The sequence below is a fragment of the Coturnix japonica genome, chromosome 1 (assembly GCF_054131305.1).
Source record: "Coturnix japonica strain WE chromosome 1, WE-NBRP24, whole genome shotgun sequence".
Lineage (NCBI taxonomy): Eukaryota > Metazoa > Chordata > Aves > Galliformes > Phasianidae > Coturnix > Coturnix japonica.
This window is the reverse complement of record NC_140663.1, coordinates 84,107,302-84,243,084: the sequence shown is the minus strand read 5'-3', so window position 1 is coordinate 84,243,084 and position 135,783 is coordinate 84,107,302. Positions and strand designations below refer to the sequence as shown.

Sequence of the window (135,783 nt, the reverse complement as noted above, 5' to 3'; positions counted from 1 at the left end):
AGCAGCCCTGCCTTTCATATGGCTGCAGGCAGTGTGGCAGAGCTCCTTGCTGTCCCCAAAGCCAGCCATGCCCCTGTGAGGGACACTTGGGCACCACTGCCTGTGACTTGCAGGCAGATGTTGACTCCAGCCTTGCCCCACGCAGATCTGTCTTTACCAACATCTTCAGCTTTTTATTATTATTATTAATAATACAACAAGAGGAAAGAGAGATGAGAGCAAACTGACAGTGCAGGCTGAAACAGCTAATTTGACTGTAGCCAAACTGCACTCAGATGTGCAAAGCAAGAGAATAATTTCCTCCCTCTGATCTCTCAAAGATCATCCTCTTAGGTGTCACGATTACATCTGAAAACAGTCTGACTGTGCTTGAAGGCTGTGTCCCTTGACAATTAACCTACATGTGCACACCTTTTGTGACTTCTTGCCGCATTCTGAACTATTGCTGCGCTCCCGATACATGCTGAACACAAAACCTAGGTGGAAGAAGATTCCTCAGCCAGTCCCCAGCAAAAGGACACTGGTTTCATTGGAGCGTGTCCCTGAATTAATCTGCCTTTAGTAATGCCTTGTTACCAAAAATAAGAGAGTTACAGCTGGCATTTATGCAATCAATTCTTCCACTGTGCGAGGCAACTCCTGAGGACTGAGAGATAGCAAATTTTCTGTGCCTTATTAAAAAAGACCAAAGTGAAGAATATTGTGTATTTTAAGTCACCTTGCCTTTGCTTCCCATACGCAGAAAGCCAGGTGCCCTTCTACCACAGGACATCAGATCTATTTCTTGAGTCCAGAAAAAAAACAACCCCAAAAACACCCCCCCCCCCCCCAAAAAAAAAAAAACAACCAAAATAAAGCCACACAGATCTGTAGACAGAGAAATTCAGGGGCAAAATTCATCTCCAAGTGAAGTGGACCTTAGCCCTCTGAAGGAGCAGGCAAGTGAAGTGCTTAGATTAATCCTAACAACCCACGCCAGAACTCGTGGGCAAAACCCTTGCAGGGTTTCCAGCTCTTGAGCAAACTTAGCCTGAACAGCTGTTACATTTTGGAAAGCAAAACAAAATCCTAAAGATTTGCCTTAAAGCAATTTGTGTCCATCCTAATAGCAAGATGCTCTGCTTTGCATTTTAACCAAGGGCTAGTCAGACTGTCACAACTGCAGAACTGGGTGATGCTAGTAGTTCCTCTTCTGCCATGCTGGGCTTAATCACTTTCTATGCTTGTATGCACCTTTGGGAGAGACACCACAGTGTCCCCTCTGTGAACGGAGGGACACTATTCAACAGCACTGGCCAGATCTGCTAAACCAGAGCCATAGACCACTCCAGGCAGCCCAACAGCCGCCATTGGCACATTTGCCTGATTTTGTTCTTCCATACACCAAATTCTCCAATCCCATTGGAGACAGAATGACCCCTTTTTTAATCTGGCAAGGTTTCACATTGTTCCAAACAGCTCAAACTGGGGTTCTCTGGATAAAACCAGCCTTGCAGACCAGTAAGGAGCTGCCTTCATACTCCTCTCAGGCTCTCCCTAAGAAGTGGTTTAGCTTAGCCCTTCTTTCACACCAGATCTGTGGAGTGAAACCACCATACCACTGCCAACACTTGGCCGACGGGTCAGCAGACAGTGCTTGGGGACGGCAGAGCAGTTCCCCATCTGCTGCAGGATGCACAGGGCCAGAGGAAGGTAGGATAGGATTTACTTCCAAACACGTGATTGAGTGCTCTGGGATTATGAACAATGCAAGGGCACAGGCATTACCAAGGCTCAGGGAAGGCAGAAATTAATATTAAAGACAGTACCTATGAAATAGATTTGTTCCTGTGCAGGGTCAGATTAAAGACTGAGAAGAGGGGAAATCCCCCTCTAAAAACTATTACTGGGATGCTTGTTGAAGTCTGGCAGGAGTTAGGATGGCAAACACGGATTTTAGGCGAAAAGCAGAGGGGGTATAATAATCCTGGCCCTCTTCTCCCTCCTCCCTCCTGTCCTCCACCTACAGCTCACCTCTCCTCAGCAGAAAGGACTTCTTACAGCCCCACATAAAAGAGTAGCAAAGTGGTTTTCTTCACATGTAACCCAAAGGAAAACATGAGACGCTGTTTTCCACTTCAGCCAAGATGTCTTTTTAATACTATGCAAGCTGGGAGCATCTTCAAGGCTTTGTTGTTTCTTAAGCAGAGAGGGAAGGAGTAAAGGTTGAATGAGAATGCTAAAAACATTTCTTTGAACTGGTGAGATTTACTGGTATGCACATGGCTCCCAATACAGAGGCATATTTGGAAGAAAGAAAGGAAGGGAAAAAAAAGCAAAAACACATCTATTCCCCCTTGGTTTCTGTCTCTATTTGATTCCACTGCACTGCATTTTTATCAGGAAAATTATTGGGGGAAAGGGAGTCAGGCAGCATTTCCCTGACAGCAGCTTGTCAGCCTGTTCTTTTAGCATCAGGGAAAAGAACTGCAGCTCACATTCTTAAAGCACCATCCCGCCACACCAGAGGTGGGAACACACATACATCTGGTTTTCTGAAGGCCATGTGTAACATGCCCCTTCTTTCCCATCCAGACAACCACCACAGCACACAAGGCAACAGCTCATGGCCTGTGTCCCATGATCTGCCCAGCTCTGTGTACACTGACCTCATTGGAATCTCACCACCAGTCACATCCAGGGGTTGGAAAAACAAGCAGGGATTTTTTGGTACTCTGAATAAAATGGCTTGGATTGGAAGGAACCTTAAAGATCACCAACCCCCTGCTGTGGGCAGGTTTGCTGACCACTAAATCAAGCACTAGATCAGGCTGCCCAGGCCCCAACTTCTGGACTGCAAATAGCCTTATTGTCCATGGCCCCCCTTTCCTGAGATGAGATACTTAAACTAAGTGCTGGCATTTCCAAAGGTGCCAGCTGGGCTCCAGAAGAGAAGGGGACCTGGATGGCAGCTGTACTCAGGTTATCTCCTGCAAGGTTTCTCTAGCAAACAAAAAGCTCAAGGTCTGCGTGACAGTTGTGAAGCGTAATAGTTTCTGAAAGCAAAAATACATGTTTTGTCAGTTGCTGTTGTGCTTCTCTTGAGAAAGGCCAGAGAAAAAAGAAATTCCACTGAGAGCTGATTAGCCTCTATGTAAATAGAACAAGTAACGCGCCATTGTTTCCCAACATAAGAGGAATAGCTCTGTGCTTCTATAGTGCACTTAATTACCATTCACCTAGGACCTCAAGATAACATTTAGAAAGTGGCTGACTGCCACTGGGGAAGGATCTGTGGTTGGAGATCCCTTCCTTGTGGAGTTTTTCTCTATGAGCTTGAATCCTTGGAGATGAGTGAGCATTCAATTTCTGTTTGTCCTTTCACCATTTCACTCCTGTATTGCCTTTCCACCCTACTAATCTTTCTGACTGTAAGAGTAAGCATAATTAAAGAAAACAAAATAGACTTAAGACACACCCAGGACTATCCTGCAAATTCAGACTAGAAGCAAGGTGGCATAGGGTAGACAGGAGGGGTTGGAGAAAACTTGTCTGTAGCAACAGAGCAGAAGGTCCTTGGCTGGAACTGTAGCTTTCTTCATCTCCACCCATTGTATAGCTAGTGCTATGCTTTCATCAGGAAAGTTTGATCCCCAGATTCTCCCATACCACTAACTCTGTCCCTGTACCAAAAATTAGCCTGGCTACCAAGCCATATATACTCTCCTTTCTGCCCTTCTCTGCCTTCTCTAGTAACTAGATACAGCTGACTGAGGTAATCAAGTAGTAATCACACTCCTAGCCAATCAAGTAGTAATCACACTCCTTTCTAATTCCTGGTACAAAGGATGCACTAAGGAGAATGCAAGAAATAGCTTATTGTTATTATTTTCCCTCCTACCCCCTACCCTTCCTACTTGGGAAGTCTGTAAGGAGGCAGCTACAAGTAATTTCTGTCTCCTTTGTACCAGCACCAAGAGCAGCTTTGAGTTGGGCTCTCAGCATCAAGGCTAGGTCAGCTTTTTGTTTTTTCCTTTCCCCACAGGATCATTTCTCTGTACTTTTATGCTCCATTTTTCCATCAGAGCTGCTGTTCTTTGAAAATTATTTTGCAATATGAGGTTTTTCCATCTATTTCTGAATAGCAGCAGGTGTGTGAAGAATCACCCTCCAGGTGATGCTGCCCACAGGTTAATAACAGGGTTAGGCATTTCTTCTCAGATGAGTTTCTGATGTGTGAGTTGTAGCTTTCAAGACGAGAAGGGTTTGTGAAAGCAAACTTCTGGTGGTGGTTACATCAAGGGCAGGACATGCAAAACTCTCCTGCGTGGGCAGAAGTTGGCTGCCACAGCCTAAACATCTGAATGGGTTGTGTTTTTATTACCTTCCCCCCTCACTCTTGCTTGGCTCGCTTGTGCTCCAGAGGACCTGTGAGTTCCCAAGTACATAACAGCCAGATCAGGTGCTGTTCTGCTTCACAAACAGTCACCTCTGGGAGGATAAACAAGCATACATTGGGTTCCCCGTCAGCCACATTTCCAAGCTGCTCTGTAATGGCTGCAGTGTGCAAAGGGTGCTTGGTGCTCAGAATGTGCCTCCAAAGGATACAGCGTTCACGTGGCTCCATGGCTTTGAGAGACCCCTGAACAACCAAGTGCAGACTATTGTGCCCAGCAATGTGTTTGGGTCAAATTGCAGGATTATGGGAATAATGCCAGGCTAGTGTTGCTCTTATTGCTTGTGGTAGGGTAAAGAAAAACAGACGGTGTTGGCTCCCTGTATGCAACTGGGGCTCAGGTGTCAGCCAGAGGACCTGGGTGGGGCAAGAAGCGCTTCCATGCAGTGCTCTGTTTAAGTGCACATCAGCTGCTGTGTGGTTCCTTTAAGGCAGTTTTGCTGCTGTGGAAATATTTATAGGATGCTCATCACCATGGTATCTGAACACTACCGACTAATGGGGCATATGAGATGCGCCTGGTGTATTTGTTATTAATTTCTTTAATGGTGGAATTTTTTGACATTTTGTTTTCATTGCTGGCTTCAATTTGGACACGCTGCTTGTATGCACAGCACCTTTGTGGTGGCATTCCTAGAAGGCGACGTGGCAGAGATGAGCATTCAGAGGGGAGGATAATTAAAGGAATCCTGTCAGCCAGATCTGCATCTAAGGTTTAGAGGTAGTTTAAAAAAGGAAAGGGGAGGGGTAAAAAGGGTGTTATTAAAGATACTGGGAATTAAAATGTCTTTTCCTTAAAAAAAACGAAAAACAATAACAAGCCACTCAATGAAATGGTAAGTCACCTTTTGTTTTCACTTCTGAGACAAAAGCAGGAGAGCAATGCTGAGCAGACAGTGACTGCATGGACCAGAAAGAAGAGGGGAGGGGAGTGAATAACAGTACCAGCCAGGACAAGTGATGCTTTTCAAGTGTGTGACTTGAGCATGATAGGATTTTATTTCCTTTTAGCTAGAGAAATTATATTGGCAATGATCCTGGAATAATAATCCCTGATGAAAAACTAAAGTCAGAGCTATGACTTCTCTTTGAATAGACTATTCTACTGTGTAGAGCTAAACACTTCTGTTAGCCCCTTGGCCAGATCTGGCCAGCTGGCAGCTGCCTCTTGCCAAGGAATCCTTTTGTGAAGACAAAAAAAGCACATTGCAAAAGGGAAGTGGTGTAGAGCAAATCCTTGCTGCGAGATCACAGTTGCAGGGAAGTATTTTGTGGTTTTAGCCTTTCCACAGAGTGGTTGCTGGCAAAGATTCTTAATGTGCATCCATGCCCTGTGCTGCTTTGTACGATGGCCCCTGAGGCTATTCCACTGATCACCTGGATCAAACTATCCCAGATTTGTCCACAGTTCTGGCCTGTCCAGTTCTTTCCAAATTCTTTGCTGTGCCCTGTCTCACCTGTATCACCCACGTTTCTGGAGTGGTATCATTGTAATTAGGGACAGAAACAAAAAGCACTTGTAGCAAAAGGTGAGAGTGAAAAATAAGGCTAGACCCAGGTCTCTGGGCTATTTATTTGTCCGGTGCTTTTGATGTATTCTGTCTGCAGCATTATTTAGGAGCCCACACAGGGGTAAATGCCAGATACCTTCTGTTAGTGTGAAAGCTCCTGAAATTGGAGCACCTCTCTGATGAAGTAAGGCTGAGAGAACTGGGCTTGTTCAGTCTGGAGAAGAGAAGGCTTCAGGGAGGCCTTATTAGAGCCTTCCAGTACTTGAGGGCAGCTTACAAGCAAGACGGAGACCAACTATTTACACCATCTGATCATGACAGGACAAGGGAGAATGGCTTTAAACTAATAGGAGAGGAGATCTAGGTTAGACATTAGCGGGAAATTCTTCACAGTGAGGCACTGGCACAGCTGCCCAGAGGAGCTGAGGATGCCCCATCCCTGGATATTCCAGGCTGCATTGGATGGGGCCCTGGGCAGCTGAGCTGGTGGGGAGCAGCCCTGCCCATGGAGGAGGGGGCTGGAACCAAAGTCACAAATCTGTCACATCCTGGGAAAATAGAAAGAGATTGCACCTACCTACATCTGCGTGAGACAGCCAGACCGCCAGGTTAGACCTGCAGGTTTGCCTCTGCTTGGAGCTCTTTTCTGAGTTTTTCCCAATGGAGACTTTTATTTAAAGCTGTGTCTGCAAGGTGTGGGAAGGTCAATCCAGACACTGAGAAAAGCCTGGGCTCTGACAGGTGGATGTCTGTGTAACACCTCAGCTTTCAACAGTATAAATCAGATCCTGAAATAGACAGGATAAATGCAGTCAGTCATTTTGCAGCCCTATTAAAGCCACAGGACTCCTCGCACAAATCCTTACAATTAGATCAAGCTGTCTACAGACTCAAAACCTGCCTTGTAGAAGGTGAGGGTAGAGTCCAGCTCAAGGACTGAAAAATGAGTTGAGAAGGCTGCAGCAGCACTCCTGCAACACTGGTGTTTTTGGAAGAAGCCAGCATGACCACCAAGGTTACTTTGTTCTGGAACAAAGGTATTTGGAGCTTCGTAGGCTAAAAGCACCTTGCAGGGCAGGCAAAATTGACTTGTGATGCCCTGGAGATGGAGACAGAACTGAGGCATCCCTGAGAAGGATAGAAGAGGAGATGGAGTGGGAGAACGCTCTACAGAAGGAGGTTGTGGTGAGTGCCCTCATCTTCACCGTCCATTTGTAAGCTCTACTGCACAACATGACCACAGGATATCCCCAGACTTGGGTTACCCTAATATCTTCCACCTCTCCAGAGCACCTAGCAGGCAGTGAAGCAGCCAAATGAACGGAGGCAACTCTGTCTGAAAGTGGTGGAGGAGCTTATGTGCCCAAGCAAGGCTACTAGGCCACAGCAGCCTTTCAGAGCCTGAAGCAAGCAGGACAGGGGGTTGCTTGGCCAGGAGTGACCCACATGTGCCTATCTGGGATTCCTCCCAGGGAACACAGTGTTCATGGTGATAAAATGGGCAGCAGGCAGGCTGCGTGGATGGGGTGTTGGAAAGGGAAATTAGTGGAAACATGGGAAGCACAAGCCCTTTCCTTCTCCCCTCATGGGTTTCTGACTTCTCAGTGTGCAGCAGCAGCCACAACCCACCTGTGGAGCATTCTCCCCACTCCATCTCCTTTCTTGTCCTTCTTAGGAATGCCCCAGTGCTGTCTCATCTCTAAGGCAGCGCAACTCACTTTTGCCTTCCTTGCGAGATGCTCTGAGTCAGCTCTGGTTTCTCAGTCCCTAATCAAATCCATGTTTTGTTTTCAGTAGCACAGTCCCTTAAGCAGCTCAGAACACAGGCCAGGCTACATTTATTAGGTAGACCATCTATTCTGTGTGTGGGAGAGAGGGAAAAAAAACATGTAGTTTTGCAGCAATTATTCCAGTTCAGCAAGCCACTGGTAAAACATCTTCTGATTTGTTGTTTCCCAAACATCTTCAAGTGTTGTTGTTTCATGATGAAGATCTGTTCTGAGGGAGAGAACGAGACATCTGAAGAATGCAAACAAAACATTCTTTAAATCCCAGATCGAGTCCACTTTTCTTCAGTCCAAATGTTTGGTTTGGTCACCAAACCAAAGAAAATAAAACAGGTGGTTTTTTTCCACATAGATAAGGCCTAAATGAGAGCAAGACACTTCTGTGCAACTCATGCACTCACCTGCAGGCGATTTGTCCTACAAGCATGCAGGACTGATTACACATCTGAATACTCACAGCAGCTCAGAGTGGGAATGCAGTTAGCAACTGATTGATGTACTCTGGTTATAGGGCAAAGGCAACTATATTGCAAGCAGATTCTACTTGCTAGCTTTGTTATCTGCTGCCTGCAAACACACTAGCGAAGTCTAATAGCAGGAAATTTTAATAATCTTGTATTCCTTACAATCATAACCTTTTTTTTTAACCATTTATTAAACATAATTTCACAGTCCTCTTGGTTCTGTCACACAGAGAGAGTACACTACTGATGCTCCTTTATACTGAGGATGACGTTTTGTTTGGCTTTGCTTTCTGTTCTCTTATCTGGTTTGGGGAGAGAAGTCTCTGGAAATTTGCGTCTCAAATCTCTTTCATTCTCAGGTACCGGCTTCTTTCCTGTTTCTCTCAAGATCCAAGCTCTGGAGTAACACCCAACCTATTACTCACAGTGTTCATGAGAAATAGAAGCTACCACAGTGAATATGTACCAGTCAGACAATGTTTTGTATTGCCGAACATAAGAAATGTTTCCCATATTCCTTTGTAGCTTATTCCAAGAACACCTGGCATACTGCATATATTTTGCCAGCACAGGCATACCTACATGGATAGGGGAGACTTAGTTACACTAGGACAATTGCTGCGTGGATGTGATTTGAATTCTTTTGCTATCATTCATCTCAGGCAAAACAATGGGAATAGCATTTTGTATTGTATTTTGTATTGACATCAGGGACTTTGCAGCATAATGCATAATTCAGTCAGGTAGGTGTGTGATATTTCTCTCCTGACACCGCTAATTCTTGTGAGTGAGTCTCACCCTCTCACCCTGCGATTTGCTTTTAGCTGCTGCTTCCATCAAACAATCCATGAGGATGCAAAGAACGTACTAACGGGCTCACAGCTGAATCAGATCCCACAGAAGCAGGCATGCCATGCAATTTCCTCCCACCTCAAATGTGTATTTCATAACAGGGAATGGTATTTTTAACCATTTTTTACATTTCTCTCTCCCCATTAGGTTCCTTTGAAGTTGCTCAGCTTTTTTCTTTTCCTGTTGGCTTTTTTTCTGGTTGTTTTAAATCCAAGCACACCGACAGCATTATGCGCTCGGCCAATTCAGTGCTCCCTCACCAGCTTTCCAAGAGCATTTGCTTTGCTTAACGCAGGAGCGTGTTTGTTCAGATGCCCTGGGAGCCCACTCCTGTGTGAACTCACCTGGAAGGAGAGTTTATCTCCTCTGCTGTGTTTGCATAGCTCCCAAGATAAGCCATCAAAAGCAGTTTCTTTGTTGGGGGGAGGGAGAGGAGGAGGAGGAGGGGGATCCATATAGGTATTGTTTGTCAAAACGTTAGGCCAGGTGATGTGCTGTGAAGCACTTGAAAACACAGGTAGGCTATTTTGGAGTACCTGATGATTTCAAGTCCAAGCAGACACAACCTTGAAATGTGACAAAGAATTTCCGCCCCCCAAAATCATCCATTACTACGTGACTGCACAATCCTCCTTGGTCTCCTCAAGGCACTCAGAGCAGCCAGGAGACCAAAGGGACATTTTCCTGATAAATACAGACCAGGCTTTGCCCCAACCCCCCATCCTACAAAGATGACAGTTTCTGGTGTGTCGCCTTCACCCCAGGGGACTTGGTCAGGCTGCTGTAGCCCATTAGGAGGAGTCCTGCTCTCCTCCCCCGTGGATGGTGAGCCCCACTCCTGCCTTAACAGCTCGGGGGCCCTCTGATTTAGGGGAAATCCACATGCTCCACCGTCTTGTCTCGCCACTGTGGCTGACACAGGCAATAAGGGAGCGACCTGCATGCTGGTGTATTACGAATGATTTATTGGTCTAATAAAGAGCCTCAAATTACCCGCTGCCTCCTTCTTTTCCCCCTTTGCCCCAAGGACCAATATAACTACTGTACAAACATTTCCTACTTCACATTATGTGATGTAACGGAGAAGAAAAACAAGTATACATCCCCTTGTGGACCCCTAGCCAGTGTGTTCTGCCACAGTGCTGGCAAACACATTGTTCTGCACCTGGGCATAGAAACAGCTTTGCTGCTGCTGTTTGCTAACCCTAACCCACGTCACCTCTTTCCTCCCATGTCTAGGAGAAAATACGAATCTCCAGCCTTCTGCCCTCAGCTTTTGCTGTGTGCTGCCCCCAGGGAGGGAGCCTCAAGGCCATGGGGCTGCCTCACCATCCAGCTTGCTCCAGCCAGTCACTGCTTCTTGCTATATGCAGAGCGGGAGGAATAAATTAACCTACTTTGGGTGGCTTGCAGGCCTTAACAAGCAGCTGCTGCCGAAGGGCTTGTGGAGTTTCAGACAGCAAAGCTGAAAAACAGCAGAATATTATCGTCCTCCTCATCATCTGGTGCCATCCTGAAGACCAGGAGGGTCAGATGGGGTGAACCGAAGGCAACACATTAGTCTTAAATATTCAGCAACAAATTATTTGAAGTATGGTGAAGGAAAAGAAAGAAGAAGAATAAAAAAGGATAAAGATAAGCTCCAGTTAAGTTGTCCATCCAGGCATTTTAACTTCAGCAACTAACAGGAGCTCCTCTCCTCTCTTCTTCCTTCTCCTCTCTCCCTTCTTCCCTCTCTCCTCCTCTCCCTTCTCCCCTTCCCCTCCCTTGCCCTCCCCTCACAGATGCTGCAGAGCTATGCCTGAACCCACGAGGTCTCCTCCAGTCTCACTGGGCCAGTGGGACCAGTAATGCTTGGACAGAACTGGAGATGGTGCATATATCTGAGAGACTCTTTGTTGGAGCATGAGTTGCTAGGCCATGGCAAATGAGAGAACAGAAGCCCTAGGACTGATGTTACAAAGGGTGTATTCTGAGCAGTTACATTCCTTGTAAGGCTGACCTATTTATAAGTGCAGGGACTTGAGCCCTTGGGGAAGATGGGATAGTAGTGTTAGGAAAAGGGATCGAAGCAGCTCAAGGTCTCTGCTGTACACACCCAGGCAGCCCAAACCACACTTACCCATCCGAATGGCTGATACTCATCTCTTAACTTTACCAAGAGGCGCCCAGCCATGCCTTGATCTGTGCTAGATGGAACTGCCCTCAGGGAGGAAACAGTCAAAGAGGAGACTTAAAAGCCTTTGCTCTGTTGCCTCTAATACACTCAGCCCTCCCCATCTCCACCACCACCACTCTCGATAACTGGGTACACACAGAGGGGACTTTGTTTCCATATGTCTTGGTAACAGCAGAACTATATATATAGATCGTTTTAAATTTGTCTTTTCTTTCTCCATTTGTGCAGTTACTGATGGTACTCAGGGACAGGTCCCAGGGCTGAACCCCTGGTCTGTAAGCAAATGAGGGTCACTAAAGAGGGACCATGGCCGAGCAGTTCCACATGAGCTAGAGAAGCCACTTTGACAGCTCCAGGTGATGGATGTCAGCCAGGGTCCAGCAAGGCCATCACAGCTCATATACATCCCCTGCCTTCCTGGCCACTCAGGTTTAACCCTCCCCAGCTCCACCACCGTGTTCAGGCCCACGTGTGTGATGCCTCCTTTGCCACTTATTTAAATGAGTTTCACACATCATTCTGATTTCAGATCAAGATTTATGGAGTCTTGTTTAATTATGTGCAATGAAGTACAGTGGGAGCCTGCTCTGCTTCTCCTTTCTGGGAGACCTCAGTGTGGTTTTTTGGCTGTTGGTCGATGGCTGGAGCATCTTGATTTTCTAATACTCTCCTACCCACACCCCAAAACACTCAGTTCTTTTCCAGAGTGGAATGATTGATGAATGCACGCAGTCTGCAAAAACCTCTCCCTCCAGGAATCTGAGATAAGATGGCGTCCACAACTCCTCTGCTCCCTCTCCTTACCTCTTTCATCAGAGAGCTGCCAAATCTCGCCTCCACTGGCTCTTGTGTTTTGTTTTCAGACACTTTCATTGGCATTGTCTGCCTTGTTGTCCCTTACACTGGAGAAGACTTCCCAGATGAAGACTTTAGATGTTTATCTATAAAAACACCTCCTTCTCTAAATCCCTGCAGCACACCTGAGAACCACAAAGTACTCCATAAACCATAGGCTTGTGCTGCCATAGGCTGCCACTCATCATGCTGACCATAGAATCATAGAATCACAGAATCACCAAGGTTGGAAAAGACCTAAAAGATCATCCAGTCCAACTGTTCACCTATTACCAATAGCTCCCACTAAACCATGTCCCTCAACACAACATCCAATTGTTCCTTCCACCCCCAGGGTCCATGAGTCCACCACCTCCCTGCACAGTCCATTCCAGTGCCTCACCACCCTTTCTGAGAAGTAATACTTCCTAATGTCCATCTTGAATCTCCCCTGCTGCAGCTTGAAACCATTCCCTCTAGTCCTATCACTAATGACATGAGAGAAGAGGCCGACCCCCATCTCACTTCAACCTCCCTTCAGGAAGTTATAGAGAGACCAGTACAGCCTGAGGACACATCAGTCAGCTGTTGCCCTCTTCACGAACCCCTTTCTGAGCACTGACTATTAGTCACTGGCAGTACAGTGCAGCTAGCAAAGGATACTGGGTTAGTGGGTCCCAATATGCCCATTTGCATGTTCTTTTAAGTGGGGCTGTAATAAACGGCAAGCAACACTGAGAAGCCTGGTTATTAATAATTGCCTACACCCATCTGCTCCCTTCTGCAGCGCTCTGCTGCTTGGCTGAGCAGGCAGAAGAGGGCTGAGCTCGCCTCAAGCTCCAACAGCAGGCTGCAGCCATGGGTCACTGCACCCAGGGCTCCTGTGCCAGGCTGTCTGCTGGCGCCAGCCTTCACCTCAGCACCGCGGGGCTCACCCAGCATGGAAACTGCAGTGGCTGGCGAGGGATTGCTAGAGGAGCTGATAGCTGGTGGTGCTTTGTTATCACTGTTATTTATTCTTATTTGCACTGCCATTGTGCTCTGCAGACCCTGTTTGAATTAGGATGCTGTGGTCTCAGGCGCTGGAGAAGTGCGGCCGGGTACAAGGTGTGTGCTTAGCTTCTCTGGGCAGGGTGCTGCTGTGTATACAAAGGAGTCTGTAGCTCACGAGTCTCAGTCTCTCCTGCTGCCTTTGCATTTCACCTTCTGAATGTGGCACCTCCTTGGATTCACCAGCCTTCAGAAAGAATTCGTGGCTGAGCAGGAACGCTTTTGTTTCTGATCAACCGAGGATCCGGGCAATCCTTCAGAACCCCTAGGATCAAAAAGCAATCCAGAAACCTAGGAGACACCACGTGAGATCTGCCAGGACCTGCAGCTCCAAAGAAGGGTTGCACTCACCTGATGCAGCACAGGGGCAGTGGGCACAGTGTTGGGATGCTGTTCTTCTGCAGGTCAGCCCGTGGGCTATCGCCAGCCCTCCCAGCTCTCATCATGGCCACTGGGAAGCAGAACAGCCTGCAGAAAGCACAGTTTGCCCTGGCTGCTGTTGGGGAGTTGTTCAGACAAAACCCAAGCTAGGAGGTCTGCAATTGTTCTCATTTCCACAAAGCAAACATGGCAAAACCCAGGAGTTCCTAAGGCATAATGTAGCAGATATCTAACAGCATTTAGTAGTGCCAGGCAACGGCTTAAGAAATGCAGTAATGATTGCCCTGTTATATCAGGACTACTTTTTGCTGTTTGTTTATTCAGCCCCACTAGTGTGTCAGAGCAAATGGAAACCGGTCACTGTCCCAAGGAATTCAGTCTCTTTCAGTCAGGCATGGCCATACAAATTCAAGGTGTGGGAGGTGGAGATGAGTTGAAATTGTAATTGAGGGGGTGAGGGGATCTGGTGTAACTTTAATGTCATTGCATACATTAAATTTGACCAGGGCATCAGACTAAACTCCACTGTGCTTCAAACATCAACAGGAGAGTCTGCCAGCCAGTCCTCATTCAGGTTGTCATTACTTCATCTGTACACCACTACAGCTTTTGTTTAGTCAGCACCACCACCACTCCTCATGGTGGACCAGACCTCAGTTGGAGCCTGTAGCCCCTGTGGGACAACCATGGAGTGCATAGGACAATGTCTGCCTCTCCCCAATTGCAGTAAATTTCTTAGCAATAGGACCTCCTTTGTAACATGGGTGGAAGAGGGTACCTTGTTGGCATATGGGGAGAGATGGGTTTCCACTGCATGATGGGCTGGCAAATCTCAGCGGAGCATGTGCCTCCAGCATTCAGCAAGCCTGGCTCAGCAAGAAATAAGTGAATCTTGCTGTATTTAAAGAGACGGTCTCATGGGTTTCCCTTTAATCTCATCTCTGTTTGCAATTCCCCCTTCTGAGCCTATGAGCAACATTTCTTTCCCCTTCAAGTGCTACTCTGCTCTGTTCAGTTTTCTCTTCATCCCTCCCTGCCCTCTCCTTCCCTCTGCTGTCCCCATCCCCATGTTTCTTTAATGGAGCTTGAAATTATAATACAGTGATTCAGCTCCCTTTCATGTCTGCCAAGAGTCAGTGGCGCAGCCCCACAAATAGGGCTTGCCGGTTCTCTCAGCCTGCTTTGCAGCACTGTCTCAGCTCACTGCCGTGGTGAGGCTGAGGGACATTCTTCCTGGCACAGGACACAATAAGGGCAGCTTCGCAGTGCTGCTGGAATCAGGCTGAATGCCTTTGCCTTGGCCACAGGGCACAGTGCAATGAGTTCCGAAGGTGCTGTTCTCTGCTGAGTGCATGCATGGATTTTCTGGGTGGTTCTGGAGCTGAAGAGCTTGGGATGTGCCATGGGATGTACCTGCTGGGGTCCCAGTGCTTCCTCCCCTTTGAAGCTCAAACACTGGCAGTGCTGGGGCTCTGCCAAGGCCAATGCTACACCTCCCTTCTGGAAAGCCCCCTGGGCCCCACCAGGGGCAGGCTCTTAGCTCAGAGGTGTGCCTCCTGCACACATACCCTCTGGAGGTTACACACACCTTACAGCCCACCTTTCTTTCTTCATGGCACAGAAGCAGAGCTGCCAAGTCATGAGGAAATACCTTTCTTGTCCTCCTGACGCATGCCCTTGACTCTTCACACTCTCCACCCTGACCCGGTCCTCATTCTTTTTAGCTTTCATGCCACAAAACTCAAAGACCTGTATTTCCTATTCTTACTTCTTCCTGCTGTACAGACCTTCCATATCTCTTCCTCTGCTCCTTGTACACTACCATCCCCAGCTTGCCTGCATACCCACCTCACTGCTGTCCCTCCTTTTACCTGCGGATGACAGCCTACCGTATGTGAATGGGCACGTAGGGGAGCAGCTGGGACACGTCTCCTGGCCTTTTGGGTTAATTGATTTAGGAAGTAGTTAGAATTTTCCTCCATTAGTGAGGCAAGCAGTCCTCCCGAGAGCTCACCCAGGGACACTTTCCAGTAACTGTTCAGATCGCTCATGCATCATTTATTGTTAAAGATACTGCATCAATAAGGAGAGGTTGTATAATAAACAGGAATTACGTGAAGGGAAGGCAAAATAAAATCCCTAACTCAGTTCGTAAAGTGAAATGCTACTCGTAAAAGGCAGAAAGCTGGACCTGTATGTAAAACTGGACATGTTTAAGAAGCATCAGTAATCCATCCCATTTATCATTCCTTAAAACATCCTGCATAACAGTAGCTCAGCCAAGGCGAGGGTTTGCTGTCAGCAACATACATGAGAAGCATCACTTTGGATCGATTTCGAGCCCAGTAGCATCCCTTGACATCTCCTGTGTGCCAGAAGGTGCTGGAGCTGTGACAGGTAGGTGCACCTACCAGCAAAAGAATAGAAAGCAAGAGCTGGTTGTGCCCCAGTATGAGGAGAAGCCATTACAGCCTGATGATGGCCATGTAGAATATAATTACAGCACCTATGATTCTGTCATTCTATACCCAGCTCCAGGCTCTTGTTAATTCCTTCAGACTCATTCAGAACTCTTCTTTAGAGGAGAGGCACAGAAGAAAGCAGGAGGGGAGAAACATACGTATCTTGCGTTTACTGGTCCCTCTGGAGCTGTAATCCTAAGGCCCAGCAGTTCAAAGTCTCGCTTTGGATGATTTTAATTGCAGGTAGAGTTGTTTAATGGAGAGTGTCGAATGGCTGCTGGGCACAGAGGTCACGTTTGCATGAGGTAGGTGCTCTGCTTTGGCTTAATTTCCTCGTTGCAACGTGCAAATTGCTGCACACGAAGCATCAGGTTCAGCAATCCTGGTGTAATTTGGAGGTGAGTCACCATGGGGAGAAGGGAGCCCTTTTCCCTCCCAAAGCCTGCACGGCCAGGGGCTGGAGAGCCTCTTTTGCTTCTTTCTCATGCAGCTCACATTGCCTGCAAAACAGAAGGAAACTCCCTTGCCACTTATTTCTTACCCCATTTCCTTGCAGCTGCTAAGAAGACAGCCCCGCTCCTGTAGGCCATGAGGACATCTGCCAGAGAAGTGTCAGGAAGGAATTAATTACAGTGACAGTAATTGTCAGCACCATATGGTGGTCAGACTTGCTCTGGAAGAGACAACAACTCTGCTTTCTCACCTGTCTTTTGCCCCAGAAGGAACTTCACTTCTGGATAGCTCACGACAGGGTGACAATGAGCAGAGCCTGTCTTGCACTCAACTTCAGGCTGCTGCTTTTGGGCCCGCTGGGTGCCCAGATTTCTCAGTGCCCTGCTCAAGAGGAGATCAAGATCTCCTGATGCTTTGTTTCCCCTTACCATCCTCACCCAAGAGGAGTTTACCTTGGCCAGTCTAGCTGCAGCTGATCCCCCTTATTCCTGTAGGGTAGGAGCTGGGGAAGAGATGCTCCCTGCTTGCCCTCTCTCTACGCTTCTGATTGCACAGCCCTCTATCAAAAGCCATTCATTGAATTCCCAGCTGAGGAACACGGTGCTCTGCAGGCAGGCTGCATTGATTTCTGCCAGTGGGGTCCTGGCCCTCCGTCCTTCCCGAATGCATAGGATGACCTCTGAAGGCTCGGTGAGCTTTGTGAAAACACTCAGTCTAGTGAAGGTCAGTGTGTGTCTGAGGCATTTTCTATTCCTGCGACACACACACACCGCTGCAGCGTTCAGCTCACAAAAATGCTTTTCAGGAACAAAAAAAATGGCAAGACAAAGCAGGCATGAGCCCGCTGACTAACAGCTTGTAGCAAAGAAATTTGTTCTGTGGCATTCGAGGGATGCTTTGAACAAGACGATCAGGGCAGCTCAGGCTTAATACAGCTTTACATTATTAACAGTTAGCAGTGGAGTAGGGTATGCTTACTGCTGGTCACATAGCCTACGATGGCCGAGAAGAAAATAATCAAGTGGAGATTAAAGGGAGGTGACAATGTCCGACTGCTCCTTTTCCTAAAGACTGTAGATTCACTTGGCAGTGCTCATAGCCTGTTTTTTCATCCATTCTCACAAGAGAAAGGATGATCTTTCTCTGCCGTCAACCTGGTTACAGAGAGCCATCCTGCATCCCTCACCTCCACTCAGGTGCCTGTGGGTACATGACATGAGGGGGGTCTCAGCTTCCCCTGAAGCACTACTGCTAACACAACCCCGCACCCAGGTGATGTGGTAGAGCCCAGGGGCACCACGGTACAAATGATAGCTGCTGCATTAGCCATGTTGCAGCTTGCCTTTGTTCTCCAGGGTGAAATCTCAAAGCCAGATTCCACCCTCATCATTCCCCTTACCTGCAGCAGAGAAAATCAAGCCTCCAGGGCTACCAGCTTGTATGAGATAAAACGGGTCACTTGCCCTGCTCCTGGCTGCTCTGCCATGTGGATACCTGTACAGCTGGAGGGCAAGTACCCCTGGGTACCAGGCTGGAGTTAATTTACAGTGCTGGCAACAGATAGAGGGTCCCTAACCTGAAACCTGACACGTCTTTTGATTAAAGCAGCCTCTGAGCACAACAGCTTTGTGTACTGGTGATGACAGCCATTTGTTCCAACAACAGCCAGCCCTCTTCTTGCAGCAGCCCTTAATGAGAATATGAAAAGGTAACTCAAAGAGCTCCAAGCCTGCTGATGAGTAGTGCTCTCTTCCTGCCTAATATCCCCAAACTATGGCGGGACCTGAGAAGTAGCTAAGTCTCTACAGTGAGTATATGGGATGGTTCAGCACTGTCCTCCAGCTCTCCTGGAAGCCCAGTGCCCAGACTTCCTTGGCTTGGGCTCACCCAAGCAGAGACATTTAGGCATGGAAACAGCGGTTCCTGCTCAGTACTGGCAGTGGAGCCAGCTGGTTCACATCTCTTGGCCCTGGAGCCCAAATTCAAGTGCAGTCTCACATGCCCCGTGGACATCAGTCAGAAGTAGCGAGCAGAACCAGCACTGAAATAAGTTTAAATTCAAAAGAATGGTGCTGATCCAAAGTATCTTGCAGGTGAGATATCCAGCAGCAAGACACTGATATGTGTGATGGCTGTTTGTTCTCCAGGTCTGCCTGAAAGTGATGAAGTAACACACCACCTGTTTAGCTTATGCAGACTGTGAAGGGATTTTTCAAGAAACTCCCAGCTCCCCCTCAGGTGCCAGCCCAGCGACAGATCGATAGCTGCCTAGTGCTGTGGCCATGTTGTTTCACACCATGCTCTGTGATGGAGCAGTAGACCCTGTGCCGAGCAAATGTCTCAGTGCTGCCAGCGGCCTCTTCCCCTCACCACAGCCCCTCCAGTGCCGATGCCAGAGCATCAGCTGCCACATGCTCCGATCCCTTCCTGCTGAGATGTGGGCATACCAGCACGGCAGCAGTGACGTGCAGGCAGGAAGACAGAAAGGCATTCAGAGAGCTGGAGCGGCACCAAGGGAGCGAGGAATAGCGAGAGAGGAGAGTTCTTCAAAGAGGAACATCAAAGCATCAGAGAGGGGAGAGAGCTGGGAATGACAGATCTGGTTTAAAAAGCTATCTGTCTCCCAGCTCCTGCTATGTAAATTACTACTGCTTGCTGGCTGCCACTGCTGCAAAGCTAATTGCTGATATGTTTTGGAAGCCTCTCCTCCAGACCAAGGTGCCAGGCTCTTCTGCCCACCTCCTGCAGTGGCAGAGATGTCCCAAGGTGTGAGAGGTGTGCTGGGCAGTGTGCTCTTCCTTGGGATGGGGCAGCCACATTGGCAAGAGTGCAGGAGGAGACCTATTCTGGCACAGTTCAGCCTCTTTGGTTGTCCCCTACTCCATCTGTCTTCCCCAGCCTCTCCACAGCCTCCTCACTATGCTGTTACTCTCAGTCCTCCATCCCATCTGCCCATCTCATTTCATCCACTCCTTTCCAGTCTTTGACATGCCACTCCTTCTTTTTCTTGCTCTTCGTACTCTTCTTCTCTGGGCTCCCTTTTCCACCTGCTGGCCAGGGCTGAAATAATGGTTTGTATTAAAGCCCAACTAGTTCCACCTGCTGCCAGGACCCCATCCAGCCTGGCCTCGAATACCTCCAAGGATGAGGGCAAACAGTCAAAGAACAGAGCATCCAGCCTAGGACCAAGAAGGTGGCCCTGTCCTCCAGAACCAGAACTGCTTTCTTTCAGAGAACTGGGCATTTTGCTATTGTCACTGCTCTTGCTGAGCCAAACCAGCATTACTCACTGCAGATCTCCCTATTTCCTCTCAAAAAGGCTCAACCCAATGAGCCCCTCATTTCACTCCATCCACCCTCCTCTTAACCCCTTTTCCTTTACAAAAAACTGGATACCTTCTTCCGTCCTTACAATGTGACATGTTCCAATGGTCCCATTACCCACTTCCACATCTCAAGTGCCCTGAAGCTCAGTATGAGCCCTCCTGATCCCTCCTTCCCGTTTCCCCTTCACTATTTCCCATGCAAGGGAGAGATAAAGAAATATGAGTTAGAGGAATAAAGCACATGTATTTCTGGGGGGTGGCACTTGCCTATGGGAGCCTTCACCCAGGGATATGGCTCACCTCAGCCCTCATGGAAAGCAAGAGTGCCTGTGCACCCCATCCACCAAAGGTTAAGAAACAACACATTTTCTTTCCTAGCCTCATCTAACTCAGTGGAGAAAATGAGGTCCTGAAATTCACCTTATGGGCTAGAAACGAGCATGAGAAATTGCAGCCCAAAGGGTCAATTTTCTAGAAATATCTAAGTACCCAGAAATGGGGGCTCAAAATGAAAGTGTCTCTTGAGCCATCTCTTTCCTTCACTGCTCTGGTGTGATAATAAGGTGCTTTTTATGTAAGTGACCTATTTTCCAGGGAAGCCAGTTCTCTGAGCGGGGAATTGGAAAATGACTGGTGCAGCGGTTTCTGACTTTAATATGTTTTCATTCTCCGCGAGCAACAAGCAGCCACTATACCCAGAGGACTGAGGAACTGTCTGCTCTCATCAGAGACTCTCCCTGGTGCCCAGCCCCATCAGGACATCGGAGGAGAGCCTATGCTGTGTGCTGGGCACCCGTGGCTGGGAATACAGCACCCACTGGTTCATAGGTTGATATGCTTCAAAGGTAGTGTTGCCCCAGAGCATGGCTTTAAGGGGTTGCATTCTCAGCACCATTCAGCCCCAGGGTCCAGCAACCAAGTAGAGAAGCAACAGGAGCCCAAATCTCCATTCCATCTGGCAGCGAAAGAGTCACACGACAGCACCGCACGCCAGAGTTCCCCCCAGACCGGGGAGAAGTGGGTGTCTGTCCCAGAGGAGCTCCCGCAGCATTCAGCACACAGTGGCACAGTGCTTATCCCCTACTCGCGTGCAAAGGGATCTCCCTGCACTAAAAACTCACATTTTTAAAAATTAAAAGCCCTGATTGTGGCAAGAGAGATGCGTTCACTGGGGACCGGTTTCAGCTCACCAAGCTGCTGTGAATCAGTAGACCCCTTTGCCCCAAGGCATCAAGAGAGATTAAAAACCATTAGTACACTAGAAAGACAACAGCAGTTTAATCAAAACATCTTGGGAGCAGCTTATGAATACTGTTAGCAGGCAATATTTTCTAGTGTACTTGTCTCATTAAGAAGAGCATCTCTTAAGCAGCTTCCTCTCAAGTTTTGGCCTTCTCAGCCCTGCATCTGGCCTGGCTCACCCCTCCGCTCCTCCCAACCCAGCTCAGCTCCACATTCTCGACTGCTAGACAGGAGCTGATTGCAGCCCCTTTGCTTTACCGCTCTCCTTTCCTTGCTATTTGCAGTTCTAAACAATCTGAGGATTTATTACCAGCTCCTCATTTTACACCCAACTCCCTTTTGTCGGGGTCCCAGAGACGGCCCCGCTCCCCTTCCACTTGTCGCTCTCCAGAGGAAATGAAACGGCACTCAGGGTGAAGTTGCTGAAAATGGAGCAGCACGCTTCCTCTGCCATCATTTTTTTTCAGACAAAATTGCCACTATTTGCACACCGCCAGGCTAAGACACACCATCTAACATTCATCAAGTCTTTTTTCTTTCTCTTTTTTAAACAACCCAATCACAAAGGAGCTTCCATCCATTCCCCGAGATGCTGTTTTACAACCTAGATCTCACCGTGAGGAAATTCTCCTGTTTTTTAGCCTGCATTTTATTGCACTTTATTTCATTGCTCTGTTAGCCCATTCGCCTGACCTGCCGCACGCTGTCCAAGAGCTGCACACTTACAGTGCCTTGACATGCCAGCATCTGACTCCGGTGAAATATAGGGCTGAAATTTAATCTACACACCTATAGCCCACAGCTATTAAGGCAGGGCTGTCGATTTATAACAACACACTTCTTCTCCTTGTTTCTGGCCCAAGGACTCGTGGCTGCAGAGCTGTGCTGTGACCTGCACTGCCTGCTGCCAGTGGTGACAGTGACGGGACAGCCTGGAGTCCTTCCTTTGGTGGACATCAGGCACAGAGGAATTTGGAATCCCACACAGTGGGATCGAATGCACTCTCGACATGTTTGCTGACGACAAGCTGAGTGGTACAGTAGACACCACAGAAGGAAGGGATGTCATCCAGGGAGACCTTGACAAGCCCAAAAATTGGGCCCATGTGAACATAATGAGGTTCACCAAGGCCAAGAAAAAGGTGTTACACCTGGGCTACGGCAATCTCAGATAATGTACAGACTGGGAGAAGAACTCATTGAGAGCACCCTCAGGACTGGAGGGTCCTGATAGACAAAAAGCTGATATGAGCCAGCAGTGTATGCTTGCAGCCTAGAAGGCCAACTGTACCCTGGGCTGCACCAAAAGAGAAGTGGCCAGTAGCAGAGTGCCCCTCTGCTCTGCCCTTGTGAGACCCCATCTGGAGTACTGCATCCAGGTCTGGGGTCCCCAGTGTAAGAAAGGGAGAGCTACTGAAGTAAGTTGAGAGGAGGGCAAAAAAGATCAGAGGGTTGGAGTATCTCTCCTGTGGCAAGTTGAGGGAAGCTCTTTACCAGGACCTTCCAGCCTGGAATGCTGTGAGATGAAATGTTAATCACCACATAGATAACCTGAGTTATACTCTTGGTGAAGTTACAGCATGCATTCTGATTCCTTCAATGGTTCCCATTCCATCAGCAGGTGGGACAAACTCTTCTCTCAAGAGTAGTTGTATGCTGCTCTATCCCAAAGACCCATGAAACAGGCAGGCATTCAGGCATCCCAAATTCCAGTATCCTGCAACTGGAGCACCCTGTACATTTGAAGCCCATTGTGCAGGACAGCACTGGCTTCACTGAGGAGCTCCAGCCCCTTGTGAACCACCAGTGCCTTTGGAAGCTTGGGTTAACCACCCTGGCCCTAAGCTAAGCACAAAGCTTCCTGCCTGTAAGACATTCAATGTCAACCTGAACAGGGCTCTGAGCAACCTGATGGAACTGTAGGAGTCCCTGTTCATTGCAGGGGAGTTGGACTGGATGGCTTTTAAGGGTCCCATTCAACTCAATGATTCTATGATGATGAATACTATGAGCAGAGTGAGGAATTTCCACCCCTGGGCAGGAGCCCAGCTCCTTGGAGGCACCGCTTGCAGCACTGGTGCCACTGGGGTTGGCACCACCCTGTATTCCTCTTCCTCTAATGAGCAAAGCCCTCTGCTCATTTAACGGCTTCACCACACATAAACAACTAGGTCATTCCATTAATCTTGTCTGGAGGGTATTAAAAAGCTTGTCCAAATTTAAGCTAGGGGTGTGTCAGCCTTATTGCTCTCGGTGCCTTCTGTTGAGCTTTGCAGAACCCAACGCTGGGGCTGTGGGAGAAGACGGGAGCATTTCCATAGCTGCGAGCTTCTCATGGCTCCTTGGCATGTGCATGGTTCCTTGGAACGTGCATGCAAGAGCCCAATGGTCCCAGCTGCAAACCAGGGAGCAGGGAGATACCTCCCTCCCTTAGAATCCTTTTCCCTGAGCTTGAAGTATCCTGGTTCCACAGTGGGGACTCTCAGGCTGCTAGCAGACAGATAGAATTTTCCTGACATTTAACAGCAAATCTATCTTTTTGAGGAATACAGATGTATGTGAGCATGCAGTGAGCAATGGCGTGCAAGAGCAGAGCAGTTAGCAGCCGTCTGCGGGAGACCACCGCCGGGAGGGAGCTGGCTGCAGGCTCAGCAGTGCACAGCAAATGCAGGGTGCTTGTTGCACACAGTGCAATAATTGTATCTTGCTCTAAATGAACTCCAAGATTACTCCGGGATATAGTTGTTATTACGGCTAACAGGAAGCGAACACGAGCTGCTGCTCTGAAATGCGCTCTTCCCTTGTTTGCTGATTGGAAGCCATAACTCTCTTGCTCCTAACAGTGATTGCTTTCCACAGTCTCCATCCATTTTCCCTCGAAGAAATACAGCTGCCTTGGTGTTTGACTCCTTCCTCGTGGTGCTGCTCTTGCTCACATTTCCCTCCTTCAATCTCATAGGCAACCTGAATCTCCTAAGTGCAAAGTCCAGGCCAGAAACAGGAGCAGTGAGAAGCACATACAGGTTCCTCCCCTCAAAGAGAGGGACTGTCACACCACCACGGACATGTGCCCATTGACATGGGTCAATACGCATCTACAAGCCAGTAACAAACTAAAAGAGGGGAGATTTAGCTTAGGCATTATGGGGAAATTCTTCACTTGGAGGCACTGGCACAGCTGCTCAGAGAAGCTGTGGATGAGAGAAGCTGTGGATGCCCCATCCCCACTCAGAGCTCGGTTGGATGGGCTTGAGCTGGTGGGGAGCAGCCCTGCCCATGGCTTGGCTTTGGGGCTGGATGGGCTTTAAGGTCCCCTCCAAAGCAAAACATTCATTGATTCTACGGTTCTATGGACAAACCCACCATGATGCCCTTTCCCTGGCACTTACAACAGCACCGCTGTACAGCTGCCTGCTTCACCCTTTGTTTCCAGCAGCCAGCTCAGTGCTACTATCAGCTCTTACCAAAGGGCAGAGCACAGCCTGGGAACCTCCACAGCTCCCTGGGGGACACGGAACAAAGCAGTGCTGGAACCCCAGCACCTTAATCTTCCCCAGACGCAAAGCTTCACACCCTGTTTTTGCATGTTCACTTTAAAACCCAACCTCTCTCTAGGAGAAAAGACAAAGATTCCATAAATCAACACGAAGCGCATTTCATGCTTCGCCTGAGATTCTCCTCCAAGACAAGTACTGACCCCGGCTTCACCTTCAATAGTATATATACATCTCCATAACGCCGCCATCCATCCAGTGGGCGGAGAGCCGCACGGGGCCGCATTGGGGAGCGCATTGACCGAGCCATGGGGCTGACGGGCTCCCGGCCCGGAGGGAGGCAGCGGGGCAGCCCGGCTCGACCCGAACAGCCCGGCCACGCCGGTGCCTCATCGCCCTCTCCCGGCGGCCGCGATCGGCGCAGCGGCTCCGGGCCCTGGAAGCAGCGGGCGGGGAAGGAGCCCCGAGGGCAACAGCTTTATGATTTGCTCAACGCTTTGGGTTTTTTTTCCCTAAACCTCATTTCAAAATGAAAGAGGGAAAGGTTTTGTTTAGAAACTAAAGGGAAAAAAAAACAACCATGGAAACAACAACAAAATGAAACAAAAAAGCCACCCTCTGTTATTTGTGCTAAAACCATTTGTCAAACCTGACGTGCATTCGCAAGCGGATGCAGTTGCCCTGAAAAATCGAGGTGTGGTTGGCTTCTTTCCACCCCCCCCCTCCGCCCCCAGCTGATCAGGAGGTACCCACCTCTCTGCATCCACTGTTTCTGCTGTTTATCCTACTTTTGCTCTTCCAATTAAGCTCCTTATTAAAGCAATTAATTCTCCAAAGCTGCGGCGAGTGAAAACGATCACCCACCAAATGCTGTTTGGTGGGGTGTGGTAATGGGTCTCCAAGCACCGCATCTCAATCCCGGTCCCCATGGGCAAGCATCACTGCAGGACAGCCTTCCCCTGCACTGGCAGGGCTCAGCATGGTGCAGGGGTTGTCACAGTTCCCTGGGAGCACGGTTCAATCAGGTAATGCTGGGGCTAAGGGAGAGCGATGGTGTCCCCAGGTAGCACCTTGTCCCAGGGGAGAGGTAGGAGCCCTCCCAAGCACAAGCCTGGCTGTAACACAGAAATGAGGGAACTGCTGCCTCAGGGGGAAGCACAACAGCAAGGCACTCATCTTTCATCAGCCTCTGCTCTCCTACAGCTGCAATTGACCTCAGCAGACAACACAGATGAGCGGCACCTCCAGGAAAAAGAAAAACCATGCCTCAGTGTTAGCTTGGATGCTCCCAAAAGAGTTAATAGTCAGAGGAATGGGGCTGCTTGCATCCATCCACAGGAGACTGGTGTCTGCAAAGATTACACAGGAGGCTCAAATCCCGGGGGTTGGACTCGATGATCTCTAAGGTCCCTTCCAACCCGCACAAGACTGTGATACTGTGATACTGTGATATCTATTGGATTGCTGGCTGATAGTAAACACACTTTCTTTCATCTGTATTTTTGGGTCAATGGACACACCTAAGCGCTCCAGGTCCCCTTTTATCCTGTAATGAGCCCAAGAACCATTGCTGATAGGAGAACTGATTGTAAAGCGACTCCAGAGGGCAGATCTCCTTCCTCAGCTGTCTCCCAGGCAAACAGGCCCAGACACCCCAGGAGGTTTCCTGCTGCCCCATGAGCAGGGGGCCAGGAGCTGGGAAAGCTCATGCCCTGCTCTTCAGAGTGGTACGGGCTGCTTGCGGATTCCCTTGTGAAGATGCTTCAGCAGTGCCTCTTGGCTCCTACTCCTCTCCCAGTGTCTCTTCCCCTTGCACACAATTCTTCTTCCCTATTATGGAGGGAGGTTTGTGAGCCTTCCAGCTCTGAGCAACGCTAGCTGCGCACTGAGGCTGGTTGTCTTTATATAGAAGCTGTTTTTCTCTCTCAATTAACAGCCTCTGGAAGCTCTCAGGCTAGTTGTGCAAGAGCATATTTCATAGCCATGTATGACAGCATACAGAAAAAACACTTGAATACTCTCCCAGCACAGAAAGAGAAGTACCAGATGCCCTGAGGCAGTAGCCCAGCAGAGCGCAGCTGCTCACATGCAAGGAAAGCAAGCCATAAGCCATGGTATGCCAGGCTGGCAAGGGGCAGGTGTGCTAAGCATGTCCAGAAGAGCACAGCATAGCAGTATTAAGGTTGAAAAAAACTTCTAAGATCACCCAATCCAGCCAGCAGTTCATCCCCACTATACCCACTAACCACATCCCTCCGTGCCCCCACAGCCCACAAAGCCAACTGTATCCTGGGCTACAACAGAAGATGCATGACCAGCAGGTCAAGGGAGCTGATCCTGCCCCTCTACTCTGCACTGGTAAGACTTACCTGGTGTATTACATCCAGATGTGGTGTCTTCAGTACAGGAGAGATGTAGACCTGTTGGAGTGCATCCAGAGGAGGGCCACAAAAATGATCCATGGAATGGAAAACATCTCCTGCGAGGACAGGCTGAGAGAGATAAGGCTGTTCAGCCTGGAGAAGAGAAGCTTGAGAGCTGACCCAATAGTGGCCTTCAGTATCTAGACAGGATCTGTGTCTCTATGGAGACAGAACAAGGGGAAATGGTTTCACACTCAGAGAGGGCAGATTTCAGTTAGATATAAGTGAGGGTGATGAGGCACTGGCACAGGCTGTGCAGTGATATGGTTGATGCCCCATCCCTCGGTTCTTTCAAGGTGAGGCTGAATAAGGTCCTATGCAACCTGATCTAGCTGTGGTGTTTGATCATTCCAGAGGAGTTGCACAAGTGGCCTTGTGCAAGAGGTCCCTTCCAATTCAAAGAATTCTATGATTCTATGACATCTTTCTTGCAGTGAGGAGCCCAAAACTGAACACAGTACTTGAGGTGTGGACTCTCGAGAGCTGAGTATGGGGAGACAATCACTGCCCTGTTCCTGATGGAAACACAGACCTCCTGGGGGAGCCTGGTTGGGCTCCATCCCTCAGCCTCAGGGGTGGGCACCTCTAGGGTGTGCACAGAGGTGAAATCAGTGGCATGTGTGCACTTTCAGACAGCTGTCCATAGGCTACATCCTTTTTTTCCCAGGAACTAAAAGGGTGAAATCAATTCTGTGTGTCTGGAGTACCGAGAGGAACACACTATATTCCAGTCACCACTTACGTCTTGTTTACAGTTCCAGCCTTGGGAAGCAAGCAGCCTCCTCCTTGAGAAGCTCTCTTCCCTCACATCCCCACTCATTAAGCGAGCTGTCGACAGAAGCCTGTAATGCAGAGCCCAAACACAGCAGCGGGCTTGGGAGACTGCTTTATTTTTAGCAAGAAAAACCACAAAACTACCCTATATTTCTCCAGAGAATGAACTCCAGAACCGTTACTAGCAAAAGCTGCCTTGAAATAAAACTATTTTTAATGATGGCGTTTAGTGGTGCTTTCAAGAGCCCACTGCTGTGGCAGTTTTAGCAGAGGAGGAGAGTGCTGTTGGAGGCAGGAACCCACGGCCCACAAAGGACAGAGGGGTGTGCAGCACAGCAGGGCTGAGCACAGCTGGAGCACGGCACAGATGCCTCCACTTGTGGGACACAGCATTTCCCCTCCAGCTTTGCGTCATGCGCTGAGCTCTCAGATTCCTAAGTGGGTTGCAGCATGCAGTCCTTTTTGCTCAGTAACTCACTCATTATAGGCCAATTTCCACTTATAAATTCATTTATAAGCCAGTCCATTTGTGCAGACTGCCTTGCTGGAGGCAGAGCTCTGCTGTTCTCCATCTCTCTCCCTCCTCTGCTGGAGCCCCCAGCAAGGCCAGGATGCTCTCCACTGCTTGCTGAATGGCTTCAGGCAAAGGTGACCACGACCCCCAAGGAAGGGAATATTGGGGAAGCAGGGCTGCTCCCCGCAGCCGTACCCCCTCAGCCCCAGCAGATGGTGCCAGAAGGCTGGGAACCCTCCGGGAGCTGCAGCCAGCACAGCCATCCCTTTTGTAATCATCGGATCATTTAAGAGTGAAAAAGATCTCTAAGAACACCCACTCCATTCACCGACCCTTCCCCACTATGCCCTCTAACCACATCCCTCAACGCCACACAGTTCTTGAACACCTCCAGGGACAGGGACTGCACCGCCTCCCTGGGCAGCCTGTGCCACTGCCTCACTGCTATTCTGGGAAGACATTTGTTCCTAATATCCAACCTGAACCTCTCCTAGTGCAACACGAGGCCATTCTCTCTCATCCTATCCCATCCAGCAGCACACCACTCCCAGCAACAAACTTTCCAGCATGACACTTATTCCCACATTGAGCAGAGCAATGGAGGTCCCCCCTCTTCTTACTCTCCTGTCTGACTGTTCTGGGTGATTTATCTCACTCCTCACTCTGAAATTTTCCTTTGCACCATTTCATCCTATTATTCCAGAAGAAATCAGGATCATTTCCATGTCGAATTTCAGCAGAGGAGCACCACAGGAGGGAAAGTTTCAAAGCTAAGGGCAGCCGAGCCAGCATGAAGACCTCCTCTGCACCAACAGGCAGGGTCAGTGCTCCCTTTGCACTATAGGGCAGCAGTTTCTCTCACCCCTGAGGCATTGAAGGCAGGATGCCCAGGACCCGTGCATGAAGATGTGCTTCCTCTGACAGCTTTTCTCAAGCACACGTAGGAGTTGAGGTGAGCATTGCACAGCTGCTGCACTGCAGGGCTGGGCAAACAACTCCATGTTTAAGCAAACCTTGTTTGTATTCTGTGTCAGCCTCCTCCTCTCCAAGAGCTGAAGGCTTCTCACATCCCTCAGACATCAAAGGACACTGTTTGGGCTGTCAGAGCATAGCCCATATCCCTCAAAGAGCCAGCGTAATCACATCTAACTGCACACTGCATAGGTATTCAGGTTGTCCCAGCCAGAAGCCAAGGGCATGTATGAGGAGAGTAGTGAGACACATACAGGAACCAAACCTAAAGGCCAGCTTATAAACTGGTGTTGAACTGGAATGCACCCATCAGCTTTAACAAGGGAACATAAGCCATAGGTTGTCCCATGATAAGTGTGAGATTGCACAGAGATGGAAGGATGAACAAAGCTCTAAGAGAAAGAAAGCCATTCTGAAAGCAGCTGCAGGATGGAAGTCTCACATGAACAGTCCGTGTTGGTACAGCGTGGTTTCTGTTGCTTGCAGCTTGTGTAGATATCAGACCACAGGATAGTCACTGTGTGTAGCCTGACATTTCTAGAGCAAGTGCAGGTAGCGCTGAGCATCAGTACATACACAAGTGCTGGAGATACTACCAGGATCCGCAGATGAGTTGCAGTTTTGGTTATGAAGCTCCAAGGTGGCTAGAATTCTGCAGCGGTGGCAGGCAAGAAAAAAATATTCAGTAGCTCATTGGTATTTATGCATACCTCAGGCCTTCAAAGGGACAAAGGTTGCTTCAAGATGACCCTTTCCTGTACACTCTTCAAAAGCTTCTGGGTTGAGACACGAGCATGCAGCATGACTGTGTCATCCTCCTGGCCAGGTGCAATGGGCCCTTCCATCAACAACCATCTCACAGACTTCTAGGCCAAAGTGTCAGTCACCTAGGGGTAAACTCAGTGAGAGAGCTGATAAGTGTCATGAGACATCGCTCTTCACTCTGGCCAGCGTTATCTATGAACAAGTGCAGTGGAAGCTGCCATCCCCAACCAGACAATGCCAGAAAACCTTCCAGTGGGTTTGCTGGGGAAGCCTGCAAAACGATCCATGATAAATCCAAGAGTTTTGACTCAAACTTTTGCTGCCTTCCTTGTTTCAGTCCTGTCCACTTGATTTTTAACTCCCCAGCCAGAGAGATGCAGAGAAGGCTTCAGGAGGTTGCAGATAGCACCACTGTATCCTTTTAGGCTCAGTGTTCGTTTGGGGTGCTGGCAGAAAGCTCCTTTGAGTTGAGAAGCAAGCTGAGGGAGCACCAGACAGAGAGCAAAAAATGCCCTCTGAAATATCTCTATACATCTATGATGGGTCTTGTTTGCCCCAACATCAAAAAGCACGACCTTCTACACGGTGGACTGCCATCCATACATTGGGTGGGCAAGGGAAGAAAAGTGCTCACAACGGTATCTACTCATGCTCTGCATAACGTGGGCTGCCTCAGCAAAAAGGCCACAATCAGCCAGAATTGGGGAACCTGAAGCAACAGGAACTTGAGAAACTCAGGGCCAGCAGACAGCCTGGGGCCAGAACAGAGATTAAATATAGATCGCCCTGCCTGTGTACAGAACAAGCCGTAAGTCAAGCATCCCCGCTGAAGCCTGGGAGTCCTGACAAACACCTCGAGTGAGGGAGGGCCATGCGTTTATGTGAAGATGCAGTGCCAAAAGAGACAATGATGTTGCAGAGGAGGTGGTGCGAATCAGGTGGAAAAAGCATTTTTCAGGGCCTTGACGATGACATAAAGCACTCCCACCACAAGAGGAATGTCTTTGAAAAGCACTCCCGCTGGGGATTTATGGGAGAACATGACTGTATATTTTACAGTACCTTCCTATGGCCTCATCGGTCAATAATCTGCATTTAACTTAGTCCCCTCAGAGTGTGATGGGCCATAACGCTTGTGAAGCAGCTGCTACGTACTGAAATAATAATCAAGGAAGCAGAGAGCAGAGCTGATAATTGACTCTGCTAATGTGCAAGTCGGGACACTGGGTTATTGATCAGATGTGCTTTGGTGGCTCAGCAAGAGCTTAGTCCTCCTGCAAGTTATTGGCTGAACAGCCGTCACCAAGGGGTCCTCTCTCCTCCTTTGTCATCTCCTATGAGGACTCCTTGTGGGTGCTCATCCCCCAAGCCACCACCACCCAGCAGCTCACCCAACCTCCCAGCAGGCACAAGGCAGAGCGATAAGCTGCTTCCAGCTGTAGAAACAGCTCTCTCCTGAACATGGTCTGACAAAAAGCCTTCTGAAAGCTAAAGAAATGGTGTCATACAGGTCTTCTCCATCAGATAATTCACTGGTTTGTTCAAAGACTTGCAAGAGTTCAGCAAACACGGTTTTCTTTTGCAGAATCTCTGCAGGCTGCACCTTGGAGCAGCCTTAGCAGCATTGTGTGTCACGGCTGATTCTCCTAATTTACTAGGTATGGCATTCATTTGCATGCGTGTCAAACAGGCCTGTAATTGTCCAGATCATCCCAAGAGCCTTCAAAGATGCGAGCACCCTTACCAAATGCTACTTTTTCTTCCCTCTTTTTCTGAGAGAACCATTTATTTTGGAGATGGGCAGTGCTTCCATCCCTGTGGCCCACTTCTTCCAGCTCCTCAGTCACTGATGCTGTCTCACCTTTGTCAAGACAGGAGGAAGATCTGAGCAGGCACCTCCAAAGCCACTTTGTAGTGAAAATGAACATGAAGGAAATATTCAAGAACATCTTTAGTTTCCTTAATCGCTCCTTGTTACATACAGGTATTCAAACCATTCTCAAATATTTAAGCAGACCTCTCAGCATGGGTTACTTGAGAAATTAATGTTTTTATACCTCTAGGCTTTTGCCTATTTAAGCCAATTTTGCTCTTCGGGATTGTAAAAAGAGAAGGGCATGGAGAGCTGAGCCTACATTGCCCTAACACAACTCATAGAATATCTCAAGCTGGAAGAGGCCCACAGGGATCATCAGTTCCGACTCCTGGCTCCTCAAGGGACCACCCAAAAATCAGACCCTGTGTCTGAAATCCAGATGCTTCTTGGGACCATCAGAGGTGGTTCAAGCAAGTACCTTCAGAAGACTCTTCAATGTATCAGCGGACAAAGGTAAAAGAAGAGTCAGTGGCTGAAAACTAGAGGCAGATGAAGTCTGCTGGGAAATAAGGTGTGTTGTTAGCTGCAGGGGGTTAGCTGCTGTAGTACACGCCAACTGAAGGGATGGAGGCCCTCGTTCTTGGTGTCCTCTTCATGACACCATTATTCAGACCCAACACAAGACATTGGGGTGAAATTCCCCAGCCTGACTGAGGTCAGCCAAGGTCTGCTGGGAAATAAGACATGCTTTGGCAGCCTTTTTGATCCCAAGTCCCAAGGAGTCCTCAAGGTCCTTCACGGTAGTGGTGCGTGTGGCACAGCAAACCGCAGGCCACCAGAACCCCAAAATGCTTCCAAGACGTGACTAAGACTGCAGCAATGTGCTGCTGCAGCACCTGGCAACAGGCTGGGGAAACAACAACAGCACTGAGCAGCATCAGGAAGTCACATCATCAGCAAGAGCAGCTGGGTGGCTGCGGCTGCCCCACATGGAAGTGGTTAGCTGTGCCGTGCTTCGCCTTGCAGCGTGCAAGGCTGCCAGTGCTCAGCCCTGGGAGCAGCAGCCCCCAGCAGCACATGTGAGAGGTGTTGGAGGTTATATGGGAAAGAGTAGGAGCCAGCAGTTCTGCAAGTGCCCTTGCTGCCTTGGGTGGCTCCTTACTGCTGAGCGGGCCACAAAGGCTCAAAGCTTCTGCCAAGAGGACCAAAAAGCTGGTGAGATGCTTACAGCTTTGCTGTGGCCAAAAGAGTGCTGAGCTGAGGCAAGAAAGGGAAGGCTGTTTTCGACTCCCTGCTGCAATGCACAGAGAGCTAAGAAACAGGCAGGCAAGGGAACGATGGCTCCATACAAAGACTCAGGATGGTAAGGTTCAGTTCTGCAACTCAAACACACAGGGGATGGGTATTTTGAAAAGTGACATTCCACAGAAATAGGTGTAACCAGAATCCACATGAGCATCAGGAAAACACTCCAAACCCTCAGCTGGACAGAGTCTCATCTGGAGCATGCGTACATGCAACTCTTGCAGCTGGCAGCACACTCACAGAGCATGAGAATCAGCGCAGGTGGCCACCACTGGTCCGAGCACTCCCCATGAGAAAGGAGAAGCTGGTACTTGGAAGGGGTGAGGGAAGTTATTTATCTTGAGGTTCCTCTTGCACAAAACACTTCCTGACCAGTGTCACAATGGCTTTGTCCACCCTCAGCACGCAAACAGCCTCCTGTTCCTGGATTCCCAGGGTAGATGGCTTATCAACCCTTGACTATACACCAGTCCTGCAGACACACTATCCCTTCACCCTGGGGCTCAGCTGGCTTTGGCTGCATAGGGAGACTCAAAGAGACCCGACCCAACTCCAGACCCCAGCTTCCCTCTAGGTCTTTGCAGTTCGCCCCCTGCTTGGTCTTTGCTGCATTTCCCCTGCAGTAGTAGAAGACACAGCACATATCCCTCCTAAGGTCCCTTCTGGGACATTCCCCATGTCACCCAGGTGGGCTGGCTCCACCTGTCCCTCCTACAGTCCCCTTCCTCTTACCAGGAGGATCATGACAGCACCATCCCATGCTGGGTTGGGGGTTGGACTAGATGATCTTAGTGGTCTTTTCCAACCTCGGTGATGCCCAAGCAGCCCTTGCTCTTGGTGGCAGAAGTGCTGCCTCTGCTGGCTGGCTCCTCAGTGCTTCCCTTCTTCTGCAGGGAACAAAGAAGGGAATCAATCCTCCTATCTCCTCCTAAAAAAAATAAAAACAGAATAAAAATAGAGACATGTCTGCCACAGTGCTGCCCTTAATCATGAGGGTGCAGGGAGAGGCTGTGTTTAGAAGTGCAGATCATCCCACCTGCATCCCCCGTCAGCTGGCAGGCCTGCAGCCCACTGGTGGACTCAGACTCCTCCGTGTCATTTATCCTAATCTGTCCCCTCATGCTGTGCAGCAATCACCTTGTGTCATAAGATCACGCAGCTCCTACATCCACAACAGCACACAGATCACCAGCCGCAGTCCTGTCTCAAATAAATCATGGCTAATCTACTTACTGTAGAGCAACAGGCAAAAAAAAACCCAAAACACAACACAAAATCAAATCCACAGAGAAACACCTGCTGGCCGAACAGAGCCCAGGAATTGCTTTAGGAACAGTGTGGCAGAACACTCCCAATAGGGGAAAATAGATTGAAGCCTTTGACAGCTAGTGGTTGTTAGCCCAACCTTTAGGTACATACATGCATTTCTGCTGCCCTGTATGCATTAAGGAAATCACTGTCCTCCTGCTCAGCAAAGAGCACATCTGCTCTAACCTCCATCACAACAACAAGGATCAGACCCAGGATGCTGTTCTAGATCTCTCTGTCCTTCATCTTGCTCCACGTCTGTGATGAGGTGGAGGTGGAAACATCTGGCTAAAATCAGAACTGACCACCTGGAAGGGCTAAAATCATCATCTTTTGGTCTTCACCCGTTACTAAGTGCTGGGATGTTCAGAGCAGCCTGTGAGCCTGCTCACAGAGCAAGTGCAGTTTGGAGAGAGATGAGTCCCCACTGTGCAACTAATGTGAATTTGATTTCTTAGAGAAACAACACATTTGGTACCATGCACCTTGTGATTGCTTGGTTCCAGTGTGCTGTTCTCCTTCCCTAATAGGATTTTCCCAGCACTACTTACCTCATCACCATTTCACTGCTGCTAAGTCAGGCAATCTGTCCCACTACCTCAAAACAACTCTGTCACTAGCAGGTCTGCATTACCCATATGTCCTACAGCCTCCACTGCTAACAACAGCCTTAATCTCCTTCTCTAATACCAGCTAACAAAGTAACACTCTCAGACAGGAATAGATGCTAAATTCCAAATCATTAGTAAAAACAGAACCAATTATGGGGGGGGGGGGGGGGGGGGGAAAGCTAAGAATGAGAGATCTCATACTTGGTTAAAAATAAATTTCTATTTATTTCCATGACTTCAGCTTGGCACACCAACAGCAGGCTTCGCAGGCTCAGAAGGGAGATGTGCCCAACTGAGGAGGCAGAAGCAGTGGGCCATGTGTATGGCCCGATGGAGCCATATGTGGGGATGAGGATGTGCTTGGCATTATGGCTGGATTCATGGGCACGAGGCAGCTCTGGGGGGACCTAAGAAAACCCAACACAGGACAAAGCCAAGCAGAATTGACTTCTGCACTGGTTAGTCATTACCGATGGCCAGTGGAAGCATAGCTCCCTCTCTGCTTCAGCCTCCAGGGAGTCAGCCCAAACCCAGTGGGGCCTCTTAGGCTCTAACCAGTGAGGAATAGGACCTCACTGAACACCCCATGTTCAGGCAGCACTTCATTGCTCATGTCAGTGCAGTGTGGAAATGTAGATCCTTGGGATCTGAAGAGGTGGCAAAAGGGCAACAACCGTTGCTCCTTTTGTGCAAATCTATCCATCACTTTGGACTCTATGCAGACCACGGGCCTCCTCACGATCTGAAAGCATCCAAGAGGAAAGAGCGTCTGTGAGGCACCTGCTTTACGCTGGCTGGGCTTAGGATGTGATTTCCTTAGATGGCATCTTTTTCACAGCCCCTGAAAGGCTTGGAGTTCAGAACCACTGCAAAATGAACTATAACTGCTGCCATCTCCAGCATGCACTTCAGATGACGGAATAGCGGGCATGGGCAAATAAAAAGAAAGTCTGTCCCAAAACACAGAGGAGAGGAGGAAGACTGTAAAATGAGTGTGGATTTCAGGAATTCGCAAGGAGCAGCTGAACCTCTGGGAGAGGATGCACGTATTTCATCTCCACATCAGAGAAGGTTCTGAAAAAGAATACTTTCCAGCAATAAGAGAAAACTCAAGCCCAGCAGGGCCAAGGGACAGTTTAAGCTGGAGATGATTCCCCTGCTGAAGACCTGGGCTCCAGCAGGAGCCTCGACATAGTGACCACATCCAGCTTGGTACATTTAAAGCCCAATACAGGGACAGCCTTGGAAGGGCTGAAGGATCACATAGAAGAGAGACCATTCATGTTGGCTCAACGGCAGGTCAACAGTTTCTGTGCTGAACATTATATTAAGATGGATTGTTGACATGTCTTGAGAGCTTGTTTTGGCTGGGTCTAGCAGAGATGATCAGAGGAAGGGACACAATCTAGGCAAATTTCCATGAATATAACTTGTTCTTCTGAAGACAGACACTAAGTCCTGTCATTGGGGACCTTAAATTCACTATGCAGGGCACTACAGTGACACTGGGAAATGTTTAGATGGCCTGTCTACAAACAGATACCCCCCCAAATAAATAAGTCAGAAGTTGGTGAGAAATAAGAAGCAGTAAGGAGATGGAAAGTTTCTATGAAGAAGAGCAGCCACAGCTTAGCTATGCAAAAACTTCGCCTATACCAAGCATAGTAAACAGGAATAAAGCTCGAGTCAGACCTTATTTGTCCCATTAATTTGGCTGAACATAAAGTCACAACAAAAGGAAAAAAGAGATGCACAAAGCAGTCTCAAATAGCCTAAGCTAAAAACAATTGTTTGCGAGCACGCATTCACAATAAAAGTAAATTAGCATGCAAGATATTAAGAACCTACCCCGTCTTAAAAATGTCCTTAGACCATAAATAGAGGTGCACAAAAGATAGATTAGGAATAAATCTCAACCTCTCATGCCATTGACTCCCAAGTTAATTATCAGATGATCACCATGTTGTTAATTTACAGAATAAATATCCCATATAAATTTAAATCTGCATGCAAATGCAGCAAGAGTTAATTAACAGAACAGTAAAGTACCCAGCAATGTAAACACTCTGTTGACTCCACTCCCTGTTAATGAGAAGAATCTACTGGAACCTTGTGCTGAACTCCGAAAATGAAGCGCTGTGGTCTCTGTGCTGCTGTCTGTAATTTTGGCAACCAAGCAACATGTGTTGGCATTAAAAAATAAGTTGTAAGTTGGTCAGACACAAGGAAGCACAAGGAAGTCCAAATCTGCATTCAACAATGCTCGTTCATATTCCTACCTCCATCAAATAAAGCACATAAGCACCCATGGAAATCACATGTTTGCATCCTGAGCTGAATAAGGATAAGCAAAGAACATGCTTAAATATTTTGCAGAACTAGACCCACAATCTTCATTTCATACTGCAGTAATTCATTTTCAGAATAAGCTGTTTCTATGGAGACTTATTTTGGGTCCAGCAGAGGCTTTTCCCTTTAATTCTCAGTACTGGAGTCAGCTTTTCTTCCTGCCTCCTTCTCTAGAATAGAGATTTCTGATTTATTTTTTCTCTCCTCACTGTTTCATAGCAAACTGCTGCATCCGAGTCCCCTCATTTGTCAAGCAGAGAAAATTCTCAACTATGCATTGCAATGTGATGGCGTGATGTCCTTAAGCACAAAATGCCATAGAAAAATAAAGCATAATCTAAAAACTTCATCTTGCCTCGCATTCTACAGATTAACGTGATTTACTCTACCAAAGGGGAAGCCATCTGAAAGCATTTGCAGAAACAAAAGCCCTGTGGGGTAATGGGAAGAGACCAGCGTGAGCTACCATGCTCCCGGATCACTGCTGGTATGGTGGACTTGTTCCCCAGGGCCTCTGGGTCTGTCCCAGAGCAGCCTTATCAGCAGTCTTAACACATATTTTCTTTCTGAAGTCTGATTAAGCACCCAAACGATGGCATAAAATGAGCTGGTTACTCTTTCAGAAGTTTGCCCTATCTGGTGAGCACAAAATTGATGTCCATGCTCCAAGAGCACCATAACCTCTATGGCCTGTTCAAGATACCATAAAAAATAGGACACATTAACAGCAGGGCAACACGCTCATATCTTTCCTGTTGCCACAACTTGCTAAGAACACCAAGCAGGAGGGCTTTGTGCCCCTGGTGGTGATTTCCCCCATGACATCCCCAGCCTTCCTCCCATCTCCTCAGACCCTCAGTAATTCCACTCCAAGTCGCCTGCCCCTCGGAACATTATCAGGCCGAGGCGTATGTCCCACTTCATTAAGCCTGTAAGCCGGTGGCTGGATGATATCTGACTTGCATCCGTTTGCAATTTAAAACGGGCATTTGCTTCAGATCAAAGCGGCAGCGACAGCAGGAGCAGAAATTAGCATCTCTCGGGCTCTCTCTCTCTGGTTCCATTGCCACAGTGTGTCTCCCTCATTACCAGGGAAATGAAACATCTTTACAGTTCAGGCTGTCCCTGCCTTTTATCCCACGGCCACTGCGCGAGGCATTATTGCCACATTTCACAGCGATTGGTCACGGCCCTATTCACTTTCAAATCGGGCAGAGATCCCCTCTCCTCGGCATCACCGCCCCACGAAGGGGCAGCGAGGAGGCACCGCCTCTCTTGCTTTTCCACATTGCTCCCAGCACTCACCAATTCATCCTCTTGCGCTTAAAATAACGCTAATAGCAGCCTTTTTTCCAACCCCTGACCTGTGGATTTTCACACTTGGTTGGAAGTCCAAGCAATGAATGCTCTCCCAGCCCTACAATGAGGATGGACAGCTGGCGTGAGGCTGGACACCAGTTCACCTCCTGCTTCACAGCCACCCCGCGGTGCTTTGCTGCCACTGTGATCCCCAAGGAGGGGTCTGGGGCAGCATCCCATATGAGGACAGGCTCCAGGGATGGTGGGGAGCAGCTCCTCTTCCTTTACCAACAATCCAGGCTCCGCATCATTTATAAGCACATTGCTACGTTTAGAAACCTACAGGAAAAGACATAACGAACAAAGAAAAGCAAGAAACCTCCAAAAAACCATGCTCAAAACTGCTGCTCGCAGTATTCTGTTTCCTGTCTGGGTTGCAGAAGTAATCTGGACTCTGCTTTCCTGTTTGCATTTCTCAATACAACCTGCTAGGGAAACAGGCTTGCGTTTGTTCTAAACTGTGTATGTATTCTTAAAAAGCAGGTGAGGGGTATCGATATCACTACCCCACAGCACTATGAACTACCCCTTTTTGCCTGCAGGGACATGGGGCCAGTCCCTCCTGCCTGCTGCATCGCCCCTCTCACATCCACCTCGAGCCCTTTGCACTGCTCCTGCCTTAGAAAGCATTGCTGGAGAGCCATGATTGCCTTTTCCTGCCCTGTGCAACAGGACTGTCATCCCATTATCTGCTGGAAGAAGAGGAGGAGGCGGGGAAGCAGAAGCAAAGGGCTGAATTGCCTGCAGCAGGCAGACTCAGCACAGTGGCTTCTCAGCAGTTAAGGAAGGTTTAGAGCCCCAGGAGTGATTTTGCTCTGTGTTAAATGCCAAAGGCCAGGGCTGAAGGACATGCGAAACAGGCAGGGGTTGCAAAAAGCAGTTTGAATGCAGAATGGCATAAAGTGAGACTAAAGCATCTTTTATTTCCAGATTTAAAATACTTTACCACAGGAAGAAAACTGAATGTCAGATTTCTAAGCCAACTCAGAGCTAACAGGAAGGAACGAAGGCACACTGCTTCAGAGGGGGCATCCCAGGAGAAGTGGAAGTTGTTTGCCTGCAAAGCACTTGCATAGTTGGGAAAACTTCCTCAACAGACTTGCCCTGGAAGCACTAGGGCAGCACATTGCTCCATTGTTCTCTTCTAACAGAGTGGAGCACTATAGGAAATTCTGAGACATAAGATGCAAGAGGATGCAAAGCATCTCCTTGCCCACGAGCCATTTGCCACCTGCACAGCACCGACCTCACCACCCAGCCTCTCTCCTCACAGCCTTACAGCAAAAGGCCCCCAGGGGACCAATCTGCAGTGGTTGTGTTCCCACCTGACCCCTCACACCCTTCATCTTCTGCAGAGAAAGGTCTGCCCAGCAGCAGAGCTGCACGAGAGCTTCCATACCTTCCTAACCCCGTTGGAGAACAGTGCTGAAGCAGCCTGGGATTGATTTCTGATGGCACAGGCAGAGCAACTTCAGTCTCCCCCAAAGCTTCCAGCACAGCGCAGCTCTGTGTTTCTATAACCCCACACAACTGTTTCACAGATAATTCATTCCTCTTGGGCCCAACTCTTTGTTGCCTTGTCATCCTGTCAAGATACATATAAGACCTGAAGGACCATAGGCTTCTCTACCACCCACTACCATCCTCCTGACCCACCCACCCCACGCTCCTTTCTCTCCCTCTCCTCGCCTCAGCTGAGTGAAACGTTCTCTCTGAAAACAGGCCCATTCTGGGGCTTTAACCAGGATAAGTTACAACTCTAAGGCTACTTGTGGAAAAAAAACACATCTTAAAAAACATAGCCAAAAGGTTTGGCAGCAACCCAGCAAAACCAGAAGGAAAAAAACAATAAAAAAGGAAAGCCCACCACGGCAAACACACACACATACATTCTTCTCACAGACCCTTCATTGGGGCTCCAGGCACATTTCTCAAAACTACATTATAAAACCTCTCAACCTGACTGAATGGAAAGCTGCTACTTCAGCCTTGGGCTAACCAAGAAAAAAAAAGGGACAGAAAAAGAAAGTGTGCTATGGCTGGAGAAACCTCCCCCCCCCACCTTCTTCCCTCACTCCACCAGATGCACAATCTCAAGTTACAGCTGAGTCTGCAGCTCCTTACATGGTGGTTAGATGCCAGCAGTCGCTGCCATAGAACGATGTTGTGGCCAAGCCATGGGCAGCACAGACTCAGCAGACACCAAGGCTAGCACAGCCACCCCAAGGACTCACACAGCTCACAGAGACCAACCCACGCTCAGCTGCAGCAGCACAGTGGGGGGTTCCTCTATGACACCACTCCAGCAATAACAATCCCAACAAGGTAGATTTTTCAGCAGAAGGCTCATCTTGATCAGGTTCACACCAAGACATGTAAAGAACAGACTGTCAAGCCGCATGGTTGTGGCTTGCTGCAGTAACGCCTGGGGTGGCGTGAGACAGTGAGCAATGAGAAAATACAAAGCAGAAAATGAAACCCACATCTTCCTAACTGCAGTCTTCAGAGGCATGAGGGCAAAAAAAAGCACCCAGGGGCACCTAGAAGAATGCAAAAAACAGAAATGTTTTTGTTGTTTAAACATGGACTGATCATTTGTTCAGTTCTGGGCCCTTCACTACAAGAAAGAGATGGAGGCATTGGAGTGTGCCCAGAGAAAGGCAACGGAGCTGCGAGGGGTCTGGAGCACAGGGCTTATGGGGAACAGCTGAGGGAGCTGGGATTGTGCAGTCTGGAGAAGAGGAGGCTCAGGGAAGACCTTGCTGCTCTCTATAGGGATAAGCAGCAGGCAGCACACGTTCCTGACTTCAGCAAGGTCTCTGAAATATGCTCCCAAGATACTCTTATGAGCAAGCTATGGAAACCATCTGAAGGAAATACTGAGAGAGAGCACGATACTGGTGAAGCATTATCAAGATATGACTCAGACAAACAGCAGAGAAGTTGTAAGAGGTCCAGAAGAAATATCACCTACAGAAAAAGACGGAAGCAGCTGAACAGGGTAACAAGAACCTCCCAAGTAGTCTATGGACCTTCTTCATCCTTGGCCCCTCAGCCCTGGATGGAGCTCTGAGTAAGCTGATCCAGTCATAAATGTCCCTGTTCAATGAGAGTTGGACATGACTGCCTTTAAGGGTCCCCTTCCACCCCAAATGATTCTGTGATTCTATGGCCAGCCTTGCTCAGTTCTCAGCCTCCTGCAGTGGGTTGTGTCATGAAGACCCATTTCCTTTTGGAGATGTCACTCTCTTGGCACAGGGACTCTCCCAGACACAGACACTCCCAGAACCAGAGGAGAGCAGTGTCTGAGTTCTCCTCCAGCAAGAGATGGGAAAAGCAAGAGCAATGCCTTAAATGAGATGCCAGTACACCATTTCCAGTGCTGCCAAGGATTTTTAGCTGGGCGCTGCATGGATTTTGTCAAATTGCCTAAAAACGAGCAGCAGCTTGATACTTCTGTGTTCCAGGGCAAAAGCAGCTGATTTTTCCCCTTACACATGAAGAGAATAACATCACTTCCCCAAAGGACTGGTGGACATGCATACCACAAGCACCTCAAACACCACAGGCAGCCACAATGGTGAACACGTGGGTGGGTTCCAAATCAAAGAGAGAAGAATATCCTTATTTGCTCGGTAATTCAGAGCTGCTTTGTTCCACTAAAAGTAAACACACATTTTCAAGTAATCCTTGCAAAAGCTACAGCAAAACAAGAAGCCACCCCTCTTCAAGCACTCAGTCCTCTCAGACATCCAGTTCTTCTCCTTCAAGATACATCTCCCATTATGGGCCATCTAAGTTTGCTTGATCCCCTCAGCCCCTTGCAGTTCCATCAGCTGGTCTCCACTAATGGTGCTCTTTTTTCTTTTCCTGGAGATGAAGCACCAGCAGGTGCCAGCGAGGGCCAGGAGAAGGATCACAACCAAAGGTAAGAATAGGATGAAGTTCAGCAATGATGGAGATGAACAGATCCTAGACATGACTGTTGTCTCTGCAGGGAGAAAGAAGGAAAAACAAGTGAGATCCCAAGCCAGTTTGAGTTGCCCTCTCTTAGTGTTTCTGTAGGTTATCTTCTTACTGCTCTTACTACTCTGGTAGAACCTCTGTATCCTCTGACTGCTGGGGTTGGTCAGCCCAATGCTAGCCTGTTCCTTCAGTTTTAAGCTCCTCATATTCACCCAGTGGTCATGACCAGTACAATCTCCTTTCATGGTGCTGAGGGATGTGGTTTAGTGGGAATGGTAGTGATGGGCTCACGGTTGGACTGATGATCTTGGAGGTCTTTTCCAACCTTTGTGATTCTACGACACACAGCTTTAACTTCACAAACTGATCTCAGATGCACATGGCCTACCATGAATGGCCACACCAACTTGCTTGGGTCCTGTTCTGTCCATCTCAGTTCTCTCTTTGACCCTTACCCATACACAGATGTTCCACTCTTGCTCCGCAAAACTGTGGTGAGTGTAGTAGCTCTTTCAGTCTCAAGCTGTCTCTGGGAAACCCACAAGGTCTGGTGGGACTGGTGTGAACTTAGGGATGAAGCAACCTGGCAGCTGCTCCCAGCCATAAAACCAGCTTTTACCTTTTGACCTACCTCTCAAGTTCTGCATCTTACCCACACAGGGTAAAGCAGCATTGACTCTCCCACAAGAAAAACAGGGAGAAGTTTCCACACTGCTAGAGAGGTTTCATAAAGGGCATCAAGTCTTAAAGCTGGAGTAACCCCTGGTTGCAGGTGCACTTGTGCATGACTGTGGAATTACCCTCAGACAACTTTTCAAGGTACTTACATCGCTGGAGAAACAAAATAAAACGAAAGACAGAGAGAAGAAGCAAAAATGGCCAGCTAATATTTCAGATTTTGTGAAAGCCATGAAAACCACAGAGCAACCATGTAGATCAAACCACATGGACCAGACTGGAGGAGAATTTTCTAAGTTACCAAGCAATTCCAGCAATGGCTGCTTCACCAGTAAGAGCTAACAGGAGATGGAGGGGGGTGAAGAAGGAGAAACATGAGTGCCAGAGGAAGCTGCAATGGACAACGGCAGGAAGAGATCTGAAGAGGGTTGGAGTGCTGTCAGTCCCTCTGGGAACAATTAAAGTCAGATTAGCTCTGCCAGAGGTGCAATTTTGTGCCTGTGCCAGAAGCAGGCACAAGTCCCCTTGTGCCCTACTATCTCACTTAGTGCTGATAAATGGAGGAATAATGACCGCTGCAAACACCAGACAAAGATGGAGTGGGGCAGCTCCAGAGCTGCAAGCACCTCAGTCCAGCTGCACACAACATGGCTGATTTCACAGGTCGTATTTCTTTCTCCATGTAGGTCGTTCAAGCCTCCTTTTTCCCCCATCAAGGTACCAAGAGAGTACTTTTTTCCTGCCAGTTACCTCCCTAAAAACACTCTGTATGCCTGACTGAAACCTTTCTTTTTATTTACTTAAGCTCCTATATGCAGAACCCAGTCCTTATTTCATACACCCTATGAGGACAGCGATCATTTTTTAAGGCCTCACCAGAGACTGAGATGCCAAAAAAATTGCAACAACATTTTTTCCCTAAAAAATGGTTAGTGTTTTAGCCCAAATGGTTGGGCTGAGAGCAGGGCTGGGGGTATGTGGTCCTACAGGGAGCCTGCAATCCATCAGTGACAGTCAGCAGTACCCTGCTCAAGCTACATCTCACTCATGACAGGATTTCTTGGCATCCTATCAGGCCTCTACCTCCAGCACTTACAGAACAAGGAACTTGGGTTTCAGCCCTAGCACACGGATGGGACTGGAATCTTAATCCCAGCATGCACCACTTAGCATTGCCCTTCTCCTCCCTGCCCTGCCTCTCAATACAGCTCAGTCTTCCCAGGATGACCCCACTGAGGTCCCTTAGCAAATCCTCCCAGCACTGCTATCATCCCTAGTTGCACTGTAGCAAGATAAGGAGGGATGCATGATGTTGCATGATATGCCCCAGCAAGCTAAGGGCTTGGGATGAAGGGGGGAGGCAGCAGGGAGCAGTGCAAGGCAGGTGGCTGTGTGCCATTACCTGGTGGGGTTGTGCTGAGCTGGGTGTACCCTGAGAGTGCCCAGGCCTGCAGGTCCCACTTATCCTCATTGCCTCGCTGCCGCCATTCCTGCACCAAGCAGTGATATGTCCCAGCATCATCCTCTTGCACACTGCCCAGCGTCAGGCTGAGGTCACCAGCCGTGGGCCGCCGGAGCTGCAGCCTCCCCACCAGCCCCTCCTGCAGGGACTCAATGGCACCATCGTGCTTCAGGGTGAGCAGGGGCCTCTCATGGCCATCGTTTTTCCTATGAAACCAGGTGGCTGAAAGGCGGGCAGCAGGCAGGAGGGTGCTCTTCAGCAGGCAGCCCAGTGTCACCTCCTGGCCATGCCTGGCCAAGATGCTGCGGTTGGTCTTCTCCAGGTGCAGTTCACTCTCTGTGGGGAAGGGAAGCAGGAGGAGCTGTCATGGCATTGTGCACTGCTATGGAGGCACCCCTGCTTGTGCCTGCCAGCTGATGGAAGTCTGGGAACTTGGATGGTCTTATCCATATGCCTCTGCAGGACACTATGAGTTCCCTTGATTCTGAGACTCATTCTGTCTGGGGTGGTTTTTTTTCCCTTCCACCATCTCTGTACCATACCCTCTGCCCTCTTCCCAAAAAGCATCCTTTGCACCAGACTATTTATGAAGCCAGACTCCTCTGATTTAGATCATCTGAGGTCAGAAACAAGACATCAAGTGAGGCTGAATGGGGGAGGAACCCCCCACCCTGCACATCCCAGAGGTGCAGCACCAGAGGAGAAAACCAAACTGAGCCCTCAGACTTGCTCTCTGTGACTGCATGCCCCAGGACAGGAGAAGCTTTGCATTTTGCGTCAGGACACCCAGAAGCACTGGGAAAGGGCTGTACCGCTGACCAAGGACACCCTGTGTCACGTGGGAAAGCAAGGGCTGCGGTTCTCTTTGTTGTGAGAGGCATCTGCTGCTGGAGGCACAAATACCAGCTCGATTGGTTTGGGAGGATATGGCAAATCCTCCTAATTCCTCATTTCCCTTTGAGAGGCACACTCCACACAAAGAATCCCAACATCTCCACTCTGTGCAGGAACTGTTGTTTCTCCCATACCCTGCTAGAGGTCCCCTCAGGCAGAACCCCCTCCGCCCCCCCAGCAGCTCACCTGGCAGCCTGAGCAGCAGCCTGGTTCTCCCCGACCACTGCTTTCCAAGGCTGTGCCAGCCACTATCCAGCCAGCGCCATTCCTCCACTGCACAACAGTACTGGCCCTGGTCCCCGGGGCTGACCGAGAGAATCCACAGCTGGAACAAATGGCTGGACACCCTCTGACTCAGGAACCGAGACTTCTGTGCAGGGGAGCTGAACTCAGCCCCGTACTCCAGCAGGCCACTGTGGCTGGCCTGCACAATCTGCAGGGGGATGGCATCCGCTGGAGGAGAAGGAGGAAGGTAATACCAGCTGACAGCCAGCTGAGAGTTATTTAGGGGGAACTCCACTCTACAATCGATCCTTGCATCGTCACCACCAGCCACCTCCATGGAGCTCTCCCTCGTAGCCACCCTCAGCTTGCTTTCTGAAACAGAAGAACAAAATAACCCTGGTGGTTTTGCCAACAGCCAACTTGAATTCTTGCAGTAGTTATTAACCTGAAGACACACACTGTACAGTGTGTCCGTAAGTTCCAACATCTGTTTATTGCCCAGCACTTCAGCAATACAGATATTGCAGTAATAATCACAGGGAGGTCTGGGAGGTGACCATCCCAGGGGACTGGCAAGTGCTGCCATGCATCTCACAGCACACTGCACTGCTCTGGAGGAACAAGGGAGAGCAAGAAGTAAAGGAGGGGCAAGATTTATCTATCCTCCTTCCCCTCTCCCACTGTGACCTTCTGCACATGTCCTTCCTGCCCGGTGCTACAACACCAGGCCTACAGCAGCATTTAAACCCCCGAGGTACACAGCAACACAGAATGGTAGATAAAACACTGAAACATAAATCATGAACTTGAATATCTCAGTGGGCTCCATTCAGAAGATTTCTTGTGCAGATGAACAGGTTGGTAGGTTCTGTGATTAGGAGGACTACTTTTTGCAGCACAGCCTCAACCTGGTGCTGCTAGAGCAGCTCCCTCTCCAGCTTTATTCTGCAACTCCTCAAAACACTGCATGGCTCGTGCTACCACCTTTCATAGAGAAACAGTGCTAGAGTCAGTAGCCATATCCTGCAACGTGGGTCACCCATTCCCAGAGCAGAATCATTGATTCATTAGACTTGGAAAAGACCACTAAGATCACCCAGTTCAACCACTGACCCACCTCCACTATGCCCACTACCCACATCCCTCAGTGCCATATCCTCACAGTTCTTGAGCACCTCCAGGGACACTGACTGCACCACCTCCCTGGGCAGTCCATTCCACTGCCTCACCACCCTTTCTGAGAAGTAATATTTCCTAATGTCCAGTCTAAATCTCCCCTGCCGCAGCTTGAAACCATCCAGCAATGGCTGTAGTAATTCTGGAGCCAAATGTCATCATGTCTTGCTGTCTGTTCTGCAGAGACTATGATCACACCAGCTTATCTTAATACCATTTACATCACAGCTGCATGCCCACATCCACATTTTTCAATCCCCTCAGCTGTATCACTGCCCTCTGACCTCCTCAGAGTGTAAAATAGAGGATCCAACATCTGACCACACAGAGAGAGTAGTAAGGGTGTAGGGGAAAGAGTACTATGAAACTGAGGAGGGAAGAAAACACGTTAACTTAGGGAAACCCATCAGTTAGAAAGCATGGAAAAGCACAATCTCAGTTCACTGGGTTGCAGCCCCTAAATCCCAAGGACTGCTAAAATTCAAAGGAAGAAACGGGATAAGCAACACTGCCTTGTGCAGCCCCAGGGGACACCCAGCCACCAGTTGTCCCAGTTGTGACCAAGGGGTTTGAAGGAACTGCCTGCAAAAGGAGCCCCCACAGCACCACTTACCTGGTGGGACAACCTTTATCCCCACAGCATTGGAGGTGAAGGAGTCAGTGGGCTGCCCTTGAAGCGTCCTCCAGACTCCCACTTTGCACTGGTACATCCCTTCATGGACAGCCATTGCACTGTGGATGTGCAACCGGGAGAAGGCACCTGACTTCATCAGCTGGGCTCTGCCCTGGAAGTGGGGCTGTGCCGGTCCCCAGGACACAGTGCCGTCAGGAAGGACATGCACCAGCTCTTGGTAGCCATTGGTGGGTGGCTTGGACTGGAAAAGCCACCCCACAGACAGTAGCAGCTTCTCAACTGGGTGTCTGGAGCTCACATGGCAGACAAGCTCAAAGCTCTGAGTGTAACTGACAGTGGCTGGTCTGCTTTTCAGTGTGGCATGCAGTCCGAGACCTGCTTGAGAGGGAGAGAGCCCATGGTGATGGGACAGAAGTCCTGCCTGCTGCCACCTTACACCACCCTACACCTTTCCCACCACCCATGGCCCCTCACCACCCACCTCACACCAGCTCCCAGATTCGTTTTGCACTCTGCAAATCTTGTCAGCATGACAAAACCTCCATCCCACTCCTCCTCTCCTGAGCTACATTCTGCTCTTCCAGCCCTAGCCACAGTTTCCGTCCTGCCCTGTCCTCCAGCCCACCACCCCCGGAGCCCCCAAGTACCCAGCCTCCCAGCTACCTTCTTGTCCTAAACTGATTGCAAAGAACCAGGCTAAGGATGTATGCTTCATTTTGGCAGCGGCTGTCCCCATCACACTGATGTTCTTAAGAGCAAATACTTCTTCCATTATCATCTACTGAAAAACGTGGCACATTGGTGCTCTTGCAACAAAAGAAGCTGAGTTGCGCTTGCCAAGGCAAGGCCAAACTCAATGCATTCCACAGCCAGGCACTGCTGCAGGTTTCACCCAGAAGAACCATTAGGATTTACTCACCTATGGGCTTCACACCAATTCTGAGAGCTGATGACAGGTTGGTTTGGATGCTCCGGAAGTCCTCAGGAGCCTTCACCTCCAAAACAGAGCAGTGGTAGGTCCCACTGTCCTCCAGCCCCACCTCATGGATAGTGAGGATGTAAACTGCATTGCTTTGCTTGAATGCATGGAGCTGCCCCAGGCTGGCTCTCTCCTCATATTCCTTCTTCCAAACCAGCAACCCACGGGGGTCAATCCTGGCCACCTCAGTGCTGTTGAGGAGCCAAGCCACCTGGAAGTGCTTGCTGTCACTCCTCTGCGTTTCCAGTGTGCAATTGAGCCGCAGGGTGTCCCCTTCAGAAAGGTCACTCTTGGTGGCAGCAATGCCCACATGGAGATCTCGGTCTGTGGGCAAAAAAAAGCCAAGAGGGGACAATGGTGGCTGTGCAGTGGGAAACCAAAAGGGCTCACTACTGTAATGTTTTCTTTCATAGAGAAGCACCGAGAATGGAAAATGTTCACCATGGAGAAGCGGACTCCAGTCCCATAGGCCAAAAAGAGGACAAAGGAGTTCTGTAGCTTTGTGGATCCCCCATCCCATCAGAAGCTGTAGATTAGAAGTAAAGCAGAGTAGCTCCATGACTGCCAGTGGAGAGGCCAAAATAATTTACAGACAGCATACTACCCTCTGAATTTAAACACCAACTCATAAACAGTGTATGAACAGGAATCCCAGCCGCTGCAGATATGTTTGGCATTCCCAAATATTTGCTGGAGAGTTTATAGAAACCGTTGGCGTGCTCGGCCACAGCAGGGCCAGCAGTCCCACAGGGGGGATGGAGGGGCTCCATGCACAACTCACCACTGCCCCAGCTGCTGTGGTGTGGTGTGACCATCACAGCGCCCTTTTAGCACTGCCACCTTTCTTCCACCCTAAGCAGCCACCACAGAGCAAATCATAGGATCACCGAAAGGCTGGGGTTGGAAGAGATCTTAAAGCCCACCCAGCCCCAACCTCCTGCCATGGGCAGGGCTGCACCAGGCCCATGCAACTCGACCTTGAACACCTCCAGGGATGGGGCATCTACAGCTTCTTTGGGCAGCCTGCTCCTCACCACTCTCTACATAAACAATACTGCCTTCCACAGAGCTTCCTTATTTCTAAATGGCAGTGTGGAACCAGTACTTGCAGCTGTACACAGTCATGCCACAGCCAACCATGGACACGAAGCCTCTTCTGGTCTCCACTTAGCACAGGGCTCAACAAGACCCTGCTGCAGGGTGGGGAAGAGATCGAGGGGGCAGGCATTTTGCCCTTGGCCTATGTACTTCCATGTCTAACATAAGCCCCAGAGACACTTTGTCCTTCTTGATGCCCAGCTGGCACACCCACAGAAAGCCACTGGGATGTCCCAAGCTGTGGTGGAGGTCAAATAGGAGGAAATAGAGATAGTTTCACAGGCAGAGAGATTTTCATGACACACCACTGCAGAGGTCACACACTGTAGGTCCTTTGCTGCACACAGCAGCCGGAGCCAAGGGCCTTACCCTGGGGAGTGACCACCAGCGATGTCCTCTCTGACTGTTTGTGGGATATGTCCTTCCACGTCCCATCGGGATCCTCGATCCACTCGGCTGCCTCGCAGTACAGCTGCCCCTGGTCAGACGGCTCCACTGCCACAATGGAGAGCTTGTATGAGGTGCTCCCAGTCTTGTCCAACCGCACGCTCCCCGCCAGAAACCTCTGTGCATAAGCAGGCCCTGGCATCACGACAAAGTCCTTGGAGAGGGTGAGGATCTCAGCCCGGTGCTCTCCCCGGAGGCGGTACCAACCAACAGAGAGGTGTGTGTGCTGGGCAGTGGATCTGGACACCTCGCAGGTGAGCTCAATGGCATCCCCCTCAGCGTGGGTGAGCTCCTGGGGCGCCATGGAAATTGAGAGGGTATCTGCGATCACTGAGCACAAGGGGAGAAGCAGAGAGCAGCTGGTCAGGAGAAAAAGCATTTCTTAGCCTCAGTGGGCAATGTGCTGGAGACTGCAAGAACCACAGCCAGGCTCCAAATAATCTGACAGTGTAATGGAAGTAGGTGCTGGCCCCAACCAGACCGTGCCAACACATGAAGTGCTCAGTTAAACAGAAAGCACAGCGTATTACTCAGCAGTACATTCCTTAGTGAAAGCGTGGGTAGCACTTGGGTGACCCCAAGGAGGCTAATATCCAGCCTTTCATGAGCCCAAGTGGCCATGATACTAGGTTAAAGGAGGACACGAGGTTGAATACCAAGAGGATGGGCCATGAAGACTTGGTGGGCTTACATTTGGATACTTTTCTTTGCTTCTCCACCCGCTGCCTCCCTATCATCATTAGCACCCCGTGAGTTCAAGTCCCATCCCCAACCTGAGAAGACACCAACAGGTGTCTCAGAGCCTGAGAACTCATTCTCTTATAAGTGCTGGGTTATGAAATAGGGGAAAACCTGCCTGCATCTGTACAGGCTTGAGACCCATACACACCCTTGTGCCACTGTGTACAGAACAGCACATCATCCCTGGCAGCTTGGCCATCACCTTGACAACACCAGTAAGAAAGTGGGAAATCAGCCACCCCCACAGAGCAAGCTGCCCTTTGAGACTCACCTGTCAGGTTTGTCTTGGCACTGTAGCTCCCAAAGTACCTCTCATCAGTGTTGGGCGTGTGGCACTCATACTCCCCAGCATCTTGGTCCTGCAGCTCCGTGATGTGCAGCAGCACCTCATCTCCCTGTACCCGCTCCACGTAGATCTTTTGGGCACGTACCCGCTGGGTGTACATGGCGTAGGGGAAGGATGGGTCGGCAGTGCTGACGATCTGCACCTCTCGTTCTGGAGCTGAGGGCTGGTAGATGGACCACTGGAAGGTCTGCTCTGATGGGCCCTGGTAGCCACTCACCTTGCACCACAGTGTCATGTGGGAGCCAAGTACTCGGTAGAGTGGTCCTTTTTGGATAGTCACCACACGTTGGCCAACACCCATACCTGCCAGCAGACAGTCATCATGCATGAAGCTTGCAGAACTGCAACTGAAAATTACTGCAATTCAAAGCGGCAGTGGGCCTGGACATGCCAGGGACTGCAGCGTGATACTGCAGTGAGTTAGGGTGTGATCTCATTCTATGAAGCACAATGCCCCTGGGACTTAGGAACATCAAATCATTAAGGCTGGAAAGGACTTCTAAAATCACTTAGTCCCAACTGTCCACCTACCACCAAGTACTGCCTACTAATCACATCCCTCAGTGCCACATCCACATGTTTTCTGAACACCTGAAGGGGTGGTAACTCCACCACCTCCCTGGCAGCCTGTTTCAATGCCTCACCACACTTTTGACGAAGTTCTTCCTGATACCCAACCTGAACCTCCCTGGTGCAACCACTGCAAGGAACTTCAGCATCCTTGCAATCGTTAAGAACAGCTCCCACAGCCCTGGAGCCCAACGGCACTTGGGCTGCCCTCACCCTATAGCCCAAGTGAGGTGCTCTCCTGGGCCACCCACCCAGGAGCATCCTGTCCCCCTAATTTAGGAAGGTAAAGCAGCCTGCACACATAACCCAGACAAGGCTCCTGACATCTTTACTTCCCACTCGTCTGCCCCAGAACTCCCTGTCATAGTGCAGGGCACTCACCCATGAGGATGAAAAGGAGGAAGGCAGCCACCTGATGCTTTACCAGCCCCATGCGGACAAGATCTGCTAGGGTCCTTCCCTAGAAGGGCAGTGTAAGGCCCTCAGGGTGATGGTGACAGCCACCCTGCAATTTTGAAAGTGGCTGGGAGGAAGCTGCCAGACTGCAGCAGCGGTTTCCTCCTCTTAGAGAAAAAGGCGGGGAGAAGTGGGTAGCAGAGCACGTCAGCGAGGTACTGCATCTTATCAAAGTGGCAGTCAGACACACACTTCTCCATGCCCACTGACCATGGCCCTCAGTGCCACATCCACACGGTTCTTGCACAACACCTCCAGGAATGGTGACTCCACCACCTCCTTGGGCAGCCTGTGCCACTGCCTCACTGCTCTTTCTGAGGAGAAGTTTCTCTTAATATCCAACCCTGGACCTCCAATGTCACAACCTGAGGCCATTCCCATCCTGCAGCAGCTCACATACAGCTCACTGTATGGCACAGCAAGAGACTGCCCCCTTGCTTGACCAACCCTTTGCCTACTGCTCTGTTATGTTAAACAGCTCACTCCCTCCTTGGCACTGAAGGCAGACACCACGAGGGCATCCCACCACCAGCACCACATGGTCCACTGGGACAGGGGGAGGCTGGCAGGGGCATGACCCAGGTGGGAAGCAGCCAAAGGTGAGAAACTGGAGCTGGAGACTCTCTCTGAGAAGATCTATTTGGTTTTTACAGGAAGAAAAGCAGTGTGAAGTTGACTTCTGAGCTGTGCTGCTCCTGCAGCTTGCTGAGGTATTGCATGAACTGCTAAATTGGCTCAGGGATTCACAAGCAAAAAAGCAGCTGTAAAACAAACAGGCCCTTCTGCTTGATCCCACTGGGCTCCCGGAGGGAATGAGATTCATGTAACAAACCAAAACAAGCACGAGGTCCCTCCTTGCCCCATTTCAGAAACTGATTCACATGACAGCTCGTGGGGCCAGGAGACAGAGAATGCTGACTGCTCATCAGCACCACACAGCTATGCACAGAGCCAAGCTCGGCCTGCAGGGACGGACTGTTGGAGAGGTCCCATCGAATCCCACCTGTCCCCTGCCACCAGCAATACAGCAGAGCAGAGGGGCGCAGTGTTGAAACCACAGCTGCCTCAGAGACAGGCAGGAGGCTGGCTCTGAGAGCAGCCCACTGAGAGGTGCACGGCAGTGGCCCTACTGACAGCAAGCCAGCCCACGCATCCCCTCGGTGGAGAGAAAAGCTTCTCTGCCACAGTGACAGAAGAAAATCAGATTTGGAGCCCAACCTCAGCAAGCTTCCTGCAGTCAGTGTGCAGATAAACGCACACACGGGGACAGTACCACTCCAAGCTTGCAACTGTAATGACGCATGAACTGCTGTTTATATTCACAATAGAGAAACCAGGGAGAATAGGATTGCCTTGCCCAGCCTCATCAGGGCAATGAGGATGCTCTGCAGACAAAAACGACAGCTCCCTCTTCTCAGGGATGAGCAATCTGAAACTTCCTCACTCCCTCCCTGGGAAATGTTGGGTTGGCTACAGGAGGATCAGCAGAGCATCCTTTACAGAGATGCACTGCCAACAGAAACCTCATCAGCACAGCCAGACCTGGTGGCAGGGCCACTTCCCAGCAAACGTGAGCAGGGCACAGCCACGTTTTGCTTTAGTTTGGGCCAGCCTGCCCACAGCACTGGCTTTAGCTCTAATGTGGTGATGACTGTCTTGAATTACACACCCTCATGCGCATGGTGATGGGCTCACAGCTGGACTACATGATCTTAAAGGTCTTTTCCAGCCTCACTGATTCTCTACGACTCCCTCCTCCCACACCCTAGTTCCCTCTGCACATTCTTTTGGATGCATTCCATGCTGTGCAGCCAGGGCAAAGATAAACTACCCTGAAAGGCCCAGCAGCCGCTGAGAAGTGTCCTTGGGATCACCTCTGTTGGACCCAGCAAGTGCATACCCTCTGTACTCTGCAGGCAAGCTATCCAAAAATAACACTGCCAAAAAATGCCACTGTCACATCCCCAGAGTGATGCAGGAGGGACAGCCTTGAACACAAGGGGCTGGAGCCAGGCAGAGATGGGGGATGCAGGAGGGACAGCCTTGAACATAAGGGGTTGGAGCCAGGCAGAGATTGGGGATGCATTGTGGAATTAGCCAGGATAATCCAGCAGTCCTGGGGGACGTGGCAGAAGTCTTCAGATAATGGAGGAGCTGGCACAACAGACTTTGAAGTCTGCTGTCAGGTTTTCTCAGCCCAGCTCAGACATCAAAGGCAGCTGGTTACATCCCTCAGCATGGAGCAGTAGGCAGGCAGCTTCCCCATGGCCACCAGCTCAATCCCCGTCCCCTGGGCAAAAGCCTCCTAATGGAGTACAAATGCCCAAATATGCTGGTTACAACTGGAGCTACTCACATTGCTGGGAGCTACATAGGATTCCACCCACAGCTTGCAGAGGTGAGTGTGATGCCAGTGGATGAGGATCTCTACTCTGATGCACCAGTGAGCTACGTGGCCAGCCCTAGGCAGCCCCAAAAGCAGAGGGAGTCTAGCAAAGGCACAGAAGGTTGCAACCACTTCTCTACAACACCAACTTCTCTAAGCAGCAAGCAACATAGGCTGCCTTGGGAGGAGGGTACCCACAACTGTCATAGTGAGCTGAAGTTTGCTCTCATTCACACATTTTCCACTGTAGACAGGTGACCCAGCCCTTCATTCCAGTGCCCACTGTCTCCATATCCAGCCTTTCCCCTTGGTCAGGACTGGAGGCTGCTTTGCACCAATGTGCTACAGCAGCACTTCTGCAGCTCCCCAGCAGCTTGGGCAGCCCTCAGCAAGCAGCACAAATCTACACACTTCCCCAAACCAACCTGTGTATCAGTATCTTCTAAGCAAGCAGCAATGCAAAAGATTGCTCAAAGCACAGTGGCAGAGGCTTACACTTGGTCCTTAGAAGAAAATTCTTCTCAGAAAGGGTGGTGAGGCATTGGCAAAAGCTGGAGGTGGTGGAGTCACTGTCCCTGTGGGTGTTCAAAAATGGCAGGGATGTGTGGACGTGGCACTGAAGGACATGGTCAATGGGCATGGACTGGTGGTTGGACTGGGTGGCCTTAGTGGTCTTTTCTGACCTTAATGATCCTATGGTTCTAAGAGAAGAGAACAGGGGGAGCAGTCACAATGACTGTTGTTTGGTGGGAACTTCTCCCTGGGAATATAAAGGCAGCATAACATGGGGAGAGAAGCGAGGTTTTAATACTAAGCTGCTTATTTAGGTCTCCAAGTTATGGAGATGCTGTGCTTCAAAACTAATTAGATTGACAGAGCTTGGATTTGATTACAGGATTTCCAGAAGCAAGAGGGTTTTAAAAAAAAATTAAATGGCTGCCCTGGAAATGTTAGTAAGGGAATTAAACAGCCATTGCTGCAGCCAATTGTTAAGTACACATAAGCTGGGAAAAATGATGAACTCCAACTGCCAAAACTTGCTTCATCAGTGGCTGCAGCAGGGAGCTGCTCTCTTAGCAGCCCCGACTAGAGGATGCACAAAGCATGCATTCCACCAGTGCAGCCATCCCTATGCTAAGAACAATGTGGAAGTGGCACACAGATATGGTCCCAAAGCAATGCAGCAAGGTAGCAATTGCAGAACAACGTTTTCAGCTCATCCAGCATCAAAGCCTTTGCTTTATCCATACAACTCATCCACCAGAAACAACTTCCTCTCTTTCACTCCAACAAGGCCATGGGGAAAGCAGCGATTTCATATGGTCCAATAACAGAACTGCTTTTTTTTTTTTTTGAAAGCCCAAAATTTCAGTTCCTCCTGAAGATGCTAAAGGAACCCTCATCCATCAAATACAAGGCTTCCGTCCAAGTTTACACACTCAGGTATCTAAAGGAATTTGGTCTGGAGCCTGATGAGTTGCCAGAGAAGGACTTGGACTTAGAAGGTTGTGTTAACATGCAAACTCACCACAGCCTCCTTTTAGGCCTGAGCCTCCTCTTCTCCAGACTTCCCTCAGCTGTTCCTCATAAGACTTGTGTTCCAGATCTTTCACAGCTTCATTGCCCTTCTCTGGGCACACTCCAGGGCCTCAATATCTTTCCTGTAGCAAGGGGCATAAGTTTGGGTAGAGTGTTCTGGTCTGAGAACACACTGTTCACTCAATGCTGCTCTCACTGCTGCGCAAAGATCCCAAGAGAAAAGCAGAATTTGGCATAGATGCCAGACACCCTTCACCTGAGGATCATGCAGAAGCTCCCACACTACTCCCCCAGCCTTGGAGAACGTCTCTCAAAATATGCCTCATCAACTGGGAAGTAGTTGCACTCAGCTGGCACATGGAAGGACAGGGCAGGTTTAAAGACAGCAGTGCCCTGTGCACGAATCCTGAGAGCCATCTTCTTAACACTGTATGCGATCAGGTCAAGGAAGGAGAAATTAATGAATAATGATTAACAAAAGACATTTCTGGATGGATGCAGGAAACTGTGAAGAAAGGAATAAAAGATAATGGTAAGGACACCTCAGCACACACCTGGAAGGCTGCAGACAAAGCCATCAGCTTCAAAAGGACCTTCAACATAGTATTTCTAAAGAAAACATACATTTCTGCTGGGCTGGGAATTCAGAGCTCAGCTTCTGAAGGAGCGCTCCCTGAAACATCAGAGATGCATTTCAGAGTGAGGAGAAGGACCTGTGGGGGCTGGGGAGAGAAGAAAATAGCGTGGACAGTAATAGAAAGCAAAGCTGGGAAGGGCTGCTCCTGGGGAAGAAGGAGAAACAACCCAAGTAGAAAGACACATTATCCTTTTCACTGCTGAAAGACTCACCTTATGTCAGTGATTTCACACCAAGTAAATACTTTGTGAAGACCTGTCACTCACTATTAGTACAGCTGCTAGAAGATGCAGCAGACACTCCATCCATGGCACACCAAGGAGCTCAGTATGGGACCTGAGGAGCTGCATAGCTGGTAAACTGCATGGCAGGAGACTAAGAGCCTGGATATAGATATAAATAAGGATATAAACATAAATTGAGCAAATTAGATCCAGCTGTGATTCAATGACTATTCTCATGCAAATACAGAGATGCTATACACTCAAGAACAAAAACGACCAGAAAAAACAAGTCTAAAATCCATCCTGGAATTGTTCTGACAAACAGAAGAATGTTACAAAGAGCTGGAGGACTCACTGATCACACACCCTGGTTGAATTAAAGACCTCAGCTATCGGCTGCGGCTTCCTCCCTCTTTTCCTGTCCCATCACTAGAGGGAGCTGCTATTACCTCATACCTCTTACTTGCCTGGCCAATTATACACTTACCTCACCTAGTTCTCATACCTAAGGTGAGCTGTACTATTCTTTACAACTCACAGTGAGGAATGGGTACTTTCAGATTCTCATTCCTTTAAAAATGCATGTTGCAAGTAAGTCACAAACTGCATTCTCACAATATTTATTTTTCAAGTCTGGGGTGGCTGGGCAGTGTTAAAAGATGAATCCCATTATAGTTACCTTTGGAAAAGACTTTGCTTCATGTGAGGTACAACATTCAGCACAAAGGTTGCTTTACTGGAACTCACAGGTGATTGGCAGCATTTGTGTTATCACAGCAAGCAGCCACATGGGAGAAAGCAGGCCAAACCCATCACATTTCAGATGCCTCGTCCCTTCTGCAAAAATGTTGACTTATGATGGGGTAGAAACAGAATGGATACAGAAAACAATTACATTTCCCAATTCATCACACAAACGTAAGCAAATATCTTAAACTTACTGTAAAATAGGGCTGATGCTTACTTAGCAGGGTGACCAGTGCTGGAAACGTGACCGTAAGGTTTACATTTGATACCCTTTCAGAAACAATAGAATCTGTGTACGTGCAAGGTACAAGGAGAGAACTGCCCACTGTATAAACATTCAGGCCAAGCCCACAGCACAGGCTTAATCAAAAAGGTTCTTTATTTTAAACATAAAAAGAAACATTTTACACAGCATTGTTAGAACTATTGGGTACCTGCATTCCAGAACCGTGCCAAACACTTTGTTTTGTAACTTTGAAATCAAAACAAAAGAAAACAAACATCTTGCCCTTCTGCTATATGCTCAAGCTTGTCCTGGATTGAATTCCAAGTGCCTGGAGGAATTTACCGGCTTGCCCAGGAGATGTGGCAATGTGAACAGAGGAAGATCAACACGAGCCCTTAGGATACTTAGACAATACCACAGGTTGCAGCTGAGAGGATATGGATGCTTGCAATGCATCTCAGGCAGCTTATTCTCCTGATACTCTGCAGGTTTAATACACGATCAGGTGCACACACACCATCACTCACACAAGAAACAATAATAAAAAACATGAAAGTGACCAAAAGTCTTTTTTCTTTTTCTTTTTTTTTTTTTTTCTTTTTTTCACTGGAGACAAGATTCCCACTCTATTTTTTAAAAAGGGATAATACAAAATTGGCACAAGTAGAAGGAAACCTGTGGCCTGTAAGCCTAGCCCCTCAGCTTCTAGCCTTCCAACTACAGCAAATACAGGGTGTAAGGGGACGCAGCATTGCCTTGCAAGGGGCTGGCAGCAGTACAAGCTAGCAGGGAACTTGCTTCACTTGGAATGATGAAGATGGTTTGTTACCTGCCATGAAAGAAGGTCAGCATTGGCTAAGGATACAGAGACCTTCCATGACAGACAAGCAGGGAGACCTGACCAAAATAACCCTGAGTTTTTTTCTGGCAGGGATAAAGTGTGCTACGTTGTGTGCTTGGGAAGAACTGTCAGGTCCCCGCTCACTCATTCCCTAATTATTGCATTACAGTCATGACCCTCTTTCCCTAAAACTTAAGCTAGAGCACATAAATAAGGAGTCAGCCTCCTAGGCAGCGGCTGATGCTGTGCTTTGAATCTCACCACCACTACCAGCCTCCACAACCAAGACACCCTGATTCCACAGGCCTTCCGTGAAGAAAGCAGATGTTAACGCAGAAAAGAAGCTGCTTAGATGAGTGTGGGAAGGATAGCCAGCATCCCAGATGTCTGTATGGTATTCCAAAATGGCCAAGGAAAAGAGAGATTTCAATACAGTAGCCAGGAAGGAGAAGAAAAATGTTGCTGTCAAAGTGATGTGAGTAAATTATTTCTTCAACTCCCTTTCTTTGGAAAGCATCGCTAAAGATCTCCAGGCTTTCACAGTGGAGGGCAGACTGCTTCTGCCCCATTCCTCAGCAGAGGCAGCTACATCTGTCTGCAACATAGGCCCTTCCAGAGCTCTTCAAGAGAAAAACAAGCAAAAAATCACCAGGCCAGAAAAAGAAACTGCCGTGAATGTTTTGGTCAAAGTCCTCCAGAGGTTCACAGGTGTCACAGCTTTGGAGCTCTACATGAAATATCAAGAAGTTAAATAAGGAATTGCAAACCTCATCTCTGCAAATCAAGTTCATGTTAAAGATGTCTCACATTCAGCTCCCAAAAATCATTAGAGGCCTGTGTGTGTATGTATATAAAGCCAAAGGTAACCAACCAACAATGTGACTGCATGCATGTTCACATGCTGGAGGCAGAACACAGCCTTCTAGAAAAAACCTTCACACCAGCCTCTGAAAGAGGCGGCCATCACACAAGACACGAATAAACCACAACATTAATCTTACTGCGATAGTTTTGGAATAGCAGCAGTGTTGAGTGGTTCAGTGAAAGGTTTCACAAACTAATGTGAACTGAGGTCATTGTAGCACAGATATTAGACCTGCAGCTCCCCAGGTATATATACTGGGATGAGCTATTAGTGATGATGATTGTCTAGTACATAACTAGTGTCTAGATTGGCATACCACAACCACTGCTTTCTGTGGGTGCCATCCTCCAACATCTTTCATTTTATCCTAAAAACAAACAAACAAAAAAAACACCCAAAAAAATCGAATCAGTAAAGGATTGAGCCCTGGCCTTACCTCTACATTTCCCGCTCTTCCTGATGCAAGCCAGACTCATGGCTTTGATGTTAGGTTATGATGCAGTCCTACCTCCTTGTACACAGTATCTTTATTCTGACTTTTATTGCTTAAAATACCAGCTGTGCTGTAAAGACAGCACTGCCTGGAAAAGAAGTTGCTCCCCACCAGGAGCCAGGTCAGTGAAAGTGGAAGACCAAAGCAGGACTCATGATACTATATAGCACCCAGGAATAAGCCTCAACCTCTTGGGGAAATCCTCGCTGTAGGCTATGCAACAAGACCAGGATCATGGGAACCTGAAGGGTTTTCGCTGCCCTCTTGGGCTTGCTCATATTCCTACCCTGAGCTATTGCAGATCTCAGACTGCTCACAGGTTCAAGGGTTACCACTGAGCAACTGGCAGAAGTAGTGCTGGAATCCGGTCTGTGCACTTGGTAACAGCTTACAGGTCTCTGAACGTCATCACTTGGTCCACTGCACAAAAAGATCCCTCTCATGTTTCATTCATGAGTCACGCTGCATCAGCGGTACAAGGTCTCCTACCTCTCTGACAAAGCCAGCAAAGGCTGGGCCTTGTCTCTCAACACCACGTTGCCCCCCTGCTACAAGCAGAGCAGTGTCTGAGGCACGTCGTGAGCAGCTGTAGTGGGGAGAAAAGAAGGTGGAAGGGTTGGGGAGAAGGTGGCTGCAAGCAGTCATCCAACAAATGCTTGTCTGAGGGCTGACTCTTCAGGGTTGCTAAGTTAGCCCCTGTTCAACACAGGTAAGGGCTATGAGCACTGAAAATTAGAAAACAAACAAAATAAAACTTTAAGAAGAGCATCTCAAAGACCTCCAGGCAAATTTTGTTCTCAGATTAATTGTAAATTCTTTGAAAGCTGGGGAAGAGAAGGTATAAAACAGCCAAAACAATTACTTTCTGGAACAGCCTCTTGTGACTCCAGTGGAATACCTTTCTCCAGCCTTCAAGCAATACAAAGAAGTCTGAGATATCAAGGCAGAGAGAAAAGTGGACAGGATGCTGCAGTGGGGATAGAGGGGAAAAGTAGATTGGTTAATACAATAAAAGTCTAACAATTTTATCAGTCCCTTCCTGCACGCCGCACTACTCAATATGTTTTCATAGTGGAAGATCTTTTCAAATCCAAGAGGGGCAAAAACAAAACATTAAAAACCAAATAACACATAGTGAATTTTTGTCACAGGGCCCTGCTGAAAGTAGGCTCAACAGTTCATACATTAGAAGGACATGACCTCTACGCAGAAAGTGCTGCTGGAGAAAGGAGAACTCTGAGTCACTGGATATGGCCTGAAAGCTCTCAGGGCACGATGTGTAACAAGGAGAAGCTTGAGGTCCAGGCTGAAACCAGAGAGGAAAAGCATTGTCTCATCTGGGCCCATGAATGAGTGTCTCAGCACAGTCCAAGAGCCCTGTGAGTCTCTCCCAAAATGCAAGTGTGTCTGGCTCCCACACTCAGTCCATCTCCATCGACATCAGCCGGCGACGCTCTCGTCTTGTTTCCTGTACTTCCTTCTTGCAGCACCAACGGGAGCTGCAGTAGCCAATGAGGCAGGATAAGAGTCCAATGACAGTAGCCAGACCAATGCCAATCAATAGGGGATACTTGAAAGCATTCAGAACTGAAAAAAAGGAAGGAAGACAAAGTCATTCCATATTACTGAGAAATCTGAAGATCTGCATCATTTTTCTTGCCTAAAAGAATGGAGGGAAAAAAACCTACATATTTCTGTCACAGGCAGATTACTTATTTCAGAAGTATGTTAAATTATTTTTCCTCCTTGATTTCTGTTTTTAGAGGTTTGGGATACCGGTGTGTCATCAGACTCCCTTACCACTTCATCTCACTTCTTCCTCCACCATTTCAGAGCTTCAGGGAGGCTGGAAACACACAAGAAATACTGGAGCATGAAAGCAAAAGGAAGGTACTTCCAAGAGATATCTCAACACCCATTCCTCCAAACAAATGCCTTCCAAAGGTTCTCTAATTCAGGGGCAGACTGTGTCTGCAATCTTCTTTATATGACCGTTTCCGAACAGCAAGTAGTAGGCTCCTATACAGTTCGCTTGATTAGAACTACTGGCACAGTACACTCACCACCACTCAGCAGCCCTGCCTATTAAACCACAAGGCTGGCACCTAAACAGGAAACTTGGATGGTAGGCACCTACTGCACTGTTAAAAAGCAGAGTCAAGAAACAGAAGGAGATTGGAAAGTACAGTTATAATAGTACAGTGGGAATAACAAGATGATCTGATTCAAGTTCACGGAATTTCTCAATGTGAATTTTCATGGAAATGCTGAGAAGAAAGCAACCAGTTCAAAATCCCTCCTGCGTTCATCTTCCTTCTCAGCTGTGTACTGAATGCAATATCTAGCACACATCTAGCTTCTCACAAAATCCAGCAACACTTGCAACTCAGGTTGCAAAGCAGATAAAGCACTAAGTGCAGTGAATAGCACATCTTGTGGTTAGGAGAGGGAGGAAGGAGACAGAGCTCTGACGTTTCATGCCCAGCTTTGATATTAACCACAGCATGACCCTACTTCAGCACAGTGAATATGCAAGTCAAGGCTTTCTCCTGTAGGAAGAAAACAGGTTAATACTTGGAGAGAATGCTAAGTCGTGATTATAAGATGCCCTAGCTATGCAAAACGTCACTAACACAACAGGAAAAAGAACACTTCAGAGTATAAACTAACTAGTCTACAGAATCTGGAATGAGAAGTTGCAAACAACAGAAAAAGGAAAGCAATGTCTAATTAGATTATAAACGTTTTTAAAGGTACGTGTGACAGAGAATACTTGCCACAAAAAACATAACAAGCTGTTAAAAATCCCACAACAGAAACTGCAGTACTGCTCTTACCATCCATTTTCACAGACAGAAAGATGGGCTTGGCTCTGATGTCAGGTTCCCGTTGCCACACACCAGTGGCAGAGCGTACCCACGGGGTGACTACGCAGTAGTGGTTCCCAAAGTCATGATCCTCACAGCCGTGAATGCGGAGACGGAATTCCAGCGGGCTGATTCTCTCCAGGCTCAGATCACTGCTCCCATTTCTCCTGCTCTGTGTCACGATTCCTCTCCGGTCCATCGAGGCCAGCAAGACAGGCTCTCTGTCCAACGCAAAGGAGCGCACGGCAAACCAGGAGACATCAAAGGACATATCATCTGCATTTGCAGGAATAAATAGAATTTGGACAATGTCACTGAGCTACACAGGACATTCATGGTGCCACTTCTCAGCAGAAAGGTTGATGTGCAAGCATTATAACCAATACTACACTATAAAAACACTTGCTTTCCTGCCTACTATCCTAAGTAATCAGCAGGCAGGCCTGCTGTCATGAGAAGAGCTTATACTGAACCTACAATGAAAAGGGAGTGGCAGTAGAAGGTATTTGCTAGCAAAGAGTGATTTCCATCATTAGCTTCAGGCAGCACCTATATAACTACAAAGTCAGAGTGCTCATTCCTAAAGGTCCTGCTTCACGTTTAGTCTGCCTGAATAAATAAAGAGCAAAAAGCAGAAAAAAAAAATTACCCGCAAAAATACAAGGTATTCCAGAGCAAAGCCTCACCACTATGCTTTCACATGATTCTTTCACAATTGTCAGTTACTGCCATGGATGATCACACATTGTGCTGTGTACAAGATATATTATGCAAGGAGACAGTCCACACAAACAATCTGCAGCATCTTCCACATCAACATATTTAGCTCCTTCTACTTTTGCACAAGATCTTATTGATCACATCAGGGGATCACAACCTTAGCCATATTAGGCTGTTATAGTTGAGTATCTATTTGAAAAATCACCACTATGTTTTGCTAATGTGAACTCAGAAATACCTGCTCGAGCCTGAAACATGAGGTGACCTATAGCATAGACAGGAAGGGGCTCCAGATGCCCACTCAATTGGTTCAACAGTTCCCTCCTCCAGGTGCATTAACAAGCTGATAGGAGCTTGCTGGAAACTGAGGTTACTATTTTTACCCTAAGTTTTGTGATGTCTTCTCACACCTAAGACAGTCCCTTTGATTTTGAGCATATATATCAAACCTCCACTTGCCGGCACTGAGATCTCTGAAAAATACAGTATTACCAATCTGAAATGTAGAACTGATCTTTCATCTAAGCCCCAAACCCGCAGCTTTACTTAAATTCTTTGTAGATAAGAGTAAAGACCATTTTTAAGCCTTTATCAGGCAAGCTGGCACTCTGAGAAGATACAGAACCTTAGAATAATCTTATAAAGGCAGGTACATTCTCAGCACTGCTATCTGAGGTACAGCATCAGCTGGCCAGGTCCTTAGTTCTTCCTTACTGCAGACAAAAACCACCTGCTGTCTGGGGATCATTAACGCCCCAGTAAGGTGCATTTTGGGACAGCAGCTAGTTTATCACCTCACCCATCATGGTCAGCTGCTATGGGTGACAACACAGCACACCCTACACTTGCAGCCCCACAGCAGGTTTTCTGGTCCTACACAAGGTCTGAATAGGTCATACAGACCAGCAGCCCACACAACAATCATACTTTCCTATCACACTCTTTGTTACTTGGCATACCATTCTGAAGCCCTCTCTTTAAAGCAGAGCTAACACAAATAACAGCACAAACACGTCCAATTAAGAACAACGAGCCTTGAACTCTGCCTTGTACGCTCATCCAACTATCTATGGGAAGCGGGGCCTCAATTTGAGAGAGCTCTGTTTCTATAAACTACCCTCCTCCTCTGCTGCCTGTTTATGCCAAATAAGGCAGTAACGTTAGCCCACAGGCAGCCCTGTTGGGAATGACCAGTTCCTTGGGAAGTTGATCAAAACTGCCATTTGCTCTGTGCTTCAGTATGGAACACATGGATACCTTCCAGGCTGAGTCCAACTGCACCGAATACACCACTGCATTTGTTAAAATAGATTTCAACAATAAGTTAGGTGAAAAATAATAGAACACAATAAAATAGCTTTTAGATGCCCAGGCAACTACTTCTTTCAGTCAGTAATTTGAGGTTCTCTTCCCTCAACATGCAAAGATGAATGTGAACATTTGCTGTCGTTTTGAAATAGCTGAATCTATCTTCAGTAATTACAACATGGGACAACTATTATGCCAACATATTTTATTAGTCAGTATACACAGCGTGCAATTAGTGACTCACTGCAAACAGTCAGAGGGAGGATTTGGCTCTGAGAACTCTTTGTCACTATCCTCCTCGAACTAGCTTCATACAGCAAAGTCATCTGATTCCTTTCTATATCTCTCACATTTTTCAAATCTAGCAAAACAAGGAGATGAATCAAGCGCTCTCTACAGCTCACTGATGAACATTCCAAGCAGCTCCCAAGTGCTAACAAATATGTGATTTTACTGACGTAAAACGGGCCACATGCAAGGCTTCCCAAAAGCATCTGCAGAACGCCACACACCCCTCATATGGTGACAAGCCACTCAGTTTTCATCCTCAGGCTACAAAAAACTAAACACACCCACTGGAATCACACGCATGGTTAACACTGCAAAGGTTTCTTCCACCAGTAAGGACAATAAGCATCTATGCACTGGGGAGAGTTTGGCACTGGGAAATCATCATTCAGAAGGCAATCAAGGACCTCAGTGTCAGCAGCAGCTCTTGCAACTCAGCTCCTTCCATAACCAAACGCAGTCTGGGAATTGGGTGCTTCAGAGGCCCTGCAAGCCGAGTAATAGTGGTGCCACGCTTCTTCCCCTCCTCAGCTAGTGAGGATCATCAACATGTGAAGCACATCTTTATGCATATTTCGATTTGACACACAGGACTAAGCTGTCTGGGTCTTAGCTGCTTCCCTGGCCAATCAGTTCCTGAAACAGGGAATCCTATTTCTAGACCAGCTCTTAGGAGCCATACACTTCCACTACTTAGAATGGAGCTCTCTCAGCATCTTGTTACACTGTTGAATCACAATTTTGAGACCCTTTTTGTTTCCTACATTTAAATGAGGTTGAATAGGGCTTCCTAGAGAGCCGAGCGAACCACTTCAAACCATACAAGAGGTAAACAAGCTGGTTTTGTTAAATTCTCCAGAGTACCCACTGGGTCTGTCTGGAGCGGACTGAAAAAAAACCCACCTCTTTCAGGCAAAGTAAGCAACACTTTAAAATCCCTATGCACATAGCCCAAGAAGGGGTGATCTGGGAAGTCTAGAGAGATCGTTTGTGAAAACGTGTATTCAACAGAAACATCAGAAGCAGCTTTTATATCTTCAGGGCACAGAAGTACTACTACTATTCCCCCCTGACAAACACATGCTCCCCTTGTATAAATTCAAAACACCAGCTATAGCTGCCAAGCCAAAGAAGCACTTCTTTAGATGGAATGGTTGCTGCCACGTACTGAGCTCAGTAAAGCACGCTCCACTTCAGCAGGGTCTCAGAGAAACAGAGGAAATTAAACCACGTAGCAGTCCAGCCAAAACCTTTTCAACCCTTTTGAAAGTTTCCCACAGGGTGGGCGTGCATACTCACAGAAACACAATGGTGAATCGCCTCTACTAGAGGAGGAACCAACCCGTAAGTAACGCTTCTAGAAACAAATGGAGCTGAGAAAGAGAGTGATAAAGATCATCGTCTAACTTTTCCTTAGCTCCTTGAAAGTACTTTATTTTTCTGACTGTACGCATGAAGGGGGGAAAGAGGTGGTACCCAACGCTTCATATTCCTATATAAAGCATACATACTAATCTACTCACATGCCTGAGAAGTTGAGTGCCTCATGTACAAGAGCAGAGCCAGCTGGCATATCAAGTGCATACAAACTGTCCAGGAAGTGCGTTTAACAGAAGATCTTATGAAATTCCCTGATCCTTCTCTGCTCTAAATACACTGCTGTGGTGGATCTAACACCAGAAGAGCAGACCTCTTGAAAGCCATCATAACCCACAGAATATAATCAGGACAGCAGTGTGCACAAACTATTACTCTGCTTTTCTCTCAAGTTCCCAACCTGAAAAGTCATGGTTGCCAACTGTTTTCTTCTAGGAGATGCTAACAATTCTTACTCTTCCTGTCTCGTTATCTGGTGTAGGCTTTTCCCAACAACGCACCTCATTTCCCTGCTGGGATGAAACAGCTCTGTTACTTTCAGTCTGTCTAGTGTTTTGGTATTAATTTTAAAAGGAAACTCTCCATTAGAATGGTGAACTATGTTGTGATACCTACTCAGTGCAGATTCAGATCAGAGATGAGATACAGGAGGAAAGAAAGTCAAGTGGTTACACCAGGTTGTTGCTAAATGAGCCCTTAAGGACCATCTCTACCCAACCCGCTTAGTTATCCAACTTCTCTATTCCCCTCCAACCCTGAAGGCTAAGAATGCAGAATGACAAGGGAAATCTGCACACCCTACAGCTGCTACATAGATTCCAGATGCCTCCTGCAGCTCTGCTGCCAGTCTCAACCAGAAGACCAGCAAGGACTGGAGAGGCATCAGCTTTTTAGGGCCATCTGAAATGCCCAGATGGAACTTCACCACACAGAAACACAGAGCATGACTGGCTAGACCCAAATCTTGCTCATTCAGCAACTGGAGGCTCAGAGCAGAGAACAACATGTTCCCCCAACACTTGCCACAATATCACACTTCTTGACTCCTTTCTGTAGGTATCCACTGTGTGTGCCTCATCTGCCCCATTACAGAGAAATAAGTCACAAGAACACGCACACAAAAAAAAGAAACCCCAAACATTAACAACAATAACCAGAAAACAACCACAGAGCAGAGAGTTGCCTCTTCCAGATAATATCAACCAGCTATAAAACAGATTGCAGTGCTGACATTTACAGCTCTGCACTGGATGCTCATGATGTGTGAAAAGGGCAACAGTTCCAAACACAGGTATCATCTATTGATTCAACAGACATTCATAATCCCTTATGGAACTTCCCGCTTTAAGTCTAACTCTCCGATCAGCAGCTCCTTGAAAAGGCCACCTTTTTATTTCAGTCTATTTGATTATCTTTTACCCATCAGTCCTTCTACCCGTCTCAAGACACCAAACACACACAAAAGCATCATAAACTCAAATGTACTAGTAGGTGAGCCCCACTGTTAGTGAGTGGCCTCTTTTCAAGCTCGAAATCAGTTGGAGATGCTGAGGTCTCTTTCACAAGGCAACCCCAGGCTTATTTTAGCTGTAAAACACCATCAGAAGCAGCAGCTGCTCCCTGCTAGCAGTTATTGCTCTCTCTGCAAAGGAAGCCAGCTGCTTGGAGGTACTGCCTTGCAACAATACCTGCAAGAGCATGGGAACAGCTCAACTGAGCTGAGGCATTCTGCTGAGCAGACATACAGACATACATTGCTGCAGACTGTCCAATATCCCACACTATTAATCTTTTGACAGGAATAAAGTTCACCCAGCATTTGCTCCTTACCAAGCATTTCAGTAATACAATCCACAGACTTCCATCATGTTTCCACAGGCAGCAGAGAACCATAATCTAGCAAATTGCCTCCCTGTTACACTCAGATTTAACACAGAACAGACATTCTGCAATTTCCAAGTGATGAACCTTTACTAAGCTTGGCACTTCATCTCATTACTAACATTTGCCACACAGCACCATTTTTGTAGTGGCTTGTGCACAGATTTCAAAGATTCCCAAGAACTGTGGCATCTTTACATTTAGATACATACGTACATATTTTTATATATTTATATTTGTATAGTTTTTTTCTAAACATTTCATATATTCACATATATTACATGACTTAATAGAAAAAAAAAAAAAATAAACTCGCTCCAAACTCAAACTGAGTCCAGTAACCAGAGCTGCTCACACAGCATTATGATTAAAAGCAGCTCAGGCAATGTTGGGCAAGCTGCTCAGTTTTGAGCAATCCTCTGAACTTTTCAGCCCTTCACAAATGTTTGCTTTCCAAGTGCCCATTGTCCTTCCCACAATGATTAGGTATGTGTGTTTCTTCCCATGCAAAAAAGGCAGCTTGCTTCTGACAGCAATGGGAATTAACATCCATCTCAGTACTGAGGCTGCAGTAATCAGTTTTTATGATTTTTAGATTTACATTAAGCCTCAAATTCACTGTGAAGTGTTGAGTTGACTGATCAGGTGATTTTAAGACTGCTTACAGATGACTGTGAAGGTTTTGCAAACATATCTCCTTTTTAATTAAAGGAATCAGGAACAGTTCCCATGCTCATCTAGTGGTTGCAGACAGAGACTGCCAGCATTGGTGTCAGTTGTACAGACAGCACAGGGGCAGAGTTAGCAACAGGAACACTTTTTTCCTTCTACCAAGAGTGTGAAACACAAACCTTGTCTTAAACTTGGCTGTGCAAAGCAAGTACTCTCTCTTGTTATTTATCTAATTCTGTAGGATTTTCAGTGCTACTCCCAGTCAGCTTCACTCAAATGACAGAGCATTGTAGCTGCTAGTATTTAATCACAAAGCAATTGAATTATTTTTGTCAAAATACCTGGCTCTAGTGTCATTCCATCTGTTGTGATGATACAGAGCAAGTCTGCCAGTTCACCTTGGTAAATTGTCAGGTTGTCAGAATACGCCGAGACATTAAACACAGGACCTAGAAAAGAGTAACCACAATTATTCATGATATGCTTTTTCCTCAGAGCCCGTAACCTTTCTTGTACAGTACTGAATTCTCCTCTACTTGTTTGCTGAGACTGAGCTTTGAAGTAAGGATAAGCGATCCTGCAAGTTTGGGCAAAACACTCATCCATTTTTAGCCACTAATCTGCCAGGCCTGTCACACAGCACAAAGTCACCGACCAAGTCTGCCTTCCACCATCCTGTGCAAAATGAGCCCTTTTGCCACTGGTGACTTCTCACGGAAGAATAAAGTTCAGGTCTTCAGGCTAATCCAGCAGAGATCATTTTGGCTGACACTGTCAATAGGAATTGTCAGTTAGAGCAATCCATTAATTTAACAGTACAGGTGGTTCTTCTGCAGAATTGAAACACAGACAATAGGAGAAGTGCATCTGATAACATTTTGCTGTGGGTTTTCCTTCAGGCTCTGCTACAGATAGCTTCTTTTGTACAAGATGTCTCAGTGCCCAAGGGTATGGTAACTCCTTCAGCTGTAAAGTGATGATGGTAATGACGAAAACCACTGGGCTGTTATGAAATGCTCAGACACCGTAACAGCATATGTGTTTGACTTCTGAGATGTGGATGATAACAAAACTTCCCCTCATTTTGACAAATGTATCTCCAATGCAAAATTCACAAAATCAGTTCCTCAGATACACCTACATTGCTACTACTCTCTGTTTCACAGGGCAGAAAACAAAGAACATGTCAAAATACTCACAGTTATTTCTCTTCTAAACAAGGTGGAAGAGATGAGCACAAAGGAAGCTGCTGACAATGGTGGTCTCTGGGATGGCTTTGGGGGAAAGGGCCAGGGAGTTCACAAAGGAACTTGAGATTCAGATTATGAAGTAACAGCTTTCACACACCCTAGATTCTATTAGCTGCTGTCATTAACTGGCTCAGCTACTTCTGAGACAGGAGCAGAAGCAACAACAAGAACAAAAAGGTAATCTGGGCAGGAAAAGTAAACTGTTGGAAGATCTTCCCTCCTCCCACATGTTACTGTTTAAGTACAGAAATTGCAAATTTCAAATCTGCTAAAGATCTTTTGATAGAGAACAGTTAAGAAATTCAGCTAAGCAACCCACTTGTCCCCTGCTCTCTTAACAGGTTCATGTGGAAAACTGCACTAAGAACTCACCGAGGTTCAGGAAAGAAACTTGCAGATGCCATGAAGCTAGAGCTTTCATCTCCGGTGAAGCTGTTCTAGGCTACAAGGGCCTGACTTGTTTTCATCAGAGATTATACAGCACACTAAGAAATGAATTACAATTACACTGCAATAATCACTCTGTGGCTTCCAGGATTCCTCTCCAACAATTTCCACTGCACACAATCCGCTGTGCTGTGTTAAACCATAAACCTCTTACAGCTTTCTCTGCCCCAGAAGCAGATTCAGTTTGTATATGAGGACAGTATGTGGACAAATATCCCAGAGGTTTATACCCATTCCCCAACTAGAAGTCACCTCTATTAAAAAAATGACTGTAAGCTGCCCACATGAAGCAAGAGTAAAAGGGAAGTAGCATGACAGGATTATTTCCCGGGGAAATAGAAAGATATCAGACTGACTGCTTTCTCAGCCTTGTCCAAACTCTATGGGAATTTCATGTATCCTGACATGCCCCTGCCTGTATCAGACACACGCTACAACCATATTGACTTTGCATCCTACTTGATTATTCTTCTTTATTTAAAACAAGGTATTTCATGTGATGTGGTCCCAACTTGGTCAGGCTAAGGCTGGGCTGTCTTATCCCTGCCCTGGCAGGGTGAAAAAAAGACAGAAAAGTACATGTACAGAATTTCCAGATCAACAGTCCAGTCATCTACTGCATTCAACAGATACTGGATTCTAACCCCAGCCTGCCAAAAAAAACACTAATGCAGAGTGGAGTTTGAGTACTGTTGGCATCCAAACATCATTAGGGTAAGTGCTGAGTTGTTTGGTGTCTCTGCCAGGAAAGGAAGTATCATGGCAATGCAGCATCACTGCACACTCCTCAGTTCTGGGACTGCAAGTTCATCTCTTGTCTACCTCCCACATAGAGTCAAAGCTTCCTGGGCAATAAGGCAGCTGCAAAGCAGCACCTTCGCTATCATTTCATGATTGTATTTCTCTTTAGTAAGCCACAGTTATTTCCCTTTGGTTATTTTCCTACCAGGGTATATCCCCTGCAAATTACCATGTGTAACTGCAGGGGAGAAATCACTGTCCCATGTTACAAGGACTTGATTTTGACAGAGCCCAGAGGTATGTCAAGGGCTGAGCTCTTCCTTCTCAAGCTAAAGAGGGAATTAAATTTCTTCTTAATCAATGTATTTTTTTAAATGCAAGTAATCTTCCTTACATTGAATTCTTAATGGCTTAGCCTTGAAAACTGGAGTTGCAGCTTCTCAAGAGGAGTACCTTAATTCTTTAGCAATATTTTCTGCCTACATGCCCCATGCTCTGGGCCTCAGGCTGTCCTCAGGCATAAAAGGACAGAATAAAGCCTCTTCATTTATGGCTTTTACTCCTCCACATAACCCGAGAAGACAAGAGCCTGTTTGCAAGAGACACCATTTAGCCCTGAGCTGGATCAAGACGACCATGTAATCCCTTACCTTCCAACATAAGGTACATTTGCCAAAGCTGTAGTCACTACACAACTTACAAAAGACTCACAGAAGCTGAGAAGATTCCTCTGCACCTCATGAAAAGTCACTGACCTGCCAACCTCCTCTATAGAAGGGTTCTAGGCTTTCTGTTTGTTTCTGTTCTAAAGAAAAAAAACCGACCATCACTGCTTTTAACCTGATTGTGACTTGCCTGATTAATGGCCTGAGTTTGAACAATGTAATCTGGCTTCAGCTGAACTTGTCTGGCAAGGGGATGAGAGAAGCAGTCTTGAACAAGAACAGCAGCCAACCCCTCTGTCAGTAGGTTACAAGCAAATCCACTGCCTTATCTAAGGGAACACCTGTACTGTTAGCGCCTCATAAAATGGCACTGGAGCAGACAATGCTTCCAAGCACACTTGATGATCTTGAGGACCTCACAAGGCATGTGTGATACAAGATCTTCTGCCAGGTGTGGGCTGGGGAAGTAACGAACTCTTCTTTGGCAAGAATAGAACTCTGCAGACAACAGACGTCATGGCTTTACTCACCTTGCCATCTATACTTAATAGCTTGAAATCCTGTTATTGCCAGCTGCAATTCCAGAAAATAAACAAGCTGGAATTTAGTTTCAAGTGCAAGGTCCACAGATCAAGCATGACTTGCAAAGCTCATCAAGAACAAAGCAAAGTTAAGTGTAGGGAATCTATTCAGTAGGCTGAAAGCTGAAAAATAATTGGATTTGAATAACTTCAGGTTTGAAGATAAATGTCATGCCCTCAGCTAATTCAGAAACTAAAAAGCAGAGTTACAAAATAAACCAGCAATCCCAATTCTAAGAGCTAAGCAGCCATTTTCACCCCAAGTTGCCATTCTCTGCTGAGAACTGTGTTGTAAACTATGCCAAACACACTGCTCCTCTCTACAGGATGACCATGTGTAAAAGCTTAGAAGGAGCTCTTAAAAAAAAGTTTTCTTCTTTAATAAAGTAATAATAATTTTATATCAAAAGGTACCTGCTGTAAAGATAGGAATAAAAACAGTTTCCTTAACATTTATGTGTTTGAAAATCACCACCATTCTAAACAAAGTAAAGAAACTGAAGTTAAAGTTTACTAGCACAGGTATAGAAGTTCTTACAAGGAAACCAAGTTCCAGGATCAGAACTTGTTTGGTTCTTCTGAATATGCCCTTTTGCAGCAGTTCTCATTGCTCAAGCCATCAGTTTCAGATAACCAAAGCAGAAAATTCCAGGACCCAAAACCTAAGGACAGCATTCAGCAAAAAAGCGTATTTCTTCCACATATAAATGAAGGAAAAAGAATGCACCAAGTCTGGTTTACTATTTAGCATTCAACTAGATTCATCCTGAATATGCTTGTGAAGATGAAAGGGGGAGTTCAAGTTTATTCAGTTAACTCTGCTTAAGGATTTACACATTGAAGAAAAATAAAAAACCCTGAGCCCTGTTTACCTGCTGTCACCCTATTTTCCCTGTTTTCCTTCACAGCTCAGTAATCCAAACACCTTAAAGAAAAAGAAGGGAGAAAGGAGGAAGAATAACCAAAAGCCAGTCAACATCTGGATTTACAATAGATGAGCTCCTAATTACCTAGGTCCTACATGACATTTTGGACTTTTCTACTTCATCTTAGCCAGTATCTCACTGCAAGGTCTAATCTGTCCACAAAAATGAGTTACTTTGATTTTCCAGACAAAGTGGAACACAGAAAGGTCAAGCAACCTGGCTGGCAACAGAGATCCAGACTCTGGAGGCTTCTCCACTCAATTACCCCACATCCAGCCCGTTACCCAGCACAGAGAGCAATCACTGCATGCAGTTTCACTGCCTGCAATTAGCCAGCACCATGGACCACAAGGTGGAAAATACAGATGCAATCCATAAGTTCTCCATCTTCCAAGATTACTCATATCTGCCCTGGCACCAGATCATCCATTCGAACTGAGGATTCCATGATCTGCCTCTCTCCAGATAACGAGCTCCTTCACCCATGCTGCTTCCTTTCAGCCCTCTCCCAGCTTCTTTTACAGAGCTGTTCCCCAACAAGTTTCACCCAAAGCCTCAAAACAGCTATTACTGGAAGAAGACCCCAGTAGTTTAAGTTTGTGGTTTCTACTTCCAGAATTAATGCATGCAGGCACAAAGACACACCGTGACAAAGCATGCTCTTGCCCATTAGCTGTGGCTGGAAAATACCAGTCTCTCTTGCCAAATAGTTTCTGCTGCACTCCTGTTCATTCTTTTCCATGATTAAGATTTCTTTCCTTTAAGAACATTTCTAATCTACTTTCTTGCATCTGAGTGTCTCCCTGGGTCAGTACAGGGCATCATTTTAATTGCAAGTTCAACATCAATACTTAGCTCATATTTCTGCAGCTTAGTTTATCTCAGCTTCTTCCAAAGAGATTGATAATACATTGCTGAGCAATGAGCTCACATGAAGATGTAATCCACAGCTGAAGATTTCATTGAGATGCTTCCCTTAGAGCTCTCTTTCATTTTTGCCTCTCCAGAGTTATTTGCCCTCTGCTGAATGGCACAGAGGAAGCCAGCTCAGAGCACAGCCAAGCTCCAAATGATCTTCCCTCATAACATATTTCTGTATACAAGATTAAAAGCTTCCTTCTTCCTGCTTCCCTCAAGGCAAAGGAAAATAAGTCACTTCTGTGGAAATTCCTGTGAGCGTATAGTGGGCAAAGACAACCTAAACACTAACTCGGGTTGCTGGGTACAGACTGAAAGGGATAGAAAATTAAAGAATGAATACCAAAGAAGAACTCCAGGATAAACTAGGCGGATTTCACAGAGACCAGGTGCTTTAGCATTAAAAAAGAAACAAGCCAAAACAACAATAGAAAAATAGCTGCAGGCAAGCTGGAACCATTTGTACCAAATACCTGTACACAGATTCAGCAGTGAAATTAAGAGAAAATCTCAAGACAAGCACTTCTTAGCTGTTCTTGTCCCTCACATTGCTGGGCAACCCTTGAAAACGGGTGGTAGAACTTCTGTTTGAAACTGAACCAACCAAAAGCAGCACAGAAGAGTATTTCTTAAAGCTTCAATACTGGATTGGCTTCCTCCTGACTCTACCCAGAACCAGCTTAGTTTGCTTACAGTCCCTAGACATACAGCAGGCATTCATTTTATAAAGCTAGTCTAGCGATCCACGTTATTCATAAGGCTGAACCAGAGGATTCTCAAGATCCCCTCTAGTCTTAAAATATATCCAGCAGAGAACAATCTGCCATTGATTGAAAATATGAAAACAAATGGCTTACTAGGCTCCTCCTTCTCCTCCCCCGACTCCCAGTTTATATAATTCAGCAGACAACAATGACTTGTAATTTTTTTTTTTCAGTTCAGGAAGTTTCAAGCAAATGCCTCTACATTAACGTTTCAGATCATAAACTGAAATGGAATAAATATGTCCCTTTGCACCAGCAAGTGGAGAAAGAAGAGAGGAGGTGTCTGCTTGTGCCAGCAAGCTCTGCCTTGAATGGAAAGAATCTGAGCAAGACATTTTCCACAGATGTTCATGGAAAAACATTTCAGAGCGCTGCCACATTTCTAGCCTATTGTGGCAGGAAACCCTGAAGTTTCATGTGTGCAGTCCCCAGCTCATATATATAAAAAGCTTACAGGCCTCTTGCCTTTCAGATAGGTCACACTGCACAACATGTACACACACTAAAAGCCCTTCATTGAAGCATCACAACTCGGAGATCTGGGAGGGAGTCAGACTAGAAGGAAGGGTTTCCAGCCCAAGCCTCCACACCCCATGCCAAAGAGAGATCAATAAAAACATCAGAGAAATAAATTCCTCCCACCACTAAAACATTCATGTCAAACCCTTTAAGGACTTCCTTCTGCTGAAAATGCTACATCCATATTGATCTGTTCTGCCCCTCATTCCCCCCCATGATGCAAACCGAAAATGTTGGCTAAGACCAAGTCCTCAAACTAGAGGAATAGTAGACAGGAATACCTTTTAATTTTGACATAATACTGCATTATTATGTCTTCTCAACAGTCACACTTACAGTGCCGTTCCGCTACACTTTGGGACCCTTACAGCCAGGAAAACTGTTAGCAAGACGATCCTACTATAAGGGGCAAACTATTTCATAAACCACTCATCACTAATCCCCACTGAACCCAGATTCTAACAGAGAGGTGCTTCTCATCTTTTACTTATTCAAAGCTGCATGGCCCTCTCCGCTTTCTCTGACCCTTTTCCTATTAACTTCTTCCCTCTGGTTTTGGAGAACTTCCCTTTATCCCCAGAAAACCTGAGCAACCTCAGCAGATCTGCCTTACACCATTCCCCTTAGAAAAAATCTGGCACCTGCTTCTTCTTCTGGAGAACAAAACTGATAGTTTCCTGTACCATAAGAGATGCGAGACAAGGGTATGATATCTGAGCTGCACTTTTATAGCTGCTCCACAGCTGTGCCATTTACCTCTGGCTCCCTGACCTAGTCACAGTTTGGTCATGGCTTACACTGAAAAAAGTACACCCTAGCAAACAGTGATGTAAGATAACACACACTCACAACAAATTCTGTCTCGCACATCTAGTTACAATTATTTTTAATTTCTGCTGTTTGAGCCCAGAACAGAGTAATAAGACACAACAGATGGGCAAGGCTAAGGGAAAGGAAGCACAGCAGCCTTTATATATGTAACGTCACTTTTGCAGACAAGCAGAAAATGTGGGGGAAGGAGTATGTGATTAGGACAGCAAGTCTGCCAGCATCCATTCTAACTGCGCTCATCATGTGTCACCATCATATCCACTGATGAATGTCCAGCATGGATATCTGAGTAACTACTCAAGGACACAAAGTTCATCCATCAATTGCAGAAAGAAAGGTATTTCAAGTCAGATTTTGCTGCATGCCAAGATTATTTTGGGAAATGGCTCTCCAGTAAATTATGCCTGGGTTCTACTTTCTGTCTTCACCCTCTTGTAAAGAAGAACGGCTGACCAGACTTCAGGACCATTCCTCCCCCCCTGCTCAGCTCTGCCACTGGAATTCACACATTCCAAGGGCAGCACTGCAGGCTGCTTCCCTTTCTTCATTCACTCCGTGTGCTGGAAATCCTATCTGGGCAAAGATGGAGGGAGTAGAAACTGACAGTGAAAAGAAGTCAAGACTGCAGCACGCTCACTTCCCTCCCTTGCATAGCTCACAGGTTTCCCTCTGAACCATGGATATTAATAGCATCTTGCCAAACTTTCTGGATGAGATTTCAAAGTGACATAATGTAAATCTAACTGGGAGAGTCACTAACCACAGCCTTTGTGCAGGAAAGCCTTCATGTAAGACCTTGGAGGGGAGGAGTTTGGAACAGATTTAATTCTTGCTGTTTTTTCTGCATTGACTCTTTGCAAGTGTCATTCTCCCACTGTGTCTTACTCAAGTTTTAAGAGCAGTAATGCTGAACCTACACTCCATTAAACCTTCTCAAAACAATAACAAATCTACAGCAATATTCAGCTATGACAATATCACTCCAAGAGGCATTTGGAACACAGGCATAAGGGTTATTTACAGAAGAGTAACTCACCGTAATATTAAACAAGAAGCCAACCAGGGATGATCTAGAACTGAAATAGGCACTGAGCTGAGTCACTAAGTTCTCTCCAACCAGCTCAGGCAAGGCTATTGGCAGGGCTATTGTTAGGGTTTCTATCAGGATGATGCACTTCAAAATTCCTCATAACGCAAAGCCTTCGTTGCACAACTGCCTCTATGCTCAGTCCTTGTGCTCATCACTGTGCATCTGCTATGAAAAAGTGTTTTTATAAACCACCTGGTAGAGAATAGTTACGTTAGTTATCGAGGCAACCAGAAGTCAAGCTGCTCTAGCCTAGTTACAACCACATCTTCAGAGAACAGGCCCAATATTATAAGCAGAATGAAGGAGAACTCAGATGAAGAAAATAAGGAGAGACTTTCACCACAGTTGTGCTTATGAATTGGAACAAGGGAAGGCAGATTCAAGGTAAAGCAGCTGACCACCGAGCTCCAAAAAGGATGTACCCTTGGGCTACACTGAGAGCTCTTCAAAAGCACTCAAGAAGTCACAAGTTTGGCTTAGCAAATCATGAAGCCTCTCCCTCAAAGAGTTCCACACCATTATTAAAAAAACAACTCTGCAGAAGCTCCCAATTCCAAAGCATGATAGAAGTTAGTGTTAACATCTGATGCATCTCTGACGATCCAAACCAACTCTGCCCCAGTCTTTCTATTACCCCAAAAATATACCAGGACAGGTACACTTCTCTAGGAAAATCTCACCAGGCGGGGTATTGTACAGGTGAAAATGGGCGAAGACGTGGGGAACAAGATGCACGTATACGTAATGAAATTTATTCTAAATTGTGGAGCTTTGAATGCCAGCCACAAGAGGTCTTTATAGTCTTCCATACAGTCTTCACTTTCTGGAATGCTGCCTTTGCCTTAACCTGACCATTTTCTGCAATTACATCAACAAGAAGGTGTGTAATACTATGCTAATCAGGTTTGTTTTGGAACAGAAACACAGTTTACATTAATGCTCTTCCAAAAAGATTGTTACATAACAGCAATCTAGTAATGAAGTTAGAAAATATGGCAGCAATTATTCCATACTGGAGCTCTGAGTCTGCAGGACCATAAAACCTGCATTAATAAAGGAAAATCTGCAGGTTATGATTGTAACTAATTTATCAAATGTCTTTCTGTAAACTGCCTATAGCTCCAAAGACAAAAGTACCACCAAAGAAGCAAACAAAGCTCTCAGCCATCACACCATCTGGAGAGCCTCCTGATTTCCAGAACAGTCATTTCCCAGAAACAGGAAAACCACTGGAAGAGTGTCACGGAACTTCCTCCCTTTCTGGATGAAACCCACGCTCATCAATTCAGTACCAACCTGATGTCTGGAAGTCTATCTGGATAGGGTTGGACAAGCCATTCACTGCTTCACGCCACATGCCACCGCCACCCGGAGACCAGGCAGTCACCACACAGCGATACAGCCCAGCATCTGAAATCTGGGTCTGATACATCCTGTAGCGGAACTCATTCTCCTGGACCTTCTCCAGAACCACGCCGTCCACACGAGTCTGGTCCGTCCAGTCTTCCAGCCTCACCACCGAGTCCTGGTTCAAGGAGATTATGCGAGTGGTTCCATTGGGATTTGACTGATCTGTCAGTGGTTTCTCTGCTGTAATGAGGACAGAATAGCGGGGCGTCTTGATGTTTTTTGAGGACACTTTGCACGTCATCTCAAAGGTGTGGCCTGCCACAAAGAACGGCTTCAGTTTTACCGCCTCCACCGTCAGCGTGTAATCTGAAGAGGGAAGGAAATAAGCAGCAAGGGAAGGGTTAATAAATAGCTCAGTTGTTTCTGTAGAACTTTTTAGACTGGAAGGTCACTAATAAAGTGGGAATTTTTTTGTTTTTTGAGAAAGAAAGTTATTTAAATTTATGTAAAAACACACGAACATCCCAGGATGCTACGCAACGGCAAACACACTACTGTTGTAACACAACAGCCTGGGTCAAGAAGCATGGATTAAAAGAAAACACCAAACACTGAACAAACAGAGCAATATGCAGGACAAGGCAGGACAGAACCTCCAGGATATTTTAATTCAGGAGTGGAGAGACTAGTCAGATGAGATGAGTGAGATGAGCCCCGGTTTTACACTGGATCTGGAAAAGCCCCGTCAGCTACAAGTTACAAGGACAAAAGATGAAGCACACACAACTAGTGACAAAAGCTGCTAGTGATTGAATCTGCAGCACTTAGTAAAGCTTCGTTATTTCTCTTGAAAAATTTAGCTTAAGTGCAGTGCAGTCACATTCAGCTGAACCTGCAAAATCGTGACAAAACTGTGACAAGAAAGTTACCACCAACTTGAAAAACCACCAACCCCAGCGCACTCATACATACACCTCTGTGTTGGAAGAGGTCAGTATAACTCTGCCTCCACGTCCTTTTCACTTGATTCTCACGCATTCATCTGACTATAAGCCTATAAAGAAGCCTTAACATATCCCCAGCAAATTGACAACAAAAAACAACGTCAACACTTACTACTCCATTTCCTTCCCTTTCCTCAGCCTTCTCCAAGTCTGTGGGCTCCTCAATTCCAAGAACCCCTTTAATTACAAGGTTTGGGAAAATTATACATCTAGGAGCATAGCCTCAAGGCAGAAAAAATGCTCATGGGGAACAACTGAGAAAACAAGGAGTGCCCAAAATCACAGCTAGATAAAAGGAAAGGGAATTGCTACTTTCTTGGCACTGTGATAGAGACATCCCAAGTTCTTCCTTAGGCAAGAAGAGCTTATGACTACTTCCCACTCTAGCAGTACTGCAAGAATTGGGTCACAGAATCACAGAATGACCCGGGTTGGAAGGGACCTCAAGGATCATGTAGTTCCAACCCCCCTGCCTGGCAGGGCCACCAAACATACACATTTACTAGATCAGGTTGCCCAGGGCCCCGTCCAACCTGGTCTTGAACACCTCCAAGGACGGGGCATCCACAACCTCCCTGGGCAGCCTGTTCCAGGGCCTAACCACTCTCCTAGTGAAGAACTTCCCCCTAACATCCAACCTAAATCTTCCCTCTTTTAACTTAAAACCATTTCCCCGTGTCCTGCTATTGTCAGCCCTGGCCAGTCCAGCATTCTGGACTTACTTTGCTATGGCATACACTAACTTCCCTCCCTTACAAAAAATAAAATGGTTGCAGGCACATTAAACACAAGACTACATAGGTCACCTTTACACAAAGTGAGACTTCTTAGGATAATGGAAATAAATGATAGTGAGATCGTAATACTTTCCCCAAAGTAAACTAAATGAAATTATATTTATGCCCTCCTCGCAACAGCAACAAGATACTTGTCAAGATTACATTTTGCAGTGTTTTGCCTTCAAGCAGCAGTTTTCACAATGAGTAAACACAGCCCACAAGATGAGAAACCTGGTATGACAACTTTAAATCAGTACTGTATGAAAGCAGATCGCAGTGCAAAGCTATATAAAGAAGCAGCAGGGGAGGCTGAACTGCATCTCGTGGTCTGGCTGAGCACGGAATTACTCGATGCTCCACACCAAACTCCCCTTGCACTTCCACCTGCTAAGCAGGCGGGAATTATAAGAGCTACACATTTAAGCATCAAGGGTGCAGTCACAACTGAAGTTGCATGTACAGGCATTCTCTGCTCCTCTGTGTAAGAAGTCATCAAGCATCTGATTCTAGACACCACATCCATTTTTCTCTTTCAGTTTCCACAGGATTCTGATAGCACTCTCTTTATAAAGGCAGTAGCATTTAGGAGCATGGCACAGATCAATGTGTCTCATATTTTAGGAATACGGTAGACAATCATATTTTTTCCCCTAAAGCAAAAGCCCAAACAAGTAACTGTATTTCACCACCACATATGGCTGCTTTCTAGACTTTGTAAGAAGGTTCTGAGCTAAAATTCTCATGATACAAACATTCATTGTGCTGCTGATCTTAACATCAGAGCTGAGTCCTGGGTACTGCACACTTGGTCTCATATATATATATATATATATATATATATATATATATATATATGTACGTAAGACAAACGCCTCCATGTGATGACACAGAGATGTAGCTGAGAAGAGGTAGCCCTCCCATTTAGGCTCCAAATGCTGTATTTCAACGCTTCACAGAGCCACAGGTCAGGAAGCAGTGCACAGAGGAACATGCCTTGTCCCCACCAAGGATGGGCCAAGACTTCGCTCCCAGGTATTCTTAGCTTCCCACTTCAAAGCAGCAGAAAATACTGCGTTTACTGATTACCTTTGTTACAGAAGACAGCAGAGGGGGCAGCATGAAACAGCAGCAGAAATGCCATCTATAGAGTCAGTGGAAGAGAACACTGAGGAGTGGCAATGCAGCTGGAGAACAGCAGTCGAATTCAAAGGGGTTAGGAATGAAGACGTGAACAAAGAACTGGCAGAGATCCTTCTGGAAGACCTTGCACAGGATTCTCCTACCTTCATAAAAACTTGTTCATCCTTAGGCTGAATGAATACTGCATAAAGAAGGTAGAGGCAGATTCTCTTATCTAAAAACATAAAAACCCCAAACAACAACAGAAGAAAAAGACAGGAAAAAAACTACCCCAACAGTCACAGGTGTTTAAGAGCTTCTTTTTCAAGGAAGCCAAAAATAGGCCAGAGAAGCCATTTTCCTCCAAGAACCACAGCCTGAGAGATCTTCTCAAATCTTCTGAGAATTGCCAAGGAAGTAAGCGTCCACGTCTTGACCACTACCACACATGCTTGTCCCTTAGCACACACACAGCATCCTGTGCAGGCTCCCACCTCTGTCTCCAAGAGTGAAAGCACGACAAAGCACAGCCCTACCCATCACAAAGGAGGCTGCATTCTGCAGAGTATGCATCAGAGAGCACCAGAGAAAGAGATCCTAAGTTAACTAACTCCAAAGTTCACATCCAGTATGAGAGCTAATCCAAGACAGAGGGCTTGCAGCAGAAATCTCAGCCAAACAGTTCAGATCAAATCAGAGTAATAAACCATACTTTGGAGCACGGCAGCACACACTTCGCTTTCCATCACCAGCAGCTCCATGCAGATAATCCACACTAATTCTCTTGTTGAGCCCTGCAACAAAGTGTGTGCTTGGCTTCAAGTGTGCTGCCTGGGTAATGACAGAAAACAGTTCTAACCTAATTGAAGCGAGCCAAACTGCTCGTGAAACCTTGCAGCTAAAGGGCAAGGAGACCACAGGAAACAACAATCACCTTCCCTGTCCTTTGCTGACTCCAGCCTGAAAAGAAGCACACCACCACAACTGGCAGTAATCTCAGAGACTAATGTCTTGTCAGCAGCGTCAAGTAACACCATCTCAATATTCGTAAAGGCTTTTTCATCCCCCAGCGCACTAACTAGATGGAAAGTACAGAGAACGCAACAGACATTAAGGTAATGACAGTTTTGCCTTTGTAGGAGGAGGCGGTTGCACAACACCCCGAGGTACAATTGTGGCTCCAGTAGCTCAGATACCAAGAGCTCTGAAAATACAGCCTGCACACTGCAGCCTCCATCACGGCCTGATAAATGTAGACGCCAGGCAACTGCTCTCCTCACTGCTGCACACACACAGCTGTGCCATTTCTTTGCCTAACAGCCGAGCAGATAAGAAAGCAGCCAGGCGGTGTCCAGCCACTCCTGACTGGTGCTTGTACCCCTAGCTTAGTGCACATGTTTGTTCCTAGATCCAAACAAGCACCTAACGTGGCAACGTGGTACCACGGGTATGGGGATTCCTCTGCTCAAATGCAACTGTGTGTCTGTACCGTGCAGTGTCTGCTGTATACAAGCAATTGCAAGAATTAAGTGGAAGGAATATCACCTGTTCTCTATTCAAAGGAATTTCTGAAAGATAAAGATGTCCTCGTTCTGCACTAAACTTAATGGAGAGTGCCAAGAAAACATTTAGGACATGTAACACTGTGTGAAACACAATTACTTTGTAAATTAAAGTCAGGAGTATTAACAAAACGCCAAATAACAGTATCTTTGGGATATGGAGTTTCAATTAAAAGATAATGTTCTTTGCAAAGGCTTTCATGCAGATCCAGAGCTGACAACACCGCTTTAAGAAAATTCTGCATTTCTTTGCAAGCAGCAACTTTGTTTCCCACGTTGGCAGCACTTGCACTCAGACTGACAAAGAATTTTTTTCTTTTATTATCAAACTTCTGTGTTCAAAAGAATCTACAAAACCAGACAAAAGTTTCCCTCTCTTCCTTTACAAGTAGAGATTCCAGTAGGCATATAAGCTAAAAACAATACTATAAATTCATGTTTTCCAGTTTTGAGGTGAGATGGAGATGCTTTCTTCTTACCTTTGGTGAGGGACAGAGGGTAAAAGAAGAAGGCAAAGAAACAGAAATGAGACAGAGCGTGTCAGAACCAGTGGTGATGTATGATAGCAGTTGGCTGCATTTGCAAAGCTGAATAAGCAGAAAGACACATGAGCATTATTGGTCCCAACAGAATAGAATAGAAAAAGAGGATAAAAAGCCTCAAGTGCAAACAGGCAAGCATACAATTTATTATAGAACATGAGGAAAAGGGACTTTGACATCTTCATCTGACATATACATCTCAAGGAAAGGTCTCTTTATCCTGAACACCCCTCACTACTGACCGTCTCACAGCTGCAACAACATTATTTTGTCTTTCTCAAAAGCTCCAGTCTGTCTTTTCCTAACTGGGATCTCTCTAAAGTCTCCTCCCTCTATTTCCCCTCCCCCCAGCACTGCTCTGAAGTTAATACAGACAATTCAAATAATGAAATAGTTGGAAGAAAAGCTTTTGCATAGGCACAAGCTATCCAAGGAAGAGGCAAATTTTGTTTCTCTCCTTAGGCAAACACATGGGAGCCTGTCTGCTTGCTTTTATAAGCACTGGGAGCAGTTAGGGACTCAAATCACCAGAGATACTTATCAAAACAACAGTCAGTGAGCAGAGGCAGCAGCAGATTAACTCCTTCCTAGCTTCATACTTACTGGCTACCACACAAGGCTAACAGTCCAGCCTGGAGCTCACAGAATCAGACTAATGCAGGGAATGCAAAAGAAGGCATCTGCAGTCAGACTGCTGAAAAGTGGGGGGTATGGAAGGAAAGCAGGGGAAATCAAATCTAAATATTCCCCCCTTTACATACATACAACATGTTTTCTCAGGAGGAAAAGAGAGTCTGTACAGGATTTTGCTTTCAGATCATAAATCCCCCAACTCTAAGTTTTGCTAACAAATGTACTTTTCAGCTTGGGGACTATAGCATTTGCGATGCAAAATTAGCAGAGATTTTGGAAAAAAACCAGGAACAAGGGAACGTTCACACCTGTCAGGGTTTGTTTTCCCACAGGAATGTCAACACAGGCTGAGACTTTTCAACTCCAGCTGGTTTCTCGAGCTGCTCCGAAGGCAACAATCCATTACGCGTGCATGCACACACACACACACACATAGTGTTATGACATATTTTAACTAATTGTGACCAGTACTCAACATCTATGAGAGATCTCAGTCCTGCTAGAGAATTCTGTCAGTGCAAATTCAGCTTAGCTAAGCACTGAGATTTTGCCAAAGATGCTACATCCTAAACTACCCTATTTCTTTATCCCCCATCTTCATGCTTAAGCCAAAAAGCTAAATGCACTCACTTTAAACTAGCATTAAGTGATTCAGGTACCTTCATTTAGCTCCTAAGAAATGCTCCGAAAGACAGTCTAAATACTGATCTGAGGTAGTTTATTCCTGCCTAAAAGGGGCCAAGATCCAAAGCACTTATTTTTAAAATTTATTTATTTTTATGCTTTTGTACTATAATGACCACAGACTTCTTCAAAAGTGCTGTCTAAACATGTGCTTGTAAATATAAGGTGGAAGAGAGGGAAAAGAAACTCCCATAATCAAATTGGCAGCCAAAGAAGACAAGGTGAGTGACGTTCCTCTTTTCAACACACATCACTCTGTTGCTAGCAACGAGATGCATCCTAGTGAGACCAAAACACTATGAATCATGAAAGTGAGCAGTGACCCCAGCATCACTGCTGGATGCTACCTGCCACAATGACAGCCTAGTTCCTGCAAGCTCTGTGCAGTTTCATATATCTGTTTTGTGTTTCCTCTTCAAACTGTTGCATAAAACCGATTCATGCTAAGTATTTACCTCCAAAACCAGAAGCGTTTACACAAACCAATAGGATTTTTTTCTTCTTCACAACAAAGAGCTATATTCCTAAAGCCCATTTGCAGGCCTTCTGGCTGATGGGTCCTACTCAAGAGAAAAATATCTTAGCTGCCCAGGCCTTCCAGTGAATAAGTACGAGGTTCCTACCTTGTGTAGCCCATAAAATGGGGACAGAAGCAGAAGTCACATCTTTGCTCTTTACCCAGCTGTTGTTGCGGTGCCGACTCCACGCAGAGACAACACAGAAATAATCTCCTCTGTCATTTTCTGAAGTCCACTGGATTCGTAAACTGAAGGTGTCAACAGCCTTTTTGAAGAAGATTATTTCCCCATTTTGAGTCCTCTCTCTGCTCCTGTCCCCAAGCAGCAGAGTCCAGTCTGCATCCATTGTGGCCAGGAGCTCATCTGACACCACATCATCACCGAGCAAGTGCTGCCTGTAGTACCAGGAAACTGAGAAGCGGATGTCTGCTTCGGTGTCCTGTACGTTTGTGATCCTGCACTCCAGCTCTGTGGGGTCATCGGAAAACTTGGGTGTTCTAGAAGCATTCAGAAACACCTCATAATCTGGCTCTGCAGGAGGAAAAAAAAACCAAACAAACCAGAAGTCAGAAGCTGTAAGCAGAAAGGAGAAAGCAGCAGAGCTTAATACTGAGTAAGATACTGCTAATATATCCAGTCTGTGACAGCACCTGAGATAAAGGCCAAGTGCCAAAACTTGTATTTTACTTATAATGCCTGGGAATTGGGAGCATGGACTCCAGCTCTCAGATATGTACTGGTGTGAAGTAAGCCTCTCTAGGCTTGCATTTCCAAACAGGATCTTTTGTCTCATATGTTTAATCAGAGCACTTCAGAGAAATCAGAACAAAGTGATCTTGCTGAGTAAAATCATTTCCCCTTCCTCAGGCCCCGAGAAGCCACAGTCTGGATTCAGTTTCAGACCTCTAGTCATCTTTGTCTAAAGGTCTGCAATGTAAAGCTGCAAGGATGGAAACTCATGAGCTTGAAAAGGTGCACCTGAAATGCATGGGTTAAAGAATATAAATAAATAAATAAAGGGGGCTGTTGTATTTAAATTCTAAATCACTGGCTGCCCAAAGCCCTGAGGAGATAAGGCAGCCACATGACTGTTTTCTCTCGGACAGAGAAGAAAAAAGATTACAGCAAAGACCTCTCGCCACAAAAGAAATGCATGTTTATTTACTAGTATTAGGATATTTGTCTCTTCTTGCTGTCTACTATTATTCAGGAAAAAAAGACCAGTCTTCCAACTACTCAGCCAATATTGATCACATGGATTTGATAATATAAATGCATTCAGTGTTCCGTATTTATTTCTTGCTTTATACTGTACTTGGCATTTTGCCCTCCCAGAAACAATTAACTGGAGCTGTAATTGGGACAAAGAAGGCAATCCAAGGCTAAAACTTAGGCTTAGCTCACCAGCAAGCCAAGATAATAAAACATCTTTATAGAGCTGCTGCACTAATGTCTGTGCATATGCACTTCTGGACTTCAGATGCAAACAACAGAAACAATTCTACTCAAGCAATCTGGTGCTCCTATGCCCGTTTGAAGACAGGACCTCCACCCATTAAGTGCTATGCACGTAGGCATGCAGTGTCCTTGTATCTAGCAAGAACAAGGACACTTGCACAGACTGGACACTGGAGTATTTAAATCACCGACTTTCTGCAGCACTGAGTAACACAAAGCTTGAAAGTACCATTTACCTAAGTCCATAGTACTTACAGCTGGCAGCAGTAAAGCTACATCAGCATATACTTTGCCATTCTGTGAAGCTCTTCTGACTGTGTACCTCTGACCATTAGCCTGCTTAGTATTTATTAGGATGCCTGCTGAAACTTATCGTATTCTAGTGCATTATTCACTATACAGTGAACATCAGCACAGATTTGTGCAGATTCTCAGTATAAGTAATACAAAGGAAAAACTTGCACAATTCCTCTGCTACAACCAAGTCATAGATTATTAATGGTGGTCAAACTCCATTTTTTGTTTAAGTAAATCCCTACAGATCCTACTGCTACATTGCCCTTCCAGTCTCACTCACAAAAGACCATTCTTCTCCAAGGCCTCATGATATACTGCCCACACTGCAGCTTTCCCATCCCTCCCCACCCCCCCACTTCTCCTTCCTCACCAAAAAAGAACACAGTCAAGATCAATTAACATTTTCACTCCAACAAAGATGAAGAAAGCAGAAACTCTTCAGAAGTTAGGAATACGGGAGGGAAAAAGCTGCAAGAAACAAGTTCTTTGATAATCACTTCAGGTAGCTTTATTTGTGGGGAGGGAAAGGACCGCTAAGCAGAGCGTTTGGGATTTGACACCACTCTAGATAGGCGCTTCACCCTGACAGACATTCAAGCAGAGGATTTAGAAAGAATAAAGGGCTGGCTGGATAAACCTCATTCCTCCGCTCTGTCAGCTGTCAAAGAGCAGCCTCACTGACAGTTCAACGATTTAATACCCCAGCAGCTCTTAACTTCCATAAAGAGGAGGAGCTGGTGAATTTTGGATGCTGCAGAGAACCTCAAACACTGAAAAATTATTCTACTTCCCTTGCCCTAGCAACAAAGCACCTGCTGAATAATAGATTTGATTTTCTCCCGTCCCCAGATAACACCCAATTGGAACTGAAAGAGTGAGGAATAGTTTGACAGGCACCAGCAATACAATACAGTATGTAAATTCGCAGTGTACCTGTACATGCCTGAGCGTGTGTATGTGTGCATGCGAACACATGGGGGAAGGCAAGAGCACTCATAGCTTGTATGCGTAACTTCAATGGCTGAATGAAAATGGGAAATGAAGACTGATATCATTCATCCACTTCCAGCACACGTTACAAGTATGCAAGAAAGAGGCACAGCTATATTGCTCTGTACTCTGTATTGCTCTAAAATGCAAAACGTAAACTTGTTGTTACTGGTGCCCAATCTTGTTTTATTTCAGCAAACCAGACTTCAGAGTAGGTCCTTCTCATAGACTGACCCTGACTCTATCGTGTGTTTCCACACTGGAGGAGCTCACCTTTGTAACTTGATGGTACCATCAGCCTCTGATTATAAGAGGCTCTAAACAACTACGTGGTGAGAGTTATGGCAAAGATAATTGCATCCAGTGAAAGCTGCAGGGAACATCAAGTATGACAACTCTGCCAGTTTTCCCCCAGTTCACATCCAGGTTCATTCATGCTTCCAATACAAGCAATACTTCATGATTTTTAGCAGGAAGCAGCCTTGCCTACAACACTCTGCAACACCATCCTGAGTTGCACTGCTTCCAAATTGGAGCTATTCTCTCTTCATGATTAAGCTAGGAGAGAGAATGGGTAGGCTGAGATATCTAGACCTATCTCTACAAAGATAGGCTTTCTAGAAGTTTTCCCAGAGTTTCATCTTTGCTCCCAAGCTACTTTGCTTGTAAGCATTATTTCCTTCTCTGGAGACACTCAACAAGCACCTGGACGCCTTCTTGTGTAAACTACTGTAGGGAACCTGTGTTAACAGGAGGCTGGACTCAGTGATCTCCAGAGGTCACTTCCAACCCTTACAGTTCTGTGATATTTGCATAGAGAGATGATCAGAATTTAATGTTCAGCAGGGATAGTGTAAAGTAAAAACTTCATTGTCTTAAGCTTGTGTATGTCCCACTGGATCTCCAAAACACATTATTCTCAGGACAGTGGTGTAGGGAAAGATGTCAGCCTCTACTTGTAGATCAGGTAGATCAGACAAGCCTGTTCAAATTCTGACCTCCAGTTTCTGTTCCTTGCTCAGTTTAAATTCAAGAACTCTTAATTGAAAAATAAATGCTATGAACAGCCTCTCCTATCCAGTCCCTTGCAAAAAACAACAAAAAAGAAGGACATTGAGGAAAATCTGTTTTAATGACCATTATGCTAATCAAGAGTTCCAGAATTATGTTAGTTCATAGTCAGGTCTGCCTTATTGACTCACAGTAATCAATAGCTAGTGTGGTCTACTAAAATGAACCTGTCTTTTGAAGAAAGGAAAATAAAGCAGTATAAAATCCTGCCCCATCCTAAATCCATCAGCAGGATGTGGTCTGTCTCCAGTGATAAAACAAACTAAAAGATAAACAACTTTGGAAGCCATTAAAGACCATTATGAAGTTTGCATTATAAATAATTTTTATAGCATATGAGTCACAAAAATCATGGGAATCACCTGATACCGCTCTGTTTGGAACTCTAAGAGAATGCCTGCTGCTGTGTCAGAGCCCTGCTGACAGTGTGAGGGAGATGAAAGGGAACAACATGACACCATGGACAGCTTTAGCCCTTGGTAAGCAAGATAGGCTCTTAAGTTCTGTTTCCCAATTACAGCCTGTTCAGTGACATCAGAAAATGGGGTGTGGGGGGTGGGACATGCAATTAGAGATCTTAAAACCCCATTATATACAAACCCCAAACTCCATAGAATGGATCAGTACATTTTCATATCTGAGAGACAGATTTGCTTCATATACATGATTAATGCAAATGTGACAAAAACTTGCCCAGAAGAGATTCAATGAAGTTTGAAAGCAAAAATCACTCACCTAATGCTGTCACCACCACACTGACTGGTGCAGATATCCTCTCCACCACTTTATGCCAGCTCCCATTGTGCAGTGGCACCCAGACAGACGCTTGGCAAAAATAGTACCCAGAGTCTTCAACATCCACATCACGCACCAACAGGCGATAGGAGTTCCTATCTACGTGGCTTAGACTGATAAGAGTTGAATCACTGACAACAGAATTATGGTCCATGCTCAACAAAACCTGAGCATCTGACAGGGAATCATCGGGTGACTCAGAGAAATACCACGTCACCTCAGCTTGGAAAATACCACTCCTGTCTGTTGTGACGTTGCAGGTAAGATCCAGGGAGTCTCTTTCAGTTACAGACAGATTGCTTGTTGAGATGAGCACATCTAGAGCTTGGAAAAGAAGAGACAAAAATTTAAACAAAAAAATAAAACACTATTTTTATTACTATGAGCCTACTGTAAGTTAACCCAGTCTTTCACTATTACAGAAGGGTCTCAGGTAACTCAGTAACCCTACCTTCAAGCATCGATTGGCTGTTGAGTTGCATTGGTTATCATACGCAAAACACAGATTAATCAAGTAATGATTTTTGATAAGTGTGAGAAGACAAAGGAAGACAGAAGAGCAGCAACTGGTTCATGAAGGGTTTGTCCCAGTCACAGAATATGCACACCACCTTCACATAGCAGGAAAACAAAGGATCTCAGTCCCAAAACACCCCGACTCCCTGTGAGAATATCTCCCAGAAGATAAAACATTCACTGACATCAAAAGAAACTATATTAGAACTCAATTTATATCTGTTGAAATCGTTTTGAGCTCACTAAGGAGAACTGATTTAGATGTACAGCAGCCATGGCCACATATTGAAGTTCTGACTGACCAGTGGTGTGTTGCAGAAGCAAGAAAGGGAAGCAAACAGATGGCAGCAGTAATGACTTTATGTTGCTCACAGCTTAGCAATGTGACCAACATACAGAGACTTCAAAACAATTGCAACAGCTACTTAAAAACACATTTAACAAACTCTTCTCATGGCTAGTGACTACTTTTAATATATACAACACACATGGTCAGCCTTCAAATTGGGTCCTCTGCATTCTGTAAGCTGGCTATAGCTTTATTTAAAAAAAAAAAAAAAAAAAAAAGAAAGAAAGAAAAAGTCATAGGATGAAAGCATCACGACTACGAATAGAAAACCTAGTGGTAAGCCAGGGGGTGCTGTAGGTGCTCAAACCTCAGCTCAAACCATTCACAGATTACCTGGCCCCCTGTATGGGAACTGTTGAGTCACGGCCTGAACCACTGATTGAGCACCCGGGGAAGGGACTGGGTCAGCCCTGGGAGCACAGGTGAAGGCAATTCAGCTGTGTGACCAGAAGGGGTAGATCCTGGCTGCACCTCTCCTAGACCTCATTTAAGAGCTGCCTGCCACAGGACAAGTACCTCTTTCTGGAGATCCTTCCTTGGTAGAGCTTTCCTCTGTGAACCTGGAATTTTCTGGTATGGGTAAGCAATCTTCTTCCATTCCTTTATAGCACCTCTCTACTGTGCCGATTCTTTGTCATTACACCTCAGTTGAAACACCTTTTCCCATCATACGGATGTGTCCAATTGCTACAACCCCACCTTTTAACTTGCTATTTAATTTGCATTCTACCTTATCCAAAGATTAGATTTGGATCTCAGAGCAACACCACCTCCAAAGTACATAATGCGCCTGTTCTTCAAACATCTCAACCAAAGTCAGCAGACTAGGCTGCTACAGAAGTAGCTGTCCTCTGTAGTAACATGATTCCTAACTTAAACAGGCAGCTAACAGCAGATCAGGGATTTACATGTAAAACCACGTTGTAAGCGCATAATGCATACCCAGCCGTAAAAGCTTTCTAGGATGATCATCAGGAATAAAAGACAGCATACAAATACCAGAGCCAAACCGAGTTTTGAGTGGCCGCAACTGCTGCCATCTAAACTAAGTAGTGCTCATCTCACTGCTCACCACCTGATAGAGCAGAAAGCCAAGTCTCCTACCTGATCAGTGTTTTTTTTAAGACTTCCCTCATTAGGATTAGGATTGGAAACAGTAGGAAAGCCTAATTAATTTAATAGGCTAGTGCCAGAATATAAATTAACCTCTGTGAGGTTAGGAACAGCATTTCAGTACGGAGCACTTCTGTCTTCACGCACTAGTCACAGGCATTCAGAACCTGGTGGCATAACCATGGAGAGAGATCTGAAAGACTTTAGGGTGCATCCTCACATTCTTTTTTGGTTACAGAAGTGCGTAACGGACTCGCTTAGGGTTACATCCCTGTTGTGCAAGGTGCTATTAAAAAAAAAGACATACAAAAACAAAGTCAGGCCCAAAGGTCAAGACTTGAGGAGATGAATGCAGTGGGAAGAGTACCAGCAGCAAAAAACATGGTTACAAAAGTAAGCTGTGCTACTTGTACAAGTAGTTAGACAATAGTATTCACATTGCTTTAAAAAAAGAAAACAAATGTCTATTTCTTTATTTTATTTCTACAAATTCAAGCCTAGAATTTACATCAGTTAAAAGGAGAACAGGGAAGCCAGAAAGCTTTTGTGCCCCTGACAGAGTTCCAGTGCTGCCAATTACTGAGCTGAAAACGAAGGCCAAAAAAATCCAAGCCAAACAGGAAAAAGAAAACCAAAATACACAAACACTAAAAGCCTGCCCCATTAGTCACTGCTAGCTGTGGCTTAAATAGGTGGTGTTTAATCAGTGTCTGAAAACAGGATGAGGATGGCCAGAACGCTCTTCACAAGTGCAACAAAATAGATGCTTACAGCTCTTAATTAGCAACCTCTGGCCTAGCAGATAATACCTGCAAGCTTTTACTGGGTAACAGACACCTTGAAAAGAAGGGGCAGATTAGTACTGTCCAATTTCACAAGCTAAGTACCACCAGGATACTAAAACTACATCCAAATGAGCTAGTCAAAATTCAGCAGTTCTGAGATTTCCCTACACTGTTTGTGAGACTACAAAAATGAAAATATAACTTTATTGTATGAATGCTTGAAAATACTGTCATAGCCTTGTATTTCTGAGGGACTGCTGTTGCTTGTTTTTCCACCTATTGAGTGACAAGATGCATCACCTCTCATTTTCCCCCTCCATCTAGCAGCAGTAATGCTAATGCAATTAAGCGCTTAGTACATCTTCTCCTGAAACCTATATAGACAGAAATATCTGGATATCCTCAGCACAGCTCACATATTTTTGTCTCCTAAGTCAAGCATGCAATGATGTGATTAACAGGGCCGTGACAACACAGTGGAGCAATCAGCCCAGTGATCCAGTGTTAGGTGATAGAAATCACTGGATAATTTGTCCTTTGAAATTATCATTGCTGTTCTCCTTCCTCCCAGACTTTCTATTTTGTTTTAATACATAACATTCACATCTGTCACTGAGTCATAATCCACTTTTACAGGGAAAGCACAGCTGTTTAGTGCTATCAGACAACCCAATGTTAACGAGAGCACAGAGGGAAGGTCTGGGGTGTTGAGCAGTTAAATATAACATTATCTAAGAAACAGAGAGAACAGAGGAAGTCTAAGATAAAAATCTCAGTCAAGGCATGTAAGAGATTCCAGTCAATTCTTCCATGTCATCATCTTCACTGCCCCCCAAATAAAAGCTAACAAAGTCAAGCCAAGAATCTGATGTCAACTCGGATGTAAACAGGCCAGCTATACAAACAGCACCAAGCTCTCCTGAAGGGTGAGCTCATTCGGTCCAGCTTATCCAATTTCTACTCTCAGAGTATCTCACTCTGGACACAGCACTGCTTCAGTTGGAAGCAATGATCCCAGCCCATCAGTAGCACTCACCAGTCCGTTGGATTTCCACACTCGCTATCTCCACACTCTTCTCCTGAATCTTCTGCCATAAGCTGTCTGCCCCTCTCACCCACTCGCTCACAAGACACCTGTAGACACCCCCATCTGCTGAGGAGGCCTGGGACACAGACAATTGATATGTGTCATTTGCTCCTGTGTCCAGGCGGATATCTCCATTACGGTAGCGCTCTTCATAGCCAGGGCCAGGCTGGAATTTGCCTTCATGAGTTAAAGACAGGATGTCCCGCCAAGACAATCCACTTTTGATCTGCCAAGTCACGTGTAGGTGAGTGTGCTCTGGTGAAGTGGTGATTGCTGAGCAGCGCAACTTGAAGGAGTCACCCTCAGAAAGCTTGAGAGATGTTGAGGAACGTGCTTTTGAACCGCTTACCGATAAGCCATCAGAAATCACTATTAATAAAAAACAAACAGAAAACACAAGCATCATAAAACAGAAGCAAGGAGAGAGCATCTACCCTGACCTATTTTGATACGAGGCACCAAAACTATGAGAGGGCACCATGTCTCCAACCATTTCTTCTTCCGTTCAAGTATTTTTCAGGAACAAGGAATTTTCAGCTGAATTTCATTAGTGATCCCCTTCCAACAAGCCAAGACAAGCATTCGACTTCATTTACCCTCCCTTCTCACTACAGTTTCTCATCCAAGCAGTATCATTCAGATTATTCCCACCCAGAAACATATTGAGAATAAAAGAAATAACATTAGGAATTAAAAATAAATACATAAGAATCTCCCCATGCATTAGTTAAGAATTCTAAATGACAGAGCAAGGCTAGGACATGACTGCAGGAGCAAGAGAAAACGGAATATTACTTTCCTCATACAGACAGATTCCTAGACGATGCTATAAATAAGAGAGAACACAAGCTGTGTTTTCACCTGAAGTTAGCCCCTCCACCAAGAGGCTTAGTAACCAAAAGTACTTGCAGACATCTTAAGAAAACCTAATGCTTAGCTTTCCCATGGGAAGGGGGGAGGGGACTTTATGTGCCATCACTACTACTGTAATTCCCAATTTTGGATTTTACCCTTAGGAGAATTCAACAGGAAAAAGAAACAACAAACACAATGCTTATAAGCAACTGAAGTTCAATGTTATTAGAAGTATATCTATAACCAATACCAAAAACAAACTTAGAGCACACCTCAATCTTCAGAAATACCTTTCACTTGGACCTCAGCATCATAATTTCCCTGAACGGTGGCATCAGTGCTGGGCGTGGAGCATTTGTATATCCCTTGGTCAGCTGGCTGCATGTTTCTAATCACGAGTTCCACAGCATCGTTGCTGCTCCGTCTCAGTTTGATATCCCCGCGGCCCACACGTTTTTGGTACTCCTCAGAGGTGAATGTAGAATCCCAGGTACTCACTATCCTCAAGAAGTCAGTCCCCCGGGAGAACTCCCAGTCAAAGTTCTGTTCACTGGGTCCATCATAGTCACTAACGCTGCAAGGGATCACCACCTCTGTGCCAATGACTCGAATAAGAGGGCCTTTGGGCACCCTCACAATACGTCCTCTGCAGAAAGCTACATTGGAGTATAAGGAGAGAGAAAGCAGACAGTTAACAAAAGAATCACCAGGTTAGGCTTCGATAAAAAAATAGTGTGATACAGAATAAGGTTGGGCACACTCCTCAGAAAGCTAAAACTACTAAGAGCAATCTTTCCTATTAATATTTAATCTCATTGGAACAGTAGTCCTAAAAACATCATTTTTAGTATGAGCAATCTTTATTTCACTGCTAATTTCATAAGGAATGATTAATTTGAATAGACAGTACTTGAATGGACTTCTGTAAGCACGCTTGTTACCAACACACACTTGCTCTTTGGTGGAAGTCTCAGAACATGGGAGCAGGAAACAGAGCACATGAAAACATGGGGCTCGGCTTGTGACCATTTAACTAGACAGGGGATGTCTAAACAGACAGGAGAGCAATGGCAGTGCTCTGCAGTGGGATGGGCAAGGCAATGCGTTATGCCTCAGGCAAAAGTGTGAACCGCTTAAATTAGCCAGAGGTCCTGGCAAAGATATGGAAGGAGACTATTCCAGTCCGTTTGGCAATGTAGCTCAAACGATAACCCCAGCAGCTGGGCATAGATTATGGTGGCTTCTCACTTCCCCAAAGAGCAAATAGCTTTGATTCATAGTTCCAGCCATGGAAATTTTTTCAGTAAAAGAGAGATACTACCTAACCCCAATCTCCAAAGGAGGAGCAGCAAAATTCTTACAACATCCCACTAGCTCCATATCCACAGCTAAATGTTTTAGCACTATAGCAAAACAGAAGCCAGAACACTGATCTTACTAAAACCAAGTAGACTGTCATAGCGATATCAAAAGCAATTGGACCACTAGATTGATCTGGGATATGAGTCAGGCAAAATCAAGTTCAAACAAACAGCCCACACACATGTGAAGTCCAGTAACTCACAACTGCTCCAGTTCACCATCCACATTGGGAAAGCCACCAGCTAGCAACATGAACATTGATATATGCGACGAGCCTTCCCTTCATATCTCTTGCTGTATTCGGTACCTCAAGACTGTACTCTAGAGTGGCTCCAAGCCATCATGCCAGAAGGAATCCCAGTTTAGGCAAATTAATCACTCTCACAGAGAGAAGCCATCCCCAAGGAAATCTGCCATAAAGAGCAGCATTGAGAGGGATGTGTTCAAGAATCAAGATCATCTGTGGGTATTTAAGAACAACATGAGCAGCTGTACACACTGAGTAAAATTACCAGATAAAGAGCAGACTCTGGTCCCCAGTTACAGTTCAGCAAACAGTTGAACCAAGGACTGACGTTGTCTTTACCTCTGCAGCTGATAAGGACAGGTAACTCCCAGCACATTCTTTGCTTTGCAGGCTGTTCATATGTACAGGCTCAATCCTGTAAGTTCACCTTCCTGATTGCTGTAGTGTTCTATAGTCAGCAAACTACATACTCTTTCATTACACAAACATACCCAGTTTGTATTAAAAGCAGATCTTTTAACTCACTTCTACCCTTCCCAAAACAACTGTTATGCACCTGATCAAGTGATGGACTAGTCTTAATAGGGAAGCTGGAGGCTCCAGTCACTGTATTTCTCACCAGGCCTTACATTCTAGCTCCATTCAGTCCTTCAGCTTGTCTGTTTACAGAAAGCAGGAACAACAACAGGTAAGCTTTCAAGCACTGCCTGACAGCCAAAGTAGCTCGGAACAGAGCAGTGCAAGAAGTCAGCTCAGGATCCTGACCGAGGGCATTGCTCTTAAGCACTGTCTTCTCCCTAGAAAATACTCTCTGGTGACACTAAAACAAACAGACAACACTGTTCTGTATGTGCCTTCAGCTGCAGAGCCACTTACTGTGCACTGCACTAATCCAATCTAGAGGTGACAAAAGCACAGCTAATGCGGCAAGGGCAACACATTTGTCTTTGAGATTAGCACAGACAGCTCTGTTTCTCTTCCTTCCAAGTTCACTAAAGACTCTTTGACATTAAATGAAGGTAGGGGTGATTAGCATCTTTCTAAGAGGAGGCAGGCACAAGGGAAAGATAGAGGCACAGAGACTTGTGAGGCAGAAGCACAGAGACAGCATCACAAGCTAAGAGGATATGAACTTAAAGCAGAGCAGCTGCTGTGCTCTGAGTGCCTACAGGTAAGGAGTAGCATGCACAAGACAGATACTCCAGAGATGAGCTGCCATTTGAGGTGACTCAGGAGGCTCAGGATCTAGCAAGCTGTGAATCCAGGGCTCTGCTTTTTGTCCTGCAGCAATCAACGGGAAAGCGTCCCTAGCTGCTAAACAAGTGTTATGTTCTTCACCGTGCATTGGAGATTAACATTTCATGGAAGTGCAGCAGAAGGCACTGAGCTACAGACACCAACCTTGGCTCTATTTTGCTCTGGCAGATAAACGGGAGCTTTTACAGATAATTTGCTCTGCCCCATGTTAGAATGACAAGCCCCCACCTCTGTCTTCCCAGAGCAAAGTTCAGCTCTTCTGAAATCTTCTCATGAGATCTTCACACTCTGTAAATTCATTGGGTACATTTATTTTCCATGACACCTAATACACTTCAATGTTAATATAAGGTGACATGTTCTTAATGAATTCATTTGAATACCACTTAACTGTAGAAACAGATGGAGCAGGACAGAAAAGTGTATACATTAGTGACAAAACCCAGCAGAACACAAACAATTTAGTATGGTGGTCTTTATGATACTGAAAAAAAGAGACACATATTTAGTAGGAGCTCAGTAACTGGCTGGATATCATAGACTACAATTGTGGACATCCAATCTGAGTACAAGATTAACTGCTTAAATGCCAAAGTATTTTTATGGTTACCAGATCACTGGATGAAATAGCAAGGAGCTACTTTCCAAAACAAAAGGTAAAGTATTTATCAAGATACAATAATGAATTGGGGAATGACATATCAATAACATAGAAGCAAGACATAGCCGATGCAGTTTTAAGCTAGTGTTTGTTGTTTACCATCATTGAATGAAGTACTTAAATTAAATTATCTCATCACTAAGATGCAACATCTCATTACTGTCACTACATGAAACCCTTTCAAAGAAGAGAGGTATGGAAAGTTTTTAGGATAGCCAAGAAAACAAAGCAGCAAAATCACCTACAGAACAACTGTTCTGTTCAAACTTTCAGTAAGTGTCAGCTCCTCAGGAAAAGAGCTGGTGGGGCTTTTCTCCTACATTAGGGACATTATCGTTGATAAAGAAAGTCTCCTAGGAGCCTCATCATCACACCGATTATGTATCTTCATATCATTTACGAAAGAACATGACAAGTAGTAATCCGTGGAGTTGCTCACAAGACTGGGACGGTATTCTTACTGCAAAGAACACAATTCTGCTTCAGTGCTTTCTTATACAAGGTGCTGCCTCCAGCCCACACTAGACAGCTCTGCCTAATAAGAAACCTTGTTCTCTTGGCAGCCCAGAGAAGGAGGTCGACTTTCTACATCCACCTTCCAAAGGAAAATGCAATGTGACATGCAGTAGGAAGCCAATTAAAGCCAAAAAAGTAAGAGCTGAAGACTCAGTAAATTGGCTCAGACTGAGAACTCGAGTCTCACATAGTCCAGTTCCTCAACCAATGCAGTCACAAGAGATGTAACGATAACATCGCTGATGCCTTTCATCCCAAAGGCATCTCAGAAGAGTTTTCCAAACAAAAGGTCGTTTCATTTGCCAACTGAATATTACCATATATTGGAAGGAAATATAGCAACCCTTTCAAATTCACAGCAGTTTATGACAGGACGAAATGCTGCAAGCAACTCTGCAAATGGTGGTAATGATTGTTCCTCTGGGAAATCCTCCATATATTTTCCACCTAGGTACCACTTTGCTGCAGCCCTGTCTAAAGGAGGCAGCTGAACATGGACAACCCTTCTTGTGCCATTCTGGAGACTGAGCGATGGATTTCCTACCATGAATAGCTGCAGCTTCCGCATCCCAGTTCCAAGCAAAATCTCCCACTGCTGTACCACACTGCTTAACTATGGCATTTGTGAAGTCACCTTCCAGAATGGAAGGGAAAAAATACATACGCATGTATATATATATATATATTTTTTTTTTGCATTGTTTTTTTCCTACCCCAGAGACATGTCCACACAAATCCTCTTCCTCTGTTCTGAGTCAAGTTGCTCAGGCCCCCAGCATGAGGCACTCAGCAATGTTTCCTAGCAAGCAGCCAGGTACAGGACAGGCAGCAAGCTGTGCTTCTCCAGGGAAGGAAAACCAAGGAATACAAGCAGGAGAGACTATAGTCCTTATCACCAATCTCCCCCTTCTCTCCTTGCCTTCCCTCCCAGGTTTAAGTATCATCAGGCAGCTCCACATCAAGAATGCCATATGTGACTAGCTAGGAGAAAGAAAGAAGGAAATACTAATGACTACACTTACAATGTCTGAACACCTTTCAATGCTGTTAACATAATATATATGTACTTAAACATATAACATGTTTTTCATAGAAGTTGCATATTCACATAGACAGTATGATGCTTTGAGATTACCCCCATGCACACATTTTTCAATGCCATCAACTACATCTTCTATCCTACAGTTTATGTAGAAGAGAAAAAGACAGAGAGAGATCAAGGAGAATACAAGAAATAACATTTTTTTTTAAGCTAGCAGAAAATTCAGCTAACTACTGAAATTTCTTTACTGGTCTTAGAAATAAATGAGATCTCTTACCATCCCTGCATAATGTACACCAACATCACACTCTTCTTTCCAGTGCAAAGCGACGCACAGTACGGGCTGGGATGTATACTAGATACAGTGGTAGGCTCTTGTTCTCTTGCTACTCCTTCCACATTACAAAATTGAGATCTTCCTAATCAGCAGACACAACCTGTCCCTTACAACCAAACAGCCTGCACTGGGAATGAACAAAGGGCTCCTGTAAGAGAGACCAATTGTATCCCTGCTGTCTGAGCCATAATCACTGTACTAGGCTACTCAAAGCAGACAGAGCTCTGCACCTTGCAGTGCTGTTACACCTCCCTGATTGCAATACTCTCTACCTAAAAAGGGATGGGTAGACTTCTATGGCTTGAAAGATCTGCAGAGCATCATCTGAACGTACCAGAGAAGAGCGAATGAAAGAGTTCATGAGAGAGACATTTACACTGTTCTTTCCCAGGCGGCTGGGATTCTTTTTTTAGATAATGGAGAGCTCTTATCAAAAGGAATTAGCCTGGGTGTAATTGCTTAAAACCCATTATCTCTATCAGGATGAAGAAACGCATACTGCATCTTAAGTGAAGCCTCAGAAACACTATCAGACTGCAAGGCTGCCGAATTGCTCTGATCTCCATGGCATCTGAGAGATCTCAGAAAAGCCACATCTCCAGCACTGGGTGAAAAAGCGAATACCTTCACAGCTGGGCTCCATCTCTATCTCTACCACATGGATTAAGATTCACAGGAAAGGATTAAAGTAACATCTCCTGCAGCACAGTAATGACCTGCTGTTTTTTTCCATTCACCCCACCTTTCCCCCAAGAAAAGTGATTTCAAATGCACCTAAACGAACCTCAAGGCTTTCACTGAGACACAGTTCCCAGTTACCCTGTGGTGCAACACTCCACATCCAAAAGTCCTTCTGCACAGCTGCATTAAATGTTTGCTGCCTTATTTGGCTAGTTACCTAGGCTCTGTCTGTCAACAATGGAGAGGAGCACTTCAGTAAACTTTCTGTTTATAGTCAGAGTCTATGGAGACAGCCAACTGAGCTCAACAGATAAAAGAAAACAAAAACAGATCTTCCATGTCCCCCTACCTTCTTATTTTTTTGTCCTTTCTTAATACACTCCAGATATACAAAACACACCATCGCAGTGGGCCAGATGAGCATTCAGTGAATGAGGCCTGACTTTTCTGCCCAGCCTGAGTGTCAGCATGATGTTCCTCTGGGTAAACACAAAGTAATTGGCAAGTCCAGATCCGAAAAGAGCAGTCAAAAGGCGTTATCTAAAAAGTCAGAAGCAGTAAGAAAACAGTACTCCACCATATAAAATACACTAAATCTTCTATCTGCACTGGTCAAAGAGATCTACTTTAGAAAATCTTAACTGAATCGCAAGAGGAAAAGCCTCCTTCCTCTGCCCTGTCTCCGGTACAGTGAGTGCCTCTCTTGACAGTGCTTCTTTGCATGATCTCATGGTTATCAAGAATAAAGCATCTTACCCTTCTTCCGCTCCTCCCTTTTGAAGGCCAACAGAGGGGCATCTCGTTCATTCAAGCAGACAACCCACTCAATTCTCTGTTTGTCAAAATAACCTACAGGAATTTTCCTTAAGTGCTTCTGCAACTACTGCTACAACATAAGTAAAAGGAACCATAACCTACATTAGAAACTGGAAAAGCAGAGAACAGGTTGCATGTGTGATACAACCACAGAATCATTAAGGTTCAAAAAGACCACTAAGATCACCCAGCTTGACTATCAACTCACCCCCACCTTGCCCACTAACCATGTCCCTCAGTGCCACATCTACATGGTTCTTGAACACCTCTTGAGTGGGCAGCCTGTGCCAGCACCCCACCACTCTTTCTGAGAAGAGACATTTCCTAACATTCAACCTGAACCTCCCCAGTGCAACTTGAGGCCACTACTCCTTGTCATGTCACTAATTCAACAGAGCTATCATTTGCTGTAGACAGCCCATATTTCAAACTGCAGTGCTGCTTCCCAGTCACAAGGATAAGGATGCTATGGGAATGCAGGAGATGAAGACATATCAACCTTTCCCAGCTATGTAAAGCAAAAGGCTGGGTTGATAAACTGAGCACACCAAGCGGGCAGAGAACTGTGGCACCACCAGTCCCAACAGAAATGCCTAACAGGCAGAGATAATACTGAAGACTGTGTTTTAAATTCTTCCGGATGTCAAACAACTGTATCACATATGATCTCTATTTCCTTTCCCTGCTGCTGACTGACAGTTAAAGATAAAAAGCTAAAGATAATGAAGCGCTTTTGACAAGTCTCCAAAGTGCAGCTGGGAGCAAAGGGGGAATGAGAGAAAAAAAGATGAAATGCAAGAGTCAACACGCTGCTTCTTCCTGTACCTCACCTGAAAGACCTGCCCCTGCTACTTCTGCCCTAACCTGCAAAAGAGCCCCATTTAGGCTACCTGGTGACAGCAGACCCACAAAGTGCAGAGACTCTGTAACTGGTATTTAAACTGCCACACCAGACAGGTGATTTTCTGCTGTTCTGCTTGAGAAGCAAATTGCGTTGCGAGAGGAGAGGTTCAATATGTTACCTTTTAAGAAAATAAGTTGACAAAGCAGTAAAAGCCACAAGTCAAAGCTGAAGAGCTGGCAGAGCTGGAAGCAAGGCTGCAAAAAATTTGCAGAAATGCCATTTCAAGAAATATCTCCATGCTTTCTTCTGTGGGGAAGAAGGTCATGGGAAAAAAAAATGAATTCAAATTCAAAAGGATTGCATACATTTACCAATATTAAAGAAATCCTCAAACTGGAATATACTGAATTAACATTAATACTATTCTCCAACATCATTAACTTATCTGTTATCTTAGATCTTTCCCAGAGCAGTTGGAATCAAGCAGAGCAGCCTAAATCCATTTGCTCTATATTGTAATTTCCTTTGGGCAGAGAACAACCATCCTCTTTACTCTGTGTGGAATGTAGCACATCTCTGGTATTGAACTGAGCCTTCTTTGGATTTAATTGAGGAAACAATCAGTCTAGAATAAATGATCACTAAATTTGCATTAAGTAAAATCACACTGAGCAGGAAAATCCAACACAAGACAAAAAAAATCTAAATCTAAGATAAGACCGTGTTAAACTATAAAAGCTAATACATTTTTAAACCAGTATGATTTTAAACATAACATGGCACCTAGAAAAGATGGGAAAATTGTGGAACTAGGAAAATGTATTTATGTCAAAAGACTTTTTAAAAGATGCACATACTGTGTTCACGACCCAGTTGGAGGGGCCCTGGGCAGCCTAGGCTATTATCAGATCTGGAGGTTAGTGGCCCTGCCTGTGGCAAGGGGGTTGGAACTCAATAATCCTTAGGGTCTCTTCCAACCCAAGCCATTCTATGATTCTATACATCTGTGAAACACATTGCTATATAATAATTCCACAAACTGTTCGTGTTTAAAAGGGAAATCTTGGAACAATCCGGGCTCCCCTCTCCCCAGAACAATATTATTATCACCTCTTCTTTCCAGAGCAGTAGATACTGGTATTTAATGGTGTTAAGCAGGTCTTCTTTTTTTCAGTTATCTTTATTGCTAGGTAACATCCAAAACCATTAACCACGTTTTCAAATACAAGGAGTGCTAAATCCGGTATGAAGGTTTTTACTTTTCATTCATTAAAAACAAACAAAACAAACACCACAACAGCTTCTGTTTGTTTTACCTGCTCAAATTTGGTGTTCCTAGGCCACCTCAATTCAATCCCACACTTCATCTATATCAAATGAAATCCTCTCTAAAGACAAGTGAAGCCTAAAGGGGATTGGCGAAGGAATTAAAAAGAGCCACATGCATGCTTCAATAATTTAGACATGAGCCTTACCCCTTACTTTCCCAAAACCTCTAGCAGTGGATCATTTCAACTCTCAGTACACAGAGGCTAATTTCCCAGCAAGCATTCCACCACTGAGATAAGTCACCATGAAGACTTCAGTAAAACCAGCACCAGAGCCAAGCCTGATTGCAGGAGACAGCAGCCACCACTTGGAGCATCTCAGCACTCATGTCAAGTGGGTCTGGGATCCAGAAGGACAGCTTCACTCCCTTTGCATCTGCTGCTGTGAGAGATTACAGAAGGCAGTGAGTGACCAGTCAGCAAGGCTGCTGAAACTGCTGGCCATGGCAGCATATGGTGCTGGCCCACCCCAGCTCAGTGCTTGACAACTGATCTGCAGCCATAGGAGCCCATGGAGGGACGGATCTCAGTGTTTATTGAGTAATCCTCTTTAACCATAATTTAATTACCTAACGGTCCACCTTCGACATACATAATCTCCAAGCAAGAAGCCACATTAGAAATGCCAACAACAGATGCACACAGAACAGGTGTTACAGAATGGGAACAAGCGCCTGCGCCATGTCGGCAGACACAGTCAAGAGCAGAAGTCTGGCTAGTGCCAGTGATTTGGATCTAGAAGGTACACCTGGACAAACTACCAACTAGAGCACATGCATGCAGCACAACAGGAGCTGTTAAAAATTGAAACCAGGAATGCCTGTGATCTAATTTGGTGTTCATTTCCCTGTATCATCATGTTTCTTCACATAAAGATGAGAACAGAAAGACCTGCACAGCTAGGTAAAGACATAAGCAAGTGCACAGGAAGCAGCTTCTATTCTGTCAGCTGGTAACCCCATAGCTCAGGAGCTCAGTTTATTCCTCACAGACACCTATACCCCCACCATGTCTATACTCTTGCCTGCAACCTGGAAAACAAGAGGGCAATGTCTTCCGGCCCCCCCCCTCCCAAAACCCACAGATCCAATTAGCACTCAAAGCCAATTTCAGGTCATGCAGAGCAACACTGTTTAGTATGCTAATCTCTATAGAGCCTGCATGTTAGGAGCACAGATATTTTTCTCCTAGACAAGAAGGAGCTGTACGCATGCGTGTACAAGCAGAGCATGATTTAAGACACACCAGGGCTCTTCCTTCTTTAATATAAGGTTTACATAACTAATTCTGTAACTGAGGAGTGCAAGGTATTTACAATACTTGTTGTGCTTGAGCTTCTGTTATTTGGTAAGGGACCAACTATGAGAAACTCTCCTGCCCCAGAAAAGGCAGGAAAATAAAAAAGCAACCAAGAACAAGTTAAATCATCCCTGCCTCAGGAAGAGATACTTTTCATTACAGGATTGTCTCCATCTTGCAAAGGAGAAGACTGTTGGTAGGGAGGGGGCAAGAGGAAGGAAGGGGTCTAGATAAGAAAAATACAAGAGGTCAGGGACATAAAACAGCATCTAGACAATGCACGGGGACTCAGGTCAAGGTCTGTAAGAGGATCTGTGTAACCCCATCCAAAACATTAAATAAAATTATCCCCAGATGGGTCTGCAAAACAGCTGGCTCTGAAACAGGCATGCCACAGCACTCCTCATTGTTTGAAAGAGACTTATTTATCAACGCAGGCAGTTCTGGAGACACAAGAAAAAAACCCTCAAAAGCAACAACATTTAAATCAATCAGGTTCCTTGAATTAAGACTCCTGAAAATTGTGAATAAGGCATTTAGATAGTAGACAGAACACAAGACACCCTGTTTATTTACTTCAGTAACACCTGGAGGGTTGCAAGAAGGAAGGGGACAAACACTCTAGCAGGGTCTTTTGTGACAGAATAAGGCGAAATGGTTTCAAACTACAAGAAGGGAGAATTAGGCTTGATACAAATGAAAAGTTTTTTTTTCAGTAAAGGTGGTGAGGCACTGGACCAGGTTGCCCACAGAGGTCTTAGTCCCATTCCTGGAGACATCCAAGGTCAGACTAGACAGGGCTCTGAACACCTGACAGAGGTGTAGGCGCCTTTGTTCACTGCAGGGGAGTTGGGCTAGAGGGCCTTTACAGGTCCCTTCCAACTCAAACGATTCTGTGATTTAAAATACAGAAAAAGCTTATATCCCATCATCTACAAATTCACAAGACTAGCACTACTGTCTACCTTAGCAGCTAGTCTCAAAGGAGTAAAGATTGTAGGTAGAGGGTTGTTGCTGTTGAGGCCTCCAGAGCCACACTACGCTGGGGGTTTGGGTTTGCCCCAGGCTGGGTTTGGTGCCATAGGCCAAAGACTGGAGGGCAACCGAAGCACAGCAGGTGTGCAGTGAGGAGATTCACCTCAGAAATTCAATCCTAAAACCCAAAGAAAATGGAAACAAAGATGTAGCCTGCACACTCCTCCCAAAGGATACTTAAAGGATTGTTCATGTCTAACTCCAGAATTTCAATGAGGAAATGGGAACTCTTCCCTAAGTCATAAATGTGAGTTAAGCCATCAACACATGTATGTCTTGGATATGAAAACCACCCACTCTCTGCAGTGCTGCTTAACCCTGCCCAACAAATTCCACAGCCAAAAGCTTCCAAAAAGAGCGTGCAAGAGCTGAAAACTTGCCAGTAAACACTGTCTCCAAGAGTCTGAAGGCAAATTAGCTGTGTAATTACCTGCCTTTTCCTTGAATTCTACCTCTAGAAAGCTGTTCTTGACACAAAAGGAAATGGCACTGTACAAGGCTGCTGTTTACCTTACCTAGAGCAGACAAAATGAGGATACTTGCTGGGATGGGTGGACAGGTACAGGCATGTGGCAACACATGAAGGATTCCAAAAACCACAGTGAGCTGAACGACCTCATGCAAGACTCTCACCTGGTGCAGCTCTGCTCCCAGTTATCCCCATAGTGGAGAGAAACAAAATCCTTTACACTTTTGTACCTGTCTTTTCTAGAGCAAGCAGGAAACAAACAAACAAAAAACGCACCTCACAACACTCCATTGTGGTGAGCTCAGTTCAGGAAATCAAAAGGCACAACTTTCCAAAAACCTCAAGTACTAACCTTAGGAGCCAAGTCTCCGTAACACTTCAAGCTCACCGCCTCAAGCCCTCCATCACCTCTGAAAACCTTGCCCTGCATTCAGTGCAGGTATTTTGTTATCTCCAGTAGCAGAACAGTAAAGCTCATCAATTCAGTGTCTGACTGAAGAAGCCAAGCAGTCACCTCAGGTAGCCCATCACAAACAGAAAGCCTTTTTTCCTCTTTATATTACAGGCCGGCAAGTTTCCGCTGCTCCTTTTTTAACTAAGTGGCAGCATTTGCAACACTATCTACTCTTTTCTTTACAATCAATACTGAATGGCCTCCCCTGTATACATAGTAACACACAGCACTACAGAATGTCACATACACTTAAGCTTAGGGAGAATTTCATGGTATCAGACATTCAAGAAACCCACATGCAGCCGTATAGCAGAGACTGCTTTGCAAAGTATTGCTTCTTGGAATCTTAGTGTTTGGCATTCAGCCATTAGCTACTAATTTTCAGATAAGCAAGCCTAAATACACATCTTCAAATGTTTCCTGTTACTCCACTTTTAAAAACGATATCTCAAAAGTATTTACTTTGCTGCTGTCGTTGGCATGCTGCATACAGGAAGGTCAACATCACAGATGATAAAAGAGAAAGGGAAAGTTAACACGCAGACAAAGATCAGTCAATACGCACCTTCACCCAGCACACTTCAGAAAATGAAACTTCAAGAGTTCAAATGCAATGCACACTGGTCAGCAGGCTTTGGGAGGAAAAGACTGAGGTTAAATGTGAGCATACCACCTCTAACTTAGGAGGTCTCTAAGCTACAGATGGTGGTGAAAGGATGGTCACAGTGTATGCTCACCCGTCCTCAGGCACCCAGCCCTGGCTGGGGACAGAGGCGTGACACAAGGCCAAATGGATGTTTGGCATCACACTGCTCCCTCTCCACCTTCAGGAGCGTGGAGGAGATATCCTTCTTTCCACTCCTTGCTCCTCAGGTGGTGAGGGAGGCAAGAAAAAGAATGGAAGGATACCAAATGTTCAAGTAACTCTTAAAATCAGAAAAGAAGGGAACCCTTGGGGGCACAACATAGGAGAGAAAGGCAGGTAGAGAACCAAACGCAATGTTAAAGCAGCAAGAAGAGGAAAACAATTTCCGAGAGAAGCCCAGAGGAAAACCACTTGTTTCTTTTCTGTTCCAGCCTCCTCTCAGAGCTGTCTCAGGGTTACTCTGCTTATAAGACAACCTACATACAAAATAAAGAGCTGTTTATTTAGGTAAAACTTAAGATTTGTGAAATTATTCTCTAACTGACACTTATAATCAGCTTACACTGAAACAGACAGCAGACTGCATGCACCCTAGGCATCCTCACATTTGCTGTACTGGGACAAACAGACAGGACCCAGAGTAAATTTTACAACAGAAAAAAAAACAAACAAAAACCTTCACAGCTGAACTTCACCCCACCAGAGAGCACGACAGCCATTTGCAGGGTGGTCCTGGATCAGTGCACATGTACAGCATAAGACAACAATGCAAGTTGCAAATAACCACTGCATCAGCAACAGCACATTGCAGGCTAAATCTCACAAGTCTTACGCCAGCCACTGTACTAACACAAGGGAACTATTTTAGCATTGACTGAAAAGAAATGATGGCTGGTGCAAGTGCAGCAGCTGTCTAACAGCACACAGTACAGAGCACCACGTGAACAGAACGTGGAAAATACAACACCAATTTAGAAATTAGAAGGTGTTAAAATTCATCGGAAAAGCTGCAGGCTTGTCCACAGACACTAAAATTAGCAGGCCACGCTTTTTAACAGTGAGAAAAGGTTCCCATAGCATCTCCTAAGCATCTTTGAGATTTTAGCTTATTTTCACTGAAGTGCATCTCTCTGAACTGCCCCCTTTGCTCACAAATGGCACTCTGGTAACAGAGATGGACTCAGCACACACAGGGAGAGTTACTGGTCCCTTTTGATTAGGCTCAGAAAGCAACACCAAGAAACACTGCTGTCCAAAATGCAGAGCAAGTCCTGATCCTTTTCCATAACGTGCCCTGGAAGCCACAAGAGGTCAAGGAGAACTATTCACCCAGCCTTAGCATCAAGGACAGTATGAACTGATGTATCTTCCAGAATGCAAATGCAAAATGCTGACCTCTACATAAGAAAATCAGGAGAAAAACAGAAATGAGAGATCCAGCTGCACAACACCAGCCTATACCCAAGAGATGTGCTTTTGTCACTTAGGATGCTAGTAAACTGAGGTGAAAGCCTGTTCTCACAAGCATTAGCAAAATAGGATAAGCAAGAAATGACACTGAATGCTGCTTAACATCAGGAAACATCCTATAACAAAAGCCTGTTTGCTATTAGACAGCAATCACAATTATTACTGTTGTAGGAAAACAACAAAGTTCTTTGTAGGCACTCCTGCTGCTGGCTAAGAGCTGCACAGAAGGTAAAGCATTTACAGAGCACTACACTTAACCACACGACTTCCGCCTCACCTCACTCCCTGCCTCCCCACTAAATTTTTCAGAAATAAGAACAGGTTTTTAAGAGATTAATGATCTGAAGAGCATTTCCCAGGAGCTTCAGCCAGTTAAAACACACAACATCAAATTAAGACATTTCAAAGAATCCAAGCAGAAGAGCACCAGCCATAATGCATCGCAACAGCAGCCTATAAATGCCTTCGCTGTTTGCAGTTTTATAGCCTAAGCCCTACAAAGAATCAAAATGTAGGACACAGAACACGCTCCTAGTTTGGGTTTTGCCTTCCCCCAGACAAAACACAGATTATTTCAAGATCTTTGACCCTTTCACAAGGAATAAATAAGCCTCGGACAAGAGACTGCTACAAAGTCTTGAAGTACAGAACAGAAGATCTGTCCATCCCTACGCTGAAAGGAAGCTCTCTGCTTTAATCGTACACGGAGATCCACTTTACTAAAGAAAATAGGTGTTTTTTAAAAGAATCAGTTTAACACTTTCATAATTATCTTTCCTTGGCAGCTTTAAAGTATTCAGATTTTTGCCTGGCCTGTTCACATTCCTGTACTTTCATCTTTTAGCAGGTCAACACAAGAAACTCGCTTCCTATCCATCATCTATAGATGCTTAGTACAATCACTAAGATCTCCCAGAATTCTCTGAGATCCTATTGAAAAAGAAAAAATCTCTCTACTGATGAAAAGAACCATCTTCATTAATCCGCCTGGCAGATGCATTCTTCCTTTCTGATCATTATGGGAGTTTACAATTCTAATAAAGCTGTACTCACATCACATTATTCAGATTACAAAATCTCTGGAAAAAAGAAAGCTCTCGGGCACAGCTCTCTAAATCATCAAAAACACTTCTTATTCCTAGCTGATAAGCTCTTTAAGAAAGGTTATGTACATAGTTGACTGCTAGGGAAGAGTCACAGGCATGGCCAGGCAACCAATTACCGCTGGAAAAAAATCATCCTGTAAGCAGAACTCAACTGAAATAATAATCAGAACCCTATTTTCTATGTGGAAGATCCATACGTACACACGTTTTAGCCCAAGCTCAGAGTGATACCCACCTCTATCTTCCATAAGCCAAGGCTCTAAGTTCTATGCAGAGGGCCTGAAACAACAGCAGAGGTGAAAGCCACAGCCCTGAATGTCCATACTGAAAGTTGATAATAAATTTCGCATCACTGTTGCTGACTTTTTCAGCATTTATTTATCTTTGCAGAAATATGCCATGGCTGAATATTGTTGGAGTGCATATCGGAAATATCAAGGACAAGCTAAGACTATGGACCACTTTTGGAGTTACGGGAAACATCCTGCAGGGATGTTTCTGAATTGAGGCTCTTTAATTTCTGCTTGTGAAAGGAGTAAGCAGAAAGACTTCCTCAGCCTGATTTCACAAGCTTCTGCTAAGCCTGGGCATTGCTTAGTTCAATGCTTATCCACGTATTATCCTTAAACACCAGTAATAAAGAAACACAGAATCACCAAGGTTGGAAAAGACCTCCAAGATGACCTAGTCCAACTGTCAACCTACCACCAATATTTCCCCACTAAGCCATGTTCCTTGTTACCACATCGCTCTCGAACACCTCCAGGGATGGTGACTCCATCACTTCCCCGGGCAGCCCATTCCAGCATCTGACCACTCTTTTAGAGAAGAAATGCTTCCTAACATCCAATCTGAGCTTTCCCTGACACTACTTGAAGCCATTCCCCCTTGTCCTGTCACTAGTTATATGGGAGAAAAGGCCAACCCCCACCTCACCACAACTTCCTCAAGCAGCTGTAGAGAGTGATAACAACTCCATACTCCTCCTCTTCTCCACACTGAACAATTCCAGCTCCCTCAGCCACTGCGCTCCAGACCCCTGACAGCTTTGTTGCCCTTTTCTGGACATGCTCCAGGGCTTTGATGATATTCTTGGAGTGAAGGGACAGAGGAAAGAAAACACTAATTGGTTCCACTTTGTTTCTATCTCAACATTAAAAAATAATAATAAACTTGAGAATTAAAAGATACTGAGTATGTGAAAAAAAATCATCTAGAAATGGACATTACTATTTTTCTTGTGACTATAACCATCAATTCAAAGAGCATTCTGCCAACTGTTTTATTCCAGAGCTTACTTGGTTTTAAACTCCAGTTTGGTTATTACTTGAGGCTTGTGACAGCTTCCACACAATGCATAATTCAGCACACATGCAGCAGAAATCATAATCAGAATTATTACTTCAAGTCACAGAACAACTGTATAATCCAGTAGCAGTACATTTATGTAACCACGGTGGTCTAAGGCAATATTCCTTAGAGTTTTTTAGACCAACTGATCCACTGGAAGAGGTGCCATACCAGTCCTCATTGAGATAGAGATGCAGTGAGGAACCTCTGTACAGCTTCACTCTTCTGCAGAGCTAAACAACCCGGACAACCTGACAAAACCTTTGCCAGCATTCATACTTCTGACACTGCTGAGACGAATGTTTAGGCAGTAGTGGATTCAAACGGAGGAAAGGAAAGGCCAGCAAAAGATGACTTCATGTACAGAAATAGACATTCTGAAAGAGAGCAAGAGAAAGATTCCACTCTCCTAAAAGCGCCAACTGAATCCATCATCCGAGAAGCAGAATTCCCTCTAAATGAGTTCTATTCAAATTTCTCAGTGGCCATTCACCCCACTTCGTCTATTTCAACACATATAGCACACACATCATCTTTTCCAGTAAGAAGGAGAAAAGCTTTGGCCCAGGCAGGCCAGGTGAAAGATTCTTTCAGGCTCCTGAACCAGAGCCCCTGTAAGTTCCCACAAGTGCCCATATGTACAGTGACAATAATGAAAAGATGGTAGTTCTAAATACCCAAAAGGTTATTTACAGGAAAAACTCACCTGCATAGAAGCCTTAGGTCTACTGGGAACCGCTGAGGCAATCTCCACCGAGGTGCAGTCTCCAAGAGAAGCTGCCTTAGTGGTGGTCAGCCCTTAAATGAGGGCACAGCGGAATTACTCTCACCTGTGCTCCCACAGCTGACCCAACACTTGCCTCAGCTGATTAATCAAAGGTTCAGGCTGTGATTACCAATTTACACTGTACTACAATGAATGTAGGAACCTGCCCTCCCCAAAGGGTGCAACAGCTGAACAGAAGCAAAGGGAGCCATATTTGCTCCGTTTTGCACACCTTTAGAAAGCATGTGTTCACACCCAAGACATCCAACTTTAATTCAACAAAATACATTGTAACAGTCACATCAAAATTGGCTCACACTCAGCAGGATTTACCTCCATGTAAAAGAAACCATTTGTGGAGAGGTGCAGAGCAAAACAGTGATGTTAAATAGTAATGAGAAGCACTCAAATAACTTTGAAGGCCAAATTCTTTGCTTACCCACTCAAACAGAACAGGCAAGAGCAGGACAAACTTCCTCTCAAGAACCTTGACGTGCAAGTGCCAGGCACAGTCAACACACATCTGGCTGTTTTGCATCAGAGATCAGGTACCAGGCTCATGCAGCCCCTCATCAAAGAGCAAACTTGTTGACTACTGTGTAACCCAGCATATGCCTCTATTTCTCCCAGGCCTCACTATGTACGTTCACTCAGAAGTGGAGCAAAAACAGTAATTCATTTCACATAAACCCAGCAAGGCCAACCTGTAGGCCAGCCTCATACCAGCATACTCAAAAGCAGAAAGTTCTACCTTCATACTACCAAACTCCCTGCAATTAGCTGTCTTCCACCACTCCTTTACAGCACAAGGTCTTATATCAGATCTTTGTCCTCTGACAACACGCCCAAAATTGTTTCATCATGTTATCCCAGTCAAGATGAGTTTGAAAGCTGAGCATAAAGAAATAATATCTAAACTACAACCAAGTCCTCTCAGCAAGCCTTCAATACCTTTAATACACACAGGTCCTAAGGTAGACCCAGCATGCCTCACTGCTAGATCTCCTACAAGCACATATTCATACTTCCTCAGACCTAGGTAACCTTGCTGCCATATTTCCCTCTACCTCCCTCTCCCATACACCCAAGGTCAAAAAAAACAAAAACAAAACCAACTTCCTGCCATTAAACCAAGTCAACAAAAAACATCACTGTGAAGTGGTAACAAAGCTTTTGTCACCACATCATTGAAAGAACCTACAGCCTGCGTCACCTCTTCTTACCTGCCAAAACCTCCAGATATCTTTCCACCCCAATGCACAACCTGCTGTTCCTCAAAGTACACCCTGTGACTCAGTGACTGATCATTTTCCTGACAAACTGCTCCTCTGAACACATTTTAACCCAAGCACCAGGAACGGAAAGTCTCATGTTTGGGGCCTCCTCCGAAGAGGAAAGCTCAGTTTGCAATCCAACAACTGACTGTTCCTTCATGACAGCCACACAGCCAAAGTGCCACGCTGGATTGCAAGCAAGACCCTAGAACAAAAAGGCAATTGACCCCAAATGGTCACTCGTGCAACATTAATACTCATGTTGTACTTTGACCAAACCCATATATACAAAGTGACTTCTCACCCCAATGCACCAACATCAGGAGTATGATGAAAGAGGAAAATATAGAAGGAAGAGAAGCCAGCAATTTACCTGATGGCATACACTAGTTCCAGGAATGCACTGTAAGGAGACTAGCCTCTTGTTCTAGATAAGAGCTGTTAATGCAAGGGAGTCTGGGTATGGAGATGCCTTATCCTGGCACGTGCCTGGCACTAATCTATATGTTACCAGCCTCCGCATGAAGAGCAAAGTGTCTCTCAGCTTCCGGAAGGGAGAAAAATCTCTCTCTCTATATATATATATACTACCCAAAGGCCAACTGCTCACACTAAGGGGGTTAACAGAAAAATATTTCAAATGACCTTTAACAGTTCCTTAGCAAGTAGCTTTGGCTCATCTCAGTTGATCCCTATAGGTTTACCGGGAAGACAAAGTTTGGAACAGGCACGCTCTCTGTGCCCTCCAGTGCTGAGCAGGAGCAAAGATACAAGCTGAAGACTCATTTGTTCCGCTATTTTGGAAGGACAACCCCACCCAGCAACTCTATTAGCAGTGCTGCAGCCACTGCCATCAGCCCATCCCTTTCAGACTCCAAAGGCAGACACCACAATCAATTCAGACACCACAGCATGCCCTGCAGCCACACGCATCCCGCTTCAGTCCTTGTTTTAAACTCCGCAGGAGTCCACAATTAGATATTCCATTTACCTGCCAGAAAACTTCGCTCAGAAAACTCAGATATTTCAAGATTTATTTGCAGAGCTTCAAGAAACCTGTGGCTTCTATCCATTCTATGTGGCTAAGATTGTTCTCTGGTGATGGCTGCCCCAACCCCACCACCCCACATACACACACCTTTAACTCACTCTTCCATTTTAAACACGCTATTATTTTTCTCACTGGGGAGCACGACTTCCCCAAATGCTCCTTCCTCACATCACCTACCTCTGATTTCTAACAACAGCCACGATTTCGTGCCTACTGACTCCTGATATTTTCTCTTTCTCTCTCTCTTTTTTTTTTTTTTAATAAAACCCTCTCAAGCCCAGGGTAGTGAGTCGTTTTGCAGCTATTGACAGGTGCCCATCAATACAGCTGCCTGCACCCAGAGCTTAGTCAATAGCTTTAATGTCAGTTCAACACTGCTTTAGGACAGAACCGTAGGGCTGAGGCTTACCTTGCCACCTCTCATCTCCAGATGATCAGAGTGATTTTTTTTCTCTGATAAGCTGTCATACTATTTACTCCTTCCCTGATGGAAGCCTGCTCCAGGCACTTCAGCTCTCTAAACCAAGATGTACATACTGCAAGCCTCGTCTAGAACCAGACTGCGAGATCAAAGGGAAACAAGGTTGATGCAACAGATTTATTACTCAAAATTAATTTAAATCTCCATATGAACTGAATATAAACAAGCATAAAGAGCCTTTCTGTACGTAGACTACATAGACACAAACTTCATCCATCTCCCAAAACACGGGATGCCACTGGGCTTTAGCAGGCTTCTGAAAACTGTAACACTTCCTTTGTTGCCCAAAGAAGCTGTGGTGCCCTATTGCTGCAGGCACTCAGGGCTGGGTTGGATGGGCCCTGGGCAACCTGAGCTGGTGGGGGGCAGCCCTGCCCACGGCAGGGGGTTGGGGCTGGGTGAGGTTTAAGGTCCCTTCCAACCCAAACCATCCTGTGATTTGGGTAAAAGTGGAGGTTGTAACATCAGGCTCACATTATGAGTAGTGCTCTGAAAGGACAAAATTTGTGTCTATGGCAAAAGCCAGAGGAAGATGTATCACCTGCCCCACTGTCTAGAATCCTAAGTAGGACTGGAGCATATAAAGATCAATTCCTTACTGTTTATTCGACCAGTTCCCATCAACAAATAATACCACCTAGGTATTACTAGCTGTATTCAGGCACAAACACATGCAAGTACTAATAAATCACACGTTACTGAGGAAGAAAAATAGTACTGAATCTTACACGGTTACTCACAAGTTATATGAATTCTGTATTTTGCTCTAGATTATTATAGTTGGTACCCTGAAAATTTAGGAAGTGTCCTATATTAGCTCAGCATCTGCTTCATATTTAGAAGCTATTCTTTGCAAACACAGGGGTCACGCTGCTTTTAAAGAGGCTACTGCCAATTCTCTTTTGCTGTGCAGATTTAATAGCAGATTCCACTGCCACAGGACTCACTGTGTAATAATGAAGGGTAGTGTGTCAATAGATGAAACTGAACACATCAATAAGAAGCTGGCAGAGGTCCCTATGGATGCCTCTCTTGCAACAATCATTTTAATGCGCGTAGGAGAACAATGCTGTTAGAGCTGCTCAAAGATTCCCCACAGCCACGTTGCATCAAAGCCTGAAATACAATGCTAAATTCCCTGCAGTTGGAGCTAACAGTGGAACATGCACATGAAACAAAGTCCTTTACACTGGCAATTATTCTTCTGAAGGCTGACAAACCTAAGCAGAACGAGTTTTTGTCAGGACCAGCCTCTTGCCAGCCAACACCACCCCAGTCATAGTCCCACCAAACTCCTTTGAATGGCTACCGATATAGCAAGAGCCGCTCTGAAAGCATGAAAGCATGCAAACTGCGGGCATGAAGCAAACGTGAAGCTAAACCACATCTTTAGGGAAGTCAGCAGAAAGGCGAGCCCGGGCAGATCAAGCTTATTAAACAGGAAGGGTAGGGTAAGTCCTCCAGCTTTTGGGGAGCAGCAGCAGGAGATATTTTACAGCCAGAGCGAAGCGAAGGACAATGGGGGACACCTGGAGAACAGCTGAAGCCACAGAACAGGAGTTACAAACTGCACATAAAGTTTACATTGATTTTTCAGAAAGCCACATATAAGAAAGATGATACACACTTTGTCTGCTGAAGCAGCAGGCTCTTACCAGCAGATACAATCAGCGATGCGCACAGACAAGCACACTGTTTCAATACTGGCCAATTTGGAGAAGGCAAAAACAAAGAAACACAAAAACCCAACAACAAAAACAATCCACTTCTCTACACATTTACTCAACTCTGAAATTGGAATTAAAAGGCAGCTTCTACCTCCCCGCTCCTAATTCCTGCCATAATCTTTTGACACCTTGAAAGCAACCACAGCGTGCTTTCTCCAGGGACGGGAGACTAATCCCCTACAGAGCTTTTAGAAATGGATGCTTTTCCAAGTCTTCTAATGTGGCCAAATTTGGGCATTTTGTACAAGAACAGCAAAAGCCACGTTCTCGATGCAGAGTTAACTCCAGCCAAATTTCCAGCCCTTGCTCGAAAGCACGGAGGTGCTACAACTTCTCGGCTTAGCAGCTGAAATGTTATTATTTGTTGGAGACCAGGGAGGGAGAATTGGCCAGGAAAAAAAAAACAAAAAGCCAACCGGCTTCTTCCTGCCTTCCCCATTTCCAAAGAGGAAAGATTGGAAACAATTGAGCTATTTTTTTTAGTTCATTTGTTTGTCTTCTAGGGGAGAGAAAAAGAAAAGAAGAGGAAAAAAGAAAGAGGTCAGCCTAGGGTAGACACTCAGCCCTGAAGGCTTGCAGGATAATAAACCATTTCAGAGATGTCCCTCATAACACAAAGTACCAAGCACACATACTACAGGCATTGCTGGCAGCCCTGCCTATCAGCAGCTGTGACAGCTTGCCTGTGAGCTCCAGTCTTTAATTAGTTCTCATTCCTGAAGTTCACAAGTCAATTAATTCCAAAAACCATCTTCAGATCCCTTTTTTAAAGGAGTAAAACATTGTCCAGGATTCGGTGTCTTAATAACTTACTTATTCTTCCCATAGCTCAGCTAACAATTCAGTTCTTTTACAGCATCCATGCAAATGCCATCTGGCCATAGAGATTATCACAAATTAGCTATTTCAGCTTATTTCAGCTCTTCTTTGTATTTCTGCAGCACTATTTTGCCACATCTGCATACAGACAAAACAGTTCTCTGGGCTTCTCCTGCAGCTTGACTCACCTACTGTAAGAGGCAGAAGCCCTACTGCGACAAGATTCAAGCAGCACCAGGGCAAACTTACTGGCTCTCCTGTACAACTGTAAAACATTAGAAGACTCAAGCAAGGTGCTTAGCAACACCGGTTCCTCACAGCAGCAGGTACCAACATCAAAACACACCTGTTTATGTGACAGACCTTTCTTCTTCAATTCAGCATGGGGGTACTTAATCCAAGGGATGGAACACTTCCCTTACTTAGAGAGGCTGAGGGAGCTGGGGCTGTTCAGCCTTGAGAAGAGAAGGCTCTGGGGAGACCTGAGAGCCTTTCAGTGCCTACAGGGGAGCTGTAAGAAGGCACAAGACAGGCTGTTTTAGCAGGGTCTGTGGTGATAGGACAAGGGGAAAATGGCTTCAGACTAAAAGAGGAGGGATTTAGACTGGGCCTGAAGGAACAGCTTTTTTCTCTAAGGGTGGTGAGGTAGTAGAACAGGTTGCCTGGAGAAATGGTTGACGTTCTTTACCTGGATACAACCAAGGTCAGGCTGCACGGTGCACTGAGCACCTGATGGAGCTGAAGGTGCCCCTGTTCATTGCAGGAGAGTTGAACTAGATGGCCTTTAAGGATCCAACTCAAACCCTTCCGTGATTCTATCATTCTTCAGGTTGGGAACAAAGGTCATGCAGGAAACGGCTCATTATTCCTGGGCAGATTGTAATGCAGTACCTCTAGACAATGCTACTTTAGTGATATCTAAACAACAGACTTTATCACTTACTACCACTTACCTTCTAAGAAAGCAGGACCCCCAGTAAGGCAGGCCCAGGAGCTTACTACAGTATCTCCAGGAGAAGTCAAAAGAAAAGCATTAAAAAGATACATTGCCACTGTGACAGATATCCACACTTCATAGTCTATCTAATGTCCTTACTTCCAGACTTAGGGACATTGACTGACACTGGCATAACCCCTACTTCACCCAGTTCTTAGTACTAATGTTTTGCTTAAGTTCTTCCCAAATTCACTTCCAAGTGATCGATTCCTTTCTGGATCAGGAATAATTCACATTTTCAGATGCATCTATTCCTCTGCCTCCTAAAACACAGGACTTCACAAAAATGCATCGGTGAAAGGCATCTAAAAACAGACAACTGGCATTTTCTAAAAGTGCCTTATTGAGATATTTAACTGTTTCTCCATTAAGAAAACATACAGATCCATATTGCAGTTAAGTATTTGAAAAGGATTACAGCGACTGGAAAATAACCACCAGAAACCAACCACACAAAACCAATTTAACCCACCGGTTTTTTAGATGGGAAATCTGTAATCTCAAATGCCCCTGAGCATTTGTTTATGCAGTGAGACGGATGGATATGCATTATTTTTTACATACATTCTCCTCTAATCAAGCACGCGGTTGCATTTCTAAATGACCCCTACCGCTTACTTCCAATCTTGTCGAGGCAGGCTTATACCTCCATTCGGGGATTAGAGCCAAATACAACAGAGGCTACCTAAAGAGAACAAGCTGTTGCTGTGTCAAAACGTTGCAATCGAGAAATCTGGAGAACACGGATGAAGAATTTAAGAAAAAGCACCTGTGCTCCCTGAAAAGTAGTGCCGGACATGGAAAGATGTACAAGAGCTGGAAAGAAAACGTGACTAAGCAATCATTTGCTAACCTTAACACAGGCTGGAAAGGTAGAAACACTTCTTACATCACTCATGCTTCGATTCCTGCATCTTCCCACAGCCTGGTGTGCTCTGCTGAGGATTTCGTGAGGCCTCCTACCCAGGCCTTTAGCCCAGGATCCACCATCTCCTTACCTGTGCTGGCACCGACAAACAACAAAGGCACCACCATCCAGGAGAAAGGCAGAGAAAACGTTTGCCACAGCTGAATACTTCAGCCATTTGCTGCATTAGTTTCTAAAAATCTGAATGAAGCAATCAAGTCTAAGTACACACAAGGGAACGCACAATCATTACACTTGGAAAGACCACTGAGGTCACCCAATCCAACCACCAACCCAGCCCCACCATGCCCACCAACCATGTATTTCAATGCCATGTCTATACAGTTCTAAAAAGCCTCTGGGGACAGTGACTGCAGCACTTCCCTGAGCAGCCCATGCCAATGAACTCTTACAGACCTCAACTCCTTCCTGCCACCTTGGCTATACAGGAATGCATCAACACCTACTGCATGTTGGTTAGAAGAAAGAGACAACTCTCCTCTCTCTTGAAGAGCTGCTAGAAAACACACGCTGGCTGCAGCACCCCTCTGTGCACAGTGAGAGGAGGAGCACTTCCCCAGCCTCCCACACACCGACCTCTAAGCAGTCAGAGCACCTCAAAGAGCTGCCCAGTCCCTATAGCAGCTGATATCCACACAGCACATACACACACTGGGAAGTTCAGGGTTCTTTCCGCTGCACACAAAAGTGCTTTCAATTTTAACACTACACTGCAATTAGAATAATAATACAAAATCCCCACAACACAACTCAGAACATCCAGACAAACCACAGCTTGACCAGTTGCACGCACATTTTAAGTTAGCAAGGTTGTTTGGGCACCTTTCTCAATATTTCTTTTCGCTTCACGATCTTCAGAACTTCACCTGAGCCCATCATTTCCTGCCCATCCTACCAAGCCGTTCGCTTGAGATATATCATTCCCTTTCTGTTTCTAAACAGGGTTAAGGGAGTTTCCCCCGCTTTGTCACTCCTTTTCCCAGCTGGCCCGGTGCCCACGCTGTGAGAAGCGCCGATGTGGCCAGCCCCAGCCCCCAGCAGGAGCAGGCACACACTGACACCTCTCTGCAAAGCCTGCATGAGAGGGATCCCGCTCTCCCACGCCGACACCCCGGCCCAGCTGCAGCCTGGCGTTCTGCCCCGCAGCGTTGCCTGCGGAGGATCCCTCAGCCCGGCCACGGGGAGAGCGCGCTCTCTGGCAGTAATAGAAAAGAATTAGTCATCGCGATGTCAAAAGTACAAGCACCAACTAAGTCAGCAAATACTGTTCTGCTCGGAAAAAAAGCGTTGCTGGGCGGGGTACGGGGGCACACTGTTAGCAGCTCGCTCCCTCTGACCGGAGTGCCCGGCGGGGCTCCAGCTCGCTGCCCGCAGGGCACCCCCCCATCCCCGCCAGCCCTCAACGGGCACGGCTCTCACCTGGGCACCTCCCTGCTCAACTCACCTCTCCCTCAGCAACGCTCCCAACAGAGCAGCAGCCCGACGCTGCCTCACGGAGCAACAAATACACATATATATGTATATACTCCAATTCCAATAGTAAGAAACGCACCACCACCCCGCTGCTGCGCCGCTCCCGCTCGGAGGATCCCGTAGCCCCATTCCCTGAGCGCAGCTTGCATTCCCGCACGCCGAGCTCAGCTCTTCGCACCTGTGCGGCGGTTCCCGACTCCCATCGGGTCGTACCGGGCCGTACCGGGCCGCCCCGTCCCTTCAAACTTCTCCATTCGCGTCGTGCGGGCAGCTCCGGCCGCTAACGCCCGCGGGGGGCCCGGGCCGGGCGGGTCTCCCGCCGGAGGATAACGCAGCCCCGCGGCGCCGCCCGACCCCCTTCCCACCGAACGCCGGCGGGTCCGGCCCTGCCCTCCCCGCTACCTGCGGCCGAGCACGGCCCCGTCCCGACCCCCTCCCGCCGCCCCCGGGCTCACCGAGCAGCAGCAGCAGCAGCAGGAGCGGGAGCGTGCAGGGCGCCCTCTCCCCGCGCTGCCCCATGCCGGCGGGTCCCTCTCCCTCGGCGAGGCGGATGGCGGCCGCCGCTCACGCTCTGCTCAGCCTCCCTCCGCCCGGGGACCGGCGGCCGCTCTCCTCCCGTTGCCCTACGAGCGCTCGGAGCCGCCCGCCCGCCCCGACCGGCCGCGCCGCGCCGCGCAGCCAACCACAGACACAAACTTTCCCCAGCGCCCGCCCTCGCGCGCCCCCGCCCGCAGGTACCGGGGGAGGTGCGGGTACGGCCCGGCCCCCGCCGGCCACAAGGGGAAAGAGGACCGGGGCTGTCCGCCTGCGGGCAGCGGGGCGGCTCGGAGGGGCGCCGCTACCCCTCTACCCGCACACGTGGCCGGGAGAGGCCGCGCTCTGCTCTGGCGCCGCCATGGCGCTGCCTGACCCTGACCTTCGGGCACTGCTCAGCCCCCTCCGCCGTGTTAAATCACAGCATGACCCGGGTTGGAAGGGACCTCAAGGATCATGTAGTTCCAACCCCCCTGCCTGGCAGAGCCACCAAACATACACATTTACTAGATCAGGTTGCCCAGGGCCCCGTCCAACCTGGTCTTTAAACATGGGGGCTCCCTCTGTGTGCGTTTTGCTGTTCGCTTCCCCGGCTCCCTTCAGGCCTATGTGGTGCAGCCAAGTCCGTCTCATGTATTTCACCGCATGGGACTCCTCCGTGTCCAGCCTTCTGCCCCCACCACAGCACGGCCACTTTGGACCCCCAAGGCCTGCAGCACACCTGGGCCTGGAGCTGGGCTGGGTGCTCCCAGCAGCAGGAAGCGCAAACCATGTGTGTACCTGGGGATGGTTATCAGGCTGCATTTTAGGTTGGACTTTGTCATTCATTCCGTTGTGCTTTACAGTAGGGAGGGCGTTGCCTGATGGGAGTGAGACAGAACCCTCCTCAGATGGGTTGAGAGAACTTTCACCCTCCAGCCACAATTGCCTGAGCTCCAGTTGAGGTGAGGTGTGTGCAGCACAAAGCCCTGTCCCACCAAAGTAACTCTGGCTTAAGAATGGGGCTGCAGCTGCCAGCAGGACGCCTAAACCAAACAAGGCTGCCTTCATCAGTGTTTACGTTGCCCCTATGCCAGCTTGTTCTTGCCACCTGCTTCTATCGCTCTCCCCTGCTGCCATTCAAATACATTTCTTCTGAACTTCTTCCCTGTAAGCCACATCCCTTGTGTCAAATTCAGAAAACAGAGATCTCCTATTTTTACCCATCCACTTTCATCATGCTGTTTGAACTACTGATCCTTCATCAAACTCTAGTCCAAATATCTCCCCCTGCACTCCTTCAGCCTGGTAGCAGCAATGTATGTGTGGACACGGCTCATTGCATGCACAAGTATCCTGCTGACAGGAGCCCTGTGCTCCCTGCCTGCCCCATGCTCCCCATGTTCCTCTGCTGGGTCAGGTTTGCTGATGAGGACTTGCATTACAGGGCTGAATGGCTAGAGCAGCAGATGTCTGCAAGAGGTGGCCTTGGAAAGCCTTTCCTTCTGGTCATTTCATTTGGAAGTTCCTGTGGTACTCACTGTAACCACCAGATGCAGATATCTGCTTCACTACTGCTTTGCAGTATTACTGGTGATGGTGAAAAGGTAAATTCCTGCTCTCCTGAGCTGTGGTGTGGTGTTCTCAACAAGTGTCAGCTCCCTTTTTAAACTGGCTTTTACTCAAAACCCCTTTTCCTTCCCATGCAGATCTGAAAACAGAAGGGGCCACTGTAACCCCTTAATCTGACCTGTACACACGAGCCACAGAGCTTTTCTCAGCGGCTGGATCAAAGTGGGTTTGTTGGAGAGACAGCACGTCTTGTCTTAAAGGCTCCAAGGAATGGCAAGTGCCTTACACCACCTACTAATTTGTTCCAGTGTTTAATTATCCTTGCTGCTAGAAAATTGTTTCTTTCAAGGTGGAATTTGTCTAACTTCGACTTCGAGACATCAGAACCAGTTACGCCTTTGTCTACAAACCTGTGCTCCTATCACCTCTTCCTGCTGCACTGAATGGGTTTTCTTTGAAGCCTCGCATTGTTTGATTCAGTTTCCAGCCCCTGCAGCATTCTGTGGATTCTCCCGTATTTCCAAGTGCTTGTTGACACACAGGCACTGACCCTAGATGCAATATCGCTGTGGTCTGTACACATGCTGCGCACAGAAGGCAAATCATTTCTCTAGCATTATTTGGTTTTCCCCTTCTCACATATCCAAAAATGAAACTAGGTCATTAGCTGCTACACTACATAAAAAGCACGTGGAGCTCATCCCCAGGCCCCTTCCCACACCTCTGTATTTCAAGGCATCTTTGTCTGGCCACGTGCTGCTGATGTTCTTCCTTTCTCACTACCCAACCTTGCAGCATGGAGCATTAAAGAATATTTTGAAGAGTTGTGACAATTTTGGCACATGTTTGAGATCCCCCCCATTCATCCTGAGAACCATTTTGCTGAGGCTGATGAATCGCTGGTGCAGAGGCCAAAAAGAAGAGGGCTGGAGCTGACCACAGCATCAGTCTACCTTGTCCTTCAAAGCCGGCTTTCTTCCTTTTTCATCTGTCCTACTTTCAAATGGATTGTTGCATGTGTGTGATTATGTCATTTTTTTTCCCCTTGCCAATTCCATTTTGTATAGTTCAGCTATGGGAGCCAAACTGAGTAGAAAGCTTTCTCCGAGCATAAAGTCGACACAAATATCTTCCTCTGTTTTTGTGCTCTCGCCATGTTTATTTATGACATGCAGAGTAAATATGTGGTCAGTTGTTTGTTTCTCAGGAAGGCTCGGTTTGACTTTCAGCATTTAGCATTGCTGTTGTTGCGTAGATACCACATATATATTCACTTATTGATGACACTGCAGGATTGTTTGCCTACATTTCTTCATACCTGGATTGCTGCATAATGCATGGGCAAAAGGAGTCTCTCATTTTGGGGTAACTAGATTAGCCAGCAGACTCTCGGGGAACGATCACAATTGGAGGGTTGTATGAAACAATATGCACACATATGTGCATAAACATGAGCGCACGCTGATCCTCAAGAAAGCCACCTGCTTGCACAACTCCTCCAGCACCCACTTAGCAGGCTTTGCAAAGCCTTTCTGTTAACGAGCATGGATGAGCAAGTTGTGTTCCTCACCTTGTACCTGAGCAGCAGAGGTGAGATGAGTGCCCACAGGGAGCGTGGGGTGCAAGGCGTGCAGCATTCAGGAGCCCCGTGCATCTCTGGCAAAAGAAGGGCCCACACAGACAGGGCCCACACCCCGCTCAGGGCAGGGACTGCAGAAGTGCTGCTCCCATGCAGATCACTGGCTGCAAGCCTTAAGAAGTGGAGAAATCTTGTGGTCCCAGAGCCTGAGGGCTGTTGTGCGGCAGCCATAAGCTCTGCACAACAAAGTGAGGGCTAGGCGGGAGGATAGGGCCACTCTCAGCTGCTCTGTCAGCAATACACATACGCTGAGGGCAGGAAGGAGACCGCCAGCCGATTCCAAGCTGCTCACACAAGAGCCCCAAGAAAAGGGAGCCACAGTGTAGACTGTCCTGGAGACACCTACAAATAGATGTGCCACCATGTGTCATGGCTATTCTTTAAAGATCCTTTCCTTGTGAGCTAGGGACATTATCCCTGTGTGATGGCCAAACTCCATGTCTCTTGATTTCATTCTGCTCAAGGTTTGCCTGAGATGCTGGAGTGGCACAGTACTCATCCTCAACCCTTGTTAAATCTCACTTTGCTCTACAAACCAGCTGGCATGTTCCAGCCAAGAGGCTGTGACTGGTGTGAGCCTTGTCAGCCTCTGAGCTGCACGCTCAGGTCAGTAAAATGCTTCTGAGCATACCTGGACAGAAAATATATGTCCCTTGTCATGCCTCTCTTGGTAGCTGAACAGAAATATGGGCAATAGCAGAGAGCTCTCAAAGAACTGTGAAAAACTCAACTTACCCATTATGTATTATGCATTAAAAACCTGTGTCTATTGAGCTGTCCAAGATAAAGTCCTACTGGCATTTGATCAAAAGAGCAGGAAATTACCTTGATTTGTCCTGGCTAGAGCTGACTGCCTCGTGTAAAAAGTACTTGTGAATTAATTATTTGCAGATTGATGGGGAAAAAAATAAGTAATTTATTCAGCTGGCTATTGAGGTAACCAAGTCATGAGGAAAAAAAAAGCCACACACATTTGTAAGTGATTTATTTGAACATCTAGTGGAAATTTGAAGGGAGAAAACCATCAAACTGTTTGCCACCACTACTCAAATGCCAGTAGATTTGGATAGTATTCATGCACTAGTGAAGTGCATAAAGTTATGGCCCTAAGAAAGGTATTGAAATATGAATTCAAGTCTTCAAATCTACGCTGTTCTTAAGTAGAGATTCTCCTCAACCACTGCCCGAAAGATACCTATTAGTGAGCGCAGGATACATTTTACATTTGCAGCTATTTATTCTTATTTGTTACAAAGACATTCTGGGAACTCTCTTGCCTGATAAAATGCGATGAAAATTGAGTACCTTTTACTTCTGTCCTGCCTCCCTTCGGTAGATCTCTAAGCACTTTGCAAATTTCAATGGGTTTAATGTTACAGCTGTTCTGTGAGGCAGGAAGGCATAATGAAACCTAGGAAAAGTGGGAAGCACACACGCTGCTTGCTACAGGTTCCTTCCCATCATAAACCCTCACACTTCATGAGCATTTTTAGAGTAGGCTCCTTTCAGCTGAGCACATCATTTAAGGACTTACTACACTTTTCAAATCTGGCTGCCTGAAGTTTGGTCCTTAACTCTGTACTTAAGCACCCATAAACAGCTGCTTTATATTACATGCTGAGCTCTTGTTGAACTGGAATTTTAGTGCACTAAACACACAAGGAGTGAAAAAATCCCAAACCCATGTATCATGATAGTTCAGTGCATATATGGAGGTTCAGCAGCATGACCTTAGAAGCTTGCCTGCAGAAACATTTATGGTGGTCTGCAGCCGTGATAACTGGGAAGCAGACAGGTTGTGGAGACATGCAAGTGGCTGCAGCTTGCACACAATATCACCAATGCCACACAAGCAAACCACACACAGAAACTTATCCAGCCTGCTAAGCAGTAAGGGAGGTATCTCTCTGCTTCATGCCTCGCTTGTATGCTTCCAGCAGCAGAGCTGCAGTCCCTCCCTTGCTTCTTGCTTGAAATTGTGACTGTATCCCATACACGGAGCCATATTTCAAAGCACTGTCTAGGTATTATAGATCCGACTCTACATGTTGTGGCACCTCTGCTACGGTACGTGCAGTAGGGATAAAACCCTGCTCAAACCATTGGACATTTTCTTGTCAAGCCTAGTGCAAGGAGGACTTGATCTCTAGTACCAAATGGAGATGACTAATCAACAAATTATTGAAGAGAAGCTGCATGCTAAGGCGGTACGTGACTAAATTATCCCCCAAATCTCACCATCTGAATTCCTGCAGAAGTGAATAATTAAAGAAACGACCTAAAAGATACATGTTTTTTATGTAACGGTGACTGAATATCAAGTTAAAGATCTGCTAATCAGCTTAATCAGAAAGAAACTGTAGAAGAAGAAATAAATATTTGGATGGTTGCTGTTGATCATCAGTGGCAGTTTAAATTCCAGATTTACTCAGCGTGATTTTTGTTCTCTTTCCCGCTGGCACGTCTCCTCTCTTGAAATAGGAAAAATCAAAAGGAGTCAATTGTGCTTTCAGGTTTTCTCCATTTCTGTGTTGTGACTGCTAAAATCATAGGGGAGGATATTGCTCTTTTTTTAAAGGAATAGTTTTTATTACCGACAGAGAAAGAAAACAATAGAAGCACTTCTGTTGGTATTTGTTTGTTTTCAGATGGATTCTCCTAGGCAAAATTGATGCCGGGAGAGCTGCAGAGTCTCTGCTTATAGCACAGGCAGGTACAATTCTCATCCTGCTCCACATTCGCTCTCCCAATGCAGTCCACCTACACTCCATTGTGGAAACTTGCTTTGTTTTTTTCCTGAGGTCAGCCTGAGCTCAGCTGTTCTTTGTGCTTCTACCTGTGGGACTACTTTCTTTCCACATCAGAAAGAGGCTCAAATCCCTTTCTAACCTTGACTGCAACAAGCTGGGCATCCATGCGATGAGGCCGCGTTGGGTTAAAGGAGAAGCAGCAGCAGCAGCATGTTTCTCTAGTAGGTCCCAGAGCCTTACATATCATTGCAAGGCATGCACACCAATCTTTAGGCTTTTCCAAGGCATAAAAATTAGAGAACCAATAAGCCAGGAGGCCTCTGCCTATGCAAGGCTAAAATGTAGCAAATAATATACACTGAGCTGCCACCTACTATCCTGAGTTGATTTAAAATACACTGTAATTCAGGGATGAGAAATGAGCACCACAGGATGAGGCAAATCCTTCTCATGCAGCAAGACAGTGTTGTCCTGCTGAACTATGAAAGAAGAAACGCTCTGTCTCCTTGAGAGAGGGCTTCTAATTTCTTGAGTAGCGTGGCTAAAAGAATCTTCTCAAGTGCACTTACATTAACAGGAGTTAATTAGAAGATTAGGCCGGGGCTGGTGTTCATGACCCCTTCAGACAATCTGGGCACACTCTTTAGTAACAAGAGCCTGGAAGCAGGGAAGCACAGTGTTAGCTGGCAGGGTTGCTGTGCTCCAGGGATCTCTTTTCAAAAGACACAGCAGCCTGCTCTGGGGCTCCTCCCGGCCCCTGATGGAATGGGAAGAGATTAAAGGGACTAGAGACAATCAATGAAGTCCCACTGTGTGTTGTTCAGGTTCATTTTTATCTTGCAGTACCGAACAAGGAGATAGGAAATGCAAAATACATGCAAAATAAACCAACGTTAAAGTTCAGTGGCAACTAGCAAGCTTTCAACAGAGTTCCAGAAACAAACTCAGAGAGCTTGATGCACAAATAATAAAGGAGAGCAAAGAAACCTGTGTTCTTGTTTTATTTCCAGTCCTTTTGGCGTCCCGATATTCCAGCTTCTGCTTACTGGCACGCATTCCCTTCTTCCCTCTGTTTTGTTTCTCCTTTGGATGACTGGCTAACTAGCTATTGAGCCAGCAGAGGGAAAAAACGGGTCAAAAACTGCAGATGTCTCAGTGTTTGTGCCCAGGGGACATCAGATAACAAGCTGTTACAGGCTGCCTGCAAATCCACTGGTTGGCTTGTTATTCTTGAGTGCCCGCATAAGGCCTCATTGATTCTAGTCTGGCATCATTCTCTTGACTCTGCAGTGCTTTGGGGGTGTCTGTGGCACAAATGCCTCATCAGCTCATCCAGCACTCCTGTGAGTCCTGGGGAATGGTTTTGAGAGGGACCTCAGGTGCTATCAGTGAAGATGCAAGATGAGCCACTATCCGGGGAATTCTATGTGCTGCTGGGACCCTGCCTTATACATCTATGCCTTTGCAAATCCTGCATCCTGCAGAAAATGCTCCCACATTGACGACACAGGGAATGTGCCTGCTGATCACGTTGTTCACCAGGATGACCAAAAAGCCCGCTCATGGCAAGTTAAACTACAGCACAGAGTCTCCTTGCCTACTTTGTGACCACAGGGATTGCAAGCAAGGAAGCACATTCAGATTCAAATCACGATATATATAAAGTCTCGCTAATTTAGACCCAAGAGACTTCACGAGAGGGCAGAATTTGGCTCACTGTGAGAAGGCAGTATCTGCATGTAAAATCACTGAAAAATGTCCAGTAAAGCTACATATATTGTGTCCCCCAAAATGTGCTTCCCTGACCAGGGAATAGCTGCTATTCATGAACTTCATGGTTTAGAGCAGAATGAGGAGGCTCAGTAAAAGCAGCATGAAAAATGCTATTAACATAGTTTTAAAGAGCCCTTAAGACCCAGCCTTTGTGCAGATGGGTGAGCACAACTGGGCAGGGCAGGACTGTGCAGCTCTTCTTGTGCCCCCGAGGAAATCAGTTCCACCCAGCTGTAGGACAGCAGAGGGCCTTGTATCCCCTGCCACACATATGTCCCACTGCTCATCACCCAGCACAAGGCAATGATGCTGTGAAGCCTTGTCCCCTGTGAGCAAGGCAAGCTAGTGGGGCTTCTTCCCATAGGGAGGTCTGGGAGTAAAGTGGGCAAGGAATAGTTCAAAAGGAAGCATCATGGCATTTCAAGCCTGTCACAGAGGATCAGGGCAGCTGGGTAGCCTTGGAGACAGAAATTGAAGGTGTGTTATGGGGATTTACATGCTGTTTTTGGAGGCCCTGTTTCAGTTTAAGATGATTAGCAGTATCTGTGAAAGCCCGCAGGAAACTGTCTCCTATAACTTCATAAAGGCATCAGACAAGGCGTAGCCCTCTTCTTTGAGCAGGAATTCCCTAGCCAGTGGCTGAAGAAACGTGTTGCTTTTCTCCTTGCTAAGAGTAGGCAGCTGCTGTGCTTGCTAGATTTGCATCCAGGCTGCATGTAAAGATTTGATTTAAGGCAAGGCTGGCTGACGACTCTTAGCACGTAAAACTTCCAGACGGGGGGAGGGAGCAGCTGCAACTACAGTTTTCCACTGGAAAGTGAGAAAATAGGGATAATTTCCGTTTCTACAGCAATGTGAATAATTATCGAAAAGAAAATGGTTGATTGGCAGCTAGAAGAATTGTTCTTACTATACACCAAAATGGGCCAGTAGCAGCAGCACAGATGAAATCCCTGGATGGAGGAGTTCACTCCTAAGCATTAAAACTACGTTTTCCACTCACACTTTCATGTTTGTTTGCTTTTCATTTCCCCTTTCTAAGAATTTACACACACTCACACCCCCAAAACATTGTTTTACAAGGTTTGCATATGGACACCTCCTCCACCATTCCCTGTTACTCCCACTTACATCTCAGCAGCTGACTGAACAAGACTGCAAGCCATTCAGGCATTAAGCCTCTATTAAACCCTGCATCCACTTGTAGATTAAAAGCAACAACGTTCATTCTCAAGAAGATTTGGGGGAAAAAATAGCCATACTGAGCAGCTGACAGACTTTCCCCATGAAAATGCTTTCACACAGAGCTGGTTTTCTGATGGTGCCTCAGGGAGGCGCTTCTAGCACTTTGTGTACATCCAGAGAACCATGGTGATAGACTTCTGATGTGTTAATAAAACGCCAAGCCATTCCTGGAGCCATGCTCTGGCATTCGAGTCTGCACTTATTTCTGTGGATGTTACTAGTGCTTCTGCTGACACCCTAAAGAAGGTTGGGCACTACATAACACCAGCTCATTGAGCTGCCTGACCACTGCAGGAGAGAAGACTGGTGATGTTCAGCTAGCCTAGTTGAAAATCTGCTGAAATCCTCCCTAGCAGCTATAAGTGAAAATCAGAACATTCAAGCACTCAAACCTAAAACATCACTGCAATTTGCTGCTGAGCCCACAGGCTCTCAGAAATAATGAATGTGGAAGAGAAAGGAAGGTTGCACAGATACCTTACGTGGCAGGTAATGCCTTCTGTAGCCAGTCTTCTCGGACTATTCCCGTCAGCGTGTGCTGGAGCACAGCTCATGCCTATTCAAAGAAACAAAAGATGTCTCATCTTTCACTTTCTACTTCTTCCACACTGCTGGGAATTACTGCTCTTCTCCGTTCTGCTACTCACGTGGTGAGAGTCATTTTTAATTTTTTAGCGCTGTAAAAATAATACAAAGCTTCATGAATGAAGCTGGCAAAATACAGAGCAGGGTTTTACTCTTCATGCACAAAGACAAAATGGTAACATAATATTTAATCAGGGAGTGAAAGAAAGAGAAGTGAGTTCATTAACTTTTCCCTTGAGTGAAAACTCCTATTTTCATTTTTCTTTTATTTTTATTCAAATAGTTTGCAAGAGAACACCAGCCATATGCAAATGCGTGTGTGCTCTCAGAACACAGCTTTCTTTTATATAGATGATCACGAACTGACTTCAATAAAAGGAAAGAGCTACGATTTTTTTCCATAGAAATAACCCTCTCTATTACCCTCCAGTTATCTCTTCCACATTCCTTAGAGCCTGTGCACTCTAGTAGATGGCCTCTGGAAGTATCAGATATCATGGACCCAATGGCTTTTACCCAGCACACAACCATGAAGCACAAACAGCACCAAAACGGCTCCACTATGGATGTGCCCTGAAGGCTCTAGAGGAGCCTATGCTGCAGCATCTCCTCCAGATGATCCCTTATAGATGTTGCCTCCCCATACACCCGCTTGGACAGCAGTGTGGTTGAGCACAAGCTCTCAGCTGCAACAACAGTTGAAGTTACCTACATGGTTCCCACGTCCCCTCCAAGACAATGAAAACGTACTGAGCTCCTCTCACTCGGACTTATTTCTGGATTCCTCCTGCTGTTGTTTCCTTTCAGAGAGCTGAGTTATCAGAAGCTGCTAATTTATGAGGGCCAGTGCCTTCCTCAAAGACATTACCTCTGTCCGATCAGTATCTGAAAAACCACCAGGAACTTCTCCATGAATCTTTCTGGATTACATCCTAAGCAGCTGCTGATTCTTTCAGAGTAATAACAGAATTGAAATCTGAGAGGAGGAACTGCAGCTGCTGCCACAGCAGAGAGAGCTTATTATGAGACATTGAACTCTCTTGTTTTCACTCCTCTTTTCTGTCGTTGTTTCTGTTTTGTGGGTTTGCTTTGGGTTTAGTTTTTTTTTGTTTGTTTGGGTTTGTTTTTTTTTTTTTTGCCTAAGTGGTGAATTATGACAGAAAATCCACACAGGGAAGTTGAAGCCTATCCCTGTAATGGGCAGGTTCCCATGCAACTGCAGATGACTTCACCTCTTTTGGTTAGCAACAGATGATAAACTGTCCTTCTCAGTTTTATCCCCTGAGGTGTTTCCACTGCCTTTCTGTGTGAGTCACATTTTGTGCTGGAGGGGCTGAACCATGATTTGAGCCATTTGCCACCAGCGCTTGCCTCTTCCCAATGCATGCTGGCTCACGTCACCTAAATTTACAGTGCCACGTTGCACCATAGTCAAAGATATCCTCCTACCTGTCTCTATGGTTAATGCATTTTGATACTAAATCTTTCAGTGCAGGGATCATATTGGATTTTTAGGTCCTATTATAATACAATAACCGATAACGGGGAACACTGTCTGCCGTAAAATATGATTCCCCAGGCAGCACTTAATGCAACCTTTCAGCCCTTAATTACTTGAGACAGAAACAGAGAGGAAAAAGGGAAAGCCCAGAATAAATGGAGCATCTGCTCCTGCAGCCCCCAGGAGGACACTGGAGCTGCCAGGACTGAGGCCTCCAAGGGGTTCCTCTTGTTCAGGATGCACAGCAGTGCTGCAGGCAACCTTCTAACTGAGCAGGGCCTTATTGTGTCATACTCAGGGCCAAAAGGTTCTGAGGTGAATATTCTCAGGGTAGATCTAAGTCCAGTGCTATCAAAAAAGGAACTTCAGAAAAGAACTTCAGAAAAGTTCTTCTCAAAAACTTCAAAGTTTTTGAGAAGAATTACCAGAGCTCTTTGAGGATCACAAAATGCTGCTTCCCATTTGCATTACAAAGCCACGTGACACTGAGACTAAGAATTAAGAAAAAAAAGAAGCAGAGCACCTGATATTGTAACATAGACGAAGCTCAGGTGGCTATGGGCAGCGGTGAAAGATGCCAGGTGGAAGTGAGGAGGCTTCCAGGCATCAGAAAGCTTCAAGAGGCTGAAACACTTCTGACTTCCTCCAACCTCCTTCTTCACTGCCAAACACCTGAATGACATAAGATAAAAAAAAACAACATAAATAAAAGCTACTCTTGAGCAGGCAGGTTGCTTACCCAGCAGGCAGGACAGGGAAGTTGTTTTCCCCTTTATCTGTTCCAGGCCCTTCTCCAGAAGCGACACGCTTTTTCCCCTCACTGTGAGAGTTCAGTTAAGCACTTATCAAGCCCTTTCCAAATCTGGAAACACTGATGTGTCATGGAAATACTTCTTTGTTCAGGGGTTACTGGGTGATTAATTGCAGTAGCTCCTCGAAGGACAACTTAATCTGCATTAGCAATTCACTTGCTTCTCAGTGCCACTGCCAGGTCTGTGTTGGGAAAGCTGGATGGAGAATTAGGAAGTTAAAATCATTTTCGCCCTTCTTATCTCTAGGCGTGTCTTAAGCAACTTGCCTAAATGGCTAGCAAACATTTACCACTGTGCAGCTGTTAATTATATATTGTGAAAACAAGTCAACAGAGAACCTCAGGCTGATTTGGGCTTTATAAAAGCTTTCCCAAGCAATCAGCTAGACCATATCCTCCTAAGCAGCCCAACCCCTAAACTATTTGTCGATCTTAAAATTGTGGCTTTAACCAGCAACATGATTTTGCAAACAGCCCATTGTATGTCTTGGAACCAAAACTGCTCTGTGACACAGGCATGTTTCATTATTGGTTCAACAAGTCTCAATCCCATATGGCTTCAGTTACAGAGAACTCACTGCAGCCTTTCCTTTCTTGCACAAAAGCATCGTCAGCTAAACTCCAACAACCGAAGCTTTTTTTTTTCCAGGCATGTGCAAGGGGTGGAAAGAGTTTAATTGAATCTGATTTGATAGCTTCACTGGTTTTAGAAATCAGAATGGACTGCCATTTATTCTAGAACAAGCGATGGGGGAAAAAAGAAAACAGGAGGCCAGATTCTAACTAGTGCTAGGACTGTTGGACGGTGCAAGGGTAAGCAGTGGGATCTATAGATGGGCATGCAACGCTTCTACAGACCAGGAGTGAAGGTGAACACCATAGCAGGAAGGGTTTGATAAATCCATGCTCCTTATTTTGGAAGCTATGGGCACTCAGTTCTGCTGGCTCCAGCACCAGTGGCTTCCAAGTGAGCAAAACCATCCCTTCATAGATGCCGGGCAGTTCAAACATCCTCCTGCAGCTCATGGTTCTCAGCCAAAGCCCACTCAAGTCAACAGGAATCTTTTTGTTGACTTCAAAAGACACTGACTAGTCCCTAATCTGTCATTAGATCGTTTGAGGATAATTAAAGCCATATTGTGTAGCAACAGAGGGTGGACACGGTTCCTCGGATGATACATTTTTCTATCATTTGCTTAGTGAGTAAGGCTGCTGATGATAAAAACACCAGTAGCAAGAACATCCATTTAGTCTGTTCTGTGAGCCTGCCAGTGGCTCTGGGGTGTTAGATGATGCAAGGAATCATAGCT

At 46.1% G+C, this 135,783-nt stretch overlaps 2 protein-coding genes and 2 long non-coding RNA genes across 8 annotated transcripts; all 4 read right to left on the bottom strand.

The window, feature by feature from the left end:
- Positions 1-15,524: 15,524 nt before the first annotated feature.
- On the bottom strand, positions 15,525-38,561 carry LOC107322023 (uncharacterized). Of its 2 annotated transcripts, XR_004309263.2 has the most exons (4): positions 33,772-33,967; positions 29,864-30,040; positions 26,840-27,052; positions 15,525-16,455 (listed from the first exon to the last, which is right to left on the bottom strand). It is a non-coding gene; the product is annotated as an uncharacterized LOC107322023 (long non-coding RNA). The 2 variants fall into 2 exon arrangements; XR_001558759.3 differs by lacking the exon at positions 29,864-30,040 and having other exon boundaries at positions 33,772-38,561.
- Positions 38,562-42,287: 3,726 nt separating this feature from the next.
- On the bottom strand, positions 42,288-57,047 carry CD101 (CD101 molecule). 2 transcript variants are annotated; one of them, XM_085547081.1, is made up of 8 exons: positions 56,253-57,047; positions 51,238-51,615; positions 50,148-50,555; positions 48,621-49,004; positions 47,681-48,076; positions 45,853-46,263; positions 44,713-45,108; positions 42,288-42,657 (listed from the first exon to the last, which is right to left on the bottom strand). In XM_085547081.1, the coding sequence occupies exons 2-8, from the start codon at positions 51,611-51,613 to the stop codon at positions 42,461-42,463; spliced, it is 2,568 nt and encodes an 855-aa protein (XP_085403207.1). In that variant the 5' UTR covers positions 51,614-51,615; positions 56,253-57,047; the 3' UTR covers positions 42,288-42,460. The 2 variants fall into 2 exon arrangements, with proteins under 2 accessions (XP_085403207.1, XP_015735060.3); XM_015879574.3 differs by lacking the exon at positions 56,253-57,047 and adding an exon at positions 52,264-52,417.
- A 1,185-nt stretch (positions 57,048-58,232) lies between these two features.
- Positions 58,233-122,770, bottom strand: PTGFRN (prostaglandin F2 receptor inhibitor). 3 transcript variants are annotated; one of them, XM_015879527.3, is made up of 9 exons: positions 122,540-122,770; positions 95,939-96,304; positions 94,743-95,162; positions 90,884-91,267; positions 86,438-86,863; positions 79,438-79,857; positions 69,751-69,858; positions 63,134-63,439; positions 58,233-61,883 (listed from the first exon to the last, which is right to left on the bottom strand). In XM_015879527.3, exons 1-9 carry the CDS (start codon positions 122,601-122,603, stop codon positions 61,717-61,719), a joined length of 2,661 nt encoding a protein of 886 aa, XP_015735013.2. In that variant the 5' UTR covers positions 122,604-122,770; the 3' UTR covers positions 58,233-61,716. The 3 variants fall into 3 exon arrangements, with proteins under 3 accessions (XP_015735013.2, XP_085403188.1, XP_085403192.1); XM_085547062.1 differs by lacking the exon at positions 122,540-122,770 and adding an exon at positions 122,263-122,393; XM_085547066.1 differs by lacking the exon at positions 122,540-122,770 and adding an exon at positions 122,164-122,248.
- Positions 122,771-128,375: 5,605 nt separating this feature from the next.
- On the bottom strand, positions 128,376-132,133 carry LOC146762564 (uncharacterized). The gene is made up of 2 exons (XR_014945927.1): positions 132,054-132,133; positions 128,376-129,215 (listed from the first exon to the last, which is right to left on the bottom strand). It is a non-coding gene; the product is annotated as an uncharacterized LOC146762564 (long non-coding RNA).
- Between the last annotated feature and the right edge of the window lie 3,650 nt (positions 132,134-135,783).

Coding starts and splice junctions, on each gene's coding strand:
- CD101 (XM_015879574.3), bottom strand. CDS start 52,315: ATGGGGCTGGTAAAGCATCAGGTGGCTGCCTTCCTCCTTTTCATCCTC. Junction 45,109..45,852: donor GCTGCTGCTCAGGCTGCCAG/GTGAGCTGCTGG, acceptor CCTTCCCCACAG/AGAGTGAACTGCACCTGGAG. Junction 42,658..44,712: donor GCTCAGCACAACCCCACCAG/GTAATGGCACAC, acceptor TTCTCCCTGCAG/AGACAACAGTCATGTCTAGG.
- PTGFRN (XM_085547062.1), bottom strand. CDS start 122,338: ATGGAGAAGTTTGAAGGGACGGGGCGGCCCGGTACGGCCCGGTACGAC. Junction 91,268..94,742: donor TGTGGAAATCCAACGGACTG/GTGAGTGCTACT, acceptor TTCTTTTCCAAG/CTCTAGATGTGCTCATCTCA. Junction 63,440..69,750: donor TGGAATGACACTAGAGCCAG/GTATTTTGACAA, acceptor CTGCAAATGCAG/ATGATATGTCCTTTGATGTC.